At 34.3% G+C, this 117,062-nt stretch overlaps 11 protein-coding genes and 1 long non-coding RNA gene across 16 annotated transcripts; 5 read left to right on the top strand and 7 right to left on the bottom strand.

Moving 5' to 3' along the window:
• Positions 1-4,231: 4,231 nt before the first annotated feature.
• On the bottom strand, positions 4,232-10,046 carry LOC128186167 (BTB/POZ domain-containing protein 17-like). Its single transcript, XM_052855916.1, has 4 exons — positions 9,773-10,046; positions 8,557-8,655; positions 7,497-8,403; positions 4,232-6,748 (listed from the first exon to the last, which is right to left on the bottom strand). The coding sequence occupies exons 1-4, from the start codon at positions 9,976-9,978 to the stop codon at positions 6,551-6,553; spliced, it is 1,410 nt and encodes a 469-aa protein (XP_052711876.1). The 5' UTR covers positions 9,979-10,046; the 3' UTR covers positions 4,232-6,550.
• Positions 10,047-16,057: 6,011 nt separating this feature from the next.
• LOC128186287 (caspase-8-like) lies at positions 16,058-29,853 on the bottom strand. Its single transcript, XM_052856080.1, has 8 exons — positions 29,288-29,853; positions 19,266-19,501; positions 18,919-19,167; positions 18,448-18,528; positions 17,888-18,187; positions 17,133-17,370; positions 16,454-16,620; positions 16,058-16,360 (listed from the first exon to the last, which is right to left on the bottom strand). The coding sequence occupies exons 1-7, from the start codon at positions 29,608-29,610 to the stop codon at positions 16,467-16,469; spliced, it is 1,581 nt and encodes a 526-aa protein (XP_052712040.1). The 5' UTR covers positions 29,611-29,853; the 3' UTR covers positions 16,058-16,360; positions 16,454-16,466.
• On the top strand, positions 20,727-23,449 carry LOC128186288 (uncharacterized). Its single transcript, XM_052856081.1, has 6 exons — positions 20,727-21,464; positions 21,575-21,725; positions 21,955-22,122; positions 22,253-22,369; positions 22,486-23,078; positions 23,303-23,449. Exons 1-5 carry the CDS (start codon positions 21,131-21,133, stop codon positions 23,057-23,059), a joined length of 1,344 nt encoding a protein of 447 aa, XP_052712041.1. The 5' UTR covers positions 20,727-21,130; the 3' UTR covers positions 23,060-23,078; positions 23,303-23,449.
• Positions 23,878-25,715, top strand: LOC128186290 (uncharacterized). Its single transcript, XR_008243931.1, has 4 exons — positions 23,878-23,996; positions 24,382-24,553; positions 25,302-25,430; positions 25,582-25,715. It is a non-coding gene; the product is annotated as an uncharacterized LOC128186290 (long non-coding RNA).
• Positions 26,200-27,926, bottom strand: LOC128186289 (uncharacterized). The gene is made up of 3 exons (XM_052856082.1): positions 27,130-27,926; positions 26,545-26,689; positions 26,200-26,398 (listed from the first exon to the last, which is right to left on the bottom strand). Exons 1-3 carry the CDS (start codon positions 27,795-27,797, stop codon positions 26,261-26,263), a joined length of 951 nt encoding a protein of 316 aa, XP_052712042.1. The 5' UTR covers positions 27,798-27,926; the 3' UTR covers positions 26,200-26,260.
• Positions 29,854-32,268: 2,415 nt separating the features above from the next.
• On the bottom strand, positions 32,269-36,311 carry LOC128186248 (E3 ubiquitin-protein ligase RNF34-like). Of its 2 annotated transcripts, none has more exons than XM_052856043.1 (6): positions 36,162-36,311; positions 34,249-34,976; positions 33,986-34,046; positions 33,737-33,895; positions 33,529-33,642; positions 32,269-33,359 (listed from the first exon to the last, which is right to left on the bottom strand). In XM_052856043.1, the coding sequence occupies exons 2-6, from the start codon at positions 34,942-34,944 to the stop codon at positions 33,163-33,165; spliced, it is 1,227 nt and encodes a 408-aa protein (XP_052712003.1). In that variant the 5' UTR covers positions 34,945-34,976; positions 36,162-36,311; the 3' UTR covers positions 32,269-33,162. The 2 variants fall into 2 exon arrangements, with proteins under 2 accessions (XP_052712003.1, XP_052712000.1); XM_052856040.1 differs by lacking the exon at positions 36,162-36,311 and adding an exon at positions 35,122-35,259.
• A 2,587-nt stretch (positions 36,312-38,898) lies between these two features.
• Positions 38,899-42,929, bottom strand: LOC128184567 (uncharacterized). 2 transcript variants are annotated; one of them, XM_052854106.1, is made up of 3 exons: positions 42,756-42,929; positions 42,483-42,673; positions 38,899-39,316 (listed from the first exon to the last, which is right to left on the bottom strand). In XM_052854106.1, exons 2-3 carry the CDS (start codon positions 42,546-42,548, stop codon positions 38,993-38,995), a joined length of 390 nt encoding a protein of 129 aa, XP_052710066.1. In that variant the 5' UTR covers positions 42,549-42,673; positions 42,756-42,929; the 3' UTR covers positions 38,899-38,992. The 2 variants fall into 2 exon arrangements, with proteins under 2 accessions (XP_052710066.1, XP_052710065.1); XM_052854105.1 differs by having other exon boundaries at positions 42,483-42,929.
• A 2,593-nt stretch (positions 42,930-45,522) lies between these two features.
• Positions 45,523-90,074, bottom strand: LOC128183621 (RING finger protein 17-like). Its single transcript, XM_052852728.1, has 45 exons — positions 89,924-90,074; positions 88,915-89,033; positions 88,265-88,368; positions 88,047-88,117; positions 87,826-87,914; positions 87,537-87,598; positions 83,085-83,232; positions 82,741-82,821; positions 80,758-80,858; positions 80,424-80,490; positions 80,200-80,248; positions 79,661-79,793; positions 79,203-79,274; positions 78,833-78,972; positions 77,909-78,046; positions 77,356-77,514; positions 76,826-76,973; positions 76,391-76,475; positions 75,821-76,040; positions 74,859-74,971; positions 74,151-74,168; positions 73,990-74,004; positions 72,728-72,833; positions 72,097-72,272; positions 66,745-66,804; positions 66,238-66,295; positions 65,966-66,083; positions 62,888-62,966; positions 62,588-62,777; positions 62,214-62,322; positions 61,779-61,929; positions 56,525-56,734; positions 55,572-55,714; positions 54,988-55,145; positions 54,675-54,689; positions 54,106-54,278; positions 53,806-53,928; positions 53,158-53,244; positions 52,831-52,983; positions 52,510-52,596; positions 52,043-52,190; positions 51,643-51,778; positions 50,856-51,018; positions 49,572-49,687; positions 45,523-46,352 (listed from the first exon to the last, which is right to left on the bottom strand). The coding sequence occupies exons 1-45, from the start codon at positions 90,039-90,041 to the stop codon at positions 46,157-46,159; spliced, it is 5,205 nt and encodes a 1,734-aa protein (XP_052708688.1). The 5' UTR covers positions 90,042-90,074; the 3' UTR covers positions 45,523-46,156.
• Positions 57,760-60,462, top strand: LOC128183620 (uncharacterized). The gene is made up of 2 exons (XM_052852727.1): positions 57,760-58,320; positions 58,943-60,462. The coding sequence occupies exons 1-2, from the start codon at positions 58,008-58,010 to the stop codon at positions 60,148-60,150; spliced, it is 1,521 nt and encodes a 506-aa protein (XP_052708687.1). The 5' UTR covers positions 57,760-58,007; the 3' UTR covers positions 60,151-60,462.
• A 196-nt stretch (positions 90,075-90,270) lies between the features above and the next one.
• Positions 90,271-101,400, top strand: LOC128186142 (baculoviral IAP repeat-containing protein 2-like). The gene is made up of 7 exons (XM_052855878.1): positions 90,271-90,409; positions 94,214-94,605; positions 95,121-95,269; positions 98,117-98,165; positions 98,967-99,059; positions 99,242-99,340; positions 99,532-101,400. The coding sequence occupies exons 2-7, from the start codon at positions 94,224-94,226 to the stop codon at positions 99,720-99,722; spliced, it is 963 nt and encodes a 320-aa protein (XP_052711838.1). The 5' UTR covers positions 90,271-90,409; positions 94,214-94,223; the 3' UTR covers positions 99,723-101,400.
• A 49-nt stretch (positions 101,401-101,449) lies between these two features.
• On the bottom strand, positions 101,450-106,614 carry LOC128184861 (uncharacterized). 2 transcript variants are annotated; one of them, XM_052854486.1, is made up of 5 exons: positions 106,088-106,614; positions 104,349-104,926; positions 103,740-104,109; positions 102,686-103,191; positions 101,450-102,510 (listed from the first exon to the last, which is right to left on the bottom strand). In XM_052854486.1, exons 1-5 carry the CDS (start codon positions 106,344-106,346, stop codon positions 101,665-101,667), a joined length of 2,559 nt encoding a protein of 852 aa, XP_052710446.1. In that variant the 5' UTR covers positions 106,347-106,614; the 3' UTR covers positions 101,450-101,664. The 2 variants fall into 2 exon arrangements, with proteins under 2 accessions (XP_052710446.1, XP_052710447.1); XM_052854487.1 differs by lacking the exon at positions 106,088-106,614 and adding an exon at positions 105,666-105,950.
• Positions 106,615-107,618: 1,004 nt separating this feature from the next.
• Positions 107,619-113,884, top strand: LOC128185068 (protein TFG-like). Of its 2 annotated transcripts, XM_052854738.1 has the most exons (8): positions 107,619-107,709; positions 108,170-108,359; positions 109,395-109,478; positions 109,818-109,988; positions 110,494-110,655; positions 110,965-111,213; positions 111,499-111,911; positions 112,541-113,884. In XM_052854738.1, exons 2-8 carry the CDS (start codon positions 108,188-108,190, stop codon positions 112,709-112,711), a joined length of 1,422 nt encoding a protein of 473 aa, XP_052710698.1. In that variant the 5' UTR covers positions 107,619-107,709; positions 108,170-108,187; the 3' UTR covers positions 112,712-113,884. The 2 variants fall into 2 exon arrangements, with proteins under 2 accessions (XP_052710698.1, XP_052710699.1); XM_052854739.1 differs by lacking the exon at positions 110,965-111,213.
• The last annotated feature ends 3,178 nt before the right edge of the window (positions 113,885-117,062 follow it).

The following is a 117,062-nucleotide window of genomic DNA, read 5'->3' as shown; positions in this document are numbered from 1 at the left end:
CTTCACCATTTGTAAGGCTATGTTATATAATTTATTGATATATAGCATGTACTTCTATCTCACCAATGAAAGTAAAATCTAAGTATGGTGCATCATGCAAACGTCCGGTGTTCACCTAACTTTGATCATCTTTCGGAAGGACATACAACAAATACATTGTATATGTATAACAAAGTACAATATAGATGAAGATAACAAATGCACTGCTACCGCCCTCTTCGCGATTTCCTGCTAAATCGCATGAGTTTCCTGAAAAATGACCGTGCACTTGAAAAGTTCAAATCTTTTACAAGCATCGTCTGTTCAAAGTTTCTTTATTTTTAAGTACGTCAATAAAGGCTGAATCGAAAAACCCAGGCCTCACAAACGCATTTGACTAAACCGAGTGATGATTGTATCGAATGATGAAAGATATGGAAAACATCACAGACAAAACACTTCTAGAAGAATGGAACTCCATTTTGCTACATCAGCTCTTGTTTAACACCGTCATTCTTTGGGTATACTGTGCTGTTGGAATTGTGGGAAACACAGTAGTTCTTTTCTTTTACAGCTTTCGAATCAAAGGGAAGCTGGAAGACAGATTCCTGATTCCTCATCTTGCTTTCTTTGATCTTTTGGCCACCATTTTCACCACCATTGACAAAACCTTGGACAATATTTTTCCAGTTATGTATCCGAACCACAGACTTTGCCAAATTTCCAACTTTACGAGCAGAGTGTTTGCCGCCACTGGAGATGGGGTTCTGTTGCTCATCGCTTTTCAGAGGTATTACAGGATTTGTCGACCTTTCCAAATCCAGCGGCCATTGCCTAACGACAGGGTGTGCCTAATCTTGATTTTCCTGGCCGCCGTGGTTTTGAATTCACCGGTATTTTTGTTCTATGATCTACATCAGGTGCCTCACCGTGACCACGATGTCATCGGGTACAGATGTGATCATATTCACCACAACGTACAATTTTCTTCTGTGATGGTAGGGTATGACATTTTTGTTTTTATCTTGATCGTTGTTGCCATGGTAACAATCATCGTGCTGTACGTCTTTATCGCAAGAGCTATCAAACGGAGTGCAGTGAATAGTAAAAAGCAATCCACAGGCAAAAGTCCAAGTTCAGAAGTCAACCAAAACAACATTAAAGAAATCACATCTGAAACAAATGAATGCTTGTTCAAATCCACTGCAGACGACAAATCCGAAAAATCGGTAAACTATACAAAAAGAAATTCATCCGTAGCTAGTCTTGGTAAATTAGCATCACTGACCGTAGCATTGCGTAATAACTACCAGACCAACCGATTTTCCTACATGTTTATGACGATTGCTCTTTTGTTCATAATCACGTATATCCCTTCGAACATCCTCAAAATGTGCGAACTTCATCACCCAGAGATGTGGATTGAACTTCCTCACTGGAGGCTCCATGTCTATTTGATCTTCCGCCAAGGGTACATTTTAAATCATGTGGTTAACCCATTTGTTTATGGGCTTTTTGATTCCGGGTTTCGTCGGGATTTGGTCCGATCTCTGAAATGCTCAAAGACTTGATTATTAACAAATATATATACATGCATGGGACTTGATTGTCATATGCATACAATATTTCAGAAATAAACCAAAGATGTAATATTATATTTTTGTGAGTAATAGTATTTTGTCGGTGTATTTATTCATTTTTACGTCTATCTTTTCGATTATTAAACCTGCAGAGTTTAGAATTTGTATAAGTTGAAGTTGTTGATCAATTGGTTTTTTTTTCTATTTGTAATTTCAGTGGCTAATATTGACCAAAAGTATTGAAGTTCTATGTACTAAGTTTCAAGAATATTATATCCAGCCGATATCTGACTGTAGCATGTGAATTTCACGTTAACGTATGTTTTATATACCAGTATAAAGTTTTTGTCTATGATTTTAACTAATTGCGTTGTCAATACTGATTTGTATTCTTGCAGTTAAAGTTGAAACACAGGTTAACCTTTTTTACTATTAAGCATTGTAACTATTTTTTTTTTCATGAAAAGGGAATATGTTTATGTGTATAACTATTTTCTGATTTATTTATTTTTTGATTTTTTTTGTTAGGTTATTTTCATAATAATTTTTTAGACTCATTCTATCGTTTTATAGGTCAATGCCTTTTTTTTTACCTTATGTGAATAAATTCATCAGATTCAGCAATAAGCACCTTGTTTTAACTACGCATGCTTGGTTATATATGTTACACATTCATTTGATGACGAAGACTTTTGTAATCATATAATGAGGTGTAATGATTATATGTAAAAATCTGAGTCCTATTACAGATAAGAAAAATAACATATTCGAGAACATTAGTTTTCGTGAATATAACAGTTTTAAATAATTTTATACCCAAATTCGTGGCCAGTGATTCTATCAACACTAAATGACATTTTATTAGGCATTTGCACTTCAATGAACTGTTAATTTCGCGAATCAACTCAACGAAGAAATCAGCAAAAATTATTATTGAACGAATATAATTAGAATTTAACGAATTTTGATGAACCTCAGTATATGGAGCTTATAGGTTCGCAATTTTTGTGGGAATCATACACCCTTCTTGAAAGATGAAGGGTTTTCAATCGCAACTTCTCGGGCCTTTCCGGCAAGCTCGGAAAAACACCTTCTCGAGCCTTTCCGGCAAGCTCGGAAAAACACATCGAATGTATTAAGATCACCGAATGTTAGAATTTTATACAAAATGGAGTCGCTTCCCATTAAAATAAGTCTCGGCTAGACAGTCTTGTATGTCGCTTCTGTGTTATATTTTAGTGTATATCGTTTACTTTAATGAAGTATAGCTCACATCTCAACAGATCGTAAAATGTATTCTATTTATTTCAAGTTTTACAAAAAGGTGTGGGGGGGGGGGTTGTCATGGACGCCTATAGGTAATACATTCGAGGTGTTTTTCCGAGCTTGCCGGAAAGGCCCGATAAGTTGCGATTGGAAGGGTTTTGAGACTTCGGAGGGAAATGGTGTAAAAATACTTCCTTCTTGGAGAAAAAAAACTTTCATTGATCACTAAGTGATCTTATTTCAAGATAAATGTATCGGATTCTGAATATGATTCAAATTTTACTGGTTTTGGTAGCAACCTTTATACAATGTAAATGATCATAAATACATAATTTTAAATAAAGCGTGTATGAAAAATGTGAAATAAAAGTTGTGGTTTGAAACATTTAAAACATAGTATTATACATGATATAAACATGAGTCGTATACGTTTAAGACAACCTTAAGAGGTGTTCAAAATATACAGTAACCGTTCGAATGACTAGTAGTTTCGTTGCGACTCTTTACTTGTAGTACTCAGTAATTCAAAACGTTATGATTTTTATTTAGAAGATAATAATACTATAGTAATTGATTTCTTTTGTTGCTTAAATCCATTGTTTCTCCTAGAAACACCAATGCTACAACTGCGATGTTACTGTGCAAAATCCCCAAACCGACGGCCTATGCTACAGCCATAGGAGGGTGCAAAAGTCAAAAGGAATATATAAATATGATGGGGTCGATGCAGATCTATCTGGTTCTTCATCAAAGTGTACCGGTTTTTTTAAGAATATTAACAGTCTCTAAAAAACACCGAGTTTAACAGAAAAAGTCTGTTAAATACTTGTACATGGAAACTCTTTTAAAATGATGAAGATTCTAAGATTCAGATTTGTTTGGATTATGATACTTTCACTTCCCTAAAAATCTCAGTTTTAGGCCACTTATCGAAGAGGATGCAAATAAAGCTTAAAAAACAAAGACCGGGGGAGGGGGGGGGGGGGGTAGGCCCCTCTCCTAGCTATTTTGCAAAGTTAGACATAGCCATAACCAAAACCCTTTTTCAATTTGCTTCCGACGCCACTGGGAAATGTGACCTGCCGATTATGTGGACCATGACCTTTAGTTCTAATAACTTTTTGTTTGCATCACATGTTCTTATAAACTTAAGTTTAATTCCTGCAATTCAATTTGGATCATATAGCTTTGTTCATTGAACTTTTGTCCACATATCTCCTATCATGTACCATAATAATCTTGTTTATTGTTTTCTTGGAGGTGTATTTGTGTTGGTTTGGCATTGGATTTTTGATATTTTTTTTTTTTATTTTGTGGGTTTTTGGTCTTAAGAGAAATGAAACAGTAAAATCAAATTATTGCACTCATCCTTTATATCATAAAATAAATTTAAAAAAAAAACACTTGTCAGAAATAAGGCATGAATTGAAAATACTACAGAATAGTACAATTTACATTAAAAAAAAAGTCTAATGTCAAAAGTAAAGCAATCGTCAAAAATAATGGATTATTTTATCTAGTAAAGAAAATCTCCATATCTACTTAGTATGAAAAGGGAGGATATAAAAGTAATAACATCAATAAACATCTATTTTCTAAGCAGATCAACTTCAGTATAAGCATGAACACAGAACAAAAAACTGGAAGCAGCAAAAAACAGTTGCACATGAATACACAACGTATTGGTATATAAGTCTATTTATTACCCTTGGAATTTTTGTTTACGCCTTAGATACAATTATACATGTACATTTGGTATACATTGAACACATTAAATTTAGACAATACAAAAAAGTTAAGATTTTGAAAATACACCCATTTACCAAGTTCAGCTCTATTGGGGGAGGGGGGGGGGGGGGTCAGCACCATAAAAAATATGTAGTTCAACTATAAAATTAATAAAAAAAACAATATTTTGTATGATAATCATGTCAGACTAGGAAAAAAAATAGTACCGGTACATGCTTTTATGTAATGAAAATTTTATACATGCTGAAATATTTCCTTCAAAGTAAAAATGTTATGATCTGCAGAAATATAAGAATTTTTTATTTAAAAATAAATACACATTTGAAATCTAAAAATATCTAGTATGGTTTTCTAGATGTAGAAATAAAAAAAATGACAACGAACATTAAGGAGGCTGGATGGTCAACAAATTAACCATCAGGTCTACCTTAAAATTTTGAAGACAATTGTTAAGCTATGAACAATCACTGAGTAAAGAAATAATCTATAATACATGAATTTTACCTTTTAAGGTGGCTCACTACACCGTGAAATATTTTCTCAAATCAGCAGAAAATTACTTGATTATGATAGATATCATAATGGATAAGAAGTCTAATATGCCAAAAAATATGCAATTTTGGATGAAAAACTACATTTTCAAAAATTTGATTCAGTTAACATAAACAAAAGCTCCAGGCGGATTCGAACCCATGATGTGTGGCTCAGAAGCCCAATTCTTTAACCACTGAGCTACTACGATATACAACCAAACTGAACGATATAAACAGTTTAAAAGAACTTTTAAATCGCCATCTTGTGTCTTAAAAAGTATAAGTGTAGGTGTAGTGAGGTACCTTAAATTTGGATATTTTTTCTCTATTTATATAAAGAGCTCTTTAATGAGAGGAGATCATTACAGTCTAAAAAAGACCATAACCATTGAGCCCTCTTAAACTAAATGTTATAACTAACAAATACATCCATCAATCAGCTTGTCGGATTAGACATATAAACCAATGTTGATTTTTTTAATCAACATTCAAAATTTCCTACTTTATTTAGTCTATAAAAGGTATGACCAAAAAATTGTCATAAGTGTATCAAAAACACATAATTTTAAAATTGATTTCAGGGAGGTCCCAGGGATAATTGTGTCTGCCAGGGGGAGCCAGAGGCCTTTTTCGGTCAATTTACAATGAAAATTTACTAAATTTGAATTTTCCTTGAGGGTGGGGGTTATCGAATCCCCCGATCCACACATGCTACAGTACAGATACCTTTAATTTAATCTAATCATCAAATGAATTGGGTGATAGGCATAGTCTATATCAAACCCTCTCCCACGGAAAGAAACAGTCACCTTTCAATTAAGGCATGTAAATAAACATTAAATTGACTTTTTAGCAAAATTTCATCAAACCTGAGACAGATATACATGATTGTAATTAAAAATTCAAAGCTGAAAAGGTTGGGCCAAAGAAACCATCAATTTTTTCAAAAAGCAATGTAAGATTGTAGCTTATCAATGTATACATACAATGTATTAATGTACATAAAAAGAATTCAGCGGAAACAAAATCTACAATGCAGTCAGATTCATAAGATGTTGTAAAATCTTACAAATCAATACACCTTACATATACACACAAATGATGAACTATTTTATCTAGCATGCATATATATAAATATACGGTAATGCTTATTAAAAGTTGTGGCATTTTACCCTCTAACACATGCTGCTAGTACACACAAATCTAAATTCATTGACATTGATATCTAAATAATTGGATATTCAATATCAATATCATAAAAAATATTTCTGAAATATATAAAAATATTTAATAAATCACTACAATATGTGATTTTTGCCCCTCTTACAATATGGAATAGTAAGAGAACCAACCATCATGCACGTTAATACATAAACAGTCAATTTTAGTCCTTACACCAATTTTTTCCCCGTTATTATTTTTTTACGATTTGGTATCAGTTCTTTACTTTTTGTTTCCATCTTTGGTATCATGGACGTCGATGACCTTGAGAAACAAAGTGGCCTCGAAGCGCCCGTTGACAAGGTAGCGGGAGTTATTCTCCTGGAGCTTTTCAATGGATATCACGTCCTCTATCTCCAGTTTGCGGCTTTTCTCACAGAAATGGTGGGTCTTTGTCACAGAGTGGGCAACATACTGAACCTACAATAAAATAAACTCTTATTTTTAATTGTTTTTTTTAAAACCTTTCAAAGAAATCAAATCTCATTGAAAAAAAAAAATCTTGAGATAATAATTGATAATACCTGATATCAGAAATGTTTATCCTCTTTGACTTTTTTTTTTACATTTTTAGTTCAGAGAGATATAAAAGATTTCCCCTTCAAACGTGAATTAAAACATAAAATGCAAGAACATTTTTTAATCAAAAATATCAATTTCCTCTTCAAACCTCAACCACAAATTTTAAGAATACAGTGGAAAGTGATAGCTATTGTGGTTTCATTACTTTGTCTACTAATTTGAAGGCCAAATTTTTGTGGATTTAAAAAATCACACCTTCAACGAAGTGTAAATTTGTGGGAATTAAGGGGCAATATATAAATAAATGCTTTTGCACATGATCATACATTTAAGATTTCCTTGATCAACCTGACAATAAAATCCACAGAAAATGGTACTCAACAATTATTGATGAAACCACAATTGACAAACTTTATAGAGAAGAGCAATTTATTACTTCTTTTTAATTGACCTGTTAATAATCTTAATGAACAAACTGTACAATGGTACTAACAACTACAGGAATTGTTTTCAACAGGAAAATCATTAGGAAATATTAGGGTTCCACATATCTTTGATAAGGCTAGTACTTATTTTTACTTTAGATCATCTGATCAGACTACAAAAAATATTTGACGCTCTATTAAAATAAGAAGTCTAAAAATACCTGGTTTTTCTTTCCATAAATGACCATTGTAACCTCAACGGTCACAACTTCGGGCGTAAGGATGGGGTTCATGCGACGTACGACAAGAGTTGTCTTTTCGTTGTGTTTTCCAAGGTAGGTCTGGTATAACATGTGTGGCTGAAAGTACCCCTTTGGGAAAAACTCCACATGAAACGAGGCCTTGGCCTGATCAGTGGTGTTGCTGGAAGGATTGAACTGGAGAGGAACTTTGAAGTTGTCCACGATTATCTTGCTGTCAATTTTGGCCTTCACCTGGTAATTTATCAAGGTCAAAGGGCAGGAGATGCCGTAACTAGGTGCACTGTAGTTTCTGTGAGGTTCATGCATTGTGTTGGACAGCTTTTCCACATCCTCGCTGAGAAGAGAGTGTCGTCGGTATGCCTGCAGAAACTTCTCGCTAAACACGTGATGATTCTCTTTGTACAGATCAGAGCTCTCAATGTCGTACAACTGTTTTGGCGTCATCAGGGAAAATCGCACCAAGGGCAGCAACTCTTTCAGCACCCCAGCAATGTCATCTTGATGACCAAACCATTCTGCTAATTTCCTCCACAAGATGTACTCGCTCTCCACCACAATGTCTGAACTACTCAAAAACTCCTGAACTTCGAACTTGTTCAGCACCAACCAATCAGGAGAGTTCTGAACAATGTGAAAATTTGATAGTATGAATCTAAAAGTCTCCTCTTTTAGCTTTTCGTAGCCCCTGATTTTGGCATACTGGTACCATGATAGGGTTCGATTTGTGTCTGGGGACTCAACGACATGCTGTGACATGTACTGAACACAGGACTCGCACAGCGAGGGTATACAGTACTTGTCTGCAAGGATTAACACAGGCAGCACTGTGGAAGTGGTCAATGTCACGCTGCCACAGTACAGATATCTGACAAAATAAACCAACAGCAAAATATCAACTATCATAGAATAAAAACCATCATGAATGATAACTAATACTATCAAAGCACCATGTATGAATGAATGCACAGGGGCCAAGCCTGTTATCTAACAGTGCATCTCATTCTGTGGGTCTGGTTACCTTAAAAAGTCCCTAAATACAGGCAAGCATTCCTCTTCCTCTGTAAGTGTGACCTCTGGCTGGTTGGCCTCATGCCACTGGTTCTCATTCAACATGGCTCTAAAAGTGATCATTACAGATTGATACATACCGTTGCCAGTGTTTTAATACGCCAAAGTAATGAGATTATCTGCATGACAAAAGAATTATTAATAAATTCAAACTGATACTGTATATCTGGGGGGTTTTTCGCGTGTCACAAAATTTTGCGAAAATGGGAAAAATCTGTAACATTTTTAATTTGCGACAGTCATTTTTTGCGATTTAAAAAGTTTCGTATAGAAAATAATAAAGGATATAATTTCTGCATATTCAATTATTTGCTATGTAAAAGTGATCGCAAAAAAAGCAAAAATTAAATCATTGCGAAAATTAACGGATATACGGTACATGTAGTAAATCTCACTTCAAAATGATTTAACAGTTTCTGTTGTTGGCAAGATATATATATATATACATATATATTAAATATATATACATATATATTAAATGCATGATAAATACAAAGAGATTTACAGTCAAGTCGTACACAGACCAACTCGTATACAGGTCAACTCGTATACAAACATTTCCGCATAAAAAACCAAAAGTCAGCTCGTTTACAAGGTATTTTTGAGTCATTAACGTTAGCCTATACTCATCACCGTTCTAGACAATGAAAGTCATCTTTTGCTGTAACATTATATAATATTTTCTTAAATACATCATATGTTGTAAGAATATTTGACTCATAACTGCTGTGCAGCATTTGTTATATTTATTATCATATTTAATATTTGACATAAATTATATAGGCATATGAAATTTTTGTATACGAGTTGACTTTCGGTTAAACACACCGGGAATTTTTGTATACGAGCTGATTTTTGGTTGTTTATACGGAAATTTTTGTATACGAGTTGACCTGTATACGAGTTGGTCTGTGTACGACTTGACCGGACTCCACACAAAGATTAAACTATTTAACAGTTAACTACACAGGTATTACTATTCACTTGCATGAGTATTTATGAAAAAACATACACAATCTGTGATCGTGTCATATCACTAAATGTTTATCGATTTTCATAAATTGTATACATATTAAATGTTAAAATCCAACAGAAGATGTCCATGTATTTAACAATTTTCAAATAATGCATTGTTACTGCTGTCATCCAACGCCAATTTCACTTACTGAAAAACGTCACTTGCTGTGATTAAAACAAACTTGTGCACGGAGTACCGAGTCAGGCCAACCACTAGAACAATGTCACTCAAGTTTTCACTCTCAAAAAGTTCCTGAAAACGGTGGACAACATGTTTCCCGTCGTCAACAGTTTCCTCCGAGGGGTCTTTCGGAGGGGCTATGTCCGAGGATGAACAAATTCTTTTGGCATCCATTCTGTGGGAAGGTCAAGATTCCTTGGCTAATTCTATTTCTGAGCTAGATCATTCTGACTAGTTGCTTATACATGTGTATAACCTACAAATAGATACAAATGTAAATACATGTTTTTTTTAGCTATTATATCTTCTTTTTCCAAGCTTAGTAAGCTTGCTTTTACAGTTGCATGTATTTTTTTTTTTTAAATAATTTTTTAAATCATATAAATCTAATTGACAGTTTCAAAAATAATGAAATTGTATATTCATGTTTTTTATTAAACAAGAATTAATTACAAAAACTTGTCTTATGTTGCATAAACCTGTCAAATCTTTCAGATGTTTCCAATTTTCATGGGGGTGATCCTATTGATTATGCTTTTATTAGTAGAATGTTTGCGGGTGTTAATGCATGAGGCGAAATACCTTTTTATATGAACAGACAAGTATTGATTTTTAAAAGTTATCATTACACTGATTGGTAAATTTTACGGGGCTGTCATATGTATTGTTCACAGACGCTTGGGTTTTGATGTCTGCATATATATGAATACATTGTGTATTTATATGTATATTAGCCAAGCATCATGTACACATGCATACACTGAGACCAAAGCATCCGTGATATTGTTTTTAATGATATCGTAATGATACGCTATATTATAGCATTAATTGAAATAACTTCGTTCATGATAAATGATTCAAAATCGCATTGTCCCACAAAATGCACATTAATACTAAGGTCTATTTCAGTATTTTTACCCAGAAACCATAATTTTATACATACATTATATCTATATTCGACCATGCATCCAGCGTGCAGCTGATTTCAATTTTTACGATAAATACAATATATGCATGAACATCCAAACTTTAAGACATAAGACAAGAACATGAAGTATAAAGTGCATAAGATTAGGGTGCATTTCTGCATATCACTAACAAATAAACGGCAAACAAATATTACCTGTGTAGCTGTCAGAAAAATGGCGAAACAGCAACTTGTTAACTCGTTCTTCAGATATTCGTATCTTAAATCTCTGGCGCATATTTTCCAAAGTTAAACATGGAAGAAACAATTATCATATGCTTGTACATTAAAAACATAATAAGAGATCTATGTGTTTTATTCATTATGATGTTTTAATAATTATTTTGAAATTATGAATTTCCCGGGGGAGGGGGTGTCCCGGGCCTCCTCCACCCTCCCCCTACCCTATAGCTTCGCGCATGAGAACTTTGTAGGTGTACAAATATGCCACTATACGGCTATAGAGACCGATTTTAAACTTTGAAAACAAAATCTAACTCTTTTTTTTTTGTTCTGCGAAAATCGATGTTGCTATCTTCGCAAGCCAGGGGTTTACGATCCATTCTGCTCCTCTACAAGGCGCTGTAGAGGTTGAATAGGAGTAGAGTGGATCGTAAACCCCTGGCTAGCGAAGATGCGATATGGCTGGAGCGGGAATGGACACCGGGACCCTACGCAGTACTATATAAGGGCAGGTCTATTCGCCGGAATGGCGACGGAATAGACGTAGTGACATGTATAAAAAGGTCGATAACTTGTGTTAGGTATGAGCTATCACCATTCGGTTTTCAGTTTTTTGATCTGTGGATAGAGGGCTATCGAAATATGTAAAAATTTATTTGATAGGTACATGTTTGATACATAAAACCTTGACCGGAATGAGCTATGATCGCAAAAATTAGCTGCCGGAATGACGAAGTCGACTTCATAAAACACCCAATATCTCCAAAAGTTTTTAATATTTTTTCATTCGGAAACGATTTTTTTAATCACAACGACCAGGCCTATAAAATGTAAAAAAAATTAAATCGATATCTTTAGATTGAGTATGCAAAACCTTGACCGGAATGGAAATTTTTCGTTAAAAAAGAATGCTGTAATCGTGCAGTCATCTCTAAATAATCACCAGTATCATAAAAACCATTGATTATATTTCCATTCGGTCAAGATTTTTTTCATCCTTGGGTATACACCTTTCAGATAATATATAGTTTAATATATCAAACTAGATTTAAATGCTCAAAACCTTGACCGGAATGAAAATTTTACACTCAAAATTTACAAATTTTATTAATGCGCTCAGGTAAAGAAGCCGTACTACAGGAAGGTGTGAACAACACATGTGATAAAAACATATATGTAGTACATGAACTCGTATACGTAGATAATCTTACATCTGCTTTTTTAAACATCATTTTAAAAAGAAACAATTTATACGCGAAATTAAGATAAAGAAATTGTTATTGGTTATTTATTCTTTTATTAAAAAAGTTATTATATTATTTATTAAAAATAAATATCAACGATGCTTTTATCACAGTAAGTAGAACAGTACCAAAGCTAAATTTGAATTAAAAGCTGCTTGTCCATGTAAGCCGTGATGATGATTTAATTGTTTACATTAAAGTGATTTAGAATGTATCGAAACTAAATATATAATTATATGTAAAAACTGCTTGTCCGTGTAAGCCGTGATAATTAGGATCGGATGATGATTTTAATTGTTTACATCAAAGGGAGTAAAAATGTACAAGAGCTAAATACATAGAAGCTTGTCCATGGAAGCTGTGATATATAAAATTGAAGGATAATTAAAAAGGATTCCGAAATCGGTATGTCGCCATCACAGATATTCGATAAATTAAATGCCGCTAAAAGAGTTCAAAGTGGTGATGAACGCTCGCGACGTCAAACAAGTGAAAAACATTTAAACTAGTGTTAAAAGTGCAAAGAAGTTGACAAAAGACGAAATTTATAATTTAGTTTTATTGTCTAAGAGTAGTTTGAAACGTAACGATAACGATAAAAAATCCGGTAGGAAAAAACCGCGACCGAATGATTGCGACAAGGAAGTTATACCAGCTCCGGATTCCGACGCCGCCGCGTTAGAACAAGATGATGTTTGCGACGACATTCCCGTTAAAAATATTCAAATTAGAATGTAAAGAGTGTTCCGATAAGGTTATTCAAGACGAAAAATGGGTTTCTGGGCTTAATGTTTCGCACAAGAAAAATATTTTAGATCCAACAGGGTGGCTGTGTTCCGATATTGTGAATTATTCATTAGATATAATCAAAAAGCAGTTTGAACATATACATGGGTTACAGTTAACAAATCTTGCACAAATCTTGCACCACTATTTGACGAACAAACTAAATCATGGAAATGCGATAAAAAATTTGAACATACTCAACCACCTTCAGTTCAGATACATCACACGGGTAGAAGTCATTGGGTAACATCTTTTCAAAATAACAATAACGAAATTTGTATTTTAGATAGTCTTAGCAAGAGCAAGAACCAAACAGTAAACACTCCATCTCTTGAAATTCAACTCTCTCTTATTTATTGGCGTAATAAGACTTCTATTCCTATTAAGATTTTAGATTCTCAACAACAAGAAAATGGCTTTGATTGTGGATTATTTGCAATTGCTAACCTTGTAGAATTTTGTTTTAATCCCGATAATTCATTTCAAACTAAAACCTCTTTTAAATCAGAAAGTATTAGGAGCCATCTTGTAGAATGTTTAGAAAATGATTTATTTACGCAATTTCCGCAAAATTCATCACAAACTCCTGACATTACAGTTTTAAAACACAAGTTTTAACAATTCATTGCTGTTGTTCTTGTGGATTTCCAGATTGGGTGGATGAAATGGTAGGCTGTGATTTTAAATTAGGGAAAAAGCTTTGAAATGTTTGGAAACATTCAAAATGTGCAGATGTAAATAATGATTGTACAGATTGGCTATGTATTGACCATTGTCGTGATTAAATTTGTTGTTCTATTGAAATTTGTTGTTTTAATAAACTCCCTATGTTTTTATTACTTGTGTTGTTCACACCTTCTTGTAGTACGGCTTCTTTACCTGAGCGATACCTGAGTGCATCTAATAAAATTTGTAAATTTTGAGTGAAAAATTTTCATTCCGGTCAAGGTTTTGAGCATTTAAATCCAGTTTGATATATGAAACTATATATTGTCTGAAAGGTGTATACCCAAGGATGAAAAAAATCTTGACCGAATGGAAATATAATCAATGGTTTTTATGATACAGGTGATTATTTAGAGATGACTGCACGATTTCAGCATTCTTTTTTAACGAAAAATTTCCATTCCGGTCAAGGTTTTGCATTCTCAATCTAAAGATATCGATTTAATTTTTTTTACATTTTATAGGCCTGGTCGTTGTGATTAAAAAAATCGTTTCCGAATGAAAAAATATTAAAAACTTTTGGAGATATTAGGTGTTTTATGAAGTCGACTTCGTCATTCCGGCAGCTAATTTTTGCGATCATAGCTCATTCCGGTCAAGGTTTTATGTATCAAACATGTACCTATCAAATAAATTTTTACATATTTCGATAGCCCTCTATCCATAGATCAAAAAACTGAAAACCGAATGGTGATAGCTTATACCTAACACAAGTTATCGACCTTTTTATACATGTCACTACGTCTATTCCGTCGCCATTCCGGCGATTAGTCCTCACCACTATATAAGATGTACACTAACTGCATGTCGACATTCATAATCACTATATATATAGGATTATGAAGAATGAATTAAAAAGTACGAAAAGGAAAAAAATATATAAGTCGGGTATGATAATTTTAGCTATACAGAAAACATAGATTTTAGTATTGCAAAATCATTATATAAAACGTACATGCATGTATAAAACCTTTGCAGTCAAGACCGCTTAGTTTTTTAAAGCGCATCTTATTACTCGGCAGACCATGGACGGATCCAGAAATTTTTTTCCAGGGGGATGAGGAAAGGGGCGAGGGATATCTTTGTGTTCCAGGGGGGGGGGGGGCTATTTTCGATAATTTTATTACGTAAATTTCAGAAATTTTAATTTTCCAGAGGGGAGGGGTCGGGTGTCCCGACCCCCGTTCTAGATTTGCATATACAGACACTTGTCTCTAACATGTACATTTGTATGTGTGTATATATATATATATATATATATATATATATATATATATATATATATATATATATATATATATATATATATATATATATATATATATATATATATATATATATATATATATATACACACACACACATTCTACTGTGTTTTTTACCATTAAATTCTTTGATCTTCAAATGCCTCTAAATGCAACAAGTAGTCAAAGGTCAAATTGACGAGTTTTAATTATGACGTCAAAAACGTTGAACGCTGTAAACTACAACTTCACAAGCAAAAATCAAAGTTCACGCTTGTGGCTGTTACTGTGGCTCTTCATTAATATTAACTTACCCTTATGATAAGATAGGATTTTTAAGGTATGAATCACATTTGCAGAAAAAACAAGAAGTTAAAAATATGTAAATATAAGCATTAAATCATGATTTTTTGAAGTATACACTCTCATAACTGCAGCGGTGTGTGCATACAAATTTTCATAACGCGTTAACGCGCGTTACTCAATTTGTATGCACACACCGCTGCAGTTACGAGAGTGTATACTTCAAAAAATCATGATTCAATGCTATAATATATATAAGTTTGCTGTATACTGTAAACAAGGTTACAGCATTAAATTTTGTCCATGTAAGTATTTCTCTTTTATTATTCAAAATCTTTAGATAAGGTTCTGGAGTTGTTGGGTGGTTCCAATATTGAACCAGCTAGGTCCCTTTATTTTTTCTCTACCCAGCAATACAGTCAGTATACACGGAAAGGACTGATATCCCAGTACACATGTACATTTATTAAAATTTTACAAATCAGGTTCCACGAGAGTATGCTGGGGCGTCCATGCACTTTATGTTTTAGGGGTTTAAAATTTAATCGAATAAAAAAATTGGCTCCATAAAATGAAAGTACTCACAAGTATTTTTAAGTGTATTTTCGAATTCCCAAATGTTTTATGCAATTTTTTTCTATTGAGGTGTTGGGGAGGCCTCGGAGGGGGTGCATGCCTCCTTCCTTGAACATCCGGCACCAGTTCCCGAAGTTGCATGTGCATACACTTCTACCCTCGCCTAGCTGAATCTCATTTATATATACAAGCTGATCAGGATGCCGAACAACACAGAACAAATATTAAGAAAACCAATTTTATTACAGTATACATGTATCTATAGATATTCTGAAACTTATCATTATTATACCAGATTTTATACATTGATTATTTAAATATATACAATATATAGATATTGAAGTATAAGATTCTAGATATTATACATAATATTGTGTGCACTAACATAAAAAAAAACATCGGCTTGGGACGATCACTGACCGTAGCAATAAATTTAAATACATGTACAAACTAACAATTCATTTAGAGCAGCATCTGGCCAGCGGCGGGTTACGAACAATCAGGCTGCTGCATGAGTCCGCCCTCCCCTTGGAAAAAATTAAAGAAAAAAACTAAATGAAAAGAATTATTAAACTTTAAAAAAGAAATTCGAGTAAAATTTTAATTTGAAATATCAATACCGTTTGGTCTAGCCTAGACCTCGGTTTCAACAGGAAACAGGTAGAATTTCTTAGTCAGCCGGACTTTGGGTTCCGGAATCTGGGCCGCTATTTGTCCTCCACTAGTTTGTCCGATTGTTTGACTGACGTCACGGTTGACTTCCACCAGAATGGATATGACGTCCTCTCTGGGAAATAAATGCAGACAATCCAAATTACATGAAAAGAATTAATTAACGTCAACAAGACTAAGTCAGCAATTCTTTTTTAACAAACATTAGACTGTCATTAAACTTTCAATGGAATATATAGTTTTTACTCCATTTTACCGGACAGATATCGCGAATTATGAATACAAGTATCTGGAAAAACTGTCGCTTTATATGTTTGATTTTCACGTATATCCGGTAATTTTCGCGATGGTCTAATTTTGTTTATTTCTTTTTTCGCAATCGCTTTAACATTGCATATCAATTACCTCTAATACACAGGAATTATATCCGGTATTGTTTGCTATTTATAAGAATGTTTTTTAAATCTCAAATAATGACTGACGCAAAGAATAAAAGTTACACATTTTTCCCATTTTCGCATATTTTGTGACACGCGAAAAAAAATTTCCCCAAACGGATTGTCGGGTAGTTCTTTACTAGTTTTACAATTAAGTGTATAGCTAGCTTAGGATAAATCAAGTATATACCTGGGTGAGTGTGCTTTTAGATGCTTGACAAGGGATTGAACAAAGAAAGACCCCTTGTCATTCCGAAAGGAAACGTAACCCGGCATCGTGGAGTGAGCGATCAGGAAATCGGCCTCCGCGGGCGCCAAATTCAGTTGATGTAGATGAGGAACTTCCGTCATCACTTCCGCCATAGGACTATTGGGAAACAAATTCGTGTCGCTCTCTGCCATGACAGGCGCATTTGTTTGATGCCAGACTGAAAATTTTAACACATTGAGCTATTTATCTGATATATCATAGAAATACCGCAGTATATTCAAAAATCTGTCATACTACTACGGGGTTTGAATTTTTTTTTTCGCTTTTTGCATTATTGATAAAATTGTCGTTATTCTCAGGATGAATGTGGGCCGACAAATTTCCTTCAAATTTGATTTTTTTAGCCGTTGACTTAATTTAGAGAAGAAAACCAACAAGTCTCAATCTAATTTGAAACATAATTTCTACAGTATTGCTATAGGAAAGCTCTCTAAAGAAATAAAGAAAATTATAATATATCTTCTTGGGGGAGGTTTAGATAGTCTGAAAATAACCATTACTATATAGCCCGATAAAGATATAGACAAGAATACCTAACACTTTGTAAATACCTTGAAAGTGAATACAAGATGGCATTAGAAGTTTTTTCAATCATTTTAAATTATCTGTTTTTTATTCTTCGAAAATACCTGGCATATTTAATAATTATCTATTTTAGAAATAACCCTTCTTACCATCTTGAGTGTCTTTTCCTTGACAGGCTTGAAAGATGAAAAATTTAGGTTTTCCCGCCAAGCTAGGACAGTTGTCGGCGCGGAAGAGTGACGTCATGGAGTTGATTAGAAGATCCTGGCCACAGGCACCAGATACCACGTTCAAGTTACCGTGACTCAGGGTGCAGACTACCAAGGCTCCATTATCCTTATGGTCTATCTGTTGAATCTCTCCTAGTATGTAACTGATTTCCTGGCACGTTGTATTATTGTACACTCGTACATCAAACCCAAACAATTTGAATGAGTACTCCAGCAAGTCTGAATTTAGTAATTATTTAAAAATATAGATTTATTATTTTATTTTTCGTACAGGTATAGAAAATATCTATTTGTTTACATTCTTTAAGTCGGAATCAGTGAGATTGACTGTAAAACATTTGTATTAAATATCCCGATTTTAAGTGTTTACTTTTTTTTAATTTTTGTACTTACATGTAACAGTTCTTCTCAAAAGCATACACTCCCTAAAAATGATTGAATATAATCACTTAGCCTAATAAATTTTCTAGTAAACTTACCCCTATCCTTATTTGTTCCGTTTCTGGTAGGGTGTGTATTTGTATTGGCAAATATTTCGTTATTGAAGATAATGCAGATTCCTAAATGGATAAAATAAGTCATATCACTGACCCTGGAAAAGCACATTACCGCATCTTTTCATTACTACCATCTTCATTGAAATGTATCCTACCGTACAATGTCATGTATCAAAGATCAGCTTCTCTAGCCATGAGTTTTTGGGGTCCATTTCGCCTACCCCTACATAGGCGACGAATATATAGACCAAAACCTCTTGGCTAGCAAAGATGCTCTAAGAAATATCTTTTTTAAATAATCATACACATTTGATTTTGAAAAAAATTGAATTGATAATTCATATACAAATGAAAACGCTAAAATATTGGGAATAAATAAATAAAATTAAGTGTTTAAAATTGCACTTCTTTATATTTCGAGGCTTTTTTAAAATTAAAATTTACATATCGTACCTGCATTTTTCCCCTTGTCATAGGCCCCAAGTCGAGACGGCAGAGTGGTGGCGGAGAATCCACTGAGGGCGCCGTCCGCGGTCATGGTGGAACCACCGCTGGGAGTTGGGTCGAAGGTGGCCTCTTCTGACCCCGTCCTATCTTCGACCTGAGTGCCCAGGGCGTGGGTTTGTGCCTGAACATGCTCACCCACTTCTTGCACAGGGGCCTTATCAGTCTGTCCGCCAGTCGCTCCAACAATGGCAATACCTAGGATTGATAGGATTGATATGGTAAATCAGCTCTCTCTCTCTCTCTCTCTCTCTCTCTCTCTCTCTCTCTCTCTCTCTCTCTCTCTTAATTCATACCTTTTATAAAATCGTCCAGTAATCCCGATAGGTTTTTATCCCCCGCATATACGGTTTTCAGCAACGGAAACATTTCCGAGTCGGACAGTCTCTCCTCCAGGACGTCCAGACAATCCCAGACGTCCTGGATCAGATCCAGGGTCCTCTTCCCGACCCCTACTTTGGAGGACAGGTACGCTTTCAAGTTCTGTAACTCTTCTTGTCCGGTTTCTTCTCCCACTTGATACAGCAGTTTTCTAAATAAAAAAAAGAACAAATAAGAAACTTTAAAAATACATAGAAGTATATATTTTAAAAAATCTTCTTCAAAGAATAAAAAAAGGGAATCACGTGTTCAAACCATCAATACCCACCAATTCTAATACTAAATAATGATAGCGTGCACCAAATTGTCTTACCAAAACCAAATTGTGGATCCGCTCCTTACACGATGCGATTCAACAAATACATGTAGTTCCTATTTTCAGAATTATTGTATTATTGTCATGTCAAAAAAATCATTAGAAAATAGTTAAAGACAAAAAGATATGTATAATTGCTGGATATTTAACTGAAAAGCTGTATCAAATGATTATAATATAATTATCCTATTAACAAAATACATACATGCAATGTTACATGTAAATACATATGTATACATGTATTTACGTTTTCCAGTGTACATGTGTTTTTGTCTGATAATAAAACTGCTGTCCTTTCCCATATATTTCATTTTACATAAAAAAAAAATATACAACATGACAACTTTCATGTTGTATATTTTATTTGATAAAATGAAATATATCGGAAAGGACATAGGAATACCCACCGATTATATTAATAAACGAGTGTAAAAACACATTTTTTATACTATATTAATAAAACTGATTGAAATGTCAACACCTTCATAAGCACAGGGTTTTGACATAATCTGTGCAAAAAAAACCAAACATCAGTATATATAGTATAATAGGGGTACTATATATATTGACGATTTTTTTTTGCACATATTGTGTCAAAACCCTGTGTTCATTTAAACTTTTATGATTCATTCGGAATATGAAGGTAGTGACATTGCAGAAAAAACCTGCGTTAGCATAACCCGATTGAATCGTCAAAGAAAGAATTTTATTGTTTATTTGAACATCTTTCATTTTATTAATTAATAAATTGATTATGAAAAGCTAGTAAAATTCACTAAATTATTGTTAATGTACAAAAGTACGTTAGCTAAAAGAAACAGCCTATTTGTCTAGATCTCCTGTGAGACTTTGAGTTAGCTGCAGATCTGTAGCTCTCTGGTTGAAAAAATTCGGATAGACAAACCAGAGAGCTACAGTTCCAAGCGTTGTAAAAACCTCCGATTTACTCCGCCGTTTTTTTGTCGCTCGCTTCGGGAATTATATCCGACTTTAAAAGCATTCCACCGCCTAAATAATTGGATTTATTAATTAAACATATATTTTACCCCAACTCTGGTCACTTTGTTTTCCTTTCAATGGTTCCGAACGGCCATCCTTCGCCTTGGAATGTCATCGTTTTAAAAAACTCGCCTTATGACAGCCATGTTTACCTAGTAGCGAGATCTCGTTATTTGGTCACGTGATAAAGGGGCATAACTCTAACTCGCGTTTCACGTGTTTACCTTCACAACAACCGGCATTTGATTTGATTTCGGCCTGTATCTTAACAAATAAACACTGACAACTATTTTTATGAGTTTACCTATTTAGTTTAGACATTTATCGATGATGCAGGCGTTTAATCACGCATACTTTCTCTCAACTTTATGGTTCTTTGCTCGTCTGAAAATATACACCCTTAAACTGTCTCACGTGAAAGCAGAATTTATGACGTAATGCACAAATTTCACACAGTAAATAATTATGGCTGCAGTGAATGTTAAGAAGATATTCGAAGAGGTTAGACCACTATATAATTTTGAATTCGATCTTAAAGACGAACAGATATCTGTGATAGAGAGTATTTTGGAAAAAAAGCATACTGTGGGTGTTTTCCCTACCGGGTTTGGCAAAAGTGTATGTTTTTTATTGCCCCCTTTGATTCTTGATCAACAGAAGTCAGACGTTAGACATGTTTGCATTGTCATATCTCCCTTAAAGAGTCTTATGATAGATCAGTGCAAGCAGAATTTTGATCATGGAATTCCTGCTGCCGTCATGAAAGGCATGGATGAGATGAGTCATGAGGTTATTGAAGGTATGATATAATTTTGTGTTTATCTTTGAATAAATTGTACAGCTTGCTTGCAAAAAAAAAATTAACACTGTTTAGTTGAACTAAAAGGGTATATATTAATATTTATATAGGCATAAAGACAGGTGAATATTCAATTCTATATATGTCACCAGAGACACTTCTAAATTTCGAGTCATGGGGAAACATAATACTCAATTCCAGTTTGTATCGTGACAGAGTTGCACTGATTGCCATAGATGAGACACACATTTTGGAGTCCTGGTAAGAGTTTTAATTTAATTTTGAGGTAATTTTAAGGTGTTCTGATTCTTGTTAATTATATATGTACATTGTATGTTCATATGAAGTGACATACATAGTGACTTCTTTATATTTGTTAATCCTTCTCTATATTTTCCCATTACATATCAAATGTCAACAATATAACAAACTCTTATGGTTCTAGAATATACATATATCTGATGAGAGCACATTTGATTAAATGTTAAAGGGGTGATACTTTTCGTCCAACCTTTGCAAGACTCGGAGAACTTCGCTCCCATTTTCCAAGAACTCCATTCCTTATGCTTACTGCAACCTGCACACAGCAGATTCTGAAGCACATCACAAGCGGAATTCACCTACCTGGTCTAAAAATGTTCACTGCATCTCCTGACAGGTAACTTTTGTGTAATGAAGGATCAGTACACATGTGTAACGAATGACCACAACTAGCCAAAATATTCTTGTACTCTCAATGTGTTTTTAAATCTTTTGTTATGATATGTTTTAATTTTTAAACTCAACAGACCTAACATTTACCTGGAATACAAGAGGTCAAAAGATATTTTTGAAGAACTTGGGTGGCTGTTTAATGATATTAAAGAAAATGGTATCAAAACCAGGAAGACTTTAGTATATGTTAGGTAAATTGTTAATGAATCTATAAAAAGCTATTGTTTGCAGGATAAAAAAAAAATTGGGGTTCATACTTCAATTTATATTTTAAAGTATTTACCGGGTATACTCTTCAAAATTGTAGGAGCTTGAGTCAAGGTGGCCGCCTTTACCGGGATATATTGGGCCATTTAAAAGAAGGTGCCTATTTTGAACAAAAAAAGGTTCAGCGCAACAGCCACATTGCTTTGTATCATGCTGGAATGGCTACCAAAGATCTTGAGTACATACTGCATGAGATTTCAAAGCCAGACAGTGTGATACGACTTGCAGTCTGCACTATCGCCTTTGGTATGGGGATCAACATCCCAGACATTGACCTTGTCATTCACTGGGGTGCATGTAGCTCTGTAATGGACTATTGGCAGGAGGTTGGTAGGGCAGGGCGAGATGGACGCAAGGCAAAGGCCATGTACTTTGTAACCCCTGGATCAATACTTCATGCTTCAGATGAAATGAAGGAGTTATGTAGTTCATTGGACAAGTGCAGGACAAAGTGTTTTAGGGACTCTATTCTCTCTTATTTCATTGGATACTCCTCTATATCACAATCTCTTTGTAAACTAAACTGTATTGAATGTGAGTGTTCTCAGTGCAGTTGTTGTTATCTATGTCAAGAAGCTTGTCCGTGCAGGATGAAGGCCAAAAACAAGAATTAGGAAACATTAGGAAAGACAGGTATACATTCATATTTTTAATATTTTATTAATTATAAAGGAATTCTTCATTTTCCAACACTTTCACATATTTATTTAACCTGGCATTTAATTTCTCTGGATTTTTTACTGAAATGTTATGTCTGAAATCATTAAATCCACTGTGATGTCTTTCATCTCCTTTGTCAACAAACAAATCTTCCATTCCATACTCCTCAATAAATTTCTTTAACTTTGCTTTTGAAGAGCCATCTGATGATGGCGAGCGTGGAATATAATCTTGGATGACATTAACCTGGAGGATCTCCTCAATGGCTTTCCCTACACTCCCAACAATTTTACTACATCTTGAGACCTGTGTTTCTGTGTATTGCCCATGAGAGTTTTTCAGGTTAGCTGTAAGTATGAAATATATACCGGTAAAAGGTGCACTGTAAAAGATCTTTCAAAGATTTAATTCATATAATGAACAGAATTACTTCTTTATTAAAAGACGCCTACCCTTAAACTCATTATTCAGGAACTCATTAACCAGATCCAAAGCAATATTATGGCCTGGTTTTCCCAATAGATTTGCTGTGCTGTTCCACACAACTTCACTCCGAATTCTCGCAGGCAACAATCCAGTGATACCTGACAGATATTTTGCAAGTATGAGACACATATTTTAACTTTCTTCCTAAAAATGCTTTCTTTCATGGTAACTTACAGATTTATTTCATTAATTCAGTACCTGCTAAGAGTCTGTGTCCAAGAATAAGATACTTATTGTGGTTGTTATTCCAGAAATCCACCATGTCTAGCCTCCAGTCTGATATGAGCTGCTCCCCATTGTTGTAACGTTCTGCATTTCTTTGTACCATGTGCAGAAGACCATGCCACAGCATGCAACAACTATACTGAAACACAGAATCACCACTGTTTTGGTCTACTACTTCAGGTAAATCTAAAATCAGAAGTAAAGACATTTTCAGACACAGCTAATATATGCACAAATTTTAAATTTTTAATTATCAAAAACATAAATATGCAAATACAGTTGAACTTCAGTATCTCGAAAACCCATATCTCGAATACAATGGATATGTCGAAGTGATTTGTACGTAAGTCCCAACCACTTTTACTTTAAGTAATTTACATTTGATATCTCAAATACTTGGGTATCTAGACTTTTTAACCATGCAGTTTCATCTATTTCGAGATCTTGAGGTTTGACTGTAAATCAATAGTTTTCATGTCATGTTTAATTCATACCAAACTCATCATCAGAATCTTCATAGTAGGGCAAAGTCTCCTCCAACTCATCTTGTGTCTGATCATTCCAGTAGAGGATGGTGTCATCAAGGTATTGAGGGTCATCATCAGAGTCTGAGTCTTGTACTACATCACCCTCTGCAGCCTGCTGTATAGACTTCATATCTATCTTGGGCCAAACGAGTTGAACCACTCTTTTACAGATGTCTTCGAACATTTCCTGTCTTTCAGTGCCATCCTCAGGTATGACATCAGAGTTCACATCAATGTTATCAATGTTCAAAATATTACAGACAATCATGCAAACACTTCCTTCAGTAACAAAATTGAAGAAATCCACAGCAGAGTTAACACAGTCAGAGATTTTTTTCTTCACTGTACGGAAGCCAAATCTGTTCTTGATATGAAACAGAGAACCCTTATCTCCCACTGTGCTCCCACTAAACAACATGTTCATTGAATCTTGAAGTATTATGCATCTTTTATGAAATCCTTGTGGTCTTGGAATAAGTCCAGTAAGCTGATCTGTTTCATCCTCACTAAAGGCCATTGACAGCTTTGCTTCTACCATTCTTTCAACACTTAGCTGGTCTCCATGACAAAGGATTGGATATGGATGTCCATTCTGTCCAATTGGTACATACTTATGGAGATACTTTAATATTTCAAGTGTTCCACGAGCGGAGGATGGATTCTCTTGAATAACTCCAAGATTTACCTATCAAAATAGTTACTTATTGTAATCAAGAAAGCCTGCAATTACACACACATATATATATATATATATATATATATATATATATATATATATATATATATATATATATATATATATATATATATATATATATATATATATATATATATATATATATATATAAAAATTTTCAATAATAATAATTTTTTGTTTTTATTTCCTATAGCATAATCTGTGTCAAATTAAAACCATGCAGATACATAAGTAAACTCACAATTTCTGACTTTGTTTCAGAAATATCAGAGTACTGATGCTGGATAGTTGCCACATGAGCTTCACTGAACTGAGGGAAGTTTTTCTGAACTATATTCTGGACAACACATTCCATTCGTTTCTGAAGATTTCTCCAATCCTGGATGGATGGTAGGTAATTCTAAAAAAAAACATGTACATGCAGTAATAATTAAATTTATGTACAGCATAAATTTGTACAACAGCTAATTAGTTAATTTACACACGTAATAATTATACATTGTATGTTCATCACTTACCTTCAGTTGTATGTCACTTATAGAACACTTGTCGTCAACATCATCCAGATGACGGAAGGATATCCTGTTCTTGGCTGCAAAGCACAGGGCCCACAACATCATTTTGTTGTCTTGTCGAAGATGATGCCGTGTCACGCTCAACTTCTGGACATTATCCCAGCACACACTATAACCTGGATCTGTTAAAGGCAAGTCAATAAACTCAAGTTATGATTAGATATTTAAAGAGACACAAATGTAAACAAAATCACATTTATACCTTTTGTTAAAAGTTGTGGCAATGGACATTTATCACTATGACACTAAAGAAAAAATGTTTGTAAAATTGAATTACAAATTTTTATCACATACTCTGATTTCCATTCTCAATTTGATCATATAGGAAAGAATTGTCTTGTGGAAGAGGAATGGCATCTACTTCATCTTCACTACTAACTTCCACATCAGATGAGTCTTGGTTCTCTGAACTCTCTGAAATGATGGAGTTGACTGAGTCATCAGAGCTGTACGAGTCCGAGTCCGAGTCCTCTACTGATGACTGATGCTCATCAGGTTGGGGTCCTTGCAGTTCTACCTGGACATATGAAATGTGATGATTTATCAAAATGTGTAAATTTAATAAATAACACATTATTATTCAATATGAAAACTAATTTTGATTCTGGTTGGTCCATTATAAAACAGATTAACTCATGTCAATATTCAGAAAAAAATATTCACCTGAATAGCATTCTTCCAGGAGTTAATGCTGTCATCAAACTCTGTGCACAATTTATCGACTGCTGTTCTTGTTCCCTTAACACCCTTACACCATCCCAGCTTTTGGAACCACCTAAAAATCTGTAATTGGAATGTTGATATGATGTAAAAACAGTTGCTATGTATATTTAATTTTTTTAGGGGGGGGGGGGGGGGAGGGAGGTTAATTTCATTAATTTTTTTCTTCAAAATTTCATAATGGTACAACAATGATTATATTGTAATACCTTTTGGTTGCATCCTGATCTGTACATTTCAACAGATATAATAGTCTGGAGAAGATTGTACTTCTTGGGATTGTGGAAATGCAAAATGGTACCCATAAGAAATCCTAGGGCTGGCACAAGTGAACCAACATTACCTTTGTCATCTCTGTAATATTTTAAGTATAGAGGTATAGAACACACATGAATTGTATTATAATGCTCCACAAGTATAATCAGAGAGGAATAGAAATATGCAAATGCCATTTTTCCTATATTATAAAAATATACTATATACTTTTCATCTTTAATTTATGCACAATTGTCAAATTATATTCACATAGTTGTAAAATAAATCCCTAGTTTTAACTTTCAAACCTGCAAGTACTAGTGCAACAGGTACTAACTTTTTCTTCAATGTTCCAATTAAATTTATTACAAGGGTCCAGTATTTAACAAAAAAATCCTGTGTTTATCAATTTTTATATAAACTTTTCTTTCACAGGTGTTTTTTAAAGTGCAATTTAGGTATTAGCAAAATAACAACAGTCATGCTGTACTCCTTTATTTTGGTTTATGCATCATGTACAGATTAATTTTTTAACTTACATGTCAGCATTTTTGTTCCAACGACATGACAATGATCCCTGCAAAAGTCCTGTCAAGAGAGGAATACTATGACTTGCCTCTTGGATTACTCGTTGCCATTGAAAATCCTGTAAAGACTTTACAGTTGATGGAATTTTGAGGGATGGAATGTTAGCATTTTTCACCTCCTTCTTAATCATGCGCCTTAGAACATTCATCACAGCATCTCTTGCGCACTTGCTTTTCTTCATCATAATTCTCAAGGCATAGTCATAGTGTGAATCTTTGATGTACCTGCACACTTTGTCTTTGAACCCTTCTTTCTTAAATGTTTTTAATTTAATAGATTTTACTGGGGTTGAAGTCAGATGTTTAGGGGTAGATGTCAGGCATTTTCTTTTGACAAGTTTCACAGGAGTAAAGCTGAATTTTCTTTTTACATTCAATTTTTCTGGTTTAATGAAACTAGAGTTCTTTTTTGTGTCATGTTTATAAATTTTAAGAGTCAATGATGCACAGTCATTACACAAAAACTTCTGGGTTGGTGTTAAAGGAAGAGTTATTTTTTTGTCTAAAATGTCATTGAGCCTGATTAAGGGTATGGCCAGTTTTGAAATTGATTTTCTTTTAAAACCCTTCTTCTTAATTTGAAATGGTTGCTCACAATTTAGGCACTTATTTAGATCCATGGCGACATGCTCATTCAATTATTGTGCATTACGTCATGGTAGTATGATTATCACATGGACAGCATCCTTGTGCAAAAAGATGGTGTGTATATTTTCAGACGAGCAAAGAACCATAAAGTTGAGAGAAAGTATGCGTGATTAAACGCCTGCATCATCGATAAATGTCTAAACTAAATAGGTAAACTCATAAAAATAGTTGTCAGTGTTTATTTGTTAAGATACAGGCCGAAATCAAATCAAATGCCGGTTGTTGTGAAGGTAAACACGTGAAACGCGAGTTAGAGTTATGCCCCTTTATCACGTGACCAAATAACGAGATCTCGCTACTAGGTAAACATGGCTGTCATAAGGCGAGTTTTTTAAAACGATGACATTCCAAGGCGAAGGATGGCCGTTCGGAACCATTGAAAGGAAAACAAAGTGACCAGAGTTGGGGTAAAATATATGTTTAATTAATAAATCCAATTATTTAGGCGGTGGAATGCTTTTAAAGTCGGATATAATTCCCGAAGCGAGCGACAAAAAAACGGCGGAGTAAATCGGAGGTTTTTACAACGCTTGGAACTGTAGCTCTCTGGTTTGTCTATCCGAATTTTTTCAACCAGAGAGCTACAGATCTGCAGCTAACTTTGAGTCTGACATCATCATGATTATTTCGTGCAGTCCGTGATTTTTCTTAGGTTGCTGTAGCTTTCGACCAATCGATAAACAGGGCGTGTCAATTAAAGTCCTTTATAGTATCTTGTCAGTTTCAGTCGCTGTAGATTTCGACAAATCGATAAACGGGGCATGTAAATTTCAGTCTGGCTGTTTCTATAGAACTATAAATTAACTATACGTTTCCGTAAGAAATAGAGGAAATAATATCCGGTAGATGTAAATATACGTAATTGATTTTCAATGTTTTGTTATCGTGTGAAATTATAATTTATTCCGTAAAGAAAAAAAATCGATCATTTATACGATTACGAGCAAACCAAATGCAAATTAAAGGACGCGGATTGTGAAAAACCTATATTCTTGTGTAATTAATAAATAAACAACTGACATAAAATAAATCCCTTTATCGTTGTTTATTGTCAACACTGGGGTTTTTTTTCACACTATTAAAGCATACTAACGCAATTGGCAAGATTTTAAACAAAGACGATTTTTTTTTGGAATGCTAGAACCTTTATTTCAATGATTAGGTCAAACATACATATTGTAGGAATATATATACGTGTATATATTATACATATATGTATATATATGCTCTATATAACAAGCTTTTAGCGATTGAACTCTCTCTTAAATGAACATTTGACAAAGAACGGTATTTGCTTATATATATACCCACGTCTTGGAATGACGTTTTATACTGCATTTTTTTTTTATCATGCAGTGAGCCGGTCATCTTTAAAAATAGACATAACGATATGGGACAGGGGATTTCCCTTTATCTAAAAATAGAAGCGAAAAATAAACACGCAATTAAGCCACCCACGTACCTTCTTATGTTTACAAATAATCCTTCCTCTGGCTGTTTACATGATCCTCTTCCAACTCTGACTAATGTAGACACAAGATCGTTTCTCCCAATGAGCAGAAACGCTTGCTTCAAAAACCACAAGTCGATTTCTTCGGGCCCGCATTTGATGATCGCTTTTCTCTCAAGAAGGTCGAAAAAATCAAGAATGTTTTCATTTTCCTTTCGCCTCTTTCTGTTGACACGGTCTTTTGCGAGAAAAGTAAGAATTCGGAAATCGTCACAGTTCATTTTGTCATAGACTTCGAGTAATAGTTGGCGACAGCTACACATTGTCCCCTCCATTTCGATCTTCAATGTTTACAAAACATGCGCGCCGAGGGCATATTTCAATGGATTGTGCAATACACAAAATACATATAGCGGAAGTAAAAAGATAGTAGGAAAAATAATTACGGAACACCTTGATTGTCTTTGTAATATATATTTGCATGTTTGGCAATTGCATTGATATCGTAATGTTTGTTCATATTATTTTTTTAAATCTTAATTCAGATTATTAATTGATCTACAATGTAATAAAATATATTAAAGTTCACTACGCCGTCCTGAATTTAAAGTACATTTTGCATGTAGAAAAAAAATATGAAAAAATTGATATGTACTATGCAAATATTTTCCAGCCTTCCTAAAAAAAACCACCCCTACAAAAATTAAAAAGGGAATCTAAAAAATAACAAAACTTAACCCCAACCCCCACTTCAAAAAATTAAAAATAACAGAATATACACAGATGAACTCACTCAGGTATATAGAGTTTCAAAATTGCCTATTTACTTATGACTGGTCGGTTTTCCAACATTTAAAAATAAATTGGCTGACTGCCACAATCAAAAATAGACCGGAATGAATGTAAAATATAATATTCAAATCGTAAACGTCTCGATCTTGATAAAGGTGCATGCAGGTGGAAAACGTTTATACTGTGGTTTCATTAATTTTCTTGGGTATCAATTTTCGGGAATTTTTTGAAAACCACAGTTTCAGGGATACGTAATTTCGTGACCAATGATCCCAAAAAGTTAGTTGAAATTGAACTTCAATGAAGATTTAATTTCGTGGATCAACTTAACAACGAAATCCACGAAAATTGGTATTCAACGAATATTGATGAAACCACAGTATCCTGTCTCAATCTTTATTTTGACTTGTATATATGTATCTACATTTACTGTCTTACATGTTCAGTGCACTTATCGATTAGATTAACGCAGTCTTTTATATATTGCTATGTCGATATTTAACAAAAAAAAAATCAATGCATTGCATGATACGTAATAAACATAAAGAAGGATAAAAATATGATATCCAAATGGTGAACAATTGATGGTTTTAAAATGTGATGACTCTGTCGATCAACATTAATTTAATTTCTCTTTGACAGTTTCCCTTTGGTACATGTTTGTTCGATCTCTTATAATATGACATTAAAACTAGTTTATTTAATTGATTATCTATTATGAAACCCATTCCTTGATCATCAAAGGTCGGTTGAAACTTGAGCGCTCCAAAAATTAATCAAAGTACTGAAGTACTGACGGGAGTTGATTTTATCGATTATCATTTATTTTAAAATCAACTTACATGTATCTTGCATGGCAATTAAATTCTAGTCTGTATTTAAATTACGCACTTTTTTATAATATGAAATTTTAATTAGACTTTTCAGACAAGAATTTAGAGAAACCCCACATGAATCATGTTTTGTAATATTTAAAGATAGATAGATATCAAACTATTTAAAAGTAATCGAAACAATTCTAAAAATTGTATTGATCTAAGCACTGTTGATATTGAACTCCTGTCTCGTTCAACCAGACGCTCAGCTGTCCCCGTTAATCTCCGACAAGCAAGAGAGCTTCTCTGTTTGTCGGAGATTTACGGAGACAGCCGAGCTCTTGGTTGAACGAGACTATATTAAACTCTGGCGTAGGAATACATGAGACTACATAAATATGTAAATTGTTTGTATTATATAAAATTTTACTATTTTCAAAGTGATTATAGATAGGTTTCCTTGAAAAACAATGCTTCAGCATACATTACATCGAATTTTTCTATTATATTTCAAGAACTAAGACTTGTCAGCGGTGATGATGTGTGCTTAGGTCCAAACACTGTTTCACTTTCGGTTTGCCAGAGTGACTGCATGGGAGAGTTGATTAAAATCAACTCCCAAAAACGTCGTTGGCGCTACTGATCGGTGTTGTAGACCAACATTTTCCGCTCTAACAATTTTTTGATTTATTTTCAATTTGTTGCTTTTCCGATCAAAAATCTTTCTTTACGTTAAAGTAACACGCTTGATGTTTTTCAATTTCTATAAAAATTGCTGACAATGGTGATTAGTGTCTATGATGTTTTTAGGAAATTTCTTCCTGCGGTAACCAAAACTGAGCAAAAATCATTTCTTGGCATCGACAAATATTTTCAATTTAGTTCTGCTAGAAACTTTTATATTAAAAGTACCCTTTTTAAAACCTCAAAGAGATCTGATAATAACGGCTAATAAATACATTAATTTTCATTGACAAATTAAGGTGGTATGAAACGTCGATATTAAATGTGGATAAATATACATTAATATGAACAAAATACTCTCACCGGTTTAGAAAAAAAATTTGGGGAAGGAAACAATTATAAAGGCCCCAGCAGGTTTCAAACGCTAGAACTTACAGTGCTCTTATCGATTGCGCTACGCTGTTAGTTAACAATTTTGGTGAAGAATTTTTTTTTTAATTATACTTGATTTTTATTGTTTATTTCGATGAAGTACGTCACATACTGACGTGTCCCGTATCACCTTTAGCCCACTATGACATTTTTGTTTCTTTTTAGATTATACCCATGCACGCTCTATAAGTTGGAAAAATACAAACATGCAAGAACTTCAGCCACTTATACATAGCTTGTAACTTCCTGAAAGACAAGCATACCAATATGTTCTGAAAGAACGAATTTTTTATTTTTCAAGTACACATTCAACATATTATGAGATCAATTACTTGAAAGACCATACATATCGGTATACTATTAATAGTTATGCTCTCAACTATTTCACACTAGCCGTATAATGAAATAAAACCGTCGCATGGCAAATTAAGCAAAATAAATGCATGTATACATGTGTATGTTGGTGAATGCGGGTGTATGTTAAGAGATATAGGAAAAGTGGGGGGGGGGGGGGGGGCTGTATTTTTTTATGCCATGGAAATTAAAGGTATCACAGCTTCTTGGAACATTTGGCATTTGGATTCATGTACTAGCTTTACAACATATTCCTGTCCTTGCTCTTAGTACCTTGCTCTTAGTACTTTCAATGTTACATTCAGTCCTGTATAAACTTATTGGCTCTCACAAATTTCAGACTTTCTGGTTGTCAGATTGTTTCTTTTTTTAAATAATTACTCAGTAACCTTCGATTTCTGATTAAACAATCTAGACGTCGACGTCATGACAAAATGCCCACGTGCTTTCCTGATTTAGTTATATGTACACAGATTCTCAATGTTATATTACTAACTAGTATATTAATTCAGTAATTAAAAAAATAGTATAGTTTTCATATCAACAATAATATTCAGTATAAAATTATCCTGTCAATGCTCATTATTATTATGCATATATATTAAATGTTTGCTTATGAAATTTGAAAAAAAAAATGATTTTAGTGAGTGTAACTTATTAAAGTTTGCATGAAACTTTAAGATAATGATTAGTTGAATTTTGCATTAAATCCTTTACATCCTCCACTTATATTATAAATCCACACACAGTTACATTTTGAAAAGAAATCACAGCTCCCAAATAAAATCTCCATTCTCTGATTAATCCGGATTAATTGAACTTGACCCGGACGGTTCCTTTGATTCCCTGTCGACACATGGGACACTTCCGGAGTGCAGGTGAACACTGACCACAGCTGACCAGGTGACCACAGGGAAGAAAGACAATGGAGACTCTCTCTGTACAACACATTTTACAAATCGTTCGTTCTCGTAAAGTCTCGTTACTTTCTTTGAGCTTTTCGGGATCTGAACAAAAAAAACCCAAAAATCATAAATTTTCTTTCTGCTTTTTTTTTCTTCTCAATATTAATGATTATCTACTGCATTGTTTTACGCGATGAATCATATAATGCAATTATTTTAAAATTTATTAGTAATTTATAAGCAATGAAGAGAGAAATACGTATATTTTTACTTTTTATGTCGTCTGCAGCTGAAGCCTCGTTTTGAGTTTTCGCAGATTCCGAGTTTTCTTCATCATTTTCCGTAATGACATCAAGAATATCCTCAACGTTCATTGTCTGCCAAGCTATAAACATAAAAAATAATGTTTTCAATGAATAGAAATCCAAAATTAAATTGTAATTAACCATATTAAGAAGGAGTTTATACTAGTATCTTACTTTTGGTCTTGAGCACGTTATCGACAGCTTGTTTGACATGTTTGGGTAAGTATCCCATATTGAGCACGGCCTGAGCTGAATCGGTCAGGAGTGGATTTTTCTCCAGAGTCTTGTCTGGGTACCGGTCTGTTTCCATGGGCTCCGTTTTCCTTGCACAATCTTTAAATGTAAAATATCTTTTTTAGTTCATTTGACCTCAAAACCAAACTTATTTCATATATATAATATTTTAATAAAATTATTTCTTACCTGGTTCATTTTCGTCGACTGCTATTGAATATTTGCAAGATGAATTTGATGGTGTGGAAGACTGAAAGAAGAAATTGGAAATTAAAATTTTATCTGCAAGCCCTCTCTATGTAAATGGAATCTGTTATTGATATCATAAATAATATAAAAGAACGTACTTGAGTATTGAAAAAAATGTGTTTCTTGAGTATTGAAAAAATGTGTTTCTTTTCATATTTATATTTCAAATAGCATGTTTCTTTAAAAAAAAATAAATAGCATACCTTGGCACTACAATTTCGCTCTAGTATTGACTGTTCAACATCAAAATTGCTCTGGTTTATGTAAGGTAAATATGGTCGGTTCATATCGGAATCCGTTCGAGATTGTTCTTCAATATATTGTGAAGAGCAGCATCTTGCTGATCTCAAATCTGATGTCACACCTTGTGAGCCGTTGTTTCTATTGCTAAAGTCTGCAAATAACATATTGTCCGGAACACTACCGCTTTCCTGATAAGACGCTATCGATAACACTGCCGCCTGGTGATTGTTTTCGGGAAAGGATGGGAGCGATGATAGAAAACCCTTCGACATCGATGAAAACGGTGATAACACTGATGATGAAGACAAAGATGATGACGACGATGATGATGGGGATATATGTTCGGAAGGCGATGACACAACAGAACTCGAGACTTCGCCATCATGCTCTAAATCCTCGTCATAAGGAGAAGGCGAATCCGAAATTAGTAGTCTAGGAGATTTTGATGGTGATTTTGGAATGGCGTCCGTTTCTACATCATCGAAACAATTCCACCTTGAATGATGTAGCGTAAAGGGGTTGATTGAGAAATACTCTGATTTAGAACGACAGGGGTCATCTTCTGTTACTTGAACTGCTGTCTTCTCGGACCAATCTCGGTATTTCTGGGAAGGGAGCCCGAAAAACCCATGATTATCCTTTTTATTTGGCAACATCACTAGTTTTCGTTCCGTGAATGCAAAAGATTCTACAAAGGTAATATGATACAATTTACATCCAAAATGACATTTTTTGATATATTTCCACTTATATATCGGTTTCTTCCACAGATTTAACAGATTTTCCAATTCACACCAGGAAGGTCTTTCAAAACCTATTTGGTGAACCCTAACCTGGGAAGTCTCGTTCAAAGCTCGTTTCCATTCACATGTAAAATAGAGATCTTGAACTGAGCTTGCGATTTTAATTTCTTCGGAGACCAATTTTGATAATCCGTAAACAAAATTTGTTTTATATCGCAAAATCCAATATCTAAAATTTTCAAAGAAGTATATATATAACTCTGATATCATATTTCCTTTAAAAGTGGAAATCCCGACATAGTTTATTTAAAACCTTTATTTCGAAGTGGTATCTTTTTTAACCGTGAATGGTACGTTGAATGCCATTCATTATAAAGGAGGTTGTTTAATCAAAACACCTACGATAATGAGTTAACTTTTTAAAAGAAAAAAAAATCACATTGATTTATTTTGAATTTAACGGGATAAAATTCATATAAAATATTTTCTATAACTGTATATAATAATTGTAATCTGTTTATATACATAATGAATACTTTTGTTATTACTACACTTTATTTTAATGTATTGTATCACTCCCTTGTGCAATAACCCGCGAATACCGACGAATTTCAAACCCTTTTTTTTTTTAAATCTAAACATATGGCTGCGTGCAAAAATATATAATTATATGCTTTCCGTTGGGTCACATATGACGAAGAATCACTAAATTGACTTAGATGAAGTTTTGAACATTATCAATGCATCCCTTCACCAAGGCATCTGCATTATTGCCTAAAACATGAAGGAATGCTTCCACACCCACACCCTTCTTAATTGTCACCCTTTATCTATTAAAAGCTGTTTAATATTTCAAAGTGTATACATTTTTCAAAAGTCCTCTTCATTTTTTTTTTATATATAATATCATTTGATAAAGGAGAATCATATATTTGAATACCAAATGGCAATAAATTGTAGATTTTTCTTTATAACTGTAACCTATAACATTTCAAGATCAAAGAAAATTCTATTTTAAGAAATGAAAATTTTCAGAGCTAAGACAAGGATAAATGTAACAAATTCAAGAGAATCAAAATATTAAAGAGTTGTAAAACATACAACTTACGGAAAAATAAGTAAATACTTACATTCTGAACCAAATTTTGAATACCAATACTAGGTCGTATAAGGCTGTTTCTAAAAGCAATGGCTTACAACACTCTAAAAATAGATCTGGGTTTTCCCGATGTATTTGAGTGATTCTAGAAAAAACAACTCATGGATCAGATAACTGTTCAAGGCGGAGAAACCTTCCCTAGTGTGAACATCGATATCAATCAACAACACAAGTTTTATTAACATAAAAACATTAGAAAGAATCGCGTATTACTAAGACAAACATCACTTTTGGTATAAAAGCTAAAAATATCAGTATCGGCTATAAATAGCAAAAAGTGTTTTCCATTACCGTATGTTAATATTCAGATCAATCACTGAACGTACCTAGTGAACTGATAGACTGTTTTTATTATTTTAGAAACATCTACAGCACAAATTTAAATCCGTGAAATAACACGTACAACAAGTACAAAATGTTTAAATTTAGACTTTGATCGACTTGTTATGTATGAGAATACATTTCTCGCGTATTCCGGGGGGGGGGGGGGGGGGGGGGGGGTCACAATAGACCATTATGTCCCTTGGCCGCCATCTTTGGGGAAAAACCCAATCATATATTCCTCACAGTAGCCTTTGTAGTTTAGAGGGTTGTAACTTCGGCATTTGACATTAGAAATCAGTTTCCGCTGTGAATTTTGATTGCCCCAAGTTGGGGCAACCCACACATCGAAGGAATAAATTAAATTCCGAGAGATTTCTTCACACGGCGCCCAAATATTTGGTTGCATAAAGAAGGGAAAAGTTGTGTTTTTCCCGTTTGACCTTTGGGTTGACCCCGCAAAGGGGAACAACTTTTGCAAAGTGTGGATTGGACTTATTTAACCAACACAGATAGATCTATTGATGGTCGTAAAATATCTTTTAAAATATTATATTAGATACATGACAACAAAATTATATAACACTTGCGAATATACATGTATATGTACCAAACGCCGAAAATTTATATGGTGGCTTCAAAATAATAAAAAAATAATTTCTAAATTGATTTCTCAATATACATGTAGTTTGAACGATGAAAATCAAATTGTGATTCAACAAGCAAGAAGGAATAGAGTTAAAAATATTGCAAGACATAATTTCGAAGCTTTCTTTTATCGATCTCTGGTCAAAATGTATTAAATTACCAGATAAAAGGTTTTACTTGGTGTGATGGACAAAATATATCTATAAGTAGAATTAATTTAATATGTATTTTTTACTGACAACTTTGGTGTTTAAAATATTTTCTTATATAGTCAAAGAATTGGTATTATTTGTGGATCGTATAGTTTGAACATAAAGAATCAGAAGTTAAATATTTTAAATTTTTGGACCAATAAAAGAATATCTTTAATAGATTTTAAATGAAAAATTTTCAATAATTAAAATATCTTTTGGTGAGAAATCATATTGCCGAAACCGTTAGACTTTCAATGTTTTATGGTTATGAAAAAATCGTAAGAAGGTTGTCCGAAATTGTGAACTTAGCGCAAATATGCTTATAAATTCTATTTACTGTAATTTCGTCAATCAAGTGTATTTTGTTCATTTACCTTTAATTGTCGAGAGTACATGTACAATATCCAAAAATTCAGATGCTTGCTTAATTTAATATATTCTAGATTTTATTTGTATCAGCGTTTTTTTGGCAAGCGTCAAAAATATTCTAGTTTCACATGCACGTCGTTGCTCGACCCTTCTCATCATTTACGGTAACACTGATGACATTTTATTGCCCGAATATGCATCCAGCGTGCACGCACTATACATGTATTTCTAGGGGTTTTGTTTGTTTGTTGCGTTTTTTGTTTTTTGTTTGTTTGGTTTTTTTTTTGCTTGTTGTTCGTTTGGTTTTATTTTAATATTGTGTCCTTCATCGTTTTTTGTCCATTTCTATCGCTCGAGGTTTCTTTCTTATCTTGCATGATGTCATCATACTTAATTGTCGGATTTATTTTCTTTGTTGCTTGACTAAATAAACATGTACTAAATCATAAAATACATTCCTAATAGATTTTGTTGATTTTACATACTAAAAACTGACTTTTTGTAAAACTTGTTCCCAGATGTGAAGGAGGTTTTATTTGTTGCTGATGCGCCGCCTGAAATGTCGCTAGGTTTGTAGTTTACTAGTAACCAACAAGCCAAGCCACTGCCTATATATATATATATATATATATATATATATATATATATATATATATATATATATTGTTGCCTCGTGCAGATATAAAGGGCTACAGTTGTCCGGCATTATATATTATTCCCATCTATCTCTTATGATTTTATCTAATACATGTATATAGTTATTTGCTTTTGGCAGTGTATAGAATACTTAATATACTGCATACATATTTTCTTGAAAAATTAGAATTAAAGAAATAACATTTGGATGTAGATTTTTAACATAACAATTAACTAAAGTGATAAAATTTGTAAGGGTTACCTACCTTACCATTCTAACATTAATTTACAATATCTTAAGGAGAATCATGTCTAATTCAATGAAAATTGCAGGTGCACATATTCAGATGGTGTTCAACATTTGTACAAATTTTTAGATAAATTCATTCTGCAGTTTCCAAGTTCAAGCTTGGACAAAAAAATTGTTTGCAGACAGACAGATATACAGACGGATGGGCCGTGATTGATTCCAGTATATCATCCCTTAACTTCGTTTTCTGGGTGGTAATATAAAGGGGTATCAAAGAATAGTATAAGAGAAAGAGCAGGTATGATTTATTCTAAATTAACATGTCACATGTCAAGACAAATTTTAAACAAAGCGTGAACACAAGTTTACATATATAGCGACCCTCTAGCCATGTTTGGTCACGTGATGCCCATGATTGGTGTGTTCAGCTTCCGTCGTACCGGCTTCTTCCGTCGTCATGCCAACCGGTTTACATCTACCATAAATAGTAACAAAGGACGAGCCCTGGACTGTGGGCACGCACGTGAGGCCAGGCTCGCACGGGCAGTCCGCGTCGCTGGCTACCGTCGAACAGGACTCGTTGATGGCGCCCAGTTTCTTGCAGTAGTAGATGATGCGGAAGAATTCGTCGTAGGCGCAGCAATATCCGGTGGGGCAACTCGTGTCACGTGCGGCCATTGAACATTTGTTCTCCATGTAATATTGATCCTGTGAACAATAATTAAGGAATAAGGGATCATTCCTTTAGTTTTATGAGGTGATAATTTCGATCGGGGCGTGGCCAAATACAATAAAGCCCGAAGGCAGATAGACTTTACCATGCTCCGACCGAAATTATCATCTCATAATATTCAAAGAATGATTCCTTATTACTTATATTTTATATTATTTCTAATTTGTTCACTTTAAAACAATATTTCAATATTTTAAAACCACTATTTTTTTTTCATGTAGCACATGCTGTAGCACATATATGTATTACTATGCGGTGCAGCCAATACCGTTTTTCGATTATGCTTTAAGACACGCTCATTTTGTGTCACTCATCTTTTATGAAGTTATTTGGTTATAGGCTACAAAATTGATTCGTAATGTTATCACAAAGACAGTTGAAAATGTAAATATAAAGTAATAATGATTTTCTCTAATTTTCAGTCATTTTATATTGCATCACAGGAGGGTTACCTATACATGTACCTACATAATTACATGCAAATGCAGTTGTTTTATTTATTAATGGTGGGTATATAGGATGTTAATTTTTTTTTTTTATTTCTCTCCTATCAGAAAAATCCTAGATTATGAGGGCATCGTATCCTTGAATAGACGCAATTCCGTCGACAGTTTAACAAAACCTTTAACAAGTGTACAGTCAAGTTGAGTATCCCCTTAGCTCGCAATCAGAATTTTTTTTCTTCAAAATATGAATTTCAAAATACGTGCACACAGTATTAGCTTACCTTGCAACATAATATACCGTGGACATCGGTCATTACTTGAATAACATCAGTAGGCCTACATTGAGTAAATTTTAAGTGGTTTTTTTTTTTTTTTTAGATTTTGATACAAACATCTAATGAGTATTTTATCTCGTCTTTCATATAAAATCCGATTGTGTTCATACAAGTACTGACACAACCAAATATAACGAGTTTGTTGTTATACTATATTGTTATACTTTCATGTTAAATACTGCTTGGTTAAGACGCAGTTAATAATATTTTCTATTACCCTCAGCGTTAGTAACGCACTTAGCAACGGGTAACATTAAAAAATGTTACATGCGCGAAAATTGTGCGCGTACGGTTCGCTGTAGAATTCACGTTATTCCTATATAAAAGCAGTAAAATTTTCTTAAAAATTAAGACATTCAGTATAACAAAATAAATAGTGCCTGTTTGGGAGGATAACAGTTGAAATTGACACCACTCGAAAACCATTGTCAACCTCCGCTTCGCGTCGGTTGACAATGGTTTTCTCGGGGTGTCAATTTCAACTGTTACCCTCCCAAACAGGCACTATTTATATACTGTTTCCATGTTATATCATGTTTGTTTCATATAAATATCATTGTGAGGTAAACTAATGTTGCATTTTCTAGATAAAAAGACTGAAGGATGAAGTGATCTCTATAAATACATATGTATAGTACTGTCATGAACAGAGAAAAAACACAAAGTTTGAAGATACTATGAAATCCATATACATGTAATAATGTCAAAAACAGAGAAAAAATTGGTCGTTTTTCATCCCACTAATGCATGTTCATGTAAGAAACAGATTACTAGTACTATACAGATGAAGTTTTCAAATTCAATCATATTATAAAATCAGCTTGTACCATATAATATCTATAGCTTTATCTCTCCACTGCTATAGCCGTGACAATAACGGCCCTCGTTTTTTATGGTCTTATCCAAAAGACCCTGAACTTCGTCCAAATACTGCCGAGCGCTTAGCTATGTACATGTACTTGTACGATAGTATGAGAAAGAACGATTTTTGTCTTGTCTTTTTTGCCGTTTTAAATCAGATTTGTGTGGATGTGTTTTTAAAATTGCTAAAGTGTTGTATTTCCTTTTTGGGAATTTATAAAGGGTGCAAATATTTCATTTTCCTACATTTCTGGTGGCAGGTTTGTTCATAAGATGTAAATTGGATAAATAGTATACTTTCAGTAAATAACATCAACAGTTTGTTCATTCCCCCCCCCCCCCCCCCCATAGCGGATTCTTTACCCAATAAGTAGAGCACAGGTTCACACCAAATCCAATTTAGATTTGGATATATGCGATTGCATATAGAATCATCCCACTCCCTAAAAATAATTATGTGTGAAATTATCCGCCTTAAAGAGGCATTTTCTCTTTACATTACATACTGCAATCGTGGGCGTTTACATACTAGTATACAGACAATGCATCTAAGAATAGTAGTTGTCGTTCGTACATGTATGTAAAGTACATTTTATGAACGATGCATAAACATACGTGTACTTTAAATTGCTTATTGCTTTACTTGGAATACTTTCTTTTGTACATGTACATTGATAAAGTCTTAACTGAAAGCTTTTTAGAGTTAAGAACCCTCACTGATGCGTAAAAATAGAATCCGGTATTAAAAGAATGCCCTGTGTGTTAACATAAGGAAAAGATACATGTGTAACGTTAGGTATCAGAGACATACAGTATTATTGATTGATAATAATTAATATTAATAGATAATCAAATGCAAACCCTATGAACTTTACCGCAGGATATAGTTATATTTATCTGGATATGTGAAAAACAAACTTTATTGTTTATTAAGAAAAATATTAAGCACCCGATCTATCATTTTGTTGCTCAGCAGTAACTTAATATACATAGAGAGTCTAGAATGTTCGGTACCTTAGTAAGTAAACAATGCCAAATTATAACTTATTGTTCTAAATCATATAGTCCAAAATTGGTATATTGAAATTACAAATACAACACCCCCCACCACCCCCCCCCCCCCAAAAAAAAACCAAAAAAAAACCAAAACTACTATTAATTATCAGCGCTTGATTTGGACAGACGATCTCAAGTCAAAGCCTCAACCCCTTCTCATCCGTCCCTTAAAAACTTGTATAATCTGAATTAAAGTAGGGCATGTAAGGCCACCCGAGGTCAAGCTTTTAGGTGAAGTGGTAATTTGATGATTTTTTTAATTATCAGATAATAAAAAGTAAAGCTCATGCTATAGTTCGACATTTTATGAAATTAAACTCTTATATACCACGAGGAACGGATACACGATCTTTTTTTAACGAAAAAACGGCCAAAATAAGAAAAAAAAATTCGAAATTTTTTAGAAAAAGGTTAAGGTATATTCGTTCATTAAAGATTTTTACCTGTCTTTTTACTCTTGGCAAAGCCGCCACCAAAGTACAAAGTCCGAGGATGGTCAAAAAATACATGCTGCGCTCTGATGTCCTATAAATTGAGTAGGTATTGTGCAGTGCAGTGGGTTTTCTTATCTCAGTGGTGAATCCACGGTCTATGACATGGGACCCTCTGATGTCTTTAGGTCATATTCCAGTTTCTATTGACACAAAATCTGACATTGGCAAGAAAGTTAACGTCCCGAGGTATATGTATACAAGAAATAGGAGCTAGCTACGAACCCATTTTGGTGACAAAGTCCCAAATTAAAAGTCCGGCGTCTGAGGGGGGTGAAAACCTTCAATACACAGAGACTAGTGTTCGTAATCGGAATGTCGGCCCGTAAATGCAACCAAAATATCCCCCCAAACGAATTGACTCTATCACCTTCTATAAATGTATTGATATATAAATGTAGTGTCCTTTTACCTATGCAGGGTCTTTCACCTGGTGAATGGCTTATATAAGGTGTATGCCCGACCCTTCCCCCTCCGAACTTTGGAGGATCGGCTGTTTACCCAACTCCGGAAAACATGATGTCCCCCATAAATATATGAAGATAACTTTAAGGGTTCCCCAGACCAAATATACCCAGCCCATATAGACAGATACTCAAGAAAAATGTGTTTATCTGTAACACTTTTGGGGGGAAATAGATCACATTTTTAGATCTCTAAAACAAATTTGAAATCATACATAATACCCGTAGTTCAGTTTAATTTGAAATGATAGGGTCTTTGAAGATGACCTAAATGATCGGGTATATGTATATTTCATCATTAACTAGTAATTAAGCCTTTACTTTTTCGTGATATAGGATATGGGGAAGTTTCAAGAAATTTATTCATTTCTACATGTTAGGTAAAAAAATAAGATCTCATATTTTTATTTGATACATGTACAGACTACTCTCAAATAATATTTGAAATCATTTTGTTCAGGATGATTTTTAATTATTTTTTTTTTATCACTAACTATGTAATGAATATAATAAATACCCTTTTCCCATATCACAGCCTGTTTCAGCCCTCGACCAATATCATCCCTCGGGCTGATTCAGGCTGTGATACAGAAAAGGGTATGTATTATTCTCTATATATACAATACCCGAAAAAAAGGATTCTTTTTTTATTTTTGTTTTATCAATTAGGTTCTAAAAAGTATTATTTTTAAAAACCATCACTTCGCCTTTCAAAAACGATGCTACATGCCTTGGTTAATTACCAAGTCAAGAAATAAATGATAAATGTGTATAATTGAGTCACAAAAAGTTCTCCTTCCACTTGGATCACCTACATGTTCTAGGCGAGACAGCGTGACCACAGAAAGCAGACGCTCACCTTACAAAATAATAACATGTATCACGCGACGTCTTAATATATCTATGTATGATATTGCCACACCACAATGATATGACTCTTATTCCCCTTTATCTTAACTTTTGAAACAAATAAGTCGATAGTATAATTATGTAACGCGTTTGATATCCTAAAAACCAGAGACGGATGAGAGAGAAAACATGGTTGGCGAAAGGGAAGGGGGGGGGGGGGGGGTAGGCACCGCAAGCCAGTAATTTCCCGGGATGTTTTCCTTGAAAAAGAAGGGGATATTTTTGCCTTCGATTTTTAAGTGTTTATTTCGTATCCTTCAGCTTAAACGATAGGACAGTACACTTAGCTAGCGATTACTGAGCATTTCAAGACAGAAAAAAATTTACCCATGGATTAAAAACCCCCATCATTTTTACCATATGATGAATAGATTATATACTTACTGTAAGTAGTTAGTTAGTAAGTTAATACATGTAAGTTACATGTATTAAACATTTAAATGTAGAATTATTTTTTTTTAGAACGAACATTTTTTCTTAACAGAATATTCTAATGTATTTTGAACAGATACCTTCCCTCATTCCCTATTTTATTTCAAACAGAGAGAAAATTCTACTCAACATATAGATCATCAAAAAACGACTATTTCCACCCCCTTTAAGAATATTGATGAAGTAAGTTGTTTTATTTTTTTGAAAATTATGTTCATCAAAATTTTGGGACCCCCCCCCCCTTTCAAAAGGATGCTACGTGCCTGCTCAAGGGCACTGATTAGGGACAAAAATCAAATGGTTGACGTCACACTTCCCTATCAAAGTGCACTACATGTGGAAAGCCATGTCTATCCTCAAATTACGCAATGTGCACTGGTCTGCCAGTTCGTGGCATTGATAATTTGAAAGAAAAAACCCACCATGTTACCGGTTTCATGAATAGTTTATAGTGCTTATGGTCAATGTTAATACATGTACTATAGGGATACTAACTCACTATTTAAGGTGGCATGGAACACTTCTATTACGTGACGTACTTCCTATCGAAATAAACGTTAAAATCAAGTACACTAATCTTATATTTTCATTTTTTCTTTCCTGTTAGTGATACCAGCGTAGCGGAGCCCAATGGGTTAGAGCGTTACCTACGAATCAGTTAGTCATCGGTTCGAATCCTGCTGGTTCTTGTATAAAATTTTACCTTTCCAAAAAATTTTTTTAAAACATATTTGTGGTCAAATTTAAAAATTCTAAACATTGACTGGTGTCCTATACCACCTGAATCATTTGCAAGTCCAAAACAATATTTGCAGCATGTTTTAAATAATCACCGTGGACTTTATTTACAAAGTCTTTATTTTCTATCTTTACTATAAACATTTACTCAAACCAATAATTATTCCATCTTCTGTTCCATTTCCCATTTCTCCTTTTTAATCACATTTCTATACAAGTATTAAAATTCTGTAACTATGGTTTGAGGTATTATGAAATTAAACTGCAAAAAACAAACCCACGCTTTTACAAACTCAATTCAACTTTGTAACATCCAGTAAAATAATTTTAATATCCCCATCCAAATATAAGTAAATGTACATTGAATTTGATAATGTTCCAGTAAACCTTGATGGGTGACCTACAACTCTTTCTGATCTAGAACTTAGATATCATAAAAGTATAACACATTTTTTGTTGTAATTCTTTTTATTGTCAATTATTCAAAAAAACCGAAACAATCTTCAGTAAAAGGGAAACAAGATGGAATATCTTTCCACCACTATACAGTAAACCACCTTCGCTAGCCAAGAGATTTCATGATCCACTCCTCTCCGAGAGCGGATCCTAAACCCTTGGCTAGCGAAGATGACAGTACACACAATGAAGAGAGAAACTATTAACAACATACAAGTCCTAATTGGTCAACAACAGTCCTAGAAAAAAAAAAGGAAAAAATTATTTCACGTAATGATTGTACATGTACATATGCTATATGGTAACCCTGAATGAAATTAAAACAAAATAATTTTGTCGTATGATAAAAAGAGATAAAAGATCACTTATCTACAACAAAAGAGGGAAAAAAAGTTTTTCTTGAATATTCAGCACATACAGTTGAATACACATACAGTTACATGTAATAATAAACAGAGGCAACATCAAGCTTAATGAGATCCACATCAAATTGAAATTTCTAACTTTCCTTCCATTCAATAAACTATCTTCTTCTTATTTTAAATGCCAAACATTTTTATCGTTAAACAAGGAAATTGGTCTTTCCTAATATCTTAACTTCAACATAAAATTTGATTTTTTGTTTTTCTACATCTCGGCTTCAGTTATGATGAGACCACATGAGACATTCTCGTTATCTGATTGGCTGGTTTCCTCCTCTTCCTCCTCAAAGTCCAGGTCCTCCATATCTCCCATATCTTCCATATCTCCCATCTCCTCTATCTCTTCGATGAGGACATCATCAGATCCTAGACGAGTCCTGGAGGGCTCTTCATCATTACATCTGTCAAGTAAAATGTTGTACAAGTAATTACAGTAATTAAGTGAAGTATAAAATATTCTTTAAAAAAAATTCTCATTTTCCTTTAAAAATAAATTCCCATTATTTTTGCAGTAGTTTTTTAATTTTTTGTTTTATCAGTATACTCCTAAAAATCTAGATACATATAATTATAATGATAATCTACTTTGTGATTAAGTTGTAAAATAAATCTAATTTTTTTTTGTTAAAGACCCATTTATAGTATGCTTTGTATACATAAAAAGGAAAGTTAAGTCAGGGTGTTACACAGATGGGAGAATACCAGTTTACCAGTAAGTACATATTCACACATACATATACATGTGTACCAGTAATTTGCAGATATATTTAAGGAGGCCGATTTGGGTTTTTTTGAAGAAAAACTACAATAGCAAAACTCTTTATTTTTTAACCATATGTAATTTAAACCAACTCTAGTTTATATGCGAAGGTTCATGAAAATCGACCGTCTGGTTCTTTTTAGGGACCATCTCAAAATAGAGGTACATTTACTATAAGAATATATAGGAAACTGTCATTTTCCGCACATCAAAGCAGTTTTAAAAAATACTACAATAGCTTTTTTTCTCAAATTGTTATATATGATAAGTAATATCATTTCCTACCTTATATGTTAAAAACACAAAATTCTACCGTCTGGTTTTTAGTGGGGGCCATCTCAAAATATTGAAATGCACCAAATTTTGCTATATATTTGGATCATCACGAATGATGATTGGTATAATGGATTCATTCCAAAAATGAGGAAAATATCCTCGAGGATAGCATCATTCTGTATGTAAAATTTCAACAGCGTACAATTTTTACTTTTTCTTTTATATTATTTCTTATAACGTACTCCTACAAAGCTTCATTTTATCATAACGTCATAAAAGCGCAATGGCAATACCCCATTACCACACAACGTAAAAATCGTGTTAAAAATAAAAATTTCCTTTAAAAATCTAAATATTTTTATCTGTATTTTGTTTATTGTGTTCAATTTTATAAATGATATCGAAAAAAATTCATAAGAAGTATAAAACAACTGTATTATATTAGAATGCGCAAAAAAATGCGCAATGCAAACTAAAGTCGGCCTCCTTAAATTACAGTTTAAAAAATTATACATGATGGAATGGAGAGAACAACCAAGCGGTACATAAACAAGATATCTGTGAGCCAATGCTCACTAGTGATACCCCCGCTCTGATGTGAATATGCAAAATAAGCAAAGTCGACATTTAACAGAAAGCTGGCATCCGATTGGTACAGAAATATATCCCACAATATGGCATGCCTAAACGAATACTGTGTAAAAATTTCAAGCATCTGCAATAAACAGTTGCTGAGAATTCTTTGACGGAAATTTGTTTGAAAATTTTTGCTAAAAATAAACAAAGTCATCATTTAACAGGAAGTTGACTTCTGATTGGTACAAAAATATATCCCACGATATGGCATGCCTATACAAATATTGTGTAAAAATTTCAAGCATCTGTGATAAATAGTTGCTGAGATAAACGCGACAGAAATTTTTGTTACGGACGGACAGATGGACAGACAGACACACAAGGGTAAAACAGTGGTATAATTAGGTAAATTGTGTTTGTGGTAATTCTTAAAAAAAACCCACATGATGTTATCAGAAATGCAAAAAGCCACATTACATAAGCAGACTCTGATGACAGTGTGTAGATATGAATGACAGGTGTAGTTGTTTGGATTTTCTTAAAACACATAGTGTTATCAGTAATGAAAGAGCTAGACCACTTTCTATACATCGCAGCAAACTAGATAATTATGATTGGCAAGGTGTTAACAAAAGGTCAAGCGGTAAGAAAGCCAGCAACAAACATAGACAAGGGATCATGTTTACAAATTCATTTACTGCACCTGATGACCCAGACCTTCACATGTACTCCTAAAAAGTTCACCCCCCTCCCCCCAAAAATTATTTTGGTTTCAAAGCCACATCTAAGGCCAGCTAGTTCAGCAGAATCAAAAAATGTGTGACATTGTGGTGACTCTGTTGACATGCACTTTAAGACAGAGAACTTTGTACCCAGTCTTGAAATTCATTGAAAATATGTTCCAAACCCACTCTCCCTGATATCCTAGATAATGAACTGTGTTATAAGCAACAAACAACATTGTTTTGGAGATACCAGCAGACATCAAGCAACATGGAAAAAGAGTGAAATCATGAAAAGAAAAAAAATATCTATGATAATAGGAAGAAGCACAATCCACATACCCCGGTAAATACACGTGTTACTGTCCATGTGCACTTACCTGTTCAACCAGGGTAGAAAGAACTTTAATCAAAACATACATTACACTATTACATGTATTCATTTCAGACTCCCACCCTTTCCACCTTTCCTTTAGTTAATTGAAAATTACAATCCAAAATTACACATCCAAAATGTGTATGTACATGTAATTAAAAGATTCTATAGAATCATTAACCAATTCACTGTGAATATCTTTACTCAGGTGACCTTATAAAACATACTGTTGTTTCATAAATATTCATGAGCATCAACCTGGTTTTTTTTCCTTTCAGTTTCAGGGCACGGGCCCTTGTTTCTGTAACAGAAGTTCTTTCTATAACACAAAGTATATAACTTCAAATTCTGTGGGGAATCTCCCTTCTGTGAATTGCAGTCATTTTTGCTTTCAGACGAATCGCAATGGGATAGTGGTTACTATCATATTTATTTTACAATAATTTATCTATAAAATCATATACGGCATGCTTGCCTTCATTTATTTCTATCTGCATAAAAAACAGCATCTAACAGTTACTTGCCATGTGGAAATTAAAGTTATTTCACACCACAAACATGTGGTCTGCTTCTTTTGAAAGCAAAATTGATCGAGGGTACTCCACGTGATTAGAAGTTAGACACTTTGTGTTGTGGGTCAAACTTTACTGCAGATACAATTGCCTGTGTTTCAGGGACTTGTAAATAATAGTGTTAAATGGTCCTGCCAATAAAAATGACACATTTTTTCTCCAGATGGTCAACCCACGAAATCCCAGGTAAATTGGTGATCAAGGAATATTGATGAAACCACAGTATGTACACGAACAACAGAAAGTTAGATCATGCCACTTGTAGGCAAACTTCATGCTGTGGAATAATGCATGTATAAAGTGTATTTTAAAACATATGATATGGAGACTGTACTTACAAATCTGATTCCTCGCTATACTGTAGGAGGCCTGAGTCTATCAACTCCTGATATAGCAGAGTCATGTTACTCCAGTCCTCCGCCCGGAACAGCTCGCCTTGTAGAGGGTCCAGCTTCTGATAATATTCAACAAACTTTAATATTATCAAGTAGAGTGTAGATATATTAAACCTTAGTACATGTAGTTGTGTTTTAAGGAGGCTGACTTGCAGGTTTTTTTTTTTTTTTTTTTTTTTTTTTTTTTTAGAGTGGATTCATTCAAATATTAAGAAAAAGAATACCAAGAATTGTACTGGTATATTTTTAAGATGTTCAATTTTTACTTTTCCTTTTATGTCAATTCTAAAAATCTAATCCTTAAATGCTTCATTTTAACATAACATCATAATAGCAATATGGCCATGCTCTACTACAACATTAAATAAATAAAATTTTCTAAAAATTATAAATGTACAATGAAAGCTAAAGTCAGCAGCCTTAAATCAAGACTGTCAAAAATTTACTTTTGGATTTAATCTTTATTCATTTATGCAACAAAATAAATTGATATTAAAACAGGATTGTAAAATGATTGCATGTATTCCAACATAACTGATAACAGTCAAATGGATTCCCTTGAAAACAGTATTGTGAAAACAGTATTGTTTGCAAAGAAGAGTTAAAGGTAAGTGGTGAAACAAATAAAAATAAAATATTTTGTGAAGGTTTGACTTTATCACAAACAAATTCAATAATCACTTGAGCCATGCAAATTGAATCAGGAACATGATTTGATTTACAGAATAAAATCAATTGCAAGTGAAGAGCAAGTGAAGCTTTTAAAACAAAGTTAAATCATGAACAAGAGGCCCAAGGGCCCCAATGGTCACCTGAGCATTTATGCACAAATTCAATTCAGCGCCTGACACCTCACTCATGGTTCATAAATGTTTCCAATTCCTTGCATGTTTTGTAAAGTATTCCGATGAAAATATAAAAACACAAATATATACTATTTTCGCAATGTATGGTGAAATACTTGTCAGAGTAATATTTGTTTATATCCCAATACAAATCTCTCAATTATGGTTGAGGGCTCATTGTTCGTTATGACTTAGGTGAATGGATTGTTTTCAGGATGACTATGCATATTTCAAAATGGAAGTAAATACCCCCCCCCCCCCCCCCTTTCCCATAGGAAGTATAAGATAATAAAAGTTATCAAGCCAAAAACTACAATAGGTCACTACGTCATTTACATAATAGTTTGCAGCCATTCCTTTCTCAATGTTGTAGAAGACTGACCTTCAGACAGCACTTTGAGACTTTGGCACCAGCACACTGCAGCATCCGCTCCTGTGCCTGTACGTTCCAGGAGGCCTGGGGGGTAGGAATCTGAATGCCGGAAAGCACTAATCTCCTCGCCTGGGCGGGCAGCGACTGAAACTGTGGGGGTAGAGTCCTCACCCTGGAACAATTTGGTTGATTACTTAGTGACTGTGTGAACAAAATGACATGAATTCTTTTTTATATCATCTCTTTATGATTATACATGTACATATTATGTATATTGCAAAGAGGAATTCTTTAATGTCTCTAAATTTAGCAAGAGGTCAAGCCATTACCTCTTTAGTGTTACTATTCCCAATAAATACCTAGCCCCTACAACCCTTGTTGTATAGTGTCTGGTAAACACAACCTTAACCCTACCTCTCTAGTGGTACAATCTCAAATTGACACACCCTGCCTCTACCTCTATAGTGGTACAATCTCAAATGGACAAAACCTGTCCTTACCTCTCTGGAAGTACAATCTCTTATGGACAAAACCTGTATTAACTTCTCTAGGAGTACAATCTCTAATGGACACACCCTGCCCCTACCTCTCTAGTGGTACAATCTCTTATGGACACACCCTGCCCCTACCTCTCTAGTGGTACAATCTCTACTGGACAAAACCTGTCCCTACCTCTCTAGTGGTACAATCTCTGATTGACAAAACCTGTCCCTACCTCTCTAGTGGTACAATCTCTGATGGACAAAACCTGTCCCTACCTCTCTAGTGGTACAATCTCTAATGGACCTGTCCCTACCTCTCTAGTGGTACAATCTCTGATGTTCCAAAGTCAACATACAGCACCAGGACCTGGTTTTGGTGATCTGGTGCTGTGATGACCAGGCCCCGGTACCAACACTGGTCAAAGCCGTACTGGGCACAGCACATCTTGCCTGCAACACAATTATTCAGTTTACAAATGTAAGGTCAAGCAGCAAATTTTTAAAACACTTGTTAATCAACTGTATCAAATAAGGCTTATCTGTTACAGTCTGTAAATATCATATTTTTCACATGAACATGATTATCTAAGTCATGGTCTTATGATGAAGTGATCCAACATGAACCTAACCAAGCCCTTTGTGAAGGGCAAGGATTCAAATTGGCTGATCATATTTCTTTCGGGTCAAGGATTTTCTGAGAATTTCCTAATTTACCTGGCTTTGGTCTCATCAGGGGTGGGGATACAGGCCCTGCCTCATTGAGCTCCACCCACATCTGTTCCAGTTTTGTCAGCTGGTGGTTGATTTCATCTGTTCTCTCATCGGCCTCGTCCCCGCTGTATCGAGTGTGTTGATAGTATACCTACAAGTAAGGTCTCAGACAGGTGAAAAAAGATTCTTCTCTGGATTAGCAAATATATGTGGGGTGGGTGCATGGTTGGACAAGTGGATTTCAATTCGTCTTCAAAATATTTATTTCATATTCATGTAAAAAACAACTTTTCTGAATAAATCATGTGAATAATCAAAGAATTGCCAAGTAAAACAGGTCCAACACTCAGAATCTTATATGCGTTCATAGTGCATGTTTGATAATAACAATTATTAAACTGTAATGTAAAATATTACAATAATCTCATTTGATAGTAACATAATATACAACCTAATTAATATTCACTTACCACATTGGGAATTTCTACATGTGTGATGAGAACATCAAAGAATTCCCCAACAGTATACAAAGGCATACTTTTGTATGGGTTCTTGGTCTGAAGTAGAAAAAACAACACATAACAAAGGAAATACAAATGTGATAAGTAAAACCATATGAAAGAAAATTATGAATTCAATGCCTCTATCTTTGCATTGTTTGACATTTAAGAGACCCAATTTTTTTTTTTTTGTAGTATCCATCTATTTGTATTTTCTCACAGATTTAACTCTATATAACTTGTGAGCAGTTTCTATCACCTGACTCTGAAGAGTTGGTTTTAACACAGTACCTTGAGAACTGCCTCTATCTCCTGACTCTGTAGCATCAGTTCCAGCAGACTATCCTCCTGTATAGCATACCCCTCACTCTCCAGGACGCTGGACAGATCCTGACGGTCAGGCAGCATGACCTTGATCTTTAAAGGTTCTCCATCTATTCTTTCCTGTGGCCAAAAAATGAATTTATCATTAATACTTACAAATGTATATATCAATCAATCATTTTCTTATAAATGTTAACCATGAAAAGACGTTCATAAATAACAATACATTTCTGATTTGAATTTATAACTGTAAAAAATCTTAACTTGAAGAGTTTAGATACAAAGAATACTGACCAGAACTTCTATAACACAGGCTTTTGTCACACAAGATTTATGCATGAAATCCAGAGCCGGTTTGGACCACTTCCCACTTTCTGTATTCTGAAGAAAAAAATATCCCAAGGGATCAATTAAAATGACAATTACTTGTATGGTCAGTTAAAAAAGTATGTATTGGACTTATAGACAATACAATGCATAAACACACTGTCAATGTGTTGTACAGACTTACAGGTATTGTATCATACAGACTTACTTATGTGTTGAACAAATTTACAGATACCGGTACATGTAATATATTCCACAGACTTACAGATATAATATGTTGTACAGTCTTACAGGCAATGTATTGTACAGATTAACAGGCAATGGGTTGTGCAGACTCAAAGGCAATGTGTTGTAGAGACTTGATGTAATGTGTTCTACAAACTTACAGGCAGTGTTTGTACACACTTATAGGCAGTGTTGTAGAAACTTACAGGCAATGTGTTGTTCAGGCTTACAGGCAATATGACTTACAGGTAATGTCTTGTACAAACCAATAGACATTTTGTTGTGCAGACTTACAGGTAATATGTTGTACAAACTTACAGGCAATGTGTTGTACAGACTTATAGGCAGTAAGTTGTACAGACTTACAGGCAATATGTTGTACAGACTTACAGGCAATGTGTTGTATAGTGCACACTCAAAGCACTGAGGAGGGAGATACATAAAGTCCTCTACATCCGCCCGGATCTTGTCATATGAAACATTCTCACAGTTCCCAAAATCCACAAACTTGACCTTTAATAAAAGAAAAGTAAATTAGTTACACAGATCATAATCTTTACTTCTGGTAGCTGCAACTACAAATAATGCAATAAATAATGTAATTCTTTAATGGTTTTCCATAAAAGTAACATTTTCTTATGATATTTCACCTACCGGTAATGCAAAAATGACCTTAAGCTTTGACCTTACCTTCACCCTGTGGGGTTCAAGGGAGATAATCTTGGCTCTATACCACTGCTGATCCAGGTGGAAGAAGGCGATGCAGGCCTGGTTCAGCTGCCACTTGGTCTCCTCAAACTTGTGAGGTTCACTCTCTCTGAACCGCTGCTGTATCAGTTCACTCAGCTCCTTGAACTCCTCATCTGCACATCATGTGAACATATCATGAACATTAAAAATAGCACAGTATTTTTTCAGCAACACATACATGCTATCTTTTCTTATAAGTCAAAGGGATGGGAATTCATGAAAACTAGAAAATTGAACAAACACAACAACAAGGTATATTTTGGTAAAACAAACATGCTCAGTTATCTTTTTTGGGTAGAAAATATTTGAGTTGTAAAGTTAAAAAGGTGACCTTTTGACCCCAAAATCAAAAGGTTGCCTACTTGACTACGCCAACCCTTGTCATAAGTTTGGTCAAGCTTAGTAAATGCTCTAAAGATATAAACCTGACATTCAACACTCAACAAATGCAGATAAAACAATTTCTAACAAAGGCAGAACACACAACATGAAAGTTCAAACTTGCCTACCTTTGACATTTTGACCTAAAATTCAAAAGGGGGTCAATATTCAATGATGCTTATAGCAAAACTCGCAATATATTTCCCCAGCTATATTCAATATTGGCATAGCAGTTACCCTGCTGTCTTGACTAATTTGACCTAAAAATCAAAAGTCATTTTTCGGCAATTGTCCAGCAGGCAGCTGACTCAACATTGTAACTTTATCATACCAAACAACCTGAAAACTCACAATCCAAAATAAAACTGAAATGCTGCATATCTTAAAATTCTGATCAAGCCTTCATTATTTTTTCATATAAAGACATTATTATTCAATTACCCCCTCTAAGTTCCTGTACATAGATGACAGCATCAAAGTTGACGTAGACGGGGATGCCAATAAATGAGTTGTCCTCGGGTAGAGTGGGTGGGTCAAAGAACATGATGGGGTAAGTCTTTGGCTGAACCTTGACTGGGGTCTTCTTCCTAGAAAGTGCTCTGAAAAAGTCACAAATGTGTAACTATAATTACATTTACTTTTCCAAAAATTGAACTTTGTATAATGAAAATTAAACAATAAGAATATCCGCAAATATTTTTTTTGTAATTTTCTTCCTTCCAAATTATTTTTTTTTTAGATATATCTGTGTTTGTAGTTAAGACAAAAGACTTACTATACTTTTGACTTATAACATAAAGAAATCTATATCAAATACCACTTATATTTCTTATATTTCAACTCCCCAACAATAAATCTTAATCATCTGCACCGTACAATATACCAACAGCACTTTCAAGTTATGCCAACAAAAAACATCCCCTCCCTTTACCCCCCCCCCCTTTCCAAAAAAAACAAAAAAATGTGCCCTAGTCCAAAAGCTGGTATGGCTAGTCATGGTCCTTCATCATCTCTATCATACTTACCCCGGTGCTGGTATGACTAGTCCCCGGTCCTTCATCATTTCTATCAGACTTGTGTAGGACCTCCGGGCCGGCTCCAGGGCACTCTCTGGGACATAGGTCTCCAGAATCAGATCAACTGGCAAAGAGGTCTTTATATTGTCACCCTGCACGGAAAGAAAGTTAAATCTATGTCTTATCCATTGGTCAGGAGAATATTTGTGGTCCAACACTGGAACTGTATAGGGACAAAGTTGAAATTATATATACATAACATTTCTGGATTTTAAAGGGATTGCTATGACCTTCACATTTGACTTTGAAACTTGCGTTTAAGGTCGCTGCATACCCTGTACCCAAAACCTCTTTTTATGTGAAGTAGGAGCCAGATAGGGCTAAGGAGAGAGTAAATATGCTCAGATTTTTTTTGGTGAGGTCTGATAAGACCTTGACCCTTAAATGCCATTCAAGGTCACTTTTACCAAAGCACTTTAAAAACAGCTAAGACCAAGGGGAGATATACATTACTTGGAAAAAGATTTTTCAGATAATTCAGCTTTGACCTTAATCTTAGTTGGGTTCAAGGTCAATACACATTTAACCTAAATACACTCTGCAGGTGAAGCATGAGCCAGACTGGGCCAAGGGGAGAGAAGATATGCCCGGACAAGTGATCTCCGACAGACAGATGGAAGGATGGACAGAAGGACAGACTGATCACTATAAACCCTAACTTTCCAAGACCAAAGTTTAAAAACAATTTTAAATTACTTCTGAAATTCTCTCTTCCTCTCATGGCCCTAATACACATTAATGACACATTCTCTCTTCCTCCCCCAAGCCTAACATTGATTGGAATTAACATAACAATACAGACTTTCTTCACTCCCTGGTCTCTACCCGTTCTGTGCTGCGTCCTCACGTTTCAAACTTCTCCATCACTAGTACTTAATTTACAGCAAACAACCCACTCCCACCTTTTTTTTGATGTACAGCTTCTTGTTATGCGTTTCCTCTACCATGAATTCACAGGCGGTGCGGGACCACATACTCTGGTCACCCGCTGGAACCACCTCCGCCAGGTGACACAAGAAGGAGAATGCACCACTCTGGGATAAATGCTTTTTCAGGTTCCGTAACTCTGAGGTCTGAATGGTTTCTGAGTACCCAAAGTCCACCATAAATACCTGGTATAATCATAGTAAAAATACACTTTTTAAAAAAAATGATTGTTCAATCATTTATATCAACAAAATGAATCATCAGTAATAATTTAAATTAATTTAAATTCGAAATAACCTTTGAATCACTTAATGGAATATGGGGTGGTATGGAACACCACCATATTAATTGTGACATAATTCATAGTGTCAAAATAAACAATAAAATCAAGTATTAATACTTTTCTTTCAAAAAATTGTTACTTAAAACAGCATAACACAGCAAGTCAAAGCATTATCTATAACCAATCTATAAGTCATAAGTTCAAATCTTACTGGGGCTTTTATAAAATTTTAGTTTTTCAACAATTTTTGAAATATATTTTTTTGTTAAATACTGTAAACGTCTTTAATTCCACGGTTCAGAAATTTCATGGTTTGTCCGGTTGTTACCTTTCGCGGTTGTTTTAATTTCACAGAAAATTGATTTTTCTATAATAAAAAATTTACGATACTAATCGTCTTTCAGTTAGAAGATCTCAGAATAAATTTGGTACATTGTTTATACCTTTGTTTTAATTATTTTTATAGACCAAATACTGAAATCAATAATAATTAAATCATATTCAATGTGCCAATTAAAATGAAGTAAACAGCCTGTCGTCTGCTATGGAACAATACTGAGATTAAATAATTAAAAACACTTTGTTTATTAGCATCATAATTAAACTCAAATATCAAAATGTTCACAATGTTGTTAAATACATGTACACAGAAAATAGTCCAACTGTGATTATAGTTAAATTAAAAACACCATAATGTTTTCCATATCTACAGTATTGTGAAATTTTAAAATTTAAAACAGGAGTAATGTTACATCATCCACATTAATATTGACAGTTATCCCATACCACCTTAATAAAGTCTGTCATGTAATTAAAATGACCAGGATGTAAAGTCATAGTCTGTTCTATAACCAAGCTTATATAATATATAAAGAGCATGAAACATTCATTCTGATCATAATGATTCTGTATATGAAATCTCCAATTTATAGTTCACTTTAAATATTTACTGCTAAAAAAAACCCCTAAATGATGAACCCTTTTTACTGTATATAAATACAAATATTATTCACTGAACCACTTCAGATACAACTTTTGCACAGCACTGTATGACTCAGCCAGGTGAACTTTAGAACACACCCTGTATAAACTTTGTTTACATCCACAGACCGCATGCTTTGCTAGCCATATCGTATTCCTCAGACACCACACTGGAAAAAAACCCCAAAACCAAAATGGCAGCTGCAGTGATGGAGGGGAACAATTCTGGAGAAGGGAGGTGTAAGAAACACTGTGAGACCATCCAAGGCTTGTGTGACACATGTGATGAGCTGGTGTGTGTTAAATGTATGATGGGGCATCACAATGGCCACACTTTCACGGACCTGGAGGCCAGAGTTGGGGAGAAGATGGAGTTGTTAGAGGGGCGAGTTCAGGAGATGAGGGGGAGGGTCCCCGTGTTACAGCAAAGGGTGGCTGAGCTCAGCATCCAGGACGACAAAAACCAGAGGGACACGGAGACTGTCATCGCCAGCATCACACAGAAAGGTAGACTGATCTCTCTCTCTCTCTCTCTCTCTCAGGAAAAATACAGGATTGGTTTGTGGATTTTTTATTTATAAACACTGCCACTTAATCTTGAGATCTCTTGATCTCTCCCTTCACTTCTGAAGAAAATGGGAGTGTTTTTTTTCCAATGATAAACAAGCTAAAAATTGCATGAATCATCATGATGGTTCTTGATTCAATTTGAAGGATTCACTTGTTGGAAAGTTTTACAGTTAACTTTGGAACATGTTTAATGAAAAAAATTCTATCTCTATGTCTCATACCTAGGTTTTTTTCTTTTTTTTCTCTCATTGCATAGAAAATGGAAAAGTAATTGTTTGAGAAAAACATATCATAGTTTTTCATGTTTCTCTCCATCTAAGTATAATTTTACACATGTAAAAACCAATGCAGTTTTTTTTAAATTAAAAACATTTTAATACATAAAAATATTCATTTGACATAAATAACCCATAAATGAAATCTGCAATCTCTCAAAGCTTATATTATTCTTCATGTTTATTGTATACTAGAATTAAATTTAGAGGTTAAAATTTAATCAAAACAAATCAAACTGAATGGCCAAAAATTCAGGTTAATTAAATTTTTTTTAATGATACAGGTGAAAGCATCCGCAACAAACTGGAAAATATAATATCTAACCTTATCGCCAATGCGGAGAATCAACGGAAAGAAACGGCACGTCAACTGAGCGGAACGAAGGAAGTGACAGAGGACCTGATAGCAAGGGGGACATCATTCCTTGAGAATGTCGATTCTAGACTCAAGCTCGGCTCCCATCTCGAGATCATTCACTTAGAAAGGGAATGTTCCAAGCTGCTGATGAAAATGTCTGAGGATCATCTAATACACCACATACCATCACCACGATTTGTTGGAGGGGAGGAAAGTGTGGAAAAATTACAAGCCATGGTGGGCGACTTCTACTCGGACCTTGCGAGCTCGCTCAAACTCATGAGTTACGTTCGAATAGACGCCACCCTTACTGGTTGTGAATCTGACATTTTCATCACCAAAATCTGCAGAGTCAGTGATACAGAAGCCTGGATCAAAGGTTTTAAAGAGGACGAGATCAAACTGTTCAACAAGCGGGGAAAACTCCTTAAGACATTGGCCATCAGGCCCACATGCCATGATTTCAGCACCACCAAGAGTAGTTCTTTGCTGACAGTTGATCCTAAGTTACGATGGGTCCAATGTCTCAGTTCCGATAATGAACCGACCACCCTAGTTGATTTTCAAGAGGGACAATTGCCCATCAGTATTTACGTGAACAAGACAACAGGAAACTTTCTAGTAGGTCTTGTGGACAGTCTGAAGCATTCTTCCTCATTCCTGAGCACGAGACTCATCAAAAAGTTCTCTTACGACGGCCAAGAACTTCAGACCATTCAATACCAGACCAAAAAGTCATTTTTCGGCAGACAGTCAACAAGCAACATATTCACCTACCCACATCGCATTGCCGAAAATGAACAAACTGGCGACATCGCGGTCATCAACTGGACGGGAGATTTCACAGGAGAGCTAGTGGTTCTGAACAAAGATGGGGAGGTGATCTTCAGACATTCAAACAATGCGGAGGAGGACACCTTCAGCCCTTGGGACGTGGCTTTTGATGTCCTGGGTAATGTCGTGGTCAGCGACCGCTACAGCAGAAACATCCAGCTGTTCAAGGCCTCGGGGAGGGCCAAGTGTGTCCTCCACAAGTGTAGCTTTACCCCCCACGCTATCGAGGCTTTCTCTGACGGCAAGCTGTGGATTGGTCACTCTAACGGCAAGGTCAGCATCATCCAGTACATGGAGTGACCATCCACTTATCATGATGAAATAGAACCAACGTCTGGGATAAAGAATATATCAAAGGATTTAATTATTCCATCACAATGATTTTCTGTGATTTGTTACTGTGTTTTTTATTTGACATGCACATGTAGAGCATCATAATGGGACTGATAGCTGTATTATTTCTCAATGATGAGAAGCTTCAAAGTTACTAACCAGAGGTAAAGTGTTTCAAAGAGTGAACCATGATAATGGATCATTTCTGTACTTTTCTGTGATGAAACAATTAGCATCATCAAGGAAATTGGCCAGATAATGGAAGAGTCCTCATTTTTCGTCGAAAAGTGACTTCCAAATAAATGTTCAGCATGAGAGAGAGTAGCAAATATACATGTGTCTGCTGTACATCCTTGAAACGAGGATGCGGTAGGTCTGGATACAAAATGATATTTCCTGATCAATACAAGAACAAGACTTCATATGTGGAGCTGCTGCAGTAAAAGGATGTAAACAAACTTCAAGTGTAAACTTTACATCTATTGAGTATTTTTCTTATTGATTTTGTTGAGTTTTTCATTGGTTATCTAAGAGTAAGTAACTCTAATAAAAGTAGTTGAAGATTGTTGGAAATATCCTTTTTTTTTATTATTAACTTTCTTTTAAATTACTACAACAAATGTCTTAACATTCCAAAAATACATTGTAACACAGATGCATGTAAATACAGAGATCTGTGCAGCAGAGCATGCACTAAAATTTGTGTAATATGGGTAATAAATTCTGGCAAGAACTTGCAGGTTCTTATCAAGAACATTGTAGATTGAACTAATTTTTAAAATTCATAAAATTCAATAGCATTCCCTCTAAGTAGGAAAATGAGATTTAAAGTAAAGATTTAATACTGCATAGCTACAATGTACAGAAAAATAATACCACAAACCGACTTTTATTCCTGACAACTTTATTTCGCCAATTACCTGAAATGAACTGGTTTGCAGCAACACATTTTCGAGAGAAGACCTTATGAACACAAGTGTTGTTATAAAACAAATGACAAGGACTGGTTCACAGCAAGAAATATTCACGATGACGAGTCTATCAGAATTCTTGAAAAAATTTTTGCACGCAAATAATAGTTGGTTTACTGTAATTATAAGTACCCTGTTATCCTTAACATTTAATATTTTATGGAGCCTGATTATATTTTTCGTTGTTAAATAGGGTTCTTTGATGTAAACACTTCACTCCATTTTTTTCTAAGACCTACAATGTGATATGTTTCTTACACAAAAAGCTTCTTATACAAAATGATTTGCTTTCTAAATATTACACAACTAATACACACTGAAAGTGATAAGATGTGTTGCAATATCTGTTGTAATATATAATTATGTAAACTATTACGTACTAATATGTGTCTTTAACACATGCATGCACTTTTGAAGAACTTAAAATTTTTTTTAGCATTTGTAATTCAAGTTAATGAGATGTTTTGTTACATTTTTAAAACTCTCTCCTAGTATTTTATTTTTGCCTGAAAACACGCATTAAAAAATTCCTTTTCAAAACTTACAACTAAATATTCAAACATTTATCCATACCTGCAAGCTTTAATGAAAACGTATCCGAAGAACATATCTGGGTCAACATACCTCTGCCAGGTTTTTGTGGATGATCCGCTGGATCTTGGCTCTATACCACTTTCCGTCCTCTGGCCTGCGTGCAGCACAGAATGTATCCGCCTCCAAGTTAATCCACTCATACTCGGAATCTGAGTACTCCTCATCCATTTCCGCCATCAGCCTGCAAGAATGTGAAAACACAAATTTTTTAGAATCTTATTAAAGATAAACAGTGGGGCTAAACCTTACATGTAAATATATAATTTTTTTAAAGGAAGTACGAGTCTTCCTTTACTAATTATGTGAACTTATTGGAAGATAATGGCTTATATCAAAGCATAAATATTGTTCCCAGTTTGTGTATGCATTTGTGAATCTGTTTTTACTTGACAAGACAGGATCATGTTGAATGTTGCTAAACACAGTATTCGTGTACAACTAACACTATTGTCAATCAACGACTACCTGTCTAAGTTTTCATCCACTATGTACACATAGAAGCAGGAGGGGTCGGTGAACTGACCAATCTTAACCTCCACGTGTGGGTCTTCATCCCCTGTGGCCTGGGACTTCACTGAAACACAACCTCCTCCATAAAATCTAGAGCAAATATTGCATGACAAAAACTCAAATATGTAAGAGCATAAATTGGTTCTACCCAGAATATACAAGAATGAATTGAGAAGCTATAATGTTCATTCCTGAAATTATCATTAGTGTTAAGAAAATGTCCAGTTTGGAAATTATGTAATCCACGAACTAATATCTAACAAAACTTTAAAAACTTGCTTTAAATATGTTTCCACAGTAAGCATACGCAATGTAGATATTGCGACTACCTTTTTTCTTCTGTTTGGTGGCCTGTGGGGTCTTTCTCCTGGCCCCCGTGGAAGAATCAGACATGCCTCCCTCCTGTGCTGGAGAGCTCAGTTTCCGTGGAGATGTACCTGAGGTCAAGGACAATGCAGAAGAGGCCAGGGACTCTGTGGAAGCTGAGCAACTTTCTCTTCCCAACACCATAGAGGAACTCTGTATGTAAATCATACAGTGATGTAATTCTTTTTGTGCTTTGTCATTTTTGCAAAGAACAACATCTTCAGAGTTAGACACAGTTATAATCTTCGTTTATGAAAACTAACCCTTGTTGATGTATCAGTCAAGCTTTCCTGTGACCCTGCAGCGAGGTATTGCAGCTGCTCTTCAGAAAGAGGCTGAGACCTGTAAAATACATGTCAAAACTGAAATCTTAAAAATCATAAATCTATAAATGATACACATGTTCAATCAGGACATTATCTGCAACAACATCATGGGAAGTTCACTCTTGAGAATTCACACTTAGAATGTGTTAACAAATATAAATATTTAGGTATAATCATGTCCTCATGTGTCTCATTTAAAGAAGCAAGATCTGATCTATATAATAAAGATCTCAAGGCCTCTTTCAAACTATTTAAAGACCTAAACTCTACCCAACCCCCTATCAAGACATTTTTACATCTCTTTGATCATATGATAAAACCTATTGCATTATATGGCTGCGAAATTTGGAGAACCCTTACATCACACATACAAGAAAAAGACAAACATTTATATGAAACCTTTAAAACTTGGGAAATGGAAAACTTAAATATCAAATTTTGTAAATATTTATTAGGAGCTGGGAAAAAAAGCACAAATATTGCAATTATCTCTAAATTAGGATGATATCCTCTGTATTTTTCATTGATTCAAAGCATCTTATTATACTGGCATAGATTAGAATTAAGTGAAGAATCTTCCCTGCTTCACCATGCATATAAAGAAACTATTAATCTTAGTCTATCCAATGTTAACTCTTGGTACAAAAGCTTAGTCTATTTTAGTAAGAAAATTAATATTTCACTCACTATATGTAAAAAGTATAAAACCACATGTTTTAAACAACAAGTTAAGAAAAATTTAAGAAAACACTTTTTAAATTACTGGGCATTAAAACGTGAAGAGGGCCTAAACTCTGGAAAACTTTTTTTTTTTTTTTTTTTTTTAATTGTAAACAAAGGTTAAATATATAAATCATTTTATGAAACATTTACTCTCTCACTTCTCACATACTCACATTTTCATCCCATATTGTAATATAAAATAAAGAGTAGGGTAGTTGCTTGTGCTAGTTATGCCTATGCAGTAAAACTGCAATCCATGTGAAAAAAACCAGACAAACAAACCAAAGAAAGAAAAAAAAAACAGAATACCAAAAAACATAAAAATATTAAATTGATGCATTATTGTACACATGTTAATTCTAAACTGCCAGATGATTAATAAAATCAATCCAAGGAGACCATGCTTTTTCAAATTCATCAATTTCTGATTTCTGAATATAAATATACTTTTCAGTCTTGTATCTTTGATTTAAATAGTGTAAAAGCCCTAAAAAATGTGGCGTCTTACTTTGTTTTAAACATAAAAATATATATTGTTTTGTATATAGGATTACAAAGTTTAGAATTCTGTTCTCCCAAACAAGGGGATAAACACCAAATAATACATTACAAACATCAAAATTAACATTTTTGTTGCATTTCTCATATATAAGTATACTAAGTGCATTCCATAGAGGCTGGATTTTCTTGCAAGTTGCAAAAACATGTTTTATAGTTTCAGGCATATCATTACAGAACATACAGCAGTCAGAGGTAGTAATTCTGATTTTCTTAAGATAATATTTAACAGGAAGAATTCTATGGAGAATTCTATATTGTAACCAATTAATAGTTGAATCATTGGTAGTTCTAAAACATATTTTAAACACATCATGTACACAAAAATCATTTGGCAAAATATCACATAGCTCAGCATTCCATTTGTTGATAGCTGTAGGTACACAATCATTTAAGGTTAAACATATGTATATATGCTTTGTTACTTTTTCTTTCAAAAAAATAGACTCATAATAAAATGGCATAAATGTAGTGCAGTCTCTCTTCAAAGTAGACTTATCAATAGACAAATATGTCAAGTATTTTGATATTGCACATATAACACTATTATATAACATTGGAGGTATATATGAAAAATGGAATCTTTCAGTAAAATCTATTCTTGACAATATGTTTCCATTTTCATTCATAAAATCTCCAATGATTTTAACCCCTTTCATATACCAATCTTTGATAAATACATATTTACATGCAATTTTTATATTTGGGTTGTACCACACAGGAATATTGAAAACATTCTTGGTATTTAATGAGCTTTTAATTACCACTCTGGAAAACTTGATACTTATTTTTTATATAAAGAAAATTTTACAATGGAATCATATATGTTTACCCATTCTCATAATATAAGAAAAATACTTTGTAGATTCAGAATAAGTGCACATGACTTACGAGTTGAAAGAGGTAGATATGAATTTACAAAAAATAATACTGGTCAAAGAATTCCTTTAGAAAGAAACAAAAGGACATGTTTATTATGTAACCAAAATTGTGTAGAAGATGAAAGTCACTTTCTTACTGAATGTCCATTATATAAAGAAGAAAGAAATTCATTTTTTCATTATGTCTCAATACTCAACAAAAACTTTATACTTCTAACAAAGAAAGACAAATTTATCTGGTTAATGTCAAATGAAGACAAAATAATAATTACAAACTAAGTGAATTTCTGATCAATGCTTTAAAAAAAAGACAGAATACTTTGAGATCTAAATGACCGGTGAATTTATACTTATACAAATCATGATACTATCTTTATATTTGTATAAATTACCTTTATGACTATATATTATATGCACACTGTTCATATGTTTTGACATACTGATGTACATTTGCCCGGCTGTTACAAGTTCATGTATGTGTATGGACTATTTTTATATGTAGAATCTATCTTTTAGGCATTTCTATCTAATATCTGTAACCTTGTATGCCCTATGGGCTCAAAATTGGAAATAAACTATTATTATATTATATTATTATAACATCATATATTGTCATCATTTTCAAAAATCATTTTACATCAAAATTCCCCAGAAACATGAAGCATCTGAATTATCCATATTTGCAATCACAACCCTACAATTATTGTTCAATATGCATATTCTCCTGCCAATCTGTAAAGACCACAACAAAGAAAGGTATATCTGTGACATTACACATCTCCCTTTCCCTTCGTAATTAGTGTTTCAAAAACTTTTAAGATTTTTTTTTTTTGCATACTGTATATTTACACACCTGCTACCTGTACTGTTAGCATAGCCCTTGCTGACCAGTTCACTGTTGAGGCAAATCATTGGTCTGTCATCATCAAAATCATTCAACACAACAGAATACACCTTGTTCTCAGCCACCCCTGAAAGAAAAAAAATATTTGTGGTCTATCTATGCTATAAAATCCTTCTAAATGAGTTAACTGTTTCACTATTTTTATCAACCTTTACAAAATCTGCTAGTATTTAATTTGCAGAACTCTATTTGACAATACTCAGTATATAAGTGTGCCTCACCTGTTACTTGTACCGAAAATTTACACAGATTCACTTTCTTTGTCCACCACTGTCTGGCCTGCAAGAAGTGATATCAGATTACAATCAAAGTACTGTACTGAAATGATTACTGATAGGTCCATGGTAGAGGTAAGTTTAGTTTTTGGTAAGACTGAATGGAAATTGAGTCAACAGGAATCTAATTTCTGACACCCTTAAACTTGATGAATTGATCATTTAACAAACTTGAAATTATTTTGGCCAAAACAATTAATACCAAAACAAATTCTTCTGGTCGGAAACAAATTGTATTTTAATACATGTAATTATTATTTCTTGATCATATATAAAATGTGCACTGGTAAATCCACAAAAATTAAACCTTACAAAAATTGACAATCCACGATAATTGGTACCATGAATTTAGATGAATGAAAGTATTTTCTTTTAAGTATTTAAGGTATAAAATATTTCTGAAATATCGACCATACAGTATATGCTAACAACTATAAAATATAGTAGTCTTACACTTTCACTCCAAGTTTTAGAGTCCTTTGGCTCCACATCAGCAAGCCGACACTTCACTGCCTGTAATTGAAAGTTTAAACAATTAACTCCAGCTTCCTCAGGCATATACTTTCTTTTTTTGACAAAAAACAATGGAACAAGGAATGGCCAACACTCAAAACTTGGAAGATTTTATATAAAAATCAAAACATTTCATAACTTCACATTGTAGGTCCATGAATACAAGTAGAGAACGATTCAATCTATCAAACCTTAAAGTAAATTTTCTCTATAATGTATAAAAGCCTTACTACAGATCCAAGATGGACAACTCTTTGTACATGTGTATGTGTATTTCAAAAAAAGAACAGAAATATACTGTAGTAGCAGAAATCTTTGTTGCGATAAAAGTTACTGTTTTAGAAATCAAAATTGAGGGGATTCAATTTTCCAGTTTAAAAAGTAACATCATGAAGTATATATATCCAGTTATTATTAAAAAAAAATTTTAGGATTTAATTTTGCTGATAAATATTTTTCAGGATGGATATGAAATTGGGGTGCGTCTTTTAACCCCAAGGAACCCCAAGGAACCCCAAGGAAACCCCAAGGAACCCCAAGGAACCTCAAGGATACCCCAAGGAACCCCAATGACAAAAATTAATAAATTTTAATACCCAAGGGGTCTTATTGGACTTCAAGGGTCACCTCTTAGAACCCCAAGGGTACCCCAAGGAACCCCAAGGAAACCCGTAAGAACCCCATGGAACCCAAATGATAAAGTTATTAACCAGTGATACCCCAGGGGTCTCATTCGAATCAAAGGCTCACCCCAAGGTACCCCAGTGATAGAAATTAATAACTATTTATACCCAAGGGGTCTCATTTGAATCCAAGGGTCACCTCGTAGTACCCCAAGGAACCCCAAGTATACTCATTAGAACCCCAAGTAACCCCAATAATAGAAATTAGTAACTAGTGATACCCCAGGAGTCTCATTATACCCCTATACCCCCACAAATGAAGTTTAAGGGGGTATATTGGTTTCACCCTGTCCGTCCGTCTGTCCGTCTCTCTGTAGATGCAACTTTGTCCCCCCTATAGAATTTTTTACTACTGCATGGAACAGTCTGAAAATTTGTACATATGTTGATCACCATCTGAAGATGTGCACCTGTAATTTTTTTAGGATCAGACAAGATTTAATGATTTTATGACAGTTTTCATTTTCCTCATTCTATATATTGTTCACTGATGTTGAAAAGTAAGGGAGGTAATCCTTACAGATTTTATTAATTTATAGCATTAAAACACCCTAAAATATATTTATATAAAATACATTCAGATGGAGGTTTTTTGTCTTTATGCGTTAACTAAATTTATCTTTTATAAGTATTCTATCAACTGACAATGCAGAATTTTTGTTCGTCAATGATAAATTCTTAGGAGCTGGCTGAATTCATTTGTCCCAAGGGGGCCATTATCTGAGCCATGGTTTAGATGGAGCATGTGTGTATGGAAAATTGATAATCTGTAAAATGGGCAGTGGCTTTGGGGCTAATTTAAAAGGAAATAAATAATATCATTATTAAAATAAAGAAGTGAACTATTTTTAGAAGTTGTTTAAATTTATTAGTCATGCAAGTAAATTGATGAAAAGACCCTATAGGGAATCTAATTTAAATTAGATTTATTAGAATTACTGATATGATTGTAGTGTTTCTGCAATTTTAAAATTGTTTGTAATATTAAATTTTCTTTCTTACATATTTTTACATAGTATGGTAATTATGGTAATGTTTTGGGAGTTTATAAAATTTAAAAAGCCTGTCAAAGAAAATCATATATAAAGTCCTATGGGATCAATTTTCTGATATGGAGTTCCATTGTACCATAGGCCATAGCAGAAAGTGAGGAAAATTTGAAACAACTAACTGCATCTGTTAAAGGCCGAACATTTTACAAACGCCCCCTTTTTTACCTGTACAAACTTCAAAAAGATGCCGCTTGTCAATCAAGTTTGAAACAATAGCACCCAGTTTGATTGACGTGATCGTCCGAGCGTGATCTTGCCAGGTCCGCAGATTTCTGTTTACTAGCAATTAACAACGTTATCTTTGATATCTTCCGTCTCGTATTAAAAGGTGGATTGAAAATTGAGTTTTTAACACTACCAGTATTAACATTGTTTATGAAAAATAATTATTCAGTAATTGAAAATACGCAATTTATATTTCAATTATGTTGAATGCATGTGATCTAATAAATTCTACGAAGATGCATGAGCAGCTCCAAAGCATATACACTCTTCTGAGCTACTAAAGCTGTATTTACTGGTAATACACTCAAACTGGAACTTGTTGCACGAAAACGTCAGTCCATGGAAAACGAACTCCATCAATTGTCACTGTGTAATGGCTGCCTTTGCATTCGACCACATTCCAACTGATCGTATGGTTTTCTTATACGATTATATTTATTAAAATTACCTTCCTAAACAATGTCAAGGGCTAAACACAATGTACCGACTTATATTTTTAAAGCAGAATTAATTTACTGAATTTTTTTCAATTATACTTTACACACGTGTGCTTAGAGAAAATTCGGACGACGCAAAAACCGCTTCGTATGGTCATTAGAACAAAAACATATTCAAACTAAGACCAATTCTGACTAATTATTTATTTCCTGTGTATTAATTTGCTTCCTGTGTATAGTGATTAGCAGCGTTCACGACCGCAGGTAGACTGCAAGCCCCGGAGGCTTTCACACCTCTAGAAATTAAGCCCCGCCCTCACCTGAGATTTACCACCCGGTAAAAATGTTCGGCCTTTAAGACTCTTATGAGAAAGATATTCAAAGTTTTATCAACAGAAGAGCATTGCTTGGCTACCGGTATTTCCATTTACTGCAAAGGGTGGCATTATTGTCATTTTGTTGGTTTTTCATTAAAACAATTAAATAAAAAAAAATATCATCAGATACATTAATTTGTAAATATATTACTGTTATACATATGTATTTAAAGTGATAAGTACCCCAAAGAACCCAAATGAATCCCAAGTATACCAATGAGAACCCATTAAGGATACCCTTGAGAACCCCATAGATACCTCAAATAAAGTCAATGGTGGAAAGTAAATTTGATGACCAAGGCCGGTCTCATTAGAAATCAAAGGGTCACTCCTGATACCCCAAGGATACCCCAATTATAAAAATTGATAACTATTGATACCCCAGGATACTCATTGGAGTCCAAAGGTCAACTATTGGTACCCCAAGGATACCTGTAGGAACCCCAATTGCAAGGTACCCAATTGATAGAATTTAATAACCACCCCATTGGTTGTACTGTAAAACATATTACTAATTAATACCCAATTATACCCAATTACTCAATGGAATATCATAAAAACATCTGGGCAACCCAAGGAATACTTGTGATACCCCAAATACATACTGGTATGATAAAAATAATGTTTCTCCAATATCTGTTCACTTTGGATGAATTTAACAATTAGTGTTGTCAAATTGGTTGAAAATCATAATCGAGTACCGTTAATTGGCAGAATTTGTTGTCTCTTACCAACTGATGATCAGCCAATATTGAATCAGTAACAAATTATATCAAATTCATGAAAATAAGGCACTAAATTTTATGTCACCACAAGGAAGTCTGCAATTCTTCCGGTGAACCATTCATATGAACACTTAATGTGACAATGTTTCTTCGGTGAAATTTTCAAATGAAGTGGAGAAAGATATTGTTCAGTTACAAAGACCCAAACTTGTTTTACTATTGACATAGGGGGTGTTACCCTTATTGGAGTACTTTTGAGAAGTGATCATGGAAGTGTGGAGTGGGGCTATCTCCCCTTCCTGGGTACAACACAATGGATTGACCCATTATGCGTGCAGAATGTTCACCTGAGAGGCATCAAAATACCTGTTAATTGCAGGTAGACACCTGTTGTATATTGGTGGTAGCTCTTGGACAGGGATTAAAGGGCCAACATAACCCTTTACATGTATACACAATGGCTTCACCATCACTGTTGCAATATATTTACCTACACCTACATCTCCTTGTTTATTGGTAGACAACCCTTGTGAATTTTGGGTGTCTTCCCACTTTGCTATAATTCTGAAATTTTTATGGGTGACTGATTCCTTGGAGTTCCATAGGATATCAAGAGTTATAAAATTTATATAACCAATACATGTATAAGAGTTATCCCTAGAGTTCCTTGGGGTATCCGTGGGTTTTGTCTGAGATACCAATGAGTCCCTACGGGTATCAAGAATTTAAATTTGTATTATTAAGTTATCCTTTAAGTTCCTTGAGGTATCCTTTGGGTTCTGTGGTGTATGAAGAGTTATGAATTTGTATTTTTTGGGTATTCTTGGAGTTCTTTGGGATATCCCTGGGGTTCCCTGGGATTCTTAGAGGTGTATCTGGAATACCAATGAGTCCCCAGGGTTATCAAGAGTTTTAAATTTGTATTACAACGTATTACGGTATCCTTGGGGTTCTATGGAGTATCAAGATTTATAATTCTGTATTATTAGGGTATTCTTGGAGTTCCTTGGGATATCCCTGGGGTTCCCTGGGATTCTTAGAGGTGTATCTGGAATACCAATGAGTCCCCAGGGTTATCAAGAGTTTTACATTTGTATTACAATGTATTAGGGTATCCTTGGGGTTCTATGGAGTATTAAGAGTTATGATTCTGTATTATAAGGGTATTCTTGGAGTTCCTTGGGATATCCATGGGGTTCCCTGGGATTCCTAGAGGTGTATCTGGAATACCAATGAGTCCTCAGGGTTAATAAGAGTTTTAAATTTGTATTATTAGGGTATCCTTGGGGTTCTATGGAGTATCAAGAGTTATGATTCTGTATTATTAGGGTATTCTTCGAGTTCCTTGGGATATCCCTGGGGTTCCCTGTGGTTCTTAGAGGTGTGTCTGGAATACCAGTGAGTCCCCAGGGGTACCAAGAGTTTAAAATTTGTATTATTAGGGTATCCTTGAGGTTCCTTGGGGTTCTATGGTGTATCAGGAGTTATAAATCTGTATTATTAGGTTATCTTTGGGGTTCCTTGGGGTATAATTGGGGTACCAAGGGTAAGGGGTGACCCTTGCACTCTAATGAGACCCCCTTGGGTATCAATAGTTATTTATTTCTGTCATTGGGGTTTCTTGGGGTTTCCTTGGGGTTCCTTGGGGTTTCCTTGGGGTTCCTTGGGGTTTCCTTGGGGTTCCTTGGGGTTCCTTGGGGTTAAAAGACGTGCCGTGAAATTGAATTCCTCAACAAATATTTCTGCTTTTAACAGTATACATTACAAAACAAACAGCCTCTCTCTGATCTGACCTGAGCTGGTAGAATCAGGAACTCGTCCAGCAGGACTCGGAGTCGACTGTAGTGGACTCGCTCTCTGTTCCCAAAGTCCACGTAGAACACGTCCACCAGTTTACGGCCGGGCAGGTTGGTGATGACCGCGCGGTAAAAGACGTTATCCGCGGAGAACTGACAGCTACAAACCATGTCTGTCAAACAAAAATAATAGGGAAATGTAGAAATCTTTAAACAGAACTTGAATCATGAACTCATAACTGAATAGATATAAATTTACAATTTTCCTTCAAGTTATGAAACAACATACACCTTTTCCAACAAATTATTAATCCAAAGATAGGCTTTTTTATCAATATCTAACTCGTGTATAAACAAGATGCATTTGCCTTTGTCCAAAGTTTTCAATGAATTCATTCTTTGTGTGCTTCTTAATTTTGTAAAGTGAACACCTAATTTAAAACATACTGTATGTAAATATTTGATAATAAAACATAGCTTAATTTGGCTGAACAAGATTAAAGCAGATCATTGCTAAATGTAAAAAGATAACCAAGTGCACTATACACATTAAATCTCACATTGGTCCAAATACTACATGTATATGGCCTACCAAAACCATGAAAAAGAAACTTGTATCAAAGCCAACCTTTTTTGGGGCAGTAGATGGTCCAGAGGTCCATGTTGTCCTCCCTGGCGTACACTCTTTGCATTTTGTTCATCATTTCAGCAAAATAGGTGGACACATCTCCCAACTACATAAAGACAAAAACACTTTATGTTATTGTTATAAAGTTGTAAAACAATTATAATAAAAGTTTTCCTGCAATCAAAAAAGATAAAATCTATCCACTTAATCATTTAATTAACAACAAGACAGAATAAATTCATAAACACATTTTTTAAAGCTTTTTAATCTTTAAAAAAAAAAGATATATGGGTCTATACTTAGTCATTTTACAATACTGTGGTTTCATGTTTTTTTTTTTTTACGATGTTAACACCAATTTTTGAGGATTTTTTTGTTAATCCATAAATTTAAATCAGAGTTCAGCAAAAATATGATACTAATGGTTCGACCAGTGTGTACATTCATTCAACAGCTGTAAAAAACCAGGATATTTTTTGCAGGTACACATCTTGCAATTATCTATTATAAACATGTAATTTTTTGCAGAAAAAAAGCTAAAATGAATTGTGTCATTCATAGTGTAAGGCAGAAACTGTTAAAAAACGTTTGTGTGGTGATCACTTTGGTTAAACATTAGCCATTTCAACATTCGCTTAAAACTGTTAATTTTTATCAAATTTAAAAAAATTGAAACCTACAAATATGAATCAACAGTATAAAAACATTTTTTTTGAGACCAAAACAGTTAACCTTTAGTTTCTCAGGCACATCAACATCAGGTAAAAAGCTGAAGCATTGAGTTATTTTATTACTTAATATATTAAAAAGAAGGATTTACTCAGTATCAAAGCCAACTGTGCCTCACATGAAAAGAGCTTACGTGAATTTCACATAAAGCTTCATGTAAAATTCACATGAAATTCACGTGAAATTTGTGTGAAGTGAAATTTGTGTGAAATTGTTTACATGATTTTCACACAACTATAACATAAGAAATATTTCAATGAAATTCACATTAGGCACAATTGCCTGTGTATTAAAAGTTTAGGTAACTAAATAAAAAACTAAATTGTGTTATTGCAAGTCCTGCAGAAGATATAAAAGTAAAATACCTGCCTCATTCATTTTTGCCTAAGAAATAAAGATTCATTTTTTTGGCCTCACTTTGATGCAATTGATAAGTACATGGAACAGTAATGAATCATACCTGTTACGGTAAAAAAAAAAAAAATGATCAAATGAAAATAAAATGTGTGTGCGCAAAACATAAAAATACATACTGATCCGTATTTTCTCTAAAACAAAATACAAACAAAAGTGAGGTAAATGCAGATGCATTGATCAAACATAAATTGGGAGTTAGAGGATTCTTGAGAAAGATAAATAAAGCAAAATTAATATACGTCCATGTATAACTAAACATGCTAATCATTTTTCTCACCTTCCCAGGCGACATGCACTGAAAAATCACAAACAGCAAGGCGAAGATGACGAGAAATTCACACATGCACAAAAATTTCAAGCAAGATACATATTATATAAATTTTGTCCCGCAACAAAAGTTATTTTCAAGTTTTTTTGTAGGAACTGTTACAAGGGGAAAACTGCTAGAAGAAAACTTCAAAAGTTTAGGAGTACATGTATGTTGAAAAACTATTATTTCAATTTTAGGGATGACAGAAAACAATAAACAGAAAACTTTACTACACGGTTTCACATGCACAACATGCATTCTGAACCATCAAAATATTCTTTACCATCAGAAACCCATTGTTTGCTTCACATTTGCTTCCCAGTTTCAAATTTATAGAAATTTTCTTGTTTTCAATAACATTTTTAACCACAATCGCCCAATGAGAAAAGAAAAACTTTTTACTAAATTTTAAAGGCATGAAAATGAAGAACTGTTATGAATAACACTATCTATTCAAACATGCATGCCTTAGCATCGACGGTATTGGTAATATTACTATATAAGGAAAGTGTGAAGGAAACAATTTAAATAGGGTGTGAAATATTCATGGAAACGAGAACATTTCAGTTAGTGGGTTTCCAACAATAAACAATCTCAGATGCAATGCCACATATATACAGATTACACATAGGTCTCACAGCTACAAATACTTGACATGTGTACACTGTAACTGACCTCTTGTATGTAGAAATTGTGGGGATCAGTGGCACTGGTCACAATCACGTTAAATGTTTCTCCTTCGTAATGAGGCTCCGGTTTAATATATTGCCGCAATGGTGCTGGTTTACCTAAAAGAGTTTCAGCAAATGAAATCTAAAATAGCAAAATCCTAAACACAACAAAGAAGCTTCATTCTAATGTATAATAAACTTTACGAATCTTACATATTTTAAAGTTTCGAAAATCATTTTTGTTCATCATTGGCCTCTCCTTTTAAGGTCAAGATCTAGTAAATGAAAGGTGCCTACAGGTTTATAAAATTTAAGATATAAATTCTTTCAATAATGATTCATAACAATAGCTTTGTTTGATAGGGTGTACCGGGGCTAAAATGTTTGGTAAACACAATGAAAAATCATGTTTTATACCATCTTCTATGAAATATGACGGATTTGAGAAACAAATTTCGGAGTTATGTCCATTTTTTACTAAAAAAATGTATATAGAATGCCTACAGTCTCTCCAAAAATGGAATTTATCAAGCTCTTGACCTCCTCTTTAAAATGATGTCAAATTGAATATAGGTATCGGGATTACTTTTAGCATGATTTGACAAAGAATGTCAAGAAATTGTTAAATTTTCTACTTAATTCCTTTAAAGCCGTAAAGAACGGGAAAAAGATTCTTCAAATCAATTATGACATCATAATGGCTTTAGCACCAAAAAGACACTCTGGAATCATTTACTAGATCTTAACCATATGCCTGTTATACCATACTCATATTTTCAGGGCTCGTGCAAGGTTGCGACACATTAATTTGGTCCAGTGTGAGCCCTGATATTAGTCATAAAAATTCTGAACATTTTGTTTTACTAGAGCTCCTTTTATATCAAATTTTTCAAGCATTTTGATTTAAAAATTAACACAATTTAAAACACTCAGGTAGAAAAAGGGACATCATCTGCATCAAATTACCAGTAATGTTGCCAGAGTCTGGGGTGATGAACTGCGCGAGCTCCAGGAAAACGAGGGCGTCACGGATTGAGATGGGGACCTCGTTTTTGGTGGCATCCAGCACCGGCTTGCTGAGGTCCACCTGGAGGACATTGTTCCTCTCGCTGACCACCGTCATGTACAGCTTCTTGTTGTCCGTCATCTTACAGAACTGCTGGGTCGCCTCCTTGGACCAGCCTCCCTGAACATCAAAATGGTGGTGAAACTATTAACTTGTGCATTCACCTCAAGTTGAAAAGTAAATAGTAGATAAGCACTCAATAATTATCTATTTACATTTACAATAATCTATCAACATTCCAAAGCTTAATGTGCAAGACATACATGTACAAGTACATGTACTATTACCCCAAATACACTTCAGTTTTATGGGGGAGGGTCCTTGAAGATGACGATGTGACCTTCACTTTGCAATAATGAAATTGGGTCAAGTCATGACACATCCTTGTGCTAAAATCAACCATTGTGCCAATTCTTCTGATATTAGTCTAGAATACAATTTCATAATCTGATATTGAGGTCCAAACTTACCGTGTCTGGGGGTATGATGTCAAACAAGCTACATTCCACCATGAATTCAGGATAGTTCTGAAATCTAGGCTGCATTTTCTTCACTCTTGTAAACAATAAGAAAATTCTCATTAATTATGCATTATACAGTTCTAATTCAATATATATGAAATTGGTGATTGATTGTCTACAGGTAGATTGTAATTATAATTTTTGTGTAATATTTCATGCATAGGTAAATTTCAACCCTAGATCAAAGAATTTTGATTTTTTCTCAGCAATATCATAACTTCAACAAACAATGAGGAGTCTTTCAAATCTGTGGGTAACTGAAATATTTTAGAGTTGTAAACAATATATGACCCCCTGTATCAAATTGATAATTTTCTTCAATACCGGTAATCAACAGCCAAAACTATCGTTCCAACTAAATCAATCCCTCCTAATTCTTAATACCTGTCCAACCCCACAATTTCTGAGTTTCCGTAGTCGATGTAGAGGACCTCCAGCTCCATCTTGTTGACGTTGCTCTTGCCGATGACCTGTTTGACCCGGGCGCGGTACCAGTCGTCATCACAGGTGTACTTCACAATCACCAAGTCCCCTACAACAGTAACATGGTCACAGTCAACACCAAGTAGGCCCTTCTATATAATGTTCATGGTTTAACCTTAGTGAGTATTTTACATGAGCTTGAAGCTACACTGTAGATTCCTAATTAACCGTGAGGAACTAATTTCCGCATAAAATCGTGAAAAAGCAGCCCTCGCGGATTTTAAAATCTCGCTTTTATTTTTAAGACAGTTTTCAACTATAAAAAAATTATAACAAAAAATTTGTGATCGCGATTTTTCATTCTTGGGATTTGATATAAAACAGCGTAATCGCGGAATTAATTACTCGCATAAAATAAGGAATTTACAGTACCCAGTTAGACCTGTATTAGAATTTCTTCAGCCAGATTTCACCGGCCCTTTGGGACATACCTGGTTTGACCTGGGTGGGGACTTCCATGGTCCCGGCGGCCTTGGCCCAGGTGTTCATTTGTCGGGAGAGCTTTTTGAGAGTTGATTGGTCCTCCCTCAGCTGGACCATAAACTTACAGGGATTGATAATGTGTGTCACTGTCACAAATTCATTTTTACCTACAAATTTAAAACCATAAACAATTAAAATAACATTAACATTTACAGACATTCCATCTATATATGAACAATTACAGCATGTAGACATATCTGTAGAACACCTAGCTTATATATTTTGTATCCCTATAAGATTTTTACACTCATTTCTCCTCAAAGTTAACCTAAATTTTGTGTAAATTAATTACATTTGTCTTCAAAAGAGAAAATACAATTATCATGTAAACTTTAAAACAACTTGTAATCAATTCCCTGCTTTTAAGTTTAAATGCCAAAATGTGTCTCCCATCTCACAATTATTCCTTAATACCTTAGATTTTATGTAAGATTTTACCTACATGTAGGCAACAGAATCAGTTGATCCCTATAGAAAAAACTAAGGAAACATATTTTTTACCTCTAATTCTGCACCTGGGAGCTGTTGGCTGTTGACCGGGGTGTGGATAGGATCCCGGGAGGTCAGCTGATCTCCTCCGTCTTAACTCTACCCCGCCAACAATGGAACAGTCCTGCTCATCTGCAAAGTACAACTCTGCTATAAATGAAAACATTAGGATATTGTCAGTGTTATATGATTTCTCATATATCATTATGATAATGCATATAATATAAAAAGAACAAAATGTCCAAAGTCAGATAAGTTAATTTCCTCTTTTGTTGTTCAATTTAAGAATCTAATACTTTTATAATAAATTATCATTTCCTGAAGAATACATGTATATGTTGCACATGTTAGGGAGAGGGCCAAAAATAGGCTGTGCCTGCTGCCTAACCCTATCAAATAAACTATATTGAATACAAGTGAAAAGCTGTCAATGTGACAGCTAACCAGGTTTTCTTTTATGTAAACTGTATCCATAATCCATGTCAACCCTTATCCAGTGAAATGGAGTACCCTACATGTATATGCAACATTTTGCCAAAAAATGACTAAGTTCAAAAGCTAGTATTTTGTTCATAAATAATCGGAAATCAAAATCCTAGCAATATGCACACCTCTGATATATGTACAATTGATCTGCAAAAGAACAACTTCCTATCTTAAGAACTGTAGGAGGAGTTATCCGTACAATGAGGGTACCCTTTTGGCAGCCGCCCGCCTGCCCATCCGCCCGCCATTTTCACCATTTTAATAACCGGATTTTTTCGTTGGAAAACCCGGTTAAAAATTATACTGTTTAAATTAAATACACAGTCATGAAACAAATCTTTATATCAAAATATGCTTCACACTGAAAGAATACACTGCATGATTCAATTAGGCACCTCTATCTATAGATGGTTTCTATTTCAAGCATTTTCCCAATCATTAATCCTGTACCTTCGATGATGACCTCCTCCGAGTCCTGAGATAGGGGGTTGGATATGACACTAACCGAGTCCAGGGGCGTGCGGCTCCCCACGCTGTCGTCGTCATTCATGATCTCTGCCGGCATCTCCGACAACGTGTGCCAGGTTGCTCTGTAAATCAATCACGATAAAAACATAAAACCCCTTAGTACCCAGTTACAGAATATTTGACAAAGGTGCAGTCGAATGGGGATTTTTTACCTTGAAAATACACCTAGATGTCATTAAATTTCAATTGCACAGTAACAAAGAAATGTCCATGTATCATACCTGTATTTGCACGAAAGAAATTTAAAAACTACAAAATGTGAATCAACTATTTAATTTACTTGTAAACTTACTTGACTTGACTTTTCCCCATTACTTTTCCATGACTAAGAATGGAAGTGAGGAGAGAGTCGTCCTGAATGAAACTGAAATGACACAGAGGAATCATGTCAAACCAAGCAAAAACAGAAGAAAAAAATTTCTGGTTTTCAAAATCAATATTTCCACTTCAATTTACCACTAGAATAAATAATAAGGCCAAAACAAAATTATGGTTTGTTTGGAATTGCCTCCCACTCATTGAAATTTCCCTCGCCAAAAAAATTTCATTAGCAAATAATAAAGAAATTTTTTTTTAAGGAAATTTTTATTTCTTACCTATTTTTGATTAGTTAAACTTCAAGTTTGAAAAATTAAAAAAGCATAGACACAGGTAGAAATGAACTGATAGAAATTACAAGAATCAACCATTTGCAACTTGGTGAGCACATGTGATCATGTCAAAGGTCAGCAAACTTGACTATAAGCCAACCTGATTTTCTCGGTTTCCTCCGTTTCTTTAGGCAGCAGTATGCAGGGGACCTCCTTAGCCCTGTTTAACTGGTCCAGGATCTGTCTAGCGTTCAACGTGACTTCATTGTTGTTGTTGAGAAGTCTCTGGGCACCTGCCAGTACACAATTCACAGTGACATACATCTATATGACGACTGTACAGAGTTTGGGTACCATACATCAATTTATAGTCTAGTTAAGACTCCGTTTTCGGCGTTACCTTCGAAAACAGAGACTTTTTCATCATGCATTGCAGTAAACCTTCTAATGTTATCAAAGAGTGAGTTACACATTGAGACATTCTATAGAGAGAGCATTAATTTGGTGTCAACAAACTGATTCCAACTTCTTCATTAAAAATCAGTCTGGATCTCTATTGAGTATCAAATGAAAAATTAATTACAAGCTATTGAAAACCTAAAAGACAGACAGGTCAATCACTTTTAATTTACAAAATTCTCTTTTTTGAAGGAAATGTACATATCTTTGTATAAATAGTAAAATTTGAAAGTATAAAACCTCTTATAGCTAATTCCAACTTCATCCTGTCTTCATGCATTTGTTGTCTCTGTTAAAATAAAAAGAAACTCACATGAGATCAATGGCATCAATGCTGTAAATAATGTTAAATATGTTTGAAAAATTTTCAAAGCAAAAGCAAATGCTAGCACAAGAAACATAAATCTGCCATGAACAATATATTTTCTAAGGTCTGAGCTTATTTCTTCTTTGAATTTCTTTACCAGCGTTTCCAGTGGTTCCACTCCAGCTTTGTAAGCATCAAAAACTTCATCAATCAGCTGTTTCTCTCTGATAAAATATACACAAAACCATTGGCAAAATTATCCAACGAATTGTCACATTCAATATCCAAATTGTTTAGTCCTTTTTTCTCTAATTAAGGAATATTAAGCTTTTAAAATTAATGAATTTATAAGAGTCACCAACAAATAAGTGAAAATTACCTTTTGTACAATATATACATGAATGGACTGCACCCTTTCTTTTTTTTTTTTACAGATATTTATGTGAAATTTTCTCAATACTCTACAGCTGTGATATAGAGGTTTTTCCTACCGAGCTTGCAGAAGTCCATGAAGTTCTTGAAAATGTTCCCTGATATCTGAAATAACAGATGCAGTCTCCACCCTGGTGTCCGGGAAGTAATCCGACATCGTCTGTTGTAATTAAAAAGAATGCACTCTTGCAGGATAAACTTCCTAGCACATCGACTATTATACATGACATTGTTCATGGGATAGTATGTTTTACAGACTCTCTTTTTAACACGCATGGTACAAAAGAAGGAGACATAACAAAACACTAAGGTAGACTTCTTCAAGTTTTTAACAGTAGGCAGAAAATATTCACGAAATTTGACCTTCGGGCTTTATTGGATTTGACCACGCCCCAACTGAAATTATAACCTCATAATACTCAAAAAATGATTCCTTATTCCTTAACTAAAATGTTTCTTTAAAATATGAATAACTTGATAATTGAATTTGGCTCAAAATTGAATACACTTGACTTTGTTTCTTGATGGGATTTTTTTATTGGGGGGGGGGGGGGGGAGATAAAAAAAAATAAATACAGTCGCACCTGCTGTTACGGCCACCTTTAATCAGCGGCCACTCGCCATGAGCGGCCAGTTTTAATCCCGCCCGTTTAGTTTTACACTATATTTTAACTGATTTAAGCGACCACCTGTCTAACGCGGCCAGCGGCCACTGTTTTTAGGTCCCGTGGCTTCAACATGCCTGTTTTCAACGGCCATTTTGTCTGTTTTGTCACATGACTTTTGAATCTGACATGTGACCCCGTATCGAAAAAAGCCAAACTTCGAAAGCTGATAATGAGTTAATGACAAATAATTGAGTGTGTTATTTGAAGTCTGCTGAGATTTAATGTGATAATTGATTATCATAACACCTGTTTTGTGTTGTTTATATATCGACACGTACTAATATACTTCATTACAAAGTCATATGGCCAGTCTTGCGCTGAACTGTGAGCTTAACATGTGCAAAATAGCCGGTAGTATGCACTTTTTTCCTAGAAAATTTCTTTGAGATAATAAAACGGGTTCTTAATATATATAAGAATGGAATTTTGATACTTTTTTTACAAGGTAAAACATCGGCTATCGTAGTTCAGTAAGTAGCCTTTGTACGGAAACGCCACTTCTGTTTGTTTACCGCATTTAATCCCTTGAAAATTATCATTTGGGCGTATTTAGCAGAAAATGTTTTGTTCTTAATCCCTTGATAGATAAATGGAACTAAAACGGCCATTTAGAATTAATATAAACTGTTTATTTAGTATTCCGAGCTGTGCATTCACCATCTCTGTGTACGCCGCCATTACAGATGCTATTAATAAATCTGTGCAATAGAGCCAAAATGAAAATACTCGATGTTTTTTTTTTCCATTATTTTGAAACCTGGAATAAGAGGCCACCTGTCTTTAGCGGCCAGTTTGGCATTGTCCCACGGGTGGCCGCTTAAAACAGGTGCGACTGTATGTAAATTTAGTTTTTTCCTCATATATTGTACTTTTTATTGAATACTGCATCTTTAAAACTATTTTATTTTGTTACTGCACTTCCCTCTCCTGACTGACTTCAAGCCAATAGACAACACCAAAATGTTAACATATTAATTAATGACAACCAATATAATCATACAGTACATACAATGTTGGATGGAAATGATCACAAATTTTACAGGAGTTCAAGGGAGACAATTTCAAAGGCACATGCTGTGCTACATTATCAAGCAACCAACTTCAGGTACTGGAGTGTAAGCAGTAAGATTTACATCCAAAGAAAAAATTAAGTTCTCAAAATTACAAAGATTAGGATTAAGATTAACCTTGGGGGGATGGTAAAGAGGAAGTTCCTAACCTAGATAACTCTTACTGATGCTGACCACCTTAAATTGGTTAGCCTGTACCTAGTTAAGTCATACTCCACAAGATAATGCTACTCAATCAATTAAATGAGATAATCTCATATTCATTTCAATAAACAACAACTATTCCACTGTATACTTTACATACCTTATCCACTTTAATCAATTTTATCACAACTTTGTTGGCAAGGTGCAAAGCAGGCTCCATTTCAGAGAAAACTGATTTGTTCTGAAATAAAATACATATATTTCTAAAAATCAAAGTTTTATAATTTGAGTATGCATTATTTTCAAACGTTTTCTTCTCCAAAAACTTGCTGCAATATAAAGCCAAAACAAACAGTCAAAAACTTAACAGAGCATTATCGGTAAAATTATAAAGAAGCATGTATTACTCTTGACAGGACTATAAATTTAAACTGTCAAAATTTATCATCCCATTTGATTCTTATAAATGTCCCTGTCTTGCAGTTTTCTGTGGCCAATGTTTACCTTTTCTTCCATGGAGGTGATAACGTGGCCCTTGTGGTCACCTACGATCACACACCTGGAGCAGATGGGGATCTTGTGGTCCTCGCAGTAGTACTCCAGCTCTCTCCCCTCATGGAGGGGGCAGTCCTGGGTTAGCTCCCCCTTTATACTGCAAACCACAGTACATCACATCAAGCAGAATAACTAAATTGGTCTCATAACTAGTCTGAAGGATCAGAAATTATCATGGTGTTCAAATTTTGTTGATTTTTGATTTAATTATGGTATAGTTGGGATTAAGTTCTCTTATCTAAAATATAAACAAAATGAACATATGACAAGGCCAAATGATTCCCTGAACCACATAGTTGTTCATGAAAAATAAAATACTACAAGATTGATTTCTTTTTAGCAAAAAAAAAAGTTAACAAAAAATATTAATACATATGTACCAAGGTTAAAGCAATGACCACTTCTTGATACTATTCGAATCATAACACCGTGTTTATCTTTTAATATTTTGATAATACTGTGGAATCATTTAACAATGTTTGAGGATTGTTGGTTTTTTGCTTATTCGTGGGGATGTAATTTCGTGGATGCCTCGGTTTTGAGTTTCAGTAAGAAAGATATCTTTTTCTTAATTTGTTTTTGTTGGGGATGTACATGTAAATTCGTGGGGGAGGGCTATACCCAAGCCACCCCAATTTTCAATGATTCCACACTAACATCTAAAACACTACAATGGACCTTGAAATCAAGTAACCTCAATCTGATCATAAATGCATATGGTACAAAGATAACACACAGTTAGCTAGACAGGTGGCTGAAGAGACCTTGATTAGTCTGAGCAACAATATTTTAGAATACATGTGTTTGTTCTTTTGGAGATTACCCATGTCATCCCTCAAAGTTCAATGTACACAAGACTAAAAATGTACTTTTCCTTTGACAACTTTTGTAATCCACCAAATCAGAGGGACTTCATATTTGGGTTTACAGTGAATCAAAACTACAGAGGACAAATTCACAGGAGCTTGTGAGTAAAACTAAAGAGTGAGCATTTACGTACATTAATCTATCCTTAAGGTAGCCCACTACGTCATATTCATCAAGGCTTATACTTTTTAAGACACTAGTCACAAGCTGGCAATTCAAAAGTTTTGATAAATTGTCAATATCAAGCGATTTGGTATCATTATAGCTAAGTGTTTAAAGTGTCAGGCTTGTGAATCTCAGATCACGAGTTTGAATCCATCTGAGGCTTTCATTCATATTTACTGATCAGAATTAAAGTTTTGAAAATCATAATATTTTTACACCAAAAATGCCCATTTTTTTTAACTATTTGACTTGCATACTTCTTATGGATCAAGTAATTTTCTGCTGATTTGAGAAACTATTTCAAGGTGTAGTGATTGAGCAACCTTAAAAAAGTTTAGCATTTTCTTTGCCGAGCATTCTTTGTGAAGTGAGTAATCATTTAATATTCAGTAATTAGAGTTTAATTATTGACACAGACTATATTTGTAAAACTGTTAGAATACTGGTAAAATTAATTATTAATATTATATTCATGGAAACAAACTGTAATGTCACACAAGCCAGCCTCCAATGTACTCATATCTCCATAAAGGTCCTATACATCTTGACCTTAACTGTCTAACCTGCAGTGTATAGTTTCAGATCTCCCTGAACTTGGGTCATTTTCCAAAGAAGCTTATCAACAGGATACTTCATCTCTGGCAGAGCAGAGCAATATATATTCGGAAACCTGGTATATTCTGGTCATTAACCCCTAATCCTTTCATTGTAAGTTATAAAAATCCAAATCCCAATACCAATCGATAGAGCACCATCTCCCTGAGGAATAGGTGTGCTACACACACTTGAAGAAAAACCTAACCCTACTAGGCTGCAGACCTCTAAAGTTCTATAAATAGCCTGCTGCTGATAAGAACTTAGTCAGTATAGAAGCTCACTACCAGAGATAATTTCCCGCTGTGGCGGAATGAAGACAAAAATGACCAGCAGACTGATTTATTACCTATTATCTGTTCATAATTATTGAACACATGTAGAACAAAAAAAAATAGAGGAGAAATTTATCTTTACAGTGATGTTATTATTTTTAACACAGCAGTATTTAGTAAAAATGAGCATTACTTATCAAGTTATGCAAATTTTTTCTGTGCCATTTTTCAAAACAGTTATTGTCAATGCACAGGAAAACTTTGCAACTTTGCACTGTTTACACTTAATAAACACTTCATGTCTCTTCTTTTCTGAAGCACACTGTTTACATTTTCCCCTTTTGTCATTTTTCATGGCCCATGTTGTCAATGTTGGATACTGCTTTCCTCTTTCTTGATCCTCGAAATTTCCCAATAAGTTGTCTGCATAACTGCATCCTGAAGTTAATCTGGGTCCTGGACACTGTCCTTCCACTTTTGGTAGTGATCCGATGATTGGCAGATTCTTTCATGCATATGAATGCATTGACGACAGAAAGGTCTACTAAGAACCACAGCAGATACTTCCACCATTTCCGGGATTTCCTGGAAGTCAAATACTGCATCCGCAATTGATTGGCCCGATCAACACCAAACATAAATTTGTTGTACTGCTGGCCGATCACAGGACACGGAACATCTTTTACAGTCCCATCTTTTTGTTTTCTCTGTACATAGATTTTCTCTTGTGGGTCACAATTTATAGAGAGATAAATTTTTTTTTATCTTTCCACGCAGTTGCACAAAATTCATTCTTCTGCATTATTTTGTAGTCCCATCTGTTTTTTAATTTACAACTTCTGATGGATTCAGGCATCCCTTTTCTGTTACTACAAACAGTTCCTCAACAATATATGTCCTCCACATATAAATCACTGAACAACTTCGGAGATGAAAAGAAATTATCCATGTAAATATGGTGTCCTTTCAAAGTGATCTTTCGGGTTAGGTCTTTCACCACTCTTGCTCCTAGGCCTTCCTCTGGTATTCCACCCTCTACCTTTCCGGTATATATTTGGAATTCATGGCAATAGCCATTTTGTGGTGACGCTCTCTCCCAGACTTTGATGCCGAATTTTGTTGGTTTGGCTGGTAGTTATTGCTTGAATGATAGCCGACCTTTGTAAGCTATCATTCATCGATACTTTGCTCTCTGTATGGATTGTAATTTTCCAAGCATTTCTCCGAGACGCAATCCATAACAGGACATAAATGACAAAGTTTGTCATGGCCTGGAGCCCTTCGTGGTGGATTTTGAGACACATCATTGCAGTGAAAATACTTACTGATGTGCTCAAATCTGGATCTAGTCATAATTTCAGGAATGGATGGATTTCCAAATGGTCACATACTAGTCCATGCTAGAGAATAATTCGGAATTTGTACCACGGAAATGTACATATAAATTCTGAAGAATGCCTTCATTTCCTCAACCAATACCTCTTTCCAATGACGGTAGGGTTTAGTTTCTATGACTCTTGCGGCATATGAATTGGTTTCTCTAACCAAAAGTTCAAACAATTCTTCAGGAAAGAATCTAAGAAAGAAATCAAGTTCGTTTTTCCGGGGTCTGAGCTCAAAAGTTGCACCTACTGCCTCCGTAAATGGCTTGTTGTTTAGTTTCCTCAAGTTTGGACGCCATGCCAAATCTTTGTCATCGCTGTCCGACTCCGAGCTGGAATTTACCGGTGAAAGATCTGGGGTTGATACAGGAGAAACAGATATATCACTTCCAATTTCAGGAACATCAAAACTATCGTTAGTATTTTCAAAATATTCCCACGAAAACTCTGAACTATTCTTGCTGTCTTTGCCCGCCATCTTTACTACGTGTTGTTTTCTCAAAATATCGATCGCACTTTTAAGCTTGGGTTTGGGGGATTTCCAATGCTATATATGGGAAATAATGTTATAAATAGGTTGAGTTAACATTTCTCTCGGTCCCTCTCATTGGTTTTTCTGATCATATGACTTCGTTTCTGACTAACCACGACTTATTTAACAAAGGTAAATCGTACATCTTTGAGAATACAAACATGGCCGCCATAAACACTTATCAGGGGCTTCGATAATACAGGGCATTTAAATATAGCCGCATATATGCGAGTCTACGGGTGACAGCGGTTTTATTTAGTGCGCATATCGGCGGTTGTGGCGGTTAAAGAGTTAATTGTCCCATTTTCCTTACAAGGAGAACACCTATGCATCAAAATGTGCAATTAAAAGGTGAAGAGTTTTCCATACAGCACTCTAACAAAACCAGGGAAATATAAACTTAACTTATAGTCTATCCAACTACACATTTTCCTACCCTCAAGAAATACACATAATCATGCATAATCAATTTAAAAAATAGAAGCCCAAATATTTTTGAAGGGTGTGCAATTACCATCACCTGACATTTGTATTTTTGAGATCAGGTAGGCAATGCTTAATTTTTCATCCAACAAGAAATCTTTACCTTTCTTCACTCTCCATAGGCAGTGCTTGGTGTTGTCTCAAGGTGTTTGACTTGGAGTGAACCTACATGTACATCAAATAAACAAAAATTAAATTCCATGAAACAAATTCAAAGTCTTTCGTTTCAATTGTTTTAGAAAATTTAATAGAATCTTTTGAGTGTTTTCATTTATAGTAACAAGAGCTTTTTTCCAATTTAGGAAAATATTCCAATATTTTTTTCTTCCCTTAATTACCTCCATTATTTCAAAACATCTTCTGTTCTTTCTTTTAAAAAAAAAATATATTACCTTGTCAAAACATCCTTGGCACATAATTACATCACATTTGTCACACTTGCACACCGCTAACCTACGAAAACATTCTCTACACATTTTCTCTAAAAAATAAAAAAGAAGAAGAAACACATTTTTTTTTTTTTAAATCGATACATGCGTTTCATTTATAACATATTAACAATTGAAATTTGTTAAAGTAATTCTCTTTATCAGATTCAAATGTACAAATATACCTTCTCTGTCGGCCTGGTTCCTGAATGCTGGATTCTGGACCATTCCTGCTGGGGAAAGTTTCTCCAACTCTCTATTTAAAAATAGATCATATATTCTTACCGTATTAGCATTTAAACATTTTTTTACCTGCTTAATAAATATGACGGGGTATAACGTTGACACATCATTAAGTCTGTGAAACAGAAATCTGTGATCATTTATACAAGGTACAACTTACTGATTAAGTAGTGCCCTCTGCTGACACATCATCCAGCCCATGACATAGATATCTGGCCATAAATTCTTTACACTTGCCTCTCCCTGGGGTAACTGTGTAACTGCCTTTACAAAAGAGAGAAAAAAAACTTCATTTCAAATTGAAATATTAACAGAAACTTTTAGGCAGAAAAGAAGTACTATAGAACAGTATTAATCTGTCTGCTGAGGTGCATGCATTTCAATCTATCAAAAAGAACATTTTGGTGAATACTATCGGCTATCTTCAACACTCGATCTCTCTACATGGAGAGTTAAGGTTTCTATCTGAGAATGTTTTGGGGACATATTAATGTACGGTATGATACTCAAGACTCTCATACAAGCCAGATTTGAAGATATTTTCAGTAATATCTAAAAAATCAATATTCGATTAGGTTTTAATCATCAAGAGTAAATATACAACTCTAGGAAGAAAGTGCATGTATCTCATGATGATTTTTAACAAAGTGTGTACATATAAACCAAATAATTCAGTTCATGAATTCTAATTAATAGAGTCAGTAAATTTTGAATTAAAAAATTTGGCGTCTTCAACAAGAGCAACTATAGAGAATCATGAGTCCCGAATTATTTGTACTTAATATTTTAAATAGCTCTATCAACACTTACTTGACATGTTGGACAAGCAATGCAGGTCTTTGTGTCTCTAGCCAGCTTTGTTAAACATCCCTCACAGAAAGTATGGCCACAATCTAGTATCAGAGGACTTTTGTGCTGTCGGTTATTTTCTATATAAAGTAAGAAAAAAATAATATACTTAAGTACATTTCCAATTAAAAAGACTTTGAAAAGCTCTGCTAGGCACTCAATCCCTCTCAGTCTGCTCCATGATGATTTTTAGTATCTAGAATGTACTTTGGAATCATTGGTTCATTAAAGTGAAACAGGTAGAACGAATCAGAACTTGACCTTGATTCAAGTTACTGATATTTAAACCGACCATTTTGGCCATATCTTGGGACATTCCTTCATAATTTAGTAATTTTACGCATAAAAAAATCATGATAATTTGAAGTCTTTCCGAATATAATTTTGAGCAGAACCTCTGCTAAAATCTGAATGAATGGTACATAGACTATAGTAGAAGTTGAGTAAGTATGCAAGTAACATTAATTGAAATCAAATAACAGGCCAGAACATATTCCAATTTAAAAATGTGTATTATGAATATTAGACACAGTTCTTATAACCATGATAATCCAACATCCTCAAAATTGACTTCAAAACAATTACAACCCCCCCCCCCCAAACAACATATTTTAGTATATGCAGTAAAAAGGATACACATGAATAAGTTTTATATCTACGAAAACATACACAAATTCATTTGAATCTCTATAAATTAGCTATACAGCAGCATGAAATACAGAAAACCTTGAAATTGACATCCATGGATTATAGTTTTGTGTTGTAACCCTTTCTAAAGATATAGGTGATGTAACATTAGTGTTACAACACAATACATAAGTATGATAGTATCACCTCAAAACACAGTCCATCATCTCTTGTCATGACATACATTTCTATATGTCCATGATCACACGCTGTTTTGGTGTCTGCTGTTTTGACTTTTGTTTTTATACCAATGCAATAGCATCTATCATTCTAAATACCGTACCTTTCGCTATATAAAACCCATTGCACCTTGGACATGCCGGGTTTCTTTGCAGTGAGCTGACTTGTGTTATATTATTTGACAACATTTTTATATTATATTTCCCACCACCTGTCTCCATCCACTTCCCGCGAGTTTTCGCGCATTGATGAGATAATGATTAACTCATACACTTTATATTCGGATTAAAGTGAAACAAGTCATATATCCATTATAATGTTATAATGACCAATATATCTATTTGGTAACTGAACATTATCTCTATTTTGCATTTAGCCGATTACCAAAATATGGCAATTTTATTTGAGAGAATTGAAGAATCGAATATGTTTTGATTGGGTTGTCAACTAATTACGCGTTCCTGGCAACTTTCTGTTTGAAGAATATTATCAGTTTGATTGGAATGAATCGGTAAATACCCTTGACTGTCCAGAAAACCTAGAAGAGTATGGGCATTTACAATTCAGCACAGTTATAATTTATATTTGTGTAAGTTTTGTTTTCGCACATGTAGTCATGCATGTAGCATTGTATTTGATTTATGTTTTCCTTGCTTGTTCTTTTTGCAGACAATATGCAATGGCATATACATGTAATACATGGTTGACATTGGCGGATCCAGAGGGGGGGGGGGTCCGGGGGTCGGAACCCCCCCTTTCTCTAGGACCAGGCTTGGGGCGAATTACATTGTAAAGTAATGCATTACATTACCATTACTTCATGAATTTGGGCATTAAATTACCATTACCATTACTTGATTTTCTTGAAGTAATGCATTACATTACCATTACATGAGTAAAGTAATGCATTACCATTACCATTACTTTTTTTTTTTTAAAGTAAAGCTAATAAAGAGTTTTTGCAAATGTTTCAAATATACAACACTCTTTAACATATACAGCTTCATGCTCAGTATCAGGTTCAAATTCAATGAATAAACAAGAGTCATTCTTTATTTGCTCAATACATAGTCATATTGTGGCAATATGAACAACATATTACATAAGTAAAATGATATTTATAGACATTTGGCATGATACAATATCAGATATGAAATAAAGACACGGGATAACATGCGTAACAAAAAACAATTTATGAAATAATGTTGCGGTTTTTAAAAGCTAAATATAGATATATCCCAAGATTACACAAATCTTTATAATTTTAGACACTAGTTTTATTAATTTATAAACAGTTGATTTTTCCCAGTTATATTTCTTAATATATTTTAATCGTATTTCTTTTTACGGAGGACACTTTAAGACAGAAGATTGCTGTTGCACTTATGATCGAAGTTTCAAAGGGTTCATCTTTTAAATGCATCCATCTTCCGGGCTATACTAAATAAATGTTTTGCAGGAGCAGTTAAAGTTTTGGCTGGAAAATACTGTTTGACGATCTTTATCTTAGAATATATTATAATAAGTGCAATAATAGATTAAATACATAAATCTTGTATTTTCTATCAGTCCAAACTAATGAACATGTACAGTGTAATTAATATACAAGAGAGAGAGAGAGAGACAGAGACAGAGAAAGAGAGAAAATAAGTAAGATTATTTTCAAATGGGTTATAATATTGGAAGTGATATTGATTTTCATCATGGATGGACAGTGCATTCATTTTGCTTTTAAAGGTGCATGTCTGTCTCCTATTCTATTGTGACATAGCGAAGGGAAGGGGATTTGGGTGTTTAGCACTTCTTATGACAATAGATTGTTTTGATACTTAGATTATCCTGGGGGCATAGTGTGTTGTTGACACATTTCTTATTGAAGTGCAAACTAATTGGAGTAAATTGTTTAAATGATTAAAAACTCTTAATAACAACACTCTTAAAAATGTTATGTAATTGTGCTGTTATCTTTAGTAATATAAACAATTCAAAAATGAATTTTAAAAAACCTTTTTTAATAAAACATGTACAATTAAAACATTTTTTTCTTAATTAGAATTATTTCTTTCTTCTTTAAAAATAAATTTAATCAAATTCAATTTCAACTATTCATTTTTTCATCACATTTTTAAAGTGAACATGCATAAATATGCACAGTAATGCAAAGTAATGCCATGTAATGCCAGCATTACACTAGATTTTGGAAAGTAATTCATTACATTAGCATTACTTGTAATGCTAATTTTGAGGCATTACACATTACTAGCATTACTTTGAAAACATGTAATGCATTGCAATGCATTACCATTACATTTAGCATTACCCCAAGCCTGTCTGGGACATATAAATTTTTTTGAAAACTTGTAATGCCTATTTAAAGGCATATTGTCCCCATTTATAATATAAATACTGTAATTATTTCAAATAAATGCTTTTAAAATTGCTAATTTAAAGAATTTTTTACAACGCACCGTAATTTACATGTACATGTATTTCTTATATGAAAAATCCTAACGATTTTTTTTTATCGATAAAGGTACTCCCCATCAGCATCTGGTGCTCACATCTGTGAGCAAACGTGGAAAATTTTTAAAAAATTAACTAAGCAGTGTCGCTAAAACACAGATTCATAATAACATCTACAATGTATTGCCTACTCTATTTCTTTAAAATATCGATTATAGTTAATTTTATGCAAGTTATGCTATTTTTCTGGAATGCGAGCTATACCGTACCTTCATACCCACATGAATCACAAAAGAAAGCCCTTTTTTGTTTTGTTTCCAAGAATCGGAAATTATGTTACAAAATACCGTGTAAGGGGTTTATATATAAACCATTATGAAAAAGCACAATTTTTCAAAACTTTCCTGAATAAGATCGCATCTGTACTAGTGCCGGGTGATGTGGCGCACCCATTATACAGAGGTCAAATCAAGTTCCCTGGGACGACTATTGCTTTTACAATTGTATTTCACATGTTCCATCTATTCAGCAGATAAACTATCTCCATTTTTGTCATATCCTATCATTTAGACCTTTATTTAAGAAGGCAACCGATAGAAATCAAAGTCAATAAATAGTTCAGAATTTAAACATCAAAGACATACATTTTTTTTTTTACCAAAAATTCATTTTTATAATAGATTGTCGTAATAAGTCTGAATTATTTTTGGTTTTTTAGTGTTTCTTTCTATTAAGCATAGCATAGACGCACATTCTCATTGCTGGAGACTTGGTTTTTTTTTAAGGCTGGAAATTATGCAAATCTTCCTTACCTAAATCAAAACGCTCAATAATGCAGTGCACTCTTATTAATATTAAAATAGATGTGAAATAGATATTGATGAGATAAATGTTCATTAAATTTACGCACGGAAAACGTTCAAAAGGCCTTGTTTATTGACAAAAAATGTTTTTTGCACGTATTGATTTTCATCAGTTGGAACCCCTCCTTTTCAAAATTGCTGGATCCGCCTCTGGTTGATATATGATAGGCCATATCAATGCATGTTTTCGAGCAACAATAAATCTTGTATTGTCTGTCACAAGATATTTATGCCGCACCTTTTATTTATGTGATGTTGCAAAGGTATTGCAAACTGACCCAAGTTAGTTTACTTAATTGAATGCTTGTCTTTAATATGGGGCCTGCAGCAAATGATGAATACACATCAAGAACAGGTTTCTTGGAATATTTGCGTGCATTTATGGTACATTTCATAAACTGATATTTGTAACATTAATCAAGATGAATTAACAATTTAGTATTAAAAAGGGTTCTGTGTCCTTGTGCATTGACAACTGAAAAAAAAATTCAATAAGTTTCAATTAATGTCCATTGTTCATATTGATTATTGAAGCTGTGGATTCTTTGAATTAATTATCAATTCTATGACCTGTCATGTCAATGATTTATATTATCTTTGGAATTTCTGTTGAGGAAAATTATAAAGGAGTAGACTGTTGTTTCTGGTTGAGTTGTCAGATACCCTGCATTACCATTATTATGGGCTTAAGTTACTCGTATATTGAATGGTCCTATATATTTATGATGGTACCAATCTAAATGTTGTATAATATATTTGTATAAAAGTACTCCATCATTACATGCTGTTTACCTCTTGCCTAAATGGATGCTTTCAAACATAATTACTATAGTATGTGTACAATTAAAATTTGGAAACGCTCTCCTTGCCTTGATTTGCGCCTCGCTGAGTTGCAATTTAAACACTCTTTCTAATTCATTCCTTGAAGTTGGTCTAGATCCGACATTAGAAATTTTGATAAAAGTCATATCATATATCAAATACTGAAACTAATTTCATGATCATTTGATTTTGAAGTATTTATAATTTAATCAGTTTTTAAAATATGTATATATTATTGTATGCAGAGTTGCCGCAATGACGGGACAGATAACTGAAGAGGAATTCCTCAAACTTCGACATGACTCAGAACTCCGCCTTCAAACATTCTACGATCATTGGCCAGCCTCAAAAGACTACCTCAGCAAGGAAGAGTTTCTGCGACAGGGATTTTACTGTGTGGGGCAAGGAGATCGAGTCAGATGTACCTACTGCCGTGGCAACCTCAGTGATTGGGAGCCCAGCGATGACATTCTGTTAGAACACAAAAAGCACTTTTCCAAATGTCCATTTATTGTATCTCCGTACAAGTATCCGGAATTTCGAGACTTTTGTAGTCGCCTGGAGTCATTCAGCGATTGGCCAACTCAGTTTTCACAGAAAAAGGAAGATCTTGCTCAGGCTGGAATGTTCTACCTGGGTAAATATAGGTTTTGTGATATCTACCGTTATAAGCAGTTTGAGAGGGAAATGCTGTATACAGGGCAATAATTGTCCCCGTTTTATTTCTGCACCTTTTGCGCTTGTTGTCAGCGGGCAAATTTAAGACAGGGCAAATTCCAATGTCTCAAATTACTTCTCTTTAATCACAACTTTGTCTGGGCAAATTCAAGATAGGGCAAAATTGTTTGCAAAAATAACACAGGGCGAAAATAACCCTGTGTACAGTACTAGTAATCTTTGAAAAAACTTTTATGTGTTTGCAATATGAAATAATGGAAATAAATCATTTTTTAAATGTCCTGTGAAATGGACCAGTCTAAAACAATACCCAATACATGATTTGTCATTTTATAGAATTAATTTCCAAGTTGAAATGACAAATATTGAATTTTGTTGCAGCTATGGACTATTTATGATAACATATTGATTATAATGCTCCTAGTCCAGGAAGTTATTGTTTAAGACTGATATATTGTATAATCATTTTTGAAGGCAAAGGAGATCAGACTAAATGTTTTTGGTGTGGTGGTATTCTTGCTGACTGGGAACCAGGTGATGAACCAGTTTCTGAACACAGGAAGTGGTTCAAGCATTGCCAGTGGTTGGAAGTCATCAAGTCCGAACCATTCTTTGTCAAAGCGGTTTGTATAGTGATTGTTTGCAACTATACATGTACTGTGGTATTTAAAAGCACCTATATTTTGCTTTTACCCAATCAAATCAGATATGTTTTCATACCTGTTAACCCTCCCGCACTGCGCGGAAGACTCCCGCAAAATGACCTAAAAATCTAAGATCTCCCGCATCCAACCTATCTCCCTCGCGGGAGACAAATTTCTCCCGCAATCGTATTTGTCTTCCCCATACCCCCCCCTCCCCAATTCTGAATCTTTACATGTAAATTTCAACATCCACTGCGGGTCTTTCTCTGATTTTGAACTCAAAAAGCTGCTGAGTAGCTTGAATATATCAAAATCCATCCAAGTACTGTCTACCGTGATCATAATATGACATGTTATAGCCCAGTTTACTTTTTACGATTACTTCCGGTTTTGACTTGAATCAGTTACGTATTTAGTTATGCATAGGCCTTATAAAAAAATAAGTGAAAGCTTAAAACATCTTGATTTTACTCTGTAACACCAAAGAAAACAATAACAGCCAGTGATGTCACTTAACAGGTACACAGGTAAAGCACTCAAGCCACGTGCAGTGAGTCGTGACTAATTCTGTCTGGCCAGCACGGTTGGTAAAAATCAAAGTGAGTTTGGAACACTGAGTGTTTATACAAGCTACCAATAAAGTGAAGCTCGAGGAAAAAGTGTAAAAGCATTTCACAAGAGTTTTTAAAGTTTATAGTATCGGTACTATGAATTACAGGGATGCTATAGACATTACAACAGAGATAATTTTTAAATGATACTGGCGAAATACATGTAATTGTTTTGTGAATTAAAAATCTATCCTATATATAAGGCAAAAAATAATTTTAATGAATATTATTTTCTGGTATTTTCTTAACTGGGTTTCACTGCAAATTCAAAATAGGCAAAATAAATTTTTTGTGTTTACCCTAGATGTCAGCATGCAGTGATAGTTCAATACTGAACAATAGAAAGACTTAATATAAAAAGTGGCACTATTGAATTCTTGTATTGTACCATGCAAACAAAATAATAGTTTTCCGAACTTGTACAGCAACACAAGTTGTAATTGCACACTGGTAGTCATAGAAATAATAAAATTTAAAATGATTACAAATGCATTAATTACAATGGTAAAATAAGGTAACTAACAGTATTTTTAATATATATTTGCATTTCACGTGAAAAAACGTCGTTTACGCAAAATCTCCCCCTTAGCCAAGTTGGTAAGGGGGAGATTCTCCCACATAGCAGCTTTGAAAGGTTAACAGGTATGTGTTTTCACTAAATAAATTTAAAACAGGCTAAAAATGCATGGTCTAGCTGATTGTACAGAATATCAAATTTTAAGGATGCTGTAAAACATTTTGCGTATGTATTAGCTCTTATGATGTCCAAAGAGTGTTTACAAATCAACCTATATTGGGAGAATAACTTGAGAATATTAAAAAAAAAGAATACATGATATCTTAGGTTTGTCCCCTAACATGTTCAGAGATATATAGATTATTACATGGCAATTTGTATATTGCAACCTTATATTATGGTAGCCCTTTTCTAAAAAAGTGTGAAAAAAGTGACGGCTCTCGGGCTGATATAGAGTGACCTCGGGCTAATATAAGATGCGATATAAAAATTGCCATGTTATGATTTTTATTTCATATACATATAGAAAATATTTAATAAAAAGAATCAATTAAAAACATGATGTGATGAATGATGGTTGTTAACAAATCGCTCTGTGTCTAAATATTAAAATAAATAACAACTAGTAAACTTCTCTGAAAATTTTGCGCCAGCTGTTTGTATACCAAGTTGACGTTGACGTAACTATATGTCAATGACGTCATACTCAGAGATCAGAGTTGAACACTGTATACTGAACTCTAAGTCATAACAGCTGATGATTAACGGAAAGGGGTGTGTTATAACATCCGTAGATTGCCGGAAAGGGGTGTGATATAATTCTTATATCACACCCTACAGTTTATATCACACGGGTAGGCAAATTTTCGGTTTTATATCGCACAGGGCGTAAAAGGGAATATTTTTTATAAGTATATGATATAGGTATATTTACAATATGACTTCGGCATTCACCAAAATATATGTCAATCAGATTTAAAAAATGTTTTTCTTAGTAGGCATATTGAAATATGAACCCAGTTAAAATTAGTGAAATCCGTCTCTGAGCTTTGATGTCATGTCTCTGACTTACTGTAAATTCCTTATTTTACGCAAGTACTTATTTACGCAATTCCGCTGTTTGTATAAAATCAGGAGAATATAAATTGCGATCACCAGGTTTTTTTTTTTATAATTTCCTAATTCTATAGTTTAAATCAATCATTCTACCAAAATTATCGTCGGATGCTGAACATGATGATGTAGGATTAACGGCCAAACATCATCTCTTATGTTCTTATTCGTTAAAACTGTCTAAAATATAAAAGCAAGATTTTAAAATTGGCGAGGGTTGCCTCTCGCGATTTTACGCAGAAATTAAGTCCTTGCGTTTAATTAGGAATTTACAATATGAGGTCCTTGATATCAATGTTGCTTATAATGAGAGTCATTGACTTCCCATGGATGGGACTTTAGTCCTTGGCATGTTAACACCCAGCATAAACTGGCTCCAACTTGGTTGGGTTGATACAAAGCAGATAAAGTGTTACAATGTTAAGCATAAAAAGAATTTTTAAAATTCTATAAGTTTGAATTTGGGATGAATAAACCCAAGCAAATATCACAGCTCAAGACATAGAGATTTTGCTTGTTTATAATTCCACAACACATTTGCTTTGTATTGTTGTGTAACCCAACAAAATTTATTTTGAATTTCAGCTGGAAAGAGAGAAAGCAAGTAAAGAAAAGGCTAAAACAAACACATGTAGTAAGTGATGCTTTATTAAATACAATCCAGTGTCTATAATAACCCAGATATGTGTGAAGTTGTACATGTCATGTATATATTAATATCTTACCTCCTGCTAAATTGGAAGAAAATTATTGGCTTACAGCAGTCACGTGGAGACAGAGACTATGTATATTCCATACATAGTGAGCATTATGACGTCATTTTAGAGCATTATGACATCAGGTTTCGTACTCAAATTGAAACTTGTAATATTATTACAAAAGCTTGATTTTCATTGTTTTAAACAGTCGGTAAGACATAATCATTACATGGTTTGTATTTGACCTAATATGGTTTATACATGGTCAGTAAATTCCATATGGAGGTTGTAGGGTTGCATATTTTTTTAATGTTCAGTCTATGTTATTTAATTTTACTGATTGATTGATGATTACTACATACTGCAGATTTCTAATTAAATATGAGGAATTGATATCGTAAAAAAGTCACAAGAAGTGAATCTCGAGTTTAATAAAAGGAGTTTAAACTATCACTTTTATATTTCAGACAGATATAAATTTTAGTAAATGAAACTATGATGAAAATTCAACATTTTGATTTGCGATTTTATATTCTTGCGATTGGATGCAAAACAGTTGAATCATGGAATTAAGTACTCATATGAAATAAGAAATCTTATAGAGTAAACAATTAACCTTTTGAAAATTTCATTAGGGAGTTAATTTTGTTGATAAATAAAATTTAATAATCAATGTATATTTCTTCTTTTATAGTTTTAAGAAATTCGTTTTAATCTATAAATGTTTTTTTTTTCAGAGGTTCCTGCTCAAGAAACATGTTCACCAGAGGAGCTGGCCAAACAAATTGGTTTCTCTTCTGAAGTTATTGACAAAGCAGCTAAAAAATGTGGTAAGTATTTGGTCCATCATCCACTTTTACTCTCATATGAAACTTTGTCCCAGAGTAAATGAATTTCCTTAAATCTTTAATTTATAAAACTTGAAATATTAATACCCCTGTACATACAATTTTAATATTTAGATATTTGATTTATTAAGGGATTTAATATAAAATTGTTGATCTTTTTGCAGGTGCTGCTTTTGATGTAGAAACTCTAGTCAAAGCCATTCTAGATTTAGGAGAAATGAAAACAGAAGAGGTTGTTCAAATTAGATCAGAAAAAGATTTAGGCAGGTTTTAGATTTGCAAATCTGCACGAATAACCATTATTATCTGCATGGAACTTGAAACAGCTAATACTCAATAAATCATTTGTTAAGACCAAAACTGTCTGCTAAGTAATTACCGTGTGTAATGTTGATTAAATGTTTGCATTTATTATGTATTCTGACCAATAAACTTTCTTTTTCTTCCATGATAGACATGAAATGCTTGAATAAGTCTGCAGAGTCTTTTGATCCCAGCTGCAAAATTTGTTTTGATGCCAACTTCAACACCGTTTTCCTGCCTTGCGGACATTTGCTGTGTTGTGAGGACTGTGCGAAAACAATTCGGACCTGCCCGATGTGTAGATCTACCGTCGATTCAGCCAAGAAGGTCTTCCTGCAGTGAATGAAGTTCAAGTGCACTGCTTATATCATACACGTAAATTCGTGACTGTATAATTATAAACAATGCATAGGGTTTACAAGAGAATTATTGTTTATACTCAGAAAGAGTCAATTGACAGAAATTTTTATTTACGAAGGAAGAAATTTCGGAAATTTTTATGTCTTGGTTGAGTCCTGCAAACCTGTTATTATTTAAACATATTTGCTGTGCTGATGTCAGCAGAATTTTATTCATGACTTTGTGCTCTGACAAAATTAAGCTCAACACAATAAAATACAATTTGACATAAAAGAAAACATAATTTAGTATATTACCTAATTTATAAACAGAAATCAAAACTATCTACCTTTTATCAATCAATTGATAGACAGTTCACAAAGTAAATGACTTCCTAAGCACTTCCAAAGCTCAAGTTAAATATGTATTATCAGTACTAATACTTTGTTGCAAGAACATAAACTCATTAGGCATGCAAAATGGTATTTACAAAATTATACATATTGACTGCCTTTTTACTATGAGAATGCTAATTTAGAAATATTTTACAATTATTTTATACAATTGTTGCTAATAGTCTTAGAAATGCTTAAAATAGTTTACATGTGTTGACAAAGTTTTTTAATATTTATTTTTATCAAAATTATTTGAATATTACTCTCAGTTTGACATGAAATTGTACTGAATAATCAAAAAAATTATATCAATAGAAATTTGGGTTTTTTTGTTTCCATTTAAACTGACATCATAATAAACAATAATGACAAACTTTATGAATATTGTAGAAACTCCATAATTTCACATTGTACCGGTGATATTTTCATTTCCAATACACATATTTCAAAAGTTAGGGTAACCGTTGTTATTTTGAAAAAATAAATATATACATATCTCCAATGAAAAATATTGCTTACCCGGTAGGCTAAAAATTTAATCATTATTAATCATATGGATACATTTATTTTTGTTTACTTGTTATCGATACTTTCATTTTTTGAAAAATTCTATCTCTCTCTGTCTCTTTCTTTTACATATATGTATTAAAATAATTGAAATATTCAGCTGTCAGCAAGAGATTAATTGCATGCAGCCTGTGTGTGTGTGTGTGATTTTTAATTGTTTTTTTTTTTTGAGCTACCGATAATTTATTTATTGTAAAAGGCATTACATGTTTTAACTATTGTATGATTCACATTTTATACACAATATTTATATTGTGATATTGTTGTTGATATTTATATGTATACTTTCCATGGTTGTGTATATATTATTTACCTTGACTTGTGTGTTTTAAAAGTTGGTTTGTAAATAATAATCAGGTACTTAGTAACTAGGTTTGCCAGTTTTTATATGAATAAATCTATAACCAAGGAAAAGTTTTCATGAGGAAGTTTTACAACAATTTTTAAAAATTTAATTTAAAAATTTATTTAATTTAAAAATTTATCACAATGTGATGAGAGATATATAATTGTATGAGCAAATTATTGCATGGTTTCTTTGCTTCTGTTGAGAAAAAAATTCAGTGTGAATGATTTGTTCACTAAGGTTGTAAATTTTGTGAAATTATACTCCCTTAAAATATTCAGGTTTTACAGTACATATATAGTTGTGCTTTTGTATTTCTTTTATACAATTAGTTGATGTGTTCATTAAAAAAATTTAAGTAATTTTCATTCCATTTTGTTTTAAAATTTGTTTTAATGTGTTTACAGCTTGGCGATTTGTTCCACATTTATATGATGTTTTCCACCATTCAGTTGTCAGTGAAAAACCATTTTCAACATTTTATGTGTTGAAGGTCAAGGTCAAAGACTAACTTCAGTGACCTTGACATTTTATAAGGTCAAAATACACTACCTGGATCACAATCATTCTGGGTGTTAAAACTACTGACGATTGTAAGCAATGTATTTCAGATGCGAATCTTTTCTCAGCTTTGATGCTACGTAGCTTGATCCTCCTGGTCATCAAAGAGATGAGTAAACACATCAATCTCTCGGGCTGAGGCAGCACTTTCAGACTCCTTCACAGAAGAGTTGGAATCGGACTGAACTCCCATGTCTGAAGAAGTTCCTGCACTGCCACACGGTAAGGCCACTAATTCCTGCCCCGAGGTACTGTTTTGTCTCAAACAGAGGTCAGGGTCATTTGGTGAATTGTCTATCCATGTGTCAAGGTCATTTTCAGCAGACACTTCATCTGCCCTCGGTGCTGGAGGATGAATGTCAATTGCATGTTTGTTTGTTACTTCAGGTATTGGACACAGCACAGGGGAGATAACTGTAGGTCTTGGGGAGAGGCCAGAGGTTCCAGAGTGTTTAGGGCTTTTAACTGGTCCCTGTGGTGAGGGAGGGGAAAGATATTTGCTAGTTGAGGGGCTTTCTGTGCCTCTTGCTCTGTCACTGGAGCTCTTTTTCGAAAGTTCTATGTTTATTTTGTCTGAGGCAGTCGTATCTACTGGATCTTGCTTGATGGTGGCAGTTTGACTCGGAGAAGTCAGGAACGGATTTGTGGTCCTTCCACTCGGTGATGTAACTGTCGCTACATTCTGATGGTGATGCTGTTGTGGACTGTAGGCTTGCGTTCCTGGGGATCCAAAGTCAGAAATATTCCTCGAATGGAATGACTGTGCGTTCTGGAGATAGCTCTGGGAACTCATCATGGACGGCGGGTTGCTTACGGAATCTGATTGGTTGGGTGCTCGTGGCTCCCAGTGACTTATGGTGAGTCCCCCAGGAATAGACATAATGCTAATCATCTTCTGTGGCTGAATGTCCAAAGCTGTCGGCTGCAGACGTAAATATTGATTAATTAATTGTGCGCATTTTTGTTTAAGAAAGTGAGCATAAATATTTTATAAAATATTTGACTGTATAGGCCTAGATCTACTTTATGTTTAAACATATACATGTATAGTTTACCTTTATTTATTTGATACCAACTTTGAAAAAGAAGTTACAAACCTGAACCATTTCGCTGCGAGATTTGGCGCTCCAGTTCTCGTGCTGCGCTGTTTCAGCTCGGGGTTGCGGGTTGCAGTTAGCCAACATCTCGGATATGAGTCTGGCGTTCTCTTGCAGCATGGAGATGGCTTGGCCGAGATCCTGTGGGACATGCTTAATATCCTCCGGAGACATGGACGTTCCTTGGTCCCGTAGGTTTCCTTTGCTTGGTTCCTCTTGGTCGGGAAAACGGAGATCTATGTGGGCAATATCAACAAAGCCGTCATTCCCAACGGACATAGAGCGACGCTCGCGCCCACTTTTTGCCCTTTCTACCAAGTCGTCTGCGAAGTCGTATTTTTCCCGGTCCGGGCAGTCCAGATCGCTTACCACTACCATGGCGTTCACGCTGCGTGACGTTCGCTGCGCCCACGGGATGAAGAACAGAATCAGGGCGCCGCTTATGACGGGGATTCCAGCGCAGTGGAAAGCTACGTTATACGACCCCAGCGCGTCATACAAAGCACCTGGAAAAAACCCTTAATATTAATTCATTAGAATTCTAATTTTTATACCAAAACATTTAATTTTATATCGGAAAATCATATTAAAATGTTAAAAAAAAATTACCCGACAGATTTCCGTTAAAATAACTTTTTTGAAAACATTGTTTTAAATGGGAAATTTAAAAATCGACTCGACTTTAACGCATTTGATTTTAAAGTGAAAATTTTATAATTTGTTTTCTTTTTATCATGCATGAACATGATTCCTCTCAAAACAACAACTTTGATTAAAACTCAGACTTTTTTCAAATGAATTTCAAAATCGCAATAACATTCACCAATCACCTCGACTTTATCGAAAACTTACGAAATTAAGAATTCAATGAAAACCTATTTTCTTTTCACTCAAATAAACACATAGTGATACGCTTACTCTCATTCAAATAAAAATTCGGATGAAAAAAACAATTGCAAACTTTTTTTTTAACTCCGAAAACATTTGAAAATTACGCAGTATCACAAAACTATTCTGTATAATTCTCTTTTACACCCTTCAAACATTGACTCACCAGCCACAGGGGGACCAAGCGTGAATGTAACAGAACTAGTCCCAATCAGAAAGCCCCAGGCCGTCACGGAATTTTCTCCCGCCATCAGAGACACCGTCAATACCGGGAGGAGGACAACGTAACAGCCGTCAACCAATCCTATGATCACAACGTACAGGATTATTCCTGTAAACGAGCGAATCATCGGCAACATCATCACGGCTGTTCCAGTTACCACCATCGATAACTGATGCATGTGAAGGCGGTTTAGGACGCCCAGACCGACGATCTTGCCGAACATGATGCGGCCGAATGCAGTGGATATCCCCAGGACCATAATGAGCATCGATCCTTTCTCGGGCGGAATCCCAATGTCTTGTGCGTAGGAAACCTGGACAAAATAAACAGATCACTGAGTGAAGGGACACTAGCATGTCATCACAGTATTCACTAATAAAAGACAAGCAAGAAACGTTCGTAAGCAATTGTCTTTTGCGACAAAACTCCAGAAGAACAGAACGACTGTATGAAAACTATAAAGAAGTCCAAATCTTTGTGCTAACAAACATGCTGACAATCAATAGAAACTTCAAGTAAATAAGATAAAAAGACCTTTGCAACTGAACTTACCAAATGGACATAGGGGATGTAGTAGCCAAACATCACGCATGTAACCGCGCAGGTCCAAATGATAAACACCCTGTTCTTCCAGAGTTTCAGTTCCTTCATCAATTTTCCGGCGGGGGACTGTTTTATTGTCTCCAGTGGTGTTTCCGCGGCCGCCGAGGGCAAAGGTCGCACCAAGCAGCAACAGGCAGCGCTGAAAAGGCAAGTCCCTGCGAAGCAGCGGAACGTGTTCCTCCAACCAATGGCGTCAATAAGCGCTTGAGACAGAGGCGCCATAATCAAAGTACCAACACTGCTACCGGCCGTCATAAGGCCCACAGCAAGAGTCATGTACTTGTCGAAGTAGTTTGGCGCGATTGTCATAGTGGGGCTTATTGACATGCAGGCTCCTATTCCGTAGATAACGGAGAAGGAACCAAACATCTGACCCAGTTCTGTCACGAAGGAGGAGCCAAAGACGGCAATGGAGCACAGGATTCCTCCGGTTATCATTACCACACGGTGTCCGAAGCGGTTAACCAGGGCGCTGGCCACAGGTCCAAATGTCATCGACAGTCCATAGGCCACGGATCCAATCCATGCTACAAAAAGATTCGAATGTATAGCAGTTTTATAGGAAACTAGTGCGCCGTATTCGTAAAGTAAATTGAAGTAGGTGACCCTTTTGGTGATGTGACCCTTTTGGTGTTGTGGTTAATTGTTCAAAAATCTAAATTGTTTTAGAAATTTTTAAATAAATGGTTTCTCTTAAATTGATGACATCACTTGCTTTCCAATGTCTTAGATATAATTATATTTTTGCGAAACTATCCAGTATCAATGTTTTTTTTAAAGTTATATTCATCGTTTGTTATAACAAAAAACCTGGTTTCAGTTGGAAGCTTTGCTGTGCACATCGTTGGAACCCACCGTTAAGCTGTGCATGTAACAAATAGAAAACCCATGGGGACCGACGATGAGTTGTGCATTAATTCTTTTACAGGTTTTTTTGGTAAAAGCATAATGCACATATCCCAACCACAATGAATAATATCTATTCTCTCGGGGAATCAGATTCGATGAATGCACAGTTTAAATCTGTGCATGCAGAAACTCTTGTGAAAGAGTACCATGTAGTCGCAACCATTTTAAATGATAAAGGTATTCTATGAAGTTTAATGTTTATACGTTATCTTTAAAATCGCAATTGAAACCCACTTATTGCAAGATCGTCATTTCATTTCAAATCATCATGCACTTCAGCACCGCAATCTATATGAATTGCACCACATTAGAAAGGCGACTTGTTCTATATAATCTCAAATTTCATGATATACTTACCGGCACGCTCCCTCGATGACTTCATGTCCCTAACGAACGCGACCAGAAAAAATCCCCACGAATGGAGGACTCCGTTAACGAACGCCCTACTCAACAACAACGAAAAACAAACGAGGAAGGCCCGCCAACTGTCTTTTGTAAATCCCTGGGCCTCATTCTCAGTATTATTTGATTCTTCGTCATCACATAGGAGAGCTTTATCCTTTTTCGCCATTTTGAAAAAATGTGGTTCGTTGCTTTATGTTTCAGCGCCAAATAATGACGTTTCCTCCGTGACAACGTAACAATTTTAACGTTATCAACGTCACGACGTACGCCAAACTTAAAACCATGAAATATTTGAAACCCTCAACCAAAAGCTACCATCGTATGATGTACATACTTTTATAATTTTGACGATGATATCGGTATATTATACAAACCAACATTGGCTTTGGTGGACGCAAATTCATGCGTCAGAACCACAAAGAAGATTCCAAACACGTAAAGGACGCCAAGGATTAGAATCTGCGTCACGATCACCGCGCCACACACAATCCAAGACCGTCTGCTGTCTTTGTCCGCTGTCGGCGTCAATAGCGTCGCCCGTGAGTGCAAAGGTGTGTCCCTCGGCCTTTCCCTTGTGTGGATGGACTGATCCATATGTCTATATTCCATTTTCATATGTAAAATGTTTTCCATGGTCTTTTATTTCGAGAGAAGAACACCCGTAACGGCTAGCATACGTTTATTTATTTTTTTGACGTCATAGAGGGTTTCGCGCCAAAAAAATTATTTCACGTTTGTGCATGTCCGATGACCTTGGAGCAAAATAAATAAATTGGTCAAGTAAAGCAAAGATAAGCTCAATATATATTTACTAACTATAAATAACGGTAATTTTAACATGGAATAGTGGCTGTTTTTATATATTACATGTAGTTTGCTGCATTTTTAAGGTGGCTCACTATACCTAAACATAGATTCTCAAATAAGCAAAAAAATTACTTGATTATGGTAAATAGCATGATGAAGAAGAAGTATATAAGTCAAATAGGCAAAATAAATGCAATTTTGATTTTAAAAAATCATATATTTTCAAATAGCCTTGAGCTATGACGATGATCATGCATATAGAAAATAAGATGGGGACAGTCGCTTTGCCAATCTACAGACGAATACATCACCATAATTAAGGCTATCCCTGTCATTAAATTCTTTGATTTGTTTATACATGTACATGTAAGGAATATTCTTATTTGTATTTTGAATTACATGTACACGTACATGTACATGCACGTCTTCACCCGGCGCTACGTATACGGTCTGCAATAATTATATTTGATTTTAAGTGTAACTGCAAAAAAAAAAAAAACCCAAACAAAAAAAAAACAAAAAAACCCCGTCAAATCAGCTCCTTAATTATAGATCATGGCATTTTGAGAACTAAGAAATTGTTTGTAGTTGAAAATAACATATTCTTTGAAAATACATGTATAGATTCACTGCGTGCTCATTTCAATAGATAACATATATATCTTCTTAAACTTTGTTTTCAAAATATAACGTATTTGTAGTAAAAGAAAAAAGGAAGAAGGTGAATATCAGGCCATAATTTACGTAAGCCTAACCATGCTAACTGGAAAAAATCCAACAATTTCACCAAATTAGGTTGTTTTTTTTATTTATAGGCCCATTATAGCATTACGTCAAGTATTGAATTAAAGAATTTTGGCGAACGGACTCTGGGCGGAACGATTAATGCAAAATGCTGTTATAGATAGGGCGAACTAAACCTTTGACCACCCCCCCCCCCCCCAAAAAAAAAGGGAAAAAAGAGAGAAACATGCATTTTACTTTTATGAAACGACTTTAAATGTTTTTTTTTTTGTAATTTGGTATACGAGATAAATTTGCTATTTTTTCGTTCAATCATTTTGATATACACAGTTACCTGTACATGAGCGGCCTTCACAGACAACAAAGTTAATAGAGGATGTAAGCGGCTATTCGCCACATCTGACAAATTGACTCAACGAAAACTGACGTAAATATATTGTGTGAGGTAAGTAAATGATGAAAAACAATAAATACCCCTGAATTACAACCATTTGTTACTGTCTGACTCAACACCGGCTTCATTAAAAGGGTATTTTAAGAAGATGAAACGAAATATTGCATATCATTAAGTTGTTCGAATTTCCTCTAGAATTTTTGTTTGTGTTAGTTTGAGAATAACTAAAACTTTAGACAAATGTTATCGTTTTATTAGATAGCTCGGAAATATATTGTTGAACAAAAATTATTTCCTAATATTTCTGAATAATTAATTTATTATTGAATAAGTATTGTGTCCAAAACGGGTTTGTTCTGTTGTGTCAATGTCTGAAATGCCCATGTATGTTATGATTAATGAAGTACTTGTATTTAAAACCCTATACTCCTTATATTCCACAAGTGCGTTTTGTGCTAGTTAGTTCACTTATGAAGATTACCTTAAAATGATACTGCTTCTTATCACTCAGGATAATTATAGAAAGATAATGGATTTGAGTGGGAAATTGATTATCAAAGTCCAGCTGGGGGATGATATAAGGAGGATTCCTATACACAATGAAGACATTACTTATGATGAGCTGGTCCTGATGATGCAGAGAGTGTTTCGTGGAAAACTGAACAATGACGATGACATTCTAATCAAATACAAAGACGAAGGTATAACAATAGATAACTTGATTGACATTACATGTATATGCATTTTGTAAAAAAAAATTAAAACATTCTGTATTTTTTCTTGTGTATTGTAAAAGCAATTAAAATTCAATTTTCTTGAGTTTTTGGTGTGTATGTATTGAAAAATTCATACCTGTGTGACGGTCAGACCGGTTCAAATACCGGCGCCAGATAGCTCAGTTGGTAGAGCACCTGACTAGAGATTCAGGGGGCCCGGGTTCGAAACCCGGTCTGGTCCGTCATTATTTCTCCCATCCCGTTACATTTGGTGTCGTGACTAACCCCTGGAACTGACAGGTGAACTCCTGCCAGGGGAAGAGTCTGGGGGTGATCTTCAGGGACGAAGATCATTTAAGGGGGAAGGAATGTGACGGTCAGACCGGTTCGAATACCGGCGCCAGATAGCTCAGTTGGTAGAGCACCTGACTAGAGATTCAGGGGGCCCGGGTTCGAAACCCGGTCTGGTCCGTCATTATTTCTCCCATCCCGTTACATTTGGTGCCATGACCAACCCCTGGAACTGACAGGTGAACTCCTGCCAGGGGAAGAGCCTGGGGTGATCTTCGGGGACGAAGATCATTTAAGGGGGGAGGAATGTGACGGTCAGACCGGTTCGAATACCGGCGCCAGATAGCTCAGTTGGTAGAGCACCTGACTAGAGATTCAGGGGGCCCGGGTTCGAAACCCGGTCTGGTCCGTCATTATTTCTCCCATCCCGTTACACCTGCATAATTAATCTATAACTATTTATGGTGTTCTATAAACTATATATAGGTTAACAACAAAATTGGAACAAAACAAATGAAAGAAACTGTATACATTAAGGCTTAAATATACCTGATATGTATTGATAATTTTAACTGTGTAATTGTTCTGTTATGTTATTTGGATTAAGTGTAAGTTTTATGATGAAAATAACAGCATATAATTATAATGGCATGAATAAAGAGAGAAAGAAAACACATTGAATCTGGTTTTCTCCATGAAAGTCTTGAAAGATTTACACAATCTTTGTAGATCAAGATCTGGTGACAATCTTTGATGATTCTGATCTGTCCTTTGCCATCCAGTGTAGCAGAATTCTTAAAATCACTTTATTTGGTAAGTAGAATAATTTTTGTTAATTCATTTTTCTTCAATTTTTTAAAATTATTGTAAATAAATGTAAAAGTCTGTTAATTTATAAAGTACTTTATTATATCCATATATTTAATGGCAGAATTAAGCAAAGTAGTGCATTTTCACTTTATATATAAATTCCTTTTGATTTTAAATTTAAAGTTTTTATTATAAAACGATTCAGAAAAGTTATGATGTGCTCAAACCACTCAGCTTCAAAGATTGATCTTGAAAATACAAGTGTAAATGTTGCTTTAACTTTGATATATATGCAGTAAGTAGAGTAAATAGAACTATCTAAAACTTGTTTGTATGTTTCAGTCAATGGTTCAATGAGTCACTCGGCCTCTGGAAACAGCCCACAGCTTACGACGGTTAGGAGGGAACTCAGACAGATCCGAGATCGAGTCACTCAGCTGCTGGACCAGTTAGAGGTGGGGGAAAACGTTATCTCCAGCTCTGTCGACAGCAAAAGGGCACCTGCTAATAAAGGTCAGTAACTCCTGCTACTCTTTCATTTTTATTCCGTGAAGCTGTTGTGTTTCTAGGAGGGTTATTTTTTTGTTATGTGATATTTTTTAATAAATTTATTAAATAAAAAGTAGTTTTTGTTGTACTGTGCACAATATTATAAAATTTTATAGTTGAGATTGAATTAGAAATGATCTAAAATTTAGATTTCATTAGTTTCTCAGGCACTGTCCTGTATTGATATTTTAAAAAGGAGAGTAATTCAAATCTCTACTGAAGGTATCTCAAAGCTGTGTGTTAGTTTACATGAAAGTTAAGCAAGTAAAATGAGAATTGAATAATCCTGACTGTCTAATTTAATGTGATAGCTTTTCTGGAAACTTTAGAATGAATTCTTCTTGTGTCATTCCATATTAACAGAAATAACAATATTATTTTGGATATTGTCGAACTAATGGAAAACTAGAATGTCTGAGAGAGCTTTTCTGTTGATTTGAAGCACTGAAGTGTTTGTTTTGTTGTGTAGATGAGCCAATGGTGGTGTCAGAAAGTAGTCGCCGCACGGAGCAGGCCTCCTCCAGCCAGCCGAGGGACACGTCTCACAGCAAGGAGTTTGATCCTTACTCCAGTCAGAAGTCGGTGGAAGAAACCAGTGCCAGCAAAGTCATGTCTTCTTTTGGAATGAGTGGTAATTCTCCAAGAAATATTTCATCACATACAATTCATTGCAAAACCATTTCATTTCAAGTAAATGTTGATGAGTCAAAAGTTATACGAATGATGTTTGATTATACAAATAATTATGAAATAAATTGTGCCATGACTATTCCGAAGAATTAATTAAAGTGAATTTTTTTTATGGATTCTATGAGCAGAAAAACTACTCTTACAATGGTGCCCAGTGAAAAGAAAGATAAAACTTTAATGTTTGTTGAAGATTCCATTCTATTTTTCATTAACTGTAAGAACATTAGCAGTTGAATATCTGTTACTGTAGGCCCTGAAAGATCAGGAACCCCAGACAGTATATCAAGTGTCGGCTCCTCATCCAATCACAAACCCAGCGTGCAGTCTTCTCCTGCCCCCGCCACCCCCGTCTCCCACCCCTCAGCTTTTGTGTCCCCACAGCCAGTTCAGGGTCAGCCCCAGCGACCCACCCCCCAGCAGCACCCCGGACAGCCAAACTTTGGTCAGCAGCCCATGGGCTACCAAGGGCAGCAGCCGAGTTACCCTCAACAGAACCCAGGTATACGGCTGTGCACTAGCTTGCTAACTCAAACTGCTTTATTATTGTTATCTGCCTTTAAAGAAAAAAGGTCTAGTTTTGAGTGATAGTTATTTCAAACAAATCTTATCAAATTGAAAAAGAAAACTTGAAAATTGAAATTTTGTTTCTTTTTACTCTGTATTTTGTTTTATCATACTTGTAAAGCCAATCTTTGATTGGTAAAATAAAAATTAATTTGGTTTATTTTTTTTACTATTTTAAAGTTATGAAGATTAATATCCAGTATTTTTTAACTAACCTCAGGTTTCCCTGGAGGGCCCCAGCAACAAGCTCCCCAATCACAGGCTGGTCCCCAGCAGAGACCCTTCCAGAGCCCCGCCACCTCACAGCCAGAGAGACAACCCAGCCCCATGACCCATGGAATGACCCCTGGGCAGCCTGCTCAGGGCATGGCACCTGGTCAGGCAGGGCAAGGCATGCCTGGAATGCCTCAAGGCCAACAGCAAGGCATGCCTCAAGTTCCTCCTCAGTCAGCTCCACAAGGTGTTCCCCAAGGGCATCCTGGGTATCCCGCACAGCAGGGAGGTGGTAACTATGGTTACGGGCAGTATGGAGGTCAAGGCATGCCTCAGCAAAGTCAAGGCCAGCCTCAACCTGGGCAAGGTCAGATGCCTCCTGTGTCCTCCGCACCTTGGAATCAACAGCAACAACAACCGGTAACTTTTTCAGTTTCATGAAATATAGAATACAATTCGTGTTAATATTCTGTTACATGTAATTCTCTAAGAGAGATAACTCTGTAAGTCTAAATATGATAAGAGCTCTTCTACAAAAGGAGGCTGAGTTGCAGTGTACTGTGTTATCTGATGTGCACATGGCATTGGAATAAAATGTGAAGTCAGTGTGTGTATCCTGAATTTTATTAACAATTCGTTTGATTTTTTTAAAGACACTAGTTTGGGAGGATAAAAAAGTAGGTTTAATATATTTATTGAATACTTGTTAGTGGTAAAAGTAAGTAAAAGCTATAATCTATGTTTCACACATATCGATGATTTGTTTTTTGTTAAGTTTAATTTTTATGCCTCTGAAGATTGTAAATCAAATGCATTATTTATCCTCTCTGTTCTTTTTTCAATCTGGCATAATATGTCAAAAAACTTTGATATTTTTCTATAACCATCGAAACAAAGCTGGTAATCTTTTAATATTTGTAATGCATATGAAGTATTAATGCTCTTCCAAATTTACAAAAGTTTGACTAATTCTTGTATCATAGAATAAACATGGAAGAGTGAATCCATAAATAAATGGCAACTGACTAAAGAAAGAGTTTTTTCCACAGGGGATGTATCAAGGGGGATATGCAGGCCAGCCCCAGCCAGGAGCCACCCCACCAAGCAGTGCAGGACCCACCCCAGGGAATCAGTCCAACCCCTACGCCAGAGGGGGAGGGGGGCCGGCGGCATTTGGAGGTTATCCTAAACCTGCCCAAGCCTACCCCGGTTATAAATGATTAGACTAATGCAAGATCTTATGCATTGGATCCTGTACATATATAATTATATAAATGTCTTTGCTTCAATATTTGTGACATTTCTTCTTACTTCTTCTTATTTATTAAGTTTTACTCCTCTGATCATTTGTCTAAGAACTATGGCTGACGGTTATTATTTTTTTTTTAATTTGTGGAGAACTGGAAGCTGACGTTTTTTTTTTTTTTTTTAATTTGTGCAATACAGGCAATAGACGTTATTTTTTGTGGATCGTTAGTTTCGAGAGAGTTGAATGTAAATGTGAACACATTTTCATGTTTGGAAAGTTGCGTTGTTAATTTGTTGATGAGTGAAGAATTGGACAGATATTCACTTTGCCAACCCCCCCGTAAATTAATTTAGGTTATTTTATTCTTATTCTTCACTTTCAAAACTAATTAATCTGCAAACATGCATATCGTAATATGTAATGACAGGCTTTACATTTACCGAGTAAATGTGTGAATGAGAGAAATGAATATTGTTGTGTGTTTTGTTTGAGAATGTTTTTTTTTAGTTTTTATGTGTCAAAAGAGATCTGTTAAAAGTATGAACCATTTTACATGTCATGTAATTATGTATTGGTATATATACATATTATGAGAAATTTATATGTACATGTACATGTATATGATAAGAGTATGTAACTATTTTATATATGTAACTATTAAAATGTTACTTAAAAAACTGGTTGTGTGGTGTAAGTTTTAGAATACTAGTGCTTGCCCAAGATTTTATAAAACCTGAGTTCAAAGCTGAGAAATTATTAGACTACACATCTTATTGTAATCCAACCCACCATTGTCGGTTTGTAAGAATTCCGGCAGATGACAAATGAAAAAGTGGAGATATATCACTTGTTACAATCTAGAAATTTAAAACAGGACATTTTCTAGAAGAAAATAATGTGTATAATTATTAATTGAAAATTTTTGTGTTGAAAAATTGCCTTCATGATAAAGTTTGTGTTCAAATCACATGTTAATTTGAAGACAAAATGTTGAATTGAAAATGTGATTTTATTTATCTATTGTAATTGTAAAGCAAATGAATTAAATGAAAGATTTGTACTTGTATATATGCTTGTGTCATCTTGAAATATGATTGTACTATCTTTAAATCATAGGCTTTTGAAATTAAAAGAAGAATATTTACATTTTTGTATCCTCTACTTGCGTTAATTTGATTAGTATAACCTACAGGCACCTAAGTTGCATTTTTTCTCAAATAAATCTGAAAAAAAATATTGAATGTCAGCTTTAATACACACAAAACTTATCAATAAGAGATACTGAGGAATATAACTTCTTTTCATGTCCAGAAATTTTGCAGAAGTCACTCAAAACTTATTAATTATGAAAAAATAATACAAGGTATAAACTGTGGTCATAAATGTATATTCAAGTAAGAATGAATAATTTTTCATACACAGTCAATTGTTCTTCACCTGATTTCATTATAAGAGATTTTGGGTTGAAATTTTACTTCACCAAATTCTTGTATTATTTAAAGGTTTCTGTCAAAATGTTGTGAGCTAGATTTTGAAGAACTTAAAATCAACTTCACTTGAAAATCAAGTGAGCCATAATTCCTTGTGTAATTGCGATATTTGGAGAAAGTCCATTATTTTAAGTTATTTTTAATCTTAATGTCCATGAAATAGACTGTTAAATGTTAAGAATAAAACTTGCATAAAGGCCTAACACCATCCTTTATTTCTTTTTATTAATTAATCCTGATAATTGAAAGGATCGGATTAAAAAAAAAATTGGTATTTAATGTTTGTCCCTTATATTTGTGGTGGTAGAGGTTTTGGTCACTATTTTTCATTTATACATGTATTTTTATTTAATTTTTGGATACTGGTTTGCCAAAAATATTTAAGGTACCTCATTAATTAAATCAAGACCTATAATTTTTAAGACACTACGTCACAAGATGGCGATTGAAATGTTTTGTTAAATTGTTTGTACATTCATCAATTTGGTTGAATATCATCATATCTCAATTGGTTAAAATATCGTGCTTGTGAACTGCAGATCGTGAGTTCGAATCCGCCTTGGGCTTTTGTTTATATTTACTGAATTTAATTTTTGAAAATGATAATTTTTATCCAAAATTGCATATTTTTCGCCTATTTGACTTGTATACTTTTGATGCATCATGCTATCCTTCATAATCAAGTACGCTAGTTATCTGCTGATTTGAGAAACTACTAGCATTTAAAGATGTATTGAGCCACTGATTTAAGATCTAAAACTATTTCCAGGTTTAGTAAGCCACTTTAAATAGATAGTGTGCTATTCATGTTTTAACTTTTTCGCTCTACTATGTATATGCTGTACGTGTTTCTGTATTTTTGCAGAAAAAAAAATATTACCAGTCTTTATAATCATAGACGAGTTCTTGTGACTAAATGAACCAAAATTATTGTTGTTTTAAGATTCTTTTTCTTTAAAATTTATCTGAGAAATTTTTGTATTGCAAATACAAAAAACACGCCTTCCCTTTACAGACTTGTATTGATTTCTCAAAAATTATATTTCCTATTAATTCGTTTGTAGGAGTCGTTTTCGATTTCAATACGTTATTGAATTTGCCCGCCTCTTTTGGATCAAAAGCTGTATGTTTACTAACTTTCATTATATGGAAATTACATATGTACTGGTACTATTGATTTTGGATTTTATCTGACCAGCTTACTATAGTAGTTGTTCATGAGTACCTGAACTGAAGTAAGATAGGTACCCATACCCATGTACTTCAGATAGAAAGAAAAAGGTATGGAAACAGGTTTAATTAATTTTTTTTGTTAACGAGTCGTCGAGATCAAAAAGCTGTCGTATCTTGATCGATTAAGTAATTCTCATTTGTGAATAGCATAAATTGACCATTGCTACATATATTTGAAATGTTTATATTGATGTGGAATCTAATTATCTGCAAAGTAATGTTTAAAACATTTCATCTGTATTTATATAGTATGTAATTATACATGGATATGTTTTCTTTGTTTTTACCATAAAATATTAAAACATTGGTCGTTCGGGTGGATTGTTTGTATTACTTATATTATGTTCATTTTTGAGATGTTTTAGACCAGAAATCACATTTTTTTCCTTTTTAATAGGTTATAAGATGTAGTGAATACACTGTTGCTTAAACAGATTTCATAATATATAAATGAGGAAATCCCCTCGTTAGATCGATATTTAATAGTACTTTTTATGATGTAATGTACTTGGTCAAAGACAATATTTACCTCTAAGTATTTTTAATTACAATTAATTAAGCAATTCGACTAGGAAAAACGTTATTTAACTTGATGGTTGGAAAGGGGGGGGGGTGGATAAATGAAACACTCTTTTTTAAAAGTTTCATGTAAACAAGAGTTGAACAAGATGACAGAAATCAGAAATTAAAGCATGATTCAATCATGATATCCATGTATGAAGCAGCTTGATAAAAAGTAGTTAGTAAAATGTTTATTTTGCTTGGATTTGAATGACTGTCATTCGATAAAACACGTCACTGGGAGTTGATTTTAATCAACTCTCCTATGCAGTTACTCAGACAAACCGAAAGTGAACCAGTGTTTGGACCTCAGCACAAATCATTGCTGCTGACAAGACTTAGTTCTTGAAAATAATTGATAAATTCGATGTAATGTATGCTAAAGCATTGTTTTTCAAGGAACCGTATTTATAAATACCTTGAAAATAGTCAGATTTTAAATGGTACGAACAATTAAAATATTTTTGTAGTCGTATGTATTCCTACGCCAGGGTTCAATATAGTCTCGTTCAACTCGACGCTCGGCTGTCTAGGTAAATCATTGTCGGAGATGTACGGTGTCAGCCGAGCGTTTGGTTGAACGAGACTAGAGTTCAGTATTGCTTGGATCCATACAATTTTCGAGAAATATTTATATTACTGATACATAGTTTGATTGAATAAATATTATCTTTAAATATTATTGAACATTATTCATATGGGGGTTTCTCGACAATCTTGTCGAAAAAGTCCAAAAATTCATATTATAAAAATGTGCGTAATTTAAATTAGAAACTACATGTACTTGTCATGCAAAATAACATAATTATCATTGATAAACATCGACAAAATCAACTCCCGTCAGTTCTTCAGTACTTTGATTTTAATTGCCATCAAAATAACGCTAACGGAAACGTCGTCATCGTCCAATCCACGGTCTGGAGTCCGCATCGCTCTTTCTGTAGAGGAGAGGATCGTACACATTATTGACCATGTTTTATGCAATGTCACGGACGGAGCCATTTTTTCCATTGGATTGCTTTCCTTTATTTATTAGTA

Source organism: Crassostrea angulata, chromosome 5 (genome assembly GCF_025612915.1).
Source record: "Crassostrea angulata isolate pt1a10 chromosome 5, ASM2561291v2, whole genome shotgun sequence".
Lineage (NCBI taxonomy): Eukaryota > Metazoa > Mollusca > Bivalvia > Ostreida > Ostreidae > Magallana > Magallana angulata.
This window is presented reverse-complemented; position numbering and strand designations above follow the sequence as displayed.

What these genes read in the sequence shown, in the direction of transcription:
- LOC128186167 (XM_052855916.1), bottom strand. Translation starts at nt 9,978, where the DNA reads ATGGATGCCAAAAGAATTTGTTCATCCTCGGACATAGCCCCTCCGAAA. An exon ending in ACAGCAAGTGACGTTTTTCA is followed by an intron (nt 8,656 to 9,772) that starts GTAAGTGAAATT and finishes GATCACTTTTAG; the next exon opens with AGCCATGTTGAATGAGAACC. An exon ending in GTATTTAGGGACTTTTTAAG is followed by an intron (nt 8,404 to 8,556) that starts GTAACCAGACCC and finishes TTATTTTGTCAG; the next exon opens with ATATCTGTACTGTGGCAGCG.
- LOC128186288 (XM_052856081.1), top strand. Translation starts at nt 21,131, where the DNA reads ATGGCTGCAGTGAATGTTAAGAAGATATTCGAAGAGGTTAGACCACTA. An exon ending in TTCACTGCATCTCCTGACAG is followed by an intron (nt 22,123 to 22,252) that starts GTAACTTTTGTG and finishes TAAACTCAACAG; the next exon opens with ACCTAACATTTACCTGGAAT. An exon ending in AAGACTTTAGTATATGTTAG is followed by an intron (nt 22,370 to 22,485) that starts GTAAATTGTTAA and finishes TCAAAATTGTAG; the next exon opens with GAGCTTGAGTCAAGGTGGCC.
- LOC128186289 (XM_052856082.1), bottom strand. Translation starts at nt 27,797, where the DNA reads ATGGATCTAAATAAGTGCCTAAATTGTGAGCAACCATTTCAAATTAAG. An exon ending in TGGAACAAAAATGCTGACAT is followed by an intron (nt 26,690 to 27,129) that starts GTAAGTTAAAAA and finishes AAAATATTACAG; the next exon opens with AGATGACAAAGGTAATGTTG. An exon ending in GATCAGGATGCAACCAAAAG is followed by an intron (nt 26,399 to 26,544) that starts GTATTACAATAT and finishes TTCCAATTACAG; the next exon opens with ATTTTTAGGTGGTTCCAAAA.
- LOC128186287 (XM_052856080.1), bottom strand. Translation starts at nt 29,610, where the DNA reads ATGGAGGGGACAATGTGTAGCTGTCGCCAACTATTACTCGAAGTCTAT. An exon ending in TTATTTGTAAACATAAGAAG is followed by an intron (nt 19,502 to 29,287) that starts GTACGTGGGTGG and finishes TTTTTTATTTAG; the next exon opens with AAAACTGCTGTATCAAGTGG. An exon ending in TGACAAGGGGAAAAATGCAG is followed by an intron (nt 18,529 to 18,918) that starts GTACGATATGTA and finishes TTATCCATTTAG; the next exon opens with GAATCTGCATTATCTTCAAT.
- LOC128186248 (XM_052856040.1), bottom strand. Translation starts at nt 35,152, where the DNA reads ATGGAAACGAGCTTTGAACGAGACTTCCCAG. An exon ending in AGTCGACGAAAATGAACCAG is followed by an intron (nt 33,896 to 33,985) that starts GTAAGAAATAAT and finishes TTACATTTAAAG; the next exon opens with ATTGTGCAAGGAAAACGGAG. An exon ending in TAACGTGCTCAAGACCAAAA is followed by an intron (nt 33,643 to 33,736) that starts GTAAGATACTAG and finishes TTATGTTTATAG; the next exon opens with CTTGGCAGACAATGAACGTT.
- LOC128184567 (XM_052854105.1), bottom strand. Translation starts at nt 42,548, where the DNA reads ATGTATTTTTTGACCATCCTCGGACTTTGTACTTTGGTGGCGGCTTTG. An exon ending in TGCCAAGAGTAAAAAGACAG is followed by an intron (nt 39,317 to 42,482) that starts GTAAAAATCTTT and finishes TATTGTTCACAG; the next exon opens with GATCAATATTACATGGAGAA.
- LOC128183620 (XM_052852727.1), top strand. Translation starts at nt 58,008, where the DNA reads ATGGCAGCTGCAGTGATGGAGGGGAACAATTCTGGAGAAGGGAGGTGT. An exon ending in CGCCAGCATCACACAGAAAG is followed by an intron (nt 58,321 to 58,942) that starts GTAGACTGATCT and finishes TTAATGATACAG; the next exon opens with GTGAAAGCATCCGCAACAAA.
- LOC128183621 (XM_052852728.1), bottom strand. Translation starts at nt 90,041, where the DNA reads ATGGAGACAGGTGGTGGGAAATATAATATAAAAATGTTGTCAAATAAT. An exon ending in TTGCTTGTCCAACATGTCAA is followed by an intron (nt 88,369 to 88,914) that starts GTAAGTGTTGAT and finishes TCTTTTGTAAAG; the next exon opens with GCAGTTACACAGTTACCCCA. An exon ending in ACATCATACCCCCAGACACG is followed by an intron (nt 76,041 to 76,390) that starts GTAAGTTTGGAC and finishes TTTGATGTTCAG; the next exon opens with GGAGGCTGGTCCAAGGAGGC.
- LOC128186142 (XM_052855878.1), top strand. Translation starts at nt 94,224, where the DNA reads ATGACGGGACAGATAACTGAAGAGGAATTCCTCAAACTTCGACATGAC. An exon ending in GGCTGGAATGTTCTACCTGG is followed by an intron (nt 94,606 to 95,120) that starts GTAAATATAGGT and finishes TCATTTTTGAAG; the next exon opens with GCAAAGGAGATCAGACTAAA. An exon ending in GGCTAAAACAAACACATGTA is followed by an intron (nt 98,166 to 98,966) that starts GTAAGTGATGCT and finishes TTTTTTTTTCAG; the next exon opens with AGGTTCCTGCTCAAGAAACA.
- LOC128184861 (XM_052854486.1), bottom strand. Translation starts at nt 106,346, where the DNA reads ATGGAAAACATTTTACATATGAAAATGGAATATAGACATATGGATCAG. An exon ending in GTCCACCAAAGCCAATGTTG is followed by an intron (nt 104,927 to 106,087) that starts GTTTGTATAATA and finishes ATCTTTTTGTAG; the next exon opens with CATGGATTGGATCCGTGGCC. An exon ending in GCTTGGTCCCCCTGTGGCTG is followed by an intron (nt 103,192 to 103,739) that starts GTGAGTCAATGT and finishes GGTTTTTTCCAG; the next exon opens with GTGCTTTGTATGACGCGCTG.
- LOC128185068 (XM_052854738.1), top strand. Translation starts at nt 108,188, where the DNA reads ATGGATTTGAGTGGGAAATTGATTATCAAAGTCCAGCTGGGGGATGAT. An exon ending in TCTTAAAATCACTTTATTTG is followed by an intron (nt 109,479 to 109,817) that starts GTAAGTAGAATA and finishes TGTATGTTTCAG; the next exon opens with TCAATGGTTCAATGAGTCAC. An exon ending in AAGGGCACCTGCTAATAAAG is followed by an intron (nt 109,989 to 110,493) that starts GTCAGTAACTCC and finishes TTTGTTGTGTAG; the next exon opens with ATGAGCCAATGGTGGTGTCA.